The 142,875-nt window shown below is 40.8% G+C and overlaps 6 protein-coding genes across 8 annotated transcripts; 4 read left to right on the plus strand and 2 right to left on the minus strand.

Moving 5' to 3' along the window:
- Positions 1–10,554: 10,554 nt before the first annotated feature.
- Positions 10,555–31,694, minus strand: LOC132074798 (uncharacterized). Of its 2 annotated transcripts, none has more exons than XM_059474824.1 (8): positions 31,530–31,694; positions 20,787–20,908; positions 19,576–19,714; positions 18,674–18,750; positions 16,792–16,902; positions 13,398–13,504; positions 11,926–12,016; positions 10,555–10,824 (listed from the first exon to the last, which is right to left on the minus strand). In XM_059474824.1, the coding sequence occupies exons 1-8, from the start codon at positions 31,624–31,626 to the stop codon at positions 10,708–10,710; spliced, it is 861 nt and encodes a 286-aa protein (XP_059330807.1). In that variant the 5' UTR covers positions 31,627–31,694; the 3' UTR covers positions 10,555–10,707. The 2 variants fall into 2 exon arrangements, with proteins under 2 accessions (XP_059330807.1, XP_059330806.1); XM_059474823.1 differs by having other exon boundaries at positions 18,629–18,750.
- A 375-nt stretch (positions 31,695–32,069) lies between these two features.
- On the plus strand, positions 32,070–47,978 carry SRP54 (signal recognition particle 54). 2 transcript variants are annotated; one of them, XM_059475277.1, is made up of 16 exons: positions 32,070–32,291; positions 36,020–36,128; positions 37,472–37,563; positions 38,144–38,228; positions 39,146–39,250; positions 40,862–40,928; positions 41,015–41,072; positions 41,764–41,914; positions 42,806–42,954; positions 44,306–44,406; positions 44,512–44,598; positions 45,005–45,078; positions 45,284–45,392; positions 46,164–46,334; positions 46,799–46,894; positions 47,511–47,978. In XM_059475277.1, the coding sequence occupies exons 2-16, from the start codon at positions 36,051–36,053 to the stop codon at positions 47,600–47,602; spliced, it is 1,515 nt and encodes a 504-aa protein (XP_059331260.1). In that variant the 5' UTR covers positions 32,070–32,291; positions 36,020–36,050; the 3' UTR covers positions 47,603–47,978. The 2 variants fall into 2 exon arrangements, with proteins under 2 accessions (XP_059331260.1, XP_059331262.1); XM_059475279.1 differs by lacking the exon at positions 32,070–32,291 and adding an exon at positions 32,485–32,724.
- A 3,261-nt stretch (positions 47,979–51,239) lies between these two features.
- Positions 51,240–66,987, plus strand: FAM177A1 (family with sequence similarity 177 member A1). The gene is given in 6 exon segments (XM_059474901.1): positions 51,240–51,309; positions 51,312–51,502; positions 55,536–55,712; positions 62,109–62,175; positions 63,854–63,951; positions 64,758–66,987. Coding segments are annotated over 6 exon segments (816 nt in total). The 3' UTR covers positions 64,971–66,987.
- Positions 66,988–67,739: 752 nt separating this feature from the next.
- Positions 67,740–81,039, minus strand: PPP2R3C (protein phosphatase 2 regulatory subunit B''gamma). Its single transcript, XM_059474157.1, has 13 exons — positions 80,892–81,039; positions 80,117–80,244; positions 79,132–79,236; positions 78,442–78,554; positions 77,590–77,687; positions 75,154–75,224; positions 74,285–74,417; positions 73,141–73,196; positions 72,993–73,068; positions 72,243–72,379; positions 70,539–70,676; positions 68,892–68,951; positions 67,740–68,176 (listed from the first exon to the last, which is right to left on the minus strand). Exons 1-13 carry the CDS (start codon positions 80,938–80,940, stop codon positions 67,988–67,990), a joined length of 1,353 nt encoding a protein of 450 aa, XP_059330140.1. The 5' UTR covers positions 80,941–81,039; the 3' UTR covers positions 67,740–67,987.
- Positions 81,040–81,119: 80 nt separating this feature from the next.
- PRORP (protein only RNase P catalytic subunit) lies at positions 81,120–120,820 on the plus strand. Its single transcript, XM_059475360.1, has 8 exons — positions 81,120–81,187; positions 81,708–83,109; positions 84,191–84,238; positions 85,582–85,714; positions 96,438–96,545; positions 117,183–117,331; positions 117,963–118,158; positions 119,850–120,820. Exons 2-8 carry the CDS (start codon positions 82,112–82,114, stop codon positions 119,976–119,978), a joined length of 1,761 nt encoding a protein of 586 aa, XP_059331343.1. The 5' UTR covers positions 81,120–81,187; positions 81,708–82,111; the 3' UTR covers positions 119,979–120,820.
- A 3,216-nt stretch (positions 120,821–124,036) lies between these two features.
- Positions 124,037–134,898, plus strand: PSMA6 (proteasome 20S subunit alpha 6). The gene is made up of 7 exons (XM_059474250.1): positions 124,037–124,236; positions 128,070–128,164; positions 128,935–129,016; positions 129,176–129,331; positions 132,201–132,379; positions 133,032–133,126; positions 134,692–134,898. Exons 1-7 carry the CDS (start codon positions 124,161–124,163, stop codon positions 134,747–134,749), a joined length of 741 nt encoding a protein of 246 aa, XP_059330233.1. The 5' UTR covers positions 124,037–124,160; the 3' UTR covers positions 134,750–134,898.
- Positions 134,899–142,875: the final 7,977 nt, after the last annotated feature.

Here is a 142,875-nt window from a genome sequence, read left to right on the forward strand (position 1 = left end):
TGAGACATCTTAAACTCTACGTAGATCCTCTCATTCATGAGCAAAGGGTCTGCAAAACTCTAACATATCTCCCCTTCTTGAGGTATCATAGTCACAGAATATTAATCTCTTTTGCCAGGTAGCAGAGCAAGATTTGAGCATTTGTGAGGGATATTCTCATTTTCAGCTGGGTGTTTTTGCACAAGCCCACCATTGTTACTGGCTTAAGACAAAGCCCTGGGCCGTGAACAGGAAGGGATGAGGTGTGTTCCCCACCTTGCTCCACTCTGCAGGGAAGAGCAGCAAGCTGCCTGTGCTAATGCACTGAACTGCCTGGCTAGATTAGGCAGTGGTGCCTATCCAAGGTTTTGGTTCATTATGAGCAGATCCTACTAAATAGCATCAAAGTAAAGCCGCTTGATTTGAACTGGAAAGCTCCATCTTGGGACTGATGCATTTTAAAGGCCCTGACAGATGGGCTCTGCCGACCTGAACAGCAGCAATCTGTAACGCTTTAGCTCCCCCGTGTCTGCAGTGCCCTCTCCAGTGCCGTCTGTCCCAGCAGCAGGGGAAGCCAGCAGATGCTGAGAAGGGCAATTTCTCCACAGGCTGAGGCAGCAAGCCCCTGCTTTGGCCACTGCCCAGGCAAGGACCCCGGCAGGGAGGTGGGGGAGATGGCAGGCAATGTGAAACCATCACTGCTAAACCTGACAAGGTTCCACCAGGATGTCTCACACTTCCCTGATTTGCCAAAACCTGCTGCAGCTGCCTCGTGTGGCACCTTCTTCACACGCATAATAATTTGACCACAGTCGAAGTTTTTGCTTAAAGCAAAGAATAAGAGAGTGCTGGTGCAGTGCAGGAGGAGAGCAGAATGTTTTTTAAAGCCTTTTCACAGCTTTGATCTGAAACCTTTTGGTTTCCAGTTAAACCCATTTTGCTCTGCCAGCAGCAATCCTCACAGGAACACAAACAAGGGCCCTGTCTCCTCCCTCTTGCAACACTCACACCCTCTGTGTCTGGGCTTACCTGCCAAATTTCATGCAACTCTGTGTCTGGCACCTATGCAAATTAAGCAATCTGTATCTAATGTATACATTGTCATAAATATGGCTTCTGAAAAAAATGCTGGTAGGAGTGGTTAAAAGTATTAGGCTGAGCCTTGGCTTTGGAGGGAGAGCTCCTTCAAAAACCAGGGTTTGAGTGCAGTGTAGATGGGAAAGAGCCTTCTTGACAGCCAGTCTGGAAAGCCTTTCTCTGGAAAACACAGGTGACAAGTGCATCCAAGGGTTCTTATGGGTCTCTTCCAGCTCAGGATCTTCTATGGGCAATGAGCATAGCAGTGGAAGACCAGAACTTCATAGAGAGCTGTTCCCCATGGAAGGAGGAGTGTTAACTGATATCCAATGCTACACACTCCTTAGGTGCTGCCAGTCCTTTGCTGGCTCCTTGCTTCCTCTTCCCCCTAATCTACCTCTTCCTCTTGATTGGATGTTCAGTGCCCTAAAACTGTTCTGGAAATGTGGAGCACAGAGGAGAAAGGGATGGCTGTCCATCAGCTGTGCATCACCCCAGCTCCCAGGGACAGATAGGCAGACTTCTTTCCTGGAGCAATCTTCCCCTAATTCTTTCAGAACAAGCCCTTCTGCTCCTGATTTCTCCTTCTTTCCTCTTGCCTTGCCCCTTCCCCACCTCAGAGGAAGACTGGTTGGGAACCAATATCCAGGTGAACCAGTTTGGGCAGAAAGAGATCCCAGTCTATTGACCTCTGTACTCTCCAACTTCCCTCACCAAGGGGTGAGGTAATTGGATAGCTCATATGCATTTCTCAAAACATTGTAGGAAGAGTAAAGGAAACATGACTGGGAGAGGTGGGATGGTTCTGCAAGGCAGGGCAGAGAAAACAGTCCAGGTCATGCCAGAAGCAAAGTGGGAATTTATGGGGAGAAGTCCTCACTGACTTAGCAAACCCAATGGCTGCAGGAACAGACAGATGGCTGCTCAGGGCTGGGAGTGATGGAAAGGGCTCAGGTGTGGTGCAGTGCACCCTGTTTAGACAGGGTTTAGCACCAGGCTCAGGTCATTGCTGGGTCTGGAGGCTTTACCTCCTCTCTGGGGCACAGAGCAGTGTATGACTACTTTTTCCACCAGACAGCCACCAGGCTGCTCTGGTCATGCTGAGAAGTTTGCACCTTGTTTCTCCTGTGCTGTGATCACAGCAGTAAGGTGAACCCATTCCCATGCACTGGAAATACTTGTTTTGGAGCCTAGGTATCTCTGACAGTTAATTTAGGCTGTGAGCAGGGATGTCATCCACACATCCAGGATGTTTGTCTGCTCTCCTCTCTGCCAAGGTCCTTCATTACTATTAAGGCCTACATGGGGAGGGGACAGAATTAGTTTCTGACCAGCTCTGTCTTCCACTCCCTCCATGTCCTTTGCAGCCACTTGCAGGAAGGATGAAGGAATAATCCCAAGTCTGGATACTGTAGCTACAAGACAGTAAAATAAAATAAATCCTTATTTCTGAAAGGCCATTATCTCTGGGTTGAATGGTCTGCTTCAAAGTCGCAGTAAAATACATCTTTCTAGCTACTAAATACTCATCCCTATTATCTGTGAGAGCTGAACCATATGCACAGTTATGATTAAATGTGGGTGCTGCAACTAACTTCTGTTAGTTCAGAGCAGGACTATCAACTCAAAGCAGTAAGTGGTAAGAACATCCTTCTGTTATGAGAGTTTCAGGGTGGCATCAACTTTGCATGCAAAGTTTGGGTGAAACAATTGACCAGGAAAGAAAACTCCACTGAACAAAACCAAAGACAAAAACAAGAGACAAAACCAGGAAGAGAAAATTAATGCAGTGTTGGATTTTATATGATACATGTACTGTAAAAGAGGATCTGTTTGAAAGGGATTGGGAAATTTCACACAAACCATCTTGTTATCTATGTAAGTAAAACCAGACCTAATTATCAGGCTGTGGTCAGTCATGCTGTTCCTGTTAGCACAGCCCTCTCAGAAAGTGAACAAAAATCAAGTGATTTTAGGCTTCCTCTTACCTGCAGAAAAATCTGAGGATGGAAAGGAAGAAAATAGACTTAAGAGGTACATTCAGCCTTCTAGACATTAGCTGGTAGTAGAGGCCCCAGGACTGCTAACCAGCTCATGTTTGGCTATTCTGCAAGTTAATGTATCATTTAATCAGAGCAAGCAAAGTAATACAGATAATGCAGAAATTCAAAGGTACCTTAGATCCATTTTTATACTTTCTCTTTCAACTCATATCTTTGGCTGTAGCTCTGTGCATAAATTGGTTTAAAGATCCGTCTTCGGAAATCCTGATGCTCAAAGTTGAAGATCAATACTCAGATGATGAGAACTGGAGGAAATTCAGTGAAGTCTTGCACACAGAGAGTTACACCAGCAGTCAGCCAAACCACCCCTCTTTAATTTTATCTAACAATTCCCATGGACCATCTAATGGGTCATGGTGGCTCTTAAGTTGTGTCAGCTTTGTACTGCAGAGATACTTCAATTGACTCTGTTACCTGACGGGAAGGGATGAGAGGCCTGCAGCACCCCCATTTGCTGGTCCCAGTCTTCTGGCACCTAAGCTAGCAGGTCTCCTGTTTCCATGCATGCCCAAGGTTCTGGTTCCAGGGCAGCAGTGCAGCAAACCTCACTGCAGAGACACACCAGCATCTGAGTCGAGGCATGGACCAGAACACAGGCTGAAAACCTCAGGGCATGAGCTGAGGCTCCTCTCCAAAGCTGTCACTCATCAGGAAGCATTAAGCAAGAGCCAGGGGAGTCAGAGTTAGAAAACAACCCTGTAAAAGAAGCAGAACATAGCAAAGCTGGCAGCAGCCCACGGGCAGGCCAAGAGGATCACAGATCACAGCAGTGCATAGGAAGAGCTGAAAAGGGAAGAGCTGGGACCATGCAGCAGCAGCATGAAGTGGCCTGAAAGCTGGATCTGGGAGCAGAAGATGCTGTACTCAGAGTCTGCATGGAAAAAAAAGCTATAGCTGAAAGGTAATTTCCCAGCTATATTCCCCAGCTGAGCATGTGCAAGTAAAATAGCAGAGGTAGCACTGGAAACTGGTATTAACACCATCAGAGCTAAATGTCAGAAGTAGCCTAGAGAGAGAACTTCATTCTGCAAAAAGCATAGCTGTGAAATCCATCGACAAAACTGATGTCTGCTTCTATTAGTACCACACAGCAGCTTGACCTAAATAGTAATTTCTGTTTGGCATTGAAAGACAAACAGGAATAAGGTCCAAAATATGAGTCATTAAAAAGAAATAAAGGCCAACAACATGTACTGTACTCCTCAATCAGCCCCTTCCCAAAAGGAGGCCAAAAGCTGTACATATTTTGGATTCTTCCATAGCAAATCTTACTGCCACCTCAGAATTTTTGGCTGACACCTTGATGACACTGAAATAGAGAGTCAGACTATGACACAGAGATTTTAAACAGACAGTGGTGGTCCTTACTAATTTCAGTAAGTGCATTAAGAAACACAGACTCACAGTATTGCAACACCCCATGCTGTGCTCACACATGCGGCAGTTTTGACCATAAAATCCTTGAATGCTTGGCAACCCCCTCATTGCCTGGCTCTGGTTTGGATGTTTTTGCTGATGACCTTTTGGGTTATTGCCCTGGCAAAAATGGAGAGCTGACAATGACCTACCAGTCACTGGTTCAGTCTTTCTGACATACACAAGTGGGAAAGAATCAGTGGCAATGTCCAAGATGCTCCTGTGTAGGCCTCTGAGAGTGACATCCCTAGTGCATATTTGTAGCATAGTAGGTCAAGATTACTTGAGCTTACTAGCTCAAATAATTGTTTTGCCTAATTGCCACAGCTCCTAACTGAAATGTACTTACTATTCAAAATGCTTTCAAAATGACAAAGCTGATATACTTGTTTACTTACATTCTCAGCATGAACACCTTACACAGGGCTGAAAGAAAACATGTAGGCATCTGTGATCTCTAGTAGAGAATACTGCTCCTCAGTATCCAACCCTAGTTAGTCAGCAAATACTTCATGCTTAGTCTCATTTTAAGATGCTAAGCCTGATGTTTTGTTAACTTTCTGTTTAGCTTACTATCAAAATTAGTAATTTTTTCTTTGTTAGTTTCTTTGTTCAAGCAATTGGAAGCAGGCAGCTCCACCCAAATTCTTCATTACACCAGTGCCCTTAAAATGTTTATCTGTGTGTCAGCTTGGTGCTTGTGTCTTAAATTGTTTTGCCAGGATGCCATCAGTAATGTTCTGTTCCCCTCCTTTACCACTGCCCCCCCACAGTAAACTGTGTACTACTTATCTTAATGTCATTTTTAAAATACAGATTATTTAACGGCTATGTATTTTCATGCTCATTAAGTCCCTAAAAATACTGACCACAAAGAGTGCACTCAGCAATCCTACAGCAGACCACGTGTGTGCAATTACCTCATTTACACAATCACAATAACCACACAAAATTCAATGCCCCATCCGGAAGATAGGAAATATTATTTTCTTTCTTCTACCTTTGTCTGCCTACATGGCTGACTCTCAAGGATAAGCAGTGTCTCACTATGTTGGTGGATATATATACACACATACACAATATATATGCTCACACAATGCTGCAGATAATTGGGGCCTGATTTCTGTTGGAGCAGCTAGCAACTCTGGTCAGTTATTGTACTGCAAATTTTGGCATGAAATTTCTTGCCTACTTTGCCCATCCTTGCTACTTCCAGCTCAGGCTGACAGTTTTGGCTGGCTGCCTTCCCTGCTTGGGTAAACCCCTGGAAGCACAGCTGAGCAAAGATTCAGAACCTTCCCTCTCCCCCCCTGCCCCATAGGTGTTTGGTGGGGCTTGAGCCAGGTGATGGAAAGTAAGCCATCACAGCCACTTGCACAGAGAGAGGGGCAGGTCAGGAGAACCTGGAACTCTGATGCACCCTGTGATAAAGAATCAAAACTCTTTTGTTCTCCTGTCCCACCAAGTGGAAGAAGAGGAGTCTCCAGAGAAGCATGAGTGCAAAAATCCCCAAGACAGGGTGTCCAGGTAAAGTGGAACCACAACTGCCAGAGGAGCTGGGACATCACACAAGTCATGCAGCAGAAATAAAGGGGGGAAGAAAAAACTTAGTACAAAAGACTTACAACTAATAGTGAACTTCTGGGTTCGGGGTTTTAATATCTCTTTCTTGGATGGGGAATGACTCCAGCATGTTTTCACATAGAGAACTCCTACATTACAAGCTACAAGGGATACTGGAGGTGATCAGTTCTAACTAAGCCTTCCAACATACTGCTACCATGTTCCTGTTGGAAAAGACTCACCCCTAGGGTGACACAAACGTGTCAATTTTTTAAGATATACAAGCTGCACTGAGTTTCTGCAAAGGAATTTAAAAAACATGTGCATTTAAGCATGATGTTCCATCTCTCTTCCTTCCCCAAAACACTGTGCCACATTAATCTGCTCTCAAATAATGAATGTGTGGAAGTATAGACATTTCCAGGAGCATTTAACATGCATTTGTTGGAAAAGCAGCACTCCCTTCTTCTCCCACTTATTTCTACAAATACAATTCCCTCTACTGCAGAGGGCTTGTGACAGCTCAAGGACATTTGAGAGGCCATTTGTTAAAATGCTGGCAAAGAGTACTGGCATGATGCATGTCAACTCTTGCTTTACCAAGGGTGGGCAGGGGGCAGGCAGAGTCTGAGTCTGTTGTGAGGCCTCAGAGATGAGATGGAGCAGAGTCTGCTCTTTTCACTGGAGTCCCCACCAGGAATTCCTGGAGAGTGCAAAGCAACCCCTTAAAAATGTTTCTGTCATTTTTCCAGCCTGCAGCGAGTCCTAGAAGCTGTTCAGCTGAAGTTACCGGTCACATTTTCTATTATTGTCTTCCAGTAACAGAGAAAATGTGCAGGCTGCAGCCACACTCAGGCACACTCCTGCTGCACTATGGCTGGTCCTGGCACTGGCAGCAGCGAGAGAAAAGACATCTGAGAAGAGACACGAGACAGGAGAAACCTAGGAAAGAGAGGAGGATACAGATGGTGAGGAATGAAGGAGCTGGATTTGGGTTTTTTCAAGCTTGCTCCACTGTCAAGTTTTCCTAAGCATAGGCCATTAGCCCCTTCCAGTATTGCTTACTGTGAAAAAGGCACATGGAAAATGACACCCCTTTGAGAGCCAGGCTGTTCTCACTAGGCATTTGGTGATTTTTTGAAAACAGTCTCAAGTAAAGATATTTGCAACATGTCCTGTCTGCAAAGTGAATCTATCATTCTTATAGCTTGACTTTTTTTTGTGCTACTACAGTGGATCCAGAGTATTTTTTTTCTTCTTTTACTACTAGAGAGTACTTCTTTTACTACTAGTTCTTGATGGGTTCAAATTTCAGATGGCTCTTTCTGCAGAAACCAGGGTACTGCATGGGATGGGGAATAGCAGAGCTGCTTTCCATGTGTGACAGGAACTCCTGGCTATTATATATCTGCTGCAGATATTAATCTCCCTCATTTTTTTTAAATTCAGCCCTACAAAAGTGAAATTTTTGGATTTACAGTTGCTCAGTGTACTGCTGCTGCAGCAGGGGTTGGGACCTCTGTCAGGCCATACAGAGCTGTGTTTCACAGGCAGTGGCAGCACACAGCAGCTGTGCAGCCCCAGAGCTGTGCGGGGCAGCGAGGGCTGGCAGCTTGTGGCAGCCACCGTGACATCTCCAGCAGCTGTCACAGGGCTGCCCTGCACGCAGGCCCACAAATCTGGGTGCCAGATACTTCCCTCTCCCTTCCTCCCAACATCAGGGGCCAGCTAACAGCAAGGGCAGTGTAAAAACAGAGCTCTAGGAAACAATTATTTATGCATTTTCAACACTGGACTGTGGTTAAGCTGTGCTTCCTTTTCAATGCTGTCAGGTGAAGGAAAGAGCCAGAAAATATCTCAGAGAGGTACTGGTATTATCTTTGCCTTTCAGGTTTTTTAAATTAGGTCACTTTACAAAGAAGAGCTCTGCTGTTTAACATTTTTTATATGACAATCTCAAAGCAACTGATACTCAATTAATTCACAACCTTGCTCTGGTTTTGGATTAGTTGTTCTCATTTTCACTGTAGACACCAAGGAAGAGAAAAGTTCAATCACTGGTCAAATGCCAGTTCAGCAGTAGCAGAACTAAGAACAAGGACTCAACATGCTGAATATACTCTGGCAGCTTCCTCAAGCTGAAACAGCAAACCCTTAGTTGAGGCAATACACAGAAATCCTCCACCCTTGGGAGGATTTCTGCTGATGTCTGAGGTCTTCTGAGCCTGCACATGGAAGACAAATTTCCCCCCTTTCACATGAGGTTTGGCAAACTACATCACAATTTACCTTTGCTGCCCTTGTGTGTGGGAATGTGTAACAGGACTGAAAGGGGCCAGCTGGAAAAGAGACAATTACCATCTTGTTGATACACTCGTTGTTTCTAGCTCTTCAGTAGGGGAGTTAGGCAGCTCATAACATCCTGAAGAATGGCCCTGTGATCTCTGGCCCTAGGAAGTCACGTTAGGAAGAGGCTTCTAAAGGACAGAGGAGATATATCTCTTAATATGAGTTTGATAAAACCAAAGTGAATTACCACCACCTCTTCTCAGTGAACATGTCAATGTGAGGGTTTTCACCGAGGACCCATCAAGGGCAGGAGATGAAAACATGTATTTCAGCAGCTTGAACTCACCTCTTGAGTTTCTCCTGATGTCTAAAAAAGACAGGGGGAGCTTCCCTTTTGCACCCTCTGCTGCATATGAGCTCCAGATGCGTGCATTCTATTTTCAGTCAGAGGATACAGATGTCATTAAATATGCTGGTGATCTGCTCCAGTCTATTGAAATTCTTTTAATCTGAGATCAACACCCAAAAAAAGTATTTGAAGACTCAGCATGAAGAGGAGAAACAACTGCAATGAAAGTTGTAGTTCCCATATTACTAAAACAAGGTGCAGGGCACAGATCATACCCAGTACCATGAGCCCCAAGTCCTGACAATTGATTCAGGAGATCTTTCAGGACCTCTGGAAAAAGTAAAAAACATTCCAACATGGTGTTTTCTTCTCACATGGTAGTAGGGTTATGAAGTAGCTTTTCATGACCCATTCAGTTTTCCTTTTATAGCAGCCTATTTATACAGCTTCCACTGTACTGATTACTACAGTGCTCATTTCCTCATTCTGAACTGTGCATGCATTTCTTTTCTTCTTTTTTATTCTCTCCTTATCAGATCTGTTAGCCTTGCATTACCCCTCCATGCTGCTGCTTGGCCTCTCCTAGTCTTCTATTCTAGGGGCACTTGTCTCACTGACAACCAAGTAACCAATAAAATAAATGTTTTAAGAAAAGCTTTCCATCTTTTTATATTTTTAAACACATGAAGAATAGATTCAACACAGTATTTGAGCAGCAGTTCAGCATCACTCAAGTTAAAACATTCTCTGCCACTCTGAACAGGACATGAAAGTAAGACTTCTTAAAACTCACTATCCTTTCTACAGTCCCATTTATTTACTGAGTTGGTGAGTGCCTAAAGGCCACTGATCCTTTTTGCTTATAGCACATATTATCAAAGTTACAGACCTGTACATCACTTGAAGACTGAAATCCAATTTAATGTTTCCCCATTTACAATAGACTTAAGTTGTGCAGCAAACTTTTTAACAATGCTTCTAAATTCACAACATGCTTAGTCCAAAACTCCTGAAGATAGTATTTTTGCACTTGGGATTGTTAATGTTTGCTAAAACCCAAAACATTCTTCAGCTGACTAAAAGCTTTGCATCCTTAGAATGTAAAATCTAAATATAAATGTGGTGGGCGTATGTGGATCTTTTCTCTCTGAGGAGGCTCTGTTACGAATTTCCACTGTTTTACGCCACCACCAAGCCTCTGCTAAGCCATGACACCTGTTCAGAATTTTCAGTTTCTTAACCCCTTATTACACTTCCTACCATCCACAGAAGAAGTGCAGGAAAAGAGTTCCATCATCCTGGATTTGCTGCATTAATTTTCCATGGCTCCTCGGTGTCCTTCAGTGTTGTATATTAATACCCACCTTAAGGACAACTAACTAAATGGATGAACTTGCCTCCCTCATAACATATGCCAGTAGATAATCTGGTTATGAAGCAGAACCTGGAGAGAAACCTAAAAATTCCACAGGAGGAACACCAAAGATAATGCTGTTAATAAATATTGTTACTGATAAGAATAAATGCTTTATATGAAAATGAAACAGCACTACAGCTTTTATGTAACATTACGCTAAATGCATTCTTATCATTCACATCAATAAGGATTCACTGCTCCTAGGTTTGATATATTTAGCAAACATTGGCAGTGCATAATGCTACTGATGACCAAAAGTTTTTTTAGCGTTGCTATACAGATGCTCTTGTTAACATTTTTAACATTTAACATTTTAACATGCAAAAAATAGACCGTGAGGATATCTCCTAAATTAAAAGTCAAAATACCCGGTTGAGACAAAAGGCCTCAGTAAGAAAACCTGTTTGAAAAGACTCTTTTTTATTAAAAACCACATATATCACTCAAATTAACCACAATATTAATTTTGACCTGATTTATTCACACAAATCGATCCAAGTTCATTTTAGGCCCAAAATATATATCATAAGAATACTAGTAAATTTTTCCAGGTACTAGAGAATCTTGTATAAATGAATCTGTTCGAGCGCTTCTCTGTCAACATCCTTTTCCATATACACATCATAGTTCAGCTGCACCTCTTCAACCCATTGACTGAGCTGTACATCTGTCTGAAACAAGGAAAGCAGATCCTTAAATCAACACCATGCTAAGAAACAGCAGGAGTTTCAAGGTTAAGGAGTTTCAACATTAAGAAGGCAAGACATAATATGAGAGATTAGTCATTCCAAATTATATGTAATGATAAATTAATTTCTGGAAAAGCCATTTTAACTCAAATAGGACATAATAAAGATAACTTTAAAAATTATCTCAGTCAATAGTCTAGATATTTTGTTAGCATATTACAACTGCCTTTATGCATTTGTGTATCCTAATTCAAAGGGTGACATTCTGACAGATGTGCTGAGGGAGCAAATAGTATAATGGAAGAATCACAGGTATTTTCATGTTTTACACACAGGGAGCATTGTATTAAGGCTACAAAGGGCTTCTCAGCTGCTCTGTGACTACAGCCTGCTCCAAGAAAAGTTCAAATGACACCACTGCTGGTTTTGAGGCTGAGGATCTACTTCACCCATCAGCATCCAGGCAACAAGTGATTCAATTTCTCTAAAACTAACTACTGTTGTGAGAAAATCACTATATACATAACCTTGTCATGTCTGATCAGTGTTTTGTTTCCTAACTAAAGCTAGGCCACATAATTTGCCCAGGTATCACACACATGATCTAAGATGACCGATGGCAGCACAGACAGAGGGCAGAGCGTGGCCCAGCACAGAGCATTCAACATCTCTGAAAGAGGCACTGCTGTTATGTTTGCTTCCAGCTGCAATTTAAAGCCATGTAACTGATCCAGGATGCCTGATGGTAGTCACTTGGCTGGTTGGGAGACCACATCTCTCACTAATCTGTACTTCCAAAAGCTCACAGTGCCATGTTAATACACATGTTAATAAAATAATTCATGCAGCCTACTGATAGAGGCTGGGATTTTCCTTTTCACTCAAGGACAATCTAAGTACAGGGAGATGTGCTGGTGGTCAGCCTCAAAACAGAATCCTGAGTCTTCCACCTTTTAATCTCTGCACAAAATTACTTATCCTTCCTTACAACAATACTGGCAAGCAGCTAACTTCAACTCCAGAAATGCCACTTTAACAGAAAATAACAAAATGTGTCAGCTGAAATAGGCTGAGGGAACTTACCTGGAGCTTTGAAAGTGATTCCTCAAGACTTGGAACTGTCACTAATAAGGACCCTCTTTTCCTTACATTACAAGCAATAAATTCCCAAGCTCTGAAACATATTTAAAGGCAGGTGACCAGTTTTTTGGGGAAAAAACACACATATTTGATATACAATGAATCTAACACTTGCAGTTTATTGGCTGGAGGTAGTCTAAGCTTAAAGACTTGCAATACATGCTTATCAGTCATTATTAATATCTAAGCAAATGTATTTGCAGGAATAAAATCAAGCTTTGGATTAAAAACACAGGGAATATACAGTCTTACAATTTTAGATTTTGTAACTTTATAATTCTCATACATACATGCATATCATTTGGTATTGTCAAGACTTTCACTATGAACAAGGATTAAACATTGACACTTGGCCCCTTTGGTTTGAAGAAAATCCAGTCCTGAAGTGCAGTCCTTTATTAACCTTCACAACAAGCTTCTCTTTATACACAAACTTCGTGCACAGTCGTGACAAAGTACTTCTCGTAAGGCATCAGTAGTCAGAGTACTTAAATATAGCCTCCAGCATTCCCTTTTAAAATTTTTTTTTGATTTTGCAAGTAAGATCATTTCTCGCAGCACAGCAATTCAGACTAAAAAGAATTTAATTTCCAGCATTCTTCAAATGTCATTTGTCTTCATGCTACTAATGCAACACTAAACCACTATTCCCAAGCTATGACAGAATCAAATGAATTCTCAGTCCTGTGCCTAGAAATATATCTCCTGGCATTTTGAAATACCCACTGTCCTTCACCCATCCACTCTGTGCCCGTCTGGTTGGTATTATCACCTGGTATCCAGGGCAGCAGGGCAAGCCTTAGCTGAAGCTGGTACAGAATGACAGACTTGGCTGGGACCAAGTGGAGACACAGGTACTCCTTTTTTCTGACTGCCCATTCTAAACTTAGGATGATCAAGTTATTTACACTTTAAACGGATGCTGCTGGCTTAGCAAAAGCTCATCTGTGAGTGCCTTGTACCTGAAAGAGAACCTTAGCCACATGTTTGTTTGCTACCACATCCTTACAAATATCTCTTAGCAGTATCATTCAGAACCATGCTTTGTTGTCTGTATATATTAAAACTCTGACATCAGCGAGTCAGTGACTCTTACTTCTGAAGATTAAGCTTTATGCTGATACAGTAATCTCAGGTTCTTTAGCAGCAAGATACTATTTTAACATATCAGGGCAAGGATTCAAGCCAAGGTTTGGGTAAACAAAGCAGCAGTGTTCAGTGGGTTCAACAATAAACAACTGCCAGAACACCTTAGCAGTTAAGTATAACAATTAGAAGTAGACAGTATGAAACAATTTCCTTATATAAATTATGCATATGCCTTCAAAAAGCACAACCTTAAGGTTTTCCATTATTCACAAGGTAACACAGATATTTACAAAGAAATAGGTAACTTGTTTGGACACAGAGCTTACCTGGCCTGTTCCTGTCTGTCAAGAAAATATTCAAAGACATTATTCATTACAACAACATCAGCCTTCTGCAGAAGTGAGGGCTGAGCACAGATGTCTGCATGAACCACCTGAAGGAGAGAAATTTCCCAAGGCATAAATTAAGAGACAAATACAGCCTTTGAGAAGTCATGAAGCCTGTCAGCCTAATACAGCAGCTGCTACCACCCTTTTGAACCAGTCACAAAACCAGGTATTTTACTGGCTTCACAGTAGATAAAACTGACATATGCAACCATAATAACCTTTCAATTTTTTTTTAAAATCAGATTTAACTCTTCTAATTAAGATACTCAATCCATTATGCTAAGTAAAATAAAGTACATCTGAATTTTGGTTTAGAACTGTGTGCCATAAAAGAGGAGATGGCTGTCATATTCAACTTCCCTGTATTTTATCACAAATGTCCAGTGATTTCAGAAAAGTAGTTAAGCTAGTTGAAGCTATTTTGAGGATAATAAAAAGCATCTCACAGGGTCAGTGGGTTACTGAAGGATTATAGCTAGAAAAGACACTACAGACCCAGATTTGACAGCTGAATTCTCACAATGCTATTGGGACTGGGAATGTTGGAAAGGCAGGATGCTCAGTAGCACTGGAGGATCCCACTAAACAACTGCCTCTCCAGTCAGAACAAGAGGAGCTGTTTTGATTTCATCTACTTTCACCTACCAAAAAGGATATTAGCACATCATGTCATTTTTCAAAACAAGTGAGACAGGAGAATATGGATGCTCATTAACACTCTGATGTGTTTGATTTCCTCTTAAAGACGGAGAAATCTTATCAATCTGACTCAATGATCCATGTGGGTCCTTTTCAACTCAGGTCCTTTTCAACTCTATTATAATGCATCCCAAATCTGATGAGGAATGCAAACTGCAATATCTTTTGAAGGGATAAGTAGTAGTCAGCATGGATTCACTGAAGTCCTGCTTAACAAATCTGATTGACTTGTGTGATGAACCAACTACCTGCATGGATGAGGGGAGATCAGTGGATTTTGTCTATTTTGACTTCAGCAAGGCTCTCAACTCTGTTTCTCATAACATCCTCACAGGCACAGTCAGGGTGTGAGGGCTGGATGAGTGGACAGTGAGGACTGAGAATTGACTGAATGGCAGATCCCAGAGGGTCATAAACACTGGCACAGAGTCTACTTGGAAGCCTGTCACTACCGGTGTCCCCCAAGGCTCAGTACTGGATCCAGTATTGTTTCATTTATCCACACATGACTGGGATGAAGGGGAGATGCCTCCCCTGTAAGTTCACTGATGACACAGAGCTGGGAGGTGTGGCTGATGCTATGGAGGGATGGGCAGAGAGGAACCTTCTTAAATTCAGCAAAGGCAAATGCAGGGTCCTACATCTGGGGAAGAATAACCCGATGCACAGGATAGGATACTAATGGCAGTCCTACTATTTTAAACCACAATTCAGAAAGATGCTTGAACTACTGGAAAACTTTCAACATATGTCAATGTTTCCTTGGCCTGAATGACTGACTTAAGACTTGACCTAAAATTACTCTGCATTTACAGAGTAGGTGACCATACTGACCAAAGTGACCTAAGCACCTCATTCTGCCCATATCCTCATTCCTCTTGGGGACTTTGGGACCACATAAGCATGTCTGGCTGCACAGTGAGCCAGACCCAGATACTGTTCCACTCAAAACCCCAATATTGCTGGGTTTGATTTCAGCTGAACCAGCTCTCTGATCTGCTTGGCTGTGTACTGGCACAACAGAGGAGGCAGCAACTGATTTTAAAACTGCCCTGTCATCCAGTGGAATACACACCAAGCCTTTCATGACTACAGTCAATTTCTGAATTGAGGTCTCAAGTATCCTAAGATCTGCTGAACTGTTTACTTTCCTCCCAGTAGCTGAATGTTTCCTCAAATGGCAAAAGATGCTGAGCAACCCTCTATGTACTTTAACAAACCAAGTGTTGACCAAAGAAACACAAGGTTCAGTCAGAGATTTAGCCACTAAAGATACCATTTCACTTTGCTATCCTTTAGGAGCATATTCTAATAAAAATTCAGAATATCTTGAAAAAAACAATCTCTATTTAGAAGAGCCTCTAAAATGTTTTTCAAACTTGTGCCATGAATTATGACCAGCATCTGGATTCTCACAATTTTTCAACCTGATAAGTACCTCTAGAGAGAATTCATTTGGGGGTGAAATAAAAATATAAGATTGAAATGTTCAAAGCAGTGTGATAACAGGAGTCACATGACTAAATTAGCATTTAATGAGACTCAAATAGCTAAGTCCTCCGGCACTGCTTTGAAAACCTATTATCTTATCTTTATGCTCCAAAATGAATACTTCAGCAGAATTACAAGGTGTGAAGAAAATACATAAAAGCTTATAATAAAAAATATACAGGGCCGAAAAGCATGCCTATAGATCTCCAGCTCCACTAAATTAAGTTGACAGAGCTCCTAACTGTACTTTCAGTTTCATCACAGTCAAGTGTTATGAACATAAAACATACACAAAACCCAAAGGTTATGGATAAACTGTCAGCAACTGTGACTGAATTGAGCAACCCACTGCTACTGCTTACCCTGTGTTAAATATGTCTATTATTTATTTCTAGGTTAAAATTGGGTTACCTTAATACCTGAGAAATTACCACACTCAGCAGTTTGTGTGACTCCATTCAAGAGCACGTGCATACAACACAGGATTAAAGCCAGTATTCTATTCAGCATATTCTACTTACCAACTTTGGCTGGTAACAAAATCATGGGTCTGGTCCAGAAAGGAATTTTTTTTTCCTCTTTAAAATATTAGTAGCTATTCCCATAATGAAACTAGGGAAGTGAGTCCCATAATGATAGCACTTTCTTTGAAACCCATTTTGTTTGTGGAAGGTACATATACACTGGCATTCTATGAAAGGAAATATGAATAATTCTAAGTCCTTTAGGTATCCTTAGATGCAAATTTGCAAATCCTACAAACATTTTTCTGCTAACAAAAGTGAATCACAGACATTTACTTTAGTGTTTGTGACAGAAATTCTTTATACATTCAGTTTCACAGAAGTGAGTGGCAATGATGTCATTGATTTCACTGGGAGAACTGGCTAAGATTTATCTGTTTTGTGTGAGCCAACGGGTAAGTCCAGTCAGGAAAAAAGCTAAGTGATTGATATTTTGATAATTTCCCTCTTCCTCTTTACTATAAGGTTTTTATTTCCTAATGCAAAGCCTTTGTTTAGGATCAAAACCAGCTAAGGCAGAAACTTCTCAGAATGCTGATTTACCAGCCACTCACTCAAACCAGATACCTTGTACACAGTAGTTAAAAATACAAAAACTAAAACATATATTTGGTTACCTTTATTCTGTCAATGAACTCGTACTTTGTAATCATAATTTCTTGCAACTGGCAAAAGTCTGCATTCATTTCTACTCCATACAGCTGGGAAGCTGAGCTATAAAGATAACCCTACATTAGGAAAAGGAACTTTAGTAACTGTGATGCCTTTAAAACAAGTTCAAATTTTTCATTTAAAAAGAAGAGAATTAAACACAAGTTAAGATTAGAGAAACATTTTAAAATAGTGAGTTGAGAAATGTCTTTCAGTGGATGTGAAATATTTTTCAAAGCTAAGCTCCTAATTTGGCAATTCCTACTTAAGCCTCACAAATGTTAGTAAGAGATCCAAAATGACACATCAAAAAAACAAGAAAGGGAAAGCTCCAAGTTCACTTGAACTGCAAAACAGATGGAAAATAGTCTAAGAAAGAAAAAAGGTGTACAAAACAAATTACGAAAATAGTGTGAAGGGAAAAGACTCTACATGTCATTTTTGTTACTTGGGAGACTTGAAGAAGAAAATATCAAGAGAAAAGAAAAAAAACACAAGACATAACAGAGCCAAAATCAGTGAAAATGGAGGACAATATACCAATAATATAGTGGGATATTTTGATACCAAGTCTTTGTCAGCTTCTCTAAGTTAATGCATTACTGACATTTTCAGATGCTTCATACAGGTATATATGCAAAAAACAAAAAGCTAAATTATCATTTAATATTAAGCCCAAAAAATAGTTCAGTTTTGGGCTAAGATTTGGGGATTAGATTTGGGGAAGCCATTGGAAATGTTAGAGAAAAAAAGTACAAATACTTGAGCATACAGTGCCCTAACAAAGATACTGCTTTAAGCGCCACTGTCTCCATTGAGCAGAATAATTACACTTTGCCAACAATGGCAAAGACAAACAATGCTGAAGATACAGAATATCAGAGATCCACATGTATTACAACTTCATTATTAAGGTTTTCTGAAACCATTCTACTCAGAGAGTAGAAAAGCAACCTGTGAAGTCACCCTTCCTCCAAGGCAAGACCATATTACAAAGCAGAATGCTTTTTGTGAAAGAGTGCTTTAAAAGTATCTTCTACTATAATAATACAAGCATTTGAATACTTCAAAATAAAAATCAGCCTAGCCAAAGTGTTACCATTTAAGGACCCAATGCTGCAAATATTTACAAATGGGAGTAACTTTCCTCATTTGAGTGATCCCAAAATTAGACTATTCAAATGAGTAAAATCACATGCTCAAGTGTTTGCAAGACTGAGCCCTAAACACACATTGACTTTTTTAAGAAAGTAGTAATGTGTGTTTTGCATTGCTGTTGGCCATATGTTGTACCAGCCATGCCAAAAGCAATCAAAATTGCACTCAAGTTTCTTGATGAAGTATTTTATGTGCATTTTAAAATGCAGAGCAGGACAATATGTTTTTGGAGACAAATTCATATCAAAGTCTTCCTTTGTATATTTTAACAGTTTATCAGCTTCATAAAGGAATTTAACATAACTAATCTATATATAGGCATGGTCAAGACATAAGAGGACAAACTGACTTATGAAAGAGACAGCAGGAACGAGCAAAAGAGCAGCATGTGTGACAGCAATATGCTACTCTGTTGGACAACAGACTTTTCCTCTCCATAAGCAGGATCATTTCTATTCCCTCTTGTGAGGAACAGAGGAAGAACTGAAATTGCTAGTAAACAGCACCTTACACTATTCAGAGAGGCAGATCAGAGGTGCCTCTCAGAATGACCTATCCAGTATTGAGTAATGAGAGTAGGCAGTCAGAAAAGAGGGAAAATGTTTGTCACAGTAATAAAATATGAATTCCTGTGCTGGAAGTTACCGCAAATAGCACTGCACCAAGCCTGGAGCCAACGTCAACCACTACCTTTCCTGTCAGGTCAGGCAGTACATGGTGATAAAGAAACTTCAGTTCCATGAGGGAAAAGGAATGCGAAATAAACTCTGGGAAATAAGAACAGAACAAAGGTGTTGGGTGGGCAGTACTAACTACTGTGTAATTAACCATTGAAATAGTAACCTGAAGTATTATCTTCACTGAAAACTTGTGTGGTTTCTGGCCTGCACTAGTGCATTAGGGCAGGGTTTGCAGATCAGAGGTAACCAGCCAAGAAGCCTGTCCCAAGTCTGAGGATTCCTTGCCTTACATGGAGAATTTTGAAATCCTTCATGAAACTGAATTACCTTTTTCTGCACAGTATGTTAAATAATACAAAACGAAGTATCTTGGAACTATTTAACTGAAAAAGGAAACGTAGTAAACACAATTTGTGCAAAACTTTTTGTGGGCAGACATATTAACAGCTTTAATTTCAACTCCAAAGTTTTAATGAATGGAATGTTCTCCATATAAACCATTCCTTCAATGGCTGTGCTCCACTAGCAACAGCACTGATCTGTAGCCACACACAAGCTTTAAGACAGATGGTGGTTTCCACTGTTCTTCAGCATGTGAGAGGAGATGCAGGCTACTGCATGGACTCTACAGTATTGTCTTCCTCTTTCATCTTCCTCTCCAGTGGTACATAGCCTGCCTCTAACCTGCCCAGTTTTTGTGGGCAACAGTTGTCACTCACACTGCAAATTAATTCAACTTACATGTGTAGGAGGCTCCTTCCACTGGTTATGAGAAATAATTCTGGCCTGTATATTCCAGCAGCCTGGACAAAGTCCCCCATCAGCTGGATGTTGTCATGTCCAGCTGAGTCACTGCACAAACCAGTTTAGTTAAACTCAATTTGTTTCTCATGTTCCCAAAAGAACACTTACCTAAAGATGCAGTTTTGTATGAGCCACACTCTGTGCAGTAGCTCCTACTCATTTTCCCCTCCTCACACAATGAATCAACATCATCATCATCATAAAGGAATGCATCAACATGAATCATGGGCAGTGGATGCTGTTGTATCTGAAAAGAGGAACAAAACCTTAGAAAGGCATAACCAAGTCTCTTAACTTCAGTTACACTGTCACATGTTAACTGTCCCACCATCCTACCTTTCCCAAAATCCCCGAGATCCATGCTTTTCCCTATGCAACAATTACAAAAAAAAAAAAAAAAAAAAAAATTAGCTACAGAAATCCTGCATGTAAACTGGGTTATCAAATTCCACTGAGATAACCGTAAGTGGTGGTCAACAAACAAAGCAAGCTGGTTTTGATATCTGAGTAGGGAGCCCTATGTGAATTTTGTCTCTTTAGTGCTTGCTTGGCTAGAGAACATAAAGGGTAAAAGCAGCTTTTCTTCCTCTTTTAATGAGAAGAATGTAACTTAAATTTAGCAGAAAGGTCAATTCTGCTTCTCAGCCTCAACTGACTGTTTTCATCGTGCCTTATGCCTCTATCTAGAAGCACCCCTAATTAACACAGGTGTCACTTTCAATCAAAAGTATACCAGTTGAGATGCCTGCCCTCTCATCATTTCAAGGGGCATAATCTTCATCCTCCTACTTATCTTTCCTCCCTTTTCCAGGCTTGCTGCATGTGGCCAATCCACTTCTCCCACTGAAGAGCCACACATCACTTTTCTGGGAAATGCATTAACTTTCCTTGCATACTGACAGGTCAAGTAGGAAAGGTGCACTCTCCTCCCACAGGACTCACAGCCATGAGAATCTGAAAAGAGCTGGATATCATCTCAGAGCTGCCCACATTATGGCAACAGCAAACACTGGCCTTGTGTTCCTGCTGTCTTTAAGGGAGCTGTTAAGAGTCTATTATGGAGCTAGCATTGAAGAATCACTGTGACAGGCGCCATACCACACAGAATGAAAGCTATCCCAAATAACATATGATCAAAGCATTAAAAACTATGAAGCAACTTTCTTGGAGTCATGCAAACATAGAGCAACAGACCTGAGAACCAAACTGAGATTTCCTATATGTCAATCCATGCTCATTTTCTATTATAAACTACTGCTAAAATGCTATCAGAATAAATGATGTGGTTCAGTAAAATCAGACCATAACAATTAGCTTACTTTCTGCACAGCTTGATGTTCTGAAGTGAACATTGCCTCGATGGGTAAACGATTCCGCAAATCTTCAGCGATATTTCTGAGCACAACATCGTTGTTACTCACCACAAGCTCATCAAAGTCATCTATAAATCAAGACAAACAAAAACCCCTGAACAATCATATCATGTGGACTAAGTGATGACCAGTACAATACAGTTGCAAGACATAAACAACACCAGATGGATAAGGTTTTTTATTCACATGCATTTTTGTTAGCTTTTCCAGCCAATGACTGATTTGGATTGTAATAACTTTGCCACGTAAAATAAATGCACTGCTTTTCTGAGATCTCAAATTATTTTCATATTATTTTCATATTTATAAATTTATAACTCACATATGATGGTCTGGGCTGCCACCAAAGTGATATTGTTTCAGTTTAAGATATAAAAAACATCAAAGATGTTTTTGAACTATTGGAGAAATTACAAAACTCAATAGTTGCCTGAATGCAGGCTTTTTTTTAATACAAGTTTCTTTTTATATGTATGATCTTTCTAATAAACATACAAAAAAATTGGGGATAATGCACAGTTCAACAGTGCAACTCACAATACATTTTACATCACCTAAACTATGAAAATATTTCAAATTAGAAGGAAAACAGGAATAAATGTAAACCAACACAATTTTGCAAAGCCACAGAGTAATTTTTTTGTTATTTTCCCAGGATATTCCTACATTACTTTAGCTCATTTTTTTAAAAGACATCTAGAAAAAAGATTCAGAAGGAAACCATGTGAAGACACTAATCCTTTTTTCTTCCAAGGCTCAATCAATAGTAAGTGTCATTACTTCTTCAAACTGCTCTTTTAAAAATGACTGGTAATGCTGGGGACTCTACAACCACCCTTAGCCATCTATTCCAGTGCTTGACTACCCTTAATATTAGAAAGGAAAACCCTTCTTAATTACTGATTTTTATATCCTCTGCCACTACTTAGTATTTTCTGCCCCACTCACAATGGAAATAGCAAACTTTGTTGCTTTCTATTATACAGTAACTATTTACTTCCCTGAAGACTCATCACGTGTCACATCAGTCTCCTTTCCAAGAAAAACCAAGATTTGCCTACCCAGACTGTTCCTGGTTTTTTTTTTTTCTTTCCTAGTGTGTGAGGATTCTCAACACCTCCCTCTGGATCTCCTGGACTCATCCTTTCTGCCCTGCAGTATTGAGAACTCCAGCTAAAGGTTTACTTGCTCATACCAGAGTTTTCACATCTTGCAGCCAACATCCTGCTTATATCCCCCAATTTCTTGTTAAGAGTATGATGTTCCTAACTGGCATCAGTACAAGATCTGCTTTATGCCTGTACTCTGCTCTTTTCTTGTTATATTGTCCTCAAAAGAAGGATTAGATGAAATTCCTTTTTGTCTGGATATCTCACTGCTTGAAGGATGTTGAACTGGTTCTAAACAAAGGCACATCACAGCTCAAAGCTACAAACCTGTCAAAGACAACCACCACCACCAAAAAGCAGCCACTAATCGAATCCTGAAAAAATATACCAAACCCATCCACTGAGTCTTGTCTAAAAGTGAGACGAATATGTATGTCCCCTCTTCTCCACCCCTTCTGGTTTGCTTCTTGTTTTTAGACTGCTGCATCACTCACAAAAAGAAAATCTGACAGCTTTTACAGGTGTTTTAAAAAAAGGCAATGTTTGCTAGCATTGCTGTTCCAGGTGGGAACATTAGTACAGAAAAGCTTGATGGAAAACAGGTTCAAAATAAATCTACAGAACACACTACAAGTTTCTCTATGCTAATATATTTAATCTTTCCTGTGGATCACAGGAAATGCTAGAAAGACTGAGAAATTTTAAGGCTAGTATAGGAATCAGAAACCTGCAAACCTTTAAACTATGATACTTTAAACTAAATGCTTCTGAAATGGTTTTTGCTTAAGCACTGTAGTGAGAACAATATGATTAAAGAAAGCATCAATCATTGGTGCAAAAGGCTCTTCTTTAGACTGCAAATGTAAATGGTTCTTTCAACACATCCAAAAATGGACCCAAACAGACAATCCTGAATCCCCTGTAGTAAGCAGCAGAAACTTTAAATTATCTGTATTTCCCTAAGATCTATTTGGTTTATAATTTATTAAACATACAGTAGTAATGCTCCAAAGCCCTGATGGGCCATTAGCACTGGTAGTTGTTATGCTTCAGGAAGGCAATTTACTGCTCCAAAGTGCTCACAGTTCCGTTCTCCAGAACTTCAGCTCCTAGAGAGATGCACACTTTGCAGCAAGGAACACAGACACAGGCAGCAGCTGCAACAGCAGCAACACCAACACAACAGGTGCAATGCAGCAGCTCCAGCTTGGCAGCATTTTAATTTGAAACCTCTAATGAGCACCCATCCTGTTAAATACACAGCCCATCCAACAATTTGCAGATTTGTTATGAACATCCCAGAAGCACAGTGATCTTTCCAACCAGCTCAGGGAAGATTTCTATGGATGTGACACAGCACAGAAGTAAACCCAGATATTATGGGAAGGGAAGGTGGGCAAATCTAACTGTAGCTTAACTGACACCATCAGCACCCTGACATGCCCTCAGAGTGCCAAGGCACCAGTTTGCTGAGGTGGATAACCTCTGAAGGAGCAAGGGGAAAAGTCATGCTACAGACAGAACAAGAGAGTAGAAAGCTGATATTGGCAGCTGAACAGATCAGTGCCTGTGGGCAATAAGCCTCTACATCTGGCACTTGCTTTAAAACAATACTATTACTATGCAAGAGAGCTCATCCAGCTGTTATAGTGCCTGTTAAGAGTATCAAATTCATATATACCATTTAATGAAATGCAGGAAGTATTCCTAGACCACCAGGCCAGCCACATCACACTGCAAATACAGAACTTCAGCTCTCTTGCTCCCAGATCTAGTGTGTCAATAGGATCTGCTCCCTCATGCCCTGGGTGACCTTTCCTGGCCAACATTAATGATGGAGAGCTCTCCAGAGCATGCAGTGGTCCAGCTCCACAGAACAGAAACACACACCTTCAGTGGGACACAGGCAGCACATCCATCTTCCTCTAACCCAGAAAATCCTTCCCTGCCCTGAGTTCAATCTGTGCAGTACCTGGCACAATGCTGACCACCTTGCATAGGGCCCTCTGATCTCTCCTTGTGACACAAAGTATGACACACACGAGTTCTTGTATGCTCTGTACAAAACAAGTCCTAAGGACAACACATATGCATCTCAAACAAAAAACTGTTGAAACACTGACCCTGAAAAATAAATGACAAATGGAAGTGCTCCTTTCTAACTAACAGTTAATACTCTAAAGCACAATAAGCAGGAAGAAAAAAGGAGAAGGAGATCTGAACAGACTTCATCTGAGATGACAAAATGGCAGCTGGAGCAGAAGCTGTGTGTGCAACACTCCACACCTGTGTGTATAGTCTGTGACTGAACTCTGACACACAGAGTCAGGACTCCTTCCTGTCAAAGCACGAAACAGCAACAGCTACCACAATAACTCATTTACTTTTGCAGTATGTAAATATTTGTAGATTGCCATCAAGTAGGAAACATCAGTGCCAAATATGAAAATATGCATCTCTGCTGGTACAGTTTTATCAACTCCACCCTCGTGTTTAACAAATTGTTCACTCTTGAAAATCTCAGTATCGCCTTAAAAGGAATCTTCAAAGAAGAAACAAAAGAGAAAAGTATTTTATATATCATTTTAGTACCTGTTACATACATGAAATGTATACAATATGAAATGGAGAGTGTGCAAGCCAACCTGTGTTCATTGCACAGACAACTAACCAGGAAAGAAATGTACAGTTCATGAAACACTGCAAGATGAATCACAATAATTTGTTTGTGGAGGAAGTCTGAGTGTGCAGTGTTTGTATTTTACTTCAAAAACCGGTTCCACTGGATTTACTCAACATGCATTTATAAAATTTAATTAACACGTTGCAAAAAGGCTCATTATCACCCTGGTGCTAGTCAGCCTTTCTACAGAAGCTAAGAAAACATCACAAAGCCTCACACCAGATAGAGAGCACCGCTACACCAACATCTGAACACCCTGGCACTGCAAAATACAGGATTGAAGACAAGCAATGTGTGATTTCCAAATGACAACAGAAGATTACATGTCCCTGAGGGAAAGAAGAGAATTTAGCAAAGGCAACCATAGCAGCAAGCACTTTATGGTCTTCTAGATATATACTCTGACTCACAGAAGAGAAGAGCACATATTAACAGCTGTGTTACTTAAAACAAGGTTGATTTAGTAATTCAGCATTTTTAATAATACTGGAGAACCAAGTCAAGGAAGAAGCACCACATCCCTAAAATTTAGTATTGCCCTTTTTGGCTAAATAATTTGAGAAGCAATATGTGACCTCAGTATACCAAGTACCTCAGGAACTCTAAATATTATTTCTGTCCCAAAGCATACATAGTTAATGGTAGAAAGTAATTGGCTTTTTCCAACAGAAATATAACCAGAGTTCATTTTATTAGTTTAAGTCTTTTACACTGGTTAATTGAAAGAAGCTTTGAAGTTCAAATTTAAACAAGGTAAGTCTCATACTGTTTCACAATCCCTAGTTTCCCCCACCATTATTACGTTTCAATGACTAACAACTTAGAAGTATTTGGTATTCTTCTTGAGACCTCTCTCACACCAGTATCACTTGTCACAACAAAGGAAATTAATGCCAATTCCCACAGTTGATGATTCATCCAATTATAGGTAACATCCCACTTTAGTTTATCAAACAGAACAGTGGAAAAGATTTTTGGTATGGTATCATTTCAACAAATAAATGTTAATGTAAAAATGCAATGCTATTTTTATCTCTTCTGAAAGGATATTTCAGTTGAATAAATCACTTCTACAAATTTGGATATGAAGCCTTGTACTAAATTACTTTTTCACACAAACACAAAACCACAGACTATACTTGTCACATTGCAGAAACCCACATTTTCATCCTTTTTAAAGATACTCGTTCCACTTTAGTTTCATCTGCAGACTGAAAGGAAACATTTAAAGAATCAAGTGTTTTCTTATCCTGTTTCCTCTTCTTGTGAAAATTATCATCTGATAACTTTACCTAGCAGGTCAGAGAATATGACAATTCCAAGATAATAAAGTACAAGAAATGCTGGACACACTTGGTCTGCTCCTAAGAGTATGATGAAAAGTTTTTTCTCTGTATGCAGAACACTGTACTAAAGCAGCACATCCTCCAGTATCAGTTAAGTTGACTTTATCAGATACTCTTCCCTCACTGCCTGTTAACAACCTGAATTTACAGCACTGACTGCCCTCAACTTTCAAGTTACAAGACTAAATTGTACTCCAACCTCTTAAAAAGCTGGTTTGCTTCCAGTACAAGTTAATCCATTAAAAAAAATTTAGTACTTAATTATACGTTGTTTATCCTTAAATTAGAAGATTTGCAATGATTATTATTCAATTACTATTTTGAGTGATACTCTTGATATTGAATATTTTGAGTACTGCAGGAACAATCAACAATTCAGACCAGTATATCACTTTGAAATCTTAGCTTCATATTCTCTCAGGAAATGCATAGACTGGAAACGGTTTGTAGAGTGTTTTATTACACTGTTGCATGAACTGAAAAAAATTTAGAAGTTAGTATCACAACAGTAATATTTACCCATGATGGAAAAATATTTCAACCTTAGACCCCATGACAGAACACAAGAAGTGTAAAGGGTCTTACCACCTTATCTGTGCTTCACTGACACTGACTGAGGGACAGCTTTGTAATCTGCATTTAAGCGCTAAGCACAGCAAAAGCATTCAGTGGGTGCCAGTCGGTAGAGTGGTTTGGTGACTTCAATCTCAAACTCAAGATTCAGATTCCTGTATTTACTTCCCCTGATTCCTGTGGTGCTGCTCATGTAAACAGATAGCTTGGTCAATTCACTGGTTATCTCCTCCAGCATTCATTCTTACCAAATGCAACCTTTTCTGCTACTAAAAATTTTAGAAATCTGGACAGTGGAGGTTCACGTGGGAATTTGCCCCAGCTCTACATCAAATGCTGGGACCCAGCTGAGGGGGATTGTCAGGGGGGTTTCCCAAGTGGTTTGAATTAGCTCTTGGGCTTCACCCAGGTTTTCTTAGCCGGAACTTCTGGAACACGGTTATTGCAAAAGGATATTAAAGCATTAATCATGCTATTATAAAAAAGTTAAGACACGAAAGGTTCCTGTTCCTTTTTCCAGCTCTTATTATTTAATTTTCTTTAAGATCTAAGACAAACTCAAAAGAAAAGCTGGAATGCAAGTCACCGTGAAATGACGTACATCTCACTGCAGTGTGTGGGAAGAGCTGGCTGATTGTGAAACAGCCAAGCAGTGTTGCTAAGCAGCTGCCTTAAAACACCAACGTCTTCTTCCATCACACATAAAGATTTGGAATTTCTAAAATTCTCAATACAAAAAACCCCACATTCATAAGAAAAGCAAAAAAAAACCCAAATAGAAAAGAAAAAAAAAACTAATAGAATCTTTCATTCACTTACATTCCTGTAATTACCAAGTAAGGTTAGTCAAAAATCATTGGAGTGAGGATATGTTCAATGTTCTTTCAGTTCAAAATATGTAAGGCTTTACTTTAGGTAAGATAACTCACTTTACTATAAACAATTCACATCTTCCATGGAAGTTTGTCAGTAGCATTTCATGCCTTCAGTGTGTGAGTCAGAAAACACCAACTAAGTTACAGTAATAACTAAGGCTGTCTTTGCAACAACACTGATCTTAAAGGTCATCCACTTTATGCAGGACTTTACTCTAAGGGTGCATGTACACTTTAATTCAGAGATGTGTGAAGAAGGAAAAAGCCTGACTCCAGCCAACACTGGAACCATGCCCAGTTCTCCTCAGCTGGAGGTAAAAGTATAAGCTCAACACCTTGACAGAAACAGGAATGGGATACAGGAGGAGAAGGCAGGGAACTGACACTTCACAGAAAAGGAGTTTGTCTGTGGAGATACCATTTTTATTTCCATTTATCCTATCCTAGTTTTCATTCACAATATTATCTCCCCATCTCTGCCACTTTTTTTTTTTTGTTTTGCTCATCAGAGGTTTGTTTCCTTCCTACATCTGTATCACCAAAGATTAGGCTTTTATTTCTGTGTGGCACAGAGATCTGGTAACTTTTTATGTCTCCCATAAAACAGTCGTCTTTAGGCACAGATAGAACACCACATTCCCTAGCTGTATTCAGGGTCCAGCAACAGAAACCTCTACCAGCGCCTCACTATCCCCAGTCCAAGCACTATTAATTATCACAGGACTAGCTAGGTATTAAAATGGGCAGTATAATTATTCAAATGCAACAATTCTGAGAGGGAAAAAAAAGCCACACTAAAAGTTACTGCCAGTATGCAGCCACAGAAGCAGCTCAGAGAAACAATACTAAGAGAAGCATCATCAAGAGTGCTATGCTAGGGACATCACAGAAAATATTTGCATCTCTGAGGAAAATGCAAAAAAGTTAAAGGAATGTGACCTGCAGGACAAATGCTCACTTACTGTCCAATGCTGCAAGAAAATAAAACCAGTAAGGTACAGATACTGATCTTGCATTCTAGTCCTGTCATCAGGGTGAAAACTAGAAATAAAGCAGGACATAGCCATCCAGACAAAAGAGATCAGAAAAACAGGAACAGGTTAATGACCCAAAGAGGCGGTGAAACATATATTGATTGTTTAACAATGAAAAGTTTTTACACATAGGCATAAAGCTTTCTAATTTCCACTCTTTTATCATATATCTACATGTAAACATATATGTATATTAGAGAGGGAGACTGCAGCACCTTGAGAGAGCACTAGAACTGGGTAAACATTGATATTTTTCCACTGGCAACTTCTACAAGCATTAGCATGAGGCCAAATTCTACAGGCTCTAAATGTCTCCACAAATGTGGCAATCAGGGGAAATAAGATTAGCCTAAGTCACACATTCTAAATTACAATTGAAACAAATGTGGTTGCCTACAGTTCTATACTGCATCAGCAATTCACAAAATACAATCACAACATGTAAGCAAATGCCGAGGATGCAGATTACTAAAGTACAACTTGATTTCTCAGAATACTAATTAATAGCATACAGCAAGGATATTAACAATGAGCATTTTTAAAGAGAAAATTAGCATAAAATATTATCAGAGCACAAGCCTGTAAGCAAAGAATCCTAAACCAAAAAAGATTCTGAAGCTGGCCTGACAAGGAGACTACAGAAATGAAATTATATTCATTACTCCAGCTGCTTGATCCTGACTGCCCTGTCCACTGTTCCCTGATCTGCAGCATATGAGCTGAAAAGCCATTGAATGGCAACTGTAAAGCTAATTATGTTTAAAGATGATGCACATAGTGAAGCAGCAGCCATCACTATTGATGCAAACAGTATAAAAATAGAAGGACACAGATTGCTCAGACACACACACAGAGTAGTTCAAGATTTGGAACCTAATCTGCTCTTTAGGTTGCATCTTAATTATGAAGAGCAAATATGAGGCACAAATACATGAATCCGTTCACTGAAAGACCTAGGCAAAAAGCTAGATCATTAAAATTCAGAAAAAATATTTGAGAGATCATAATAAAGGCTAGTGACCATAGCATATCATCTTTCACAGAAACCATCTATAGAAAGTTCGGAAGCTGTAACATTAAAAAAAAAAAAATTAAAATGTGTTCACTGACAAAGGATTTTGGAGTCTACATAAACTATGCTCAAAACATTGGCTAAAAATTCCTATGGCAGAAGTAAAACACGATCATAGAATTGAAACAGAGAAAATAGTAAGTATTAGTTTCCTAACTGAAACAGTTCAGCAATTTCAAGTTTCACTAGTAAGCTCGCATGTGCTTTGCTGTATTTGTAAAGGGGTCAGGAAGCTGAGAAAGCTCTATATGCACACCACCACACAAACTAATACAGTGTGTAGGAGCTGCAATGATTTATGTTAAGTGAATAATCAATATGAATGATTGCATGAGAAATTCAATGAGATTTTTATATATTAGAGCATATGGGATAGAAGAAAACCACTTCTAACAAGATTATTTACAGTAACCCAAGCACTGTTTAGAAGTGTCCAGACAAGACCTCAGAACTGGAAGGATGCAGTACTGCTTATAGCAGACTGCTCTAGCATTATGTCTATATACATACAGACATATGCACGTGTAGATAGATATACACGCAGGTATGTGAACATACACACATGTAAGTAAGAATGTTTAATTGCAAGTAACACTAAGTACTGCCATCAAAATACAGCCTTCACGTTCTAGGGAGGCCCATGTCTGCTCTAGCCGTGGAGGCCGACTCCAGATGCTCTGAAACATTTGGCAATGTCTCACCTAGGAAAGAGCCCGCCTGGGTGGGAGGGCTGCGTGCCTGTCACAGGCAGCAAAGGCTGTTCCCAGCCGCTTCTCTTCCCGCAAATCCAGCAGAGGGCCTGCTCCCCCTGAGAAGGATCTGTCCTGCCACTCATCCGAGTGACTGCGGGAGCCACAAACCACAGGGCAACACGGAGTGAGCTTGCAGCTCCAAGTACCCGGACAGCTGGACAAGTCCTGGGTGTCAGAGCTGCCCTTTGTGCCACGGTCCCTGTGTGTTGGTGCTGCCTTAGGAAGTTGTTTTTGTCCTAAAGTGGACGTGCTGGAGCAAAGACCCAAACAAGAAGCATAACCTGAGCAAAGCAGGGGAAGTACTGTATCATATGATGAATTTCTGCCAACACACGATCATCAGGGGAGGTTTACCACCCAGGAGACAATCATTAATAAACAGGACACACACATACTGGATCTTAAGACTGGGCCACAAAATTGGAGGGGTCTGGGAAAATGCACATACCTCCTGAGACTAAGCAGGGTTTAGACTTTATTCAGCAGAGCACTATGTGACTATCGCTTTAACGCACTGCCTATGATGAGGTTTTCCGTGTCATCTTTTGGGTTCAGTTGCAAATTTACAGCTTCTGCACTGACCCATATTTCCTTTCTTCATCTGCCACAGAATGCTTGACTGCAGAACGCTGATGAAATTACATCCAGGCATAAACACGGGAGTAAACAGAAAGCTATGTTCAGCTTAAGGTGACATCAAGTGCGGAAAGCAGCATTTGTAAATGAGCTCAAACCGCTATATCCAAACTCCTGAAAGGCTGCCGTGTACACGTGTGAAGCTGCTGCACAAGACAAGCCTAGGACCCAAAGCCGTCTCGGCGCGGCAGCAGCAGGAGCAGGAGCAGGCTGGCTCCGCACGCCCGGTGCGCCGCGGGCTCTGAGGGGCAGCCCGTCCTGCCCCGCTGCCGGCCGCGCCCGCGCCGCCTCACCCCCGCCCCTGCCACGGCACCGTGCAACGGCATGGCACGGCACCCGGGGCACGGCAGGGCACGGCAGCCCCGGACGGGCGAGGGCGGCCGCCCCCGAGGGGAGCCGGGCAGGGCGGAGGGCACCGGCCGAGGCGTCGGGCCGGTACCCGCCGGTACCCGGAGATCCGCGTGCCCCCGGAAGGGGGCGGTACCCGGTCCGGGCACACCGCCCCTCGCCCAGGGTCCGCTCCCCCCTCCCCCGGCCCCGGCTGCCGCACGGCGGGGCGATCCAGGCCCACGGTGCGGTGCGGTCGCGGCCCCGCTGTGCGGCGCTTACGGGTGTTGCGCATCCAGTGCAGCAGGCGCGGCAGGTCAGCGGCGCGCGTGCCCCGCACGGCCGCCAGCACCGCGCGCCGCGCCGCCGCCAGCTCCATCGCGCGCCGCCGCGGGGGGGCGCCACGCGCGCCGAACCACGCACGTGCTCGCCGCGGGACGAACCGCGCCCTCCGCGCGCCCGCCCACCCGCACGCGCGCATGCGGGAGGGCGACACTGACCGGAAGAGGCACTTTGCGCGTGCTCGGCCCCGCCCTTCGTGCACCCTCCCGGCGCGTGCTCACGCTACCGCTTGGCTCCGCGCCCGACCCCGCCCCCCGCCCCCCCGCTGACAGCGCGGCCGCGGGCGAGGAGCACCGCCCTCCGAGCTCCGCCCTCCGAGCTCCGCCCTCCGAGCTCCGCCCTCCGAGCTCCGCCCTCCCTGCCCCGCCCTCCGAGCTCCGCCCTCCGTGCTCCTCCCTCCCTGCCCCGCCCACGGCCGCCCCTCCCGCCGCGCCCTAAGGCAGCGCCGCGCGATTCCCGCCTGTGCCGCGCGGGGTGCGCGAGGGACGTTTACACGGCGCCACCTTAACGACGCTGCGGTCCCGCGCGCCCCGGAAACGGAAGCCAACGGAGGCCTGTGGGGCGACGGCCAGTGCTGACGTTTCCCTGGTCGGCGGCGGCCGCCGCTCCTCGCGATCCAGCGGAGGGAGTCTCGCTGGGCAGCCTCGCCCCGGCGGGCTGGGCTGGGCACGACTCCGCCGCGGGCCCCGCGCCGCGCTCCCGGTGAGTGCTCGCGCTGCCGCCGGAGCCGCTCCGTAAGCGGGACCGCCACCCGCCGCGGTGTTTCGTGACGCGGAGAGCCCCCGGCCCGGTCCCGGCGGGGAAGGAGGAGGCACTGGTGCCTGCCGACTCCGGGGAGCGGCGGCGGCCTGTCCTGCGGCAGCCCGGGCCGAGAGATGCCCTCAGCCCACCGGGGCTCCGCGGGAGCAGTTCTGGGCCTCCCGGACCCGGCCGCTGCCGCCCACAGCCCCGGGACGGGACGCGCCCAGCCGGGGTCTGCCCGCTGTCCGGGCCAGCCCAGGGCAAAGGCAGCGGCCGGGCACGTCCACCGGGCTCTGCCTTCATCACTTTTCCCGAGAAAACGAGGGCATTGGGCCGCAAGCGAGACAGCCGCTCCCGGCTACTGCCTTGGGGGCGCCTTCCCGTCGTCAGCCGGGTAATTTTAGAAGGTGGAAACTCGTGAGTTGAGGTTGAGCGGAGCTGCCGTAGCTCAGGGCATTCCCGACTGTGAAACAGCCGCTTCTCCCTTACAGTGTTAGACTTGCAGTTGGTCTTAATCCATTTATGTGTTGTATGTCTTGATTCATGAGTACAAGTTCATTGTACAGTTTTTAAGTGTTCCTTTTGCTTCGTATCTTTTTAAACAGCTGCTATCTTTTAAAGCAGCTGTTTAAACTGCTGTTACCTGTTAAGACTATATTTTTTTCCAAAACCCTGTAGATTAGATATTGCTAGTTTAGCTAGAGTGATCTGGTTGGAGGGTTATGCTGGGTGTGTGGGCAGGGGTGGGCAGTCTTTCTCCTCAGAATTGCTTCGCTGCTGGCTTGCTATGGCCTTAGTAAGACATGCGCTATTCCTGCTGTGCCTTTGTCCCTGGAATGCCCAGGGACTTGGGGCTGCAGCAGACCATGGGCCGGGAGCTCAGTGTGGCGGTGCCAGGCTGCTGCTGGTGGAGGGGATCAGGCTGCACAGAGCTCATGGCCCTGCTCGGCCCTGCTCTGTGTGTGTCTGTGGGTGCTGCCCTGCTCGGCCCTGCTCTGTGTGTGTCTGTGGGTGCTGCCCTGCTCGGCCCTGTCTGTGGGTGCTGCCCTGCTCAGCCCTGCTCTGTGTGTGTCTGTGGGTGCTGCCCTGCTCTGTGTGTGTCTGTGGGTGCTGCCCTGCTCTGTGTGTGTCTGTGGGTGCTGCCCTGCTCAGCCTGCTCTGTGTGTGGGTGCTGCCCTGCTCGGCCCTGCTCTGTGTGTGGGTGCTGCATTCAGGGTGAGCTGCCCAGAGCTGCAGCTGCCCAGCACACACACCTTCTGCACTGCAGTACTGCTAATGCCCGTATGGCTGTCTGCCAGCCCAGGCTGGCTACCTGCTAAAACATCTTGTGTGTCTTTTTGTCTGGAGTGTGTCTCTCAACTTGGATGGACTGTCACAAGTTCTATTAATTTCTGTACTTGGCAGCCCTTAGAGATTCTGATGACTTATGTTTTTTAATGTGCTAGTAAGAGCAGTTTATATAAAAATGGTTAAACTCATCTCCTTAGCAAAGGATTTGAATTATTCCTGTTGTAAGGCTGTCGGAAGAAGCTTTTGGAATTCTGCAGGGGAAACATTCATTTATTAGAACGTAATTAACCTTCTGTATTTGGAGATCTGTAGAACTATGGAAACTAATTTTAAATATTGAGTATTAACATGACTGTATGTTGGTCATCCTATCAAATTTCTTAGCTAATATATCCAAGTTTTATAGTGAAGTTCTGTCACTGGTTGCTGTTTTAGCAGCTCAAAGCTTACTGAGGTGCAGCACTGTTTTTAAAGGTTTGGAGGCTTTGTTTTTTCTTACACATTGTGATTATCACAGGAAATTACCTGGAAAATGTTTTGAACATCTGTTTTGCTGAGACTGTTTGGTAGAAGCTATTGATGATTAAAATGCTTTTTTAGAATTATTCTGCAATAATGTGACTTCTATGCCTTGTAAGGAAACTTGGGAGTTTTACCACTTCAGATAACATGTAGAAGGCCCCTTCCAGCAATGTAAGAAGATGGACATCAATTTCTATTAGTGTGCTGTAGAGTACATTAACAGTACAGTAGAGTATTTGCAAATACTCTACTGGCAGAGCTCCTTAAGAAACACAGACTTGTTTTTTAAATTAATATTGAGATGGCATTGTAATGGATATCATTGCTTGTACATTCAATGTACATTAAATCTAAAATGTGTAAATATGTTTGTGTCATTTGCCATACCCAACTCCTGTGCTTACACTGGATTTATTTATCCTACATCTTCTGAAGCTCCTGCAGACTTTGTTCTGCATTGTGACCTTAGTGTCAGGGGAGTGTGGGTTAGACTGGCAGATATTTTTGGGGTTTTGTTGCTGGTTTATTTACCAACTTATATACCAAGTTGGTAACGATAGAAACTCTTAATTAGACAAAGCAGTCTGGAGGTTGGCTTACATGGGAGTCTTATTTTAGCTCTTATTTACAAATAATAAAACATTTTAACATTTTAAAACATTTTAAATCGTGCTTTTTGGGGTTTGTGCAGCTGATAAATCTCAATGTGTGTATACACTGAGCTGCTTTGTTAGCCACATTGATGGCCTGTATATTAAATAAAATCAGAATGTAGCTAGTGGTGCATTGTTCATTTCAATAAATGGACTGGCCTTTCTTCTCTGTTTTCTTCTCACTCGAGGCCGGGGGAAGTCCCAAAAATCTTTGAAACTCTCATCTGTTTTGATTACAGAGACTCCCATTATTGAAAATTTGGCTTTCAGTACTGAAAGGAGGAGCTCAAATGTGAGATTCCAATTTGGGCTATCAGCTAGGAAGTAGTTTCAGCTGAGTACAGGAAAGCAACACTGAAAGTGGAAGATAAACATGAAGTATTTGAAGTGCTTCATTCAGCAGTGGCTGTGGTGTTGCAAATTTTTGCTCTTCAGACAAGTTTTGGTTTGCCCTTTATCAGAATTTTAGATTGCTGATTCTACCATGTGTTGTCCTGAAAATCTTGCCACCTAAAGTAGGGGGTGGAGTGGTTTAGCATGTTGACTAGAATGTGTACCCTTCAGAAATTAACTTTTTATGGTTTTCTAAGTGTAAATTTTGGTATGGTTTAGGCTTATATGTGAGATTTGTGTTTCTAGTGAGCAAAAATAGTCTGTTTTTCCAATACAGCCATTAAAAACTACAGTATTAATTTTGCTTATTAAAATGCAAGTATGTTTCTAGGGTTACTGAAATGGGAAATTCAGCTTGATTAATGAAAGCTGGATAAAATGCAGCTGAGAAATAATGGTGAATTTTGCTAGCAAAATATTTTGTTTCTGGTCATACTGTCCTTACAAGATGCAGTGTTTCTAGGCTGTTCTGCTTGATTTTCTTCTGTAATGCAGCATATTGGTGATAAGAGAATAAAAAGCAGCTGGCATTCTTTCTGGAAGTCTGTCTGGACTGTTTTGTTTGTTTTTCCATGGTGAATTCAATGCACATTTACTCTACACAGCGAAATCCTTCCTAATTGAAGTGTGGTATCTCTGTTTTTAAGTAGGCCATGAGGATTGCCTAAAATTACCTTCAGGCCAATATTTCCTAAAAATAACTTTAAAAGGTAAAACTTATGCACTTTCTGGGATGCAAAGCAGGATTCTTACCCAAAAGTTACTTGAATAATTAATTTGTGAAAGCATAGCTTCAACTAGTTTAAAATGTTATTTAAAATTTTTTTCCAGATCCTTCTGAGTCGTACTTGAAGCCGCCAAAATGGTTCTGGCAGATCTTGGAAGAAAAATAACTTCAGCATTGCGCTCCCTGAGCAATGCCACAATCATCAATGAAGAGGTGTGTAGTGTACAGATGTCATGGCACCAGCACTGGAAAGTTCTGGGAAAAAGTTCTCACAGGCTGATGAGAAGCTTCAAGTGGCCTACCTAGACTTTCTTTATCTTCAAGTAAAATTTCTACTAAAGGTTTTAAAAACTAGATTTATATGTGGGTCATCACCTCAGACATAGTGGGTCCCATGGTCAAAGGGTCCTTGAGCCTGGTGCTGTATTTAGGGAGATTAGTGTCCTGTGGAGGCAGTGTGTGCCTAAGTTTGGACAGAAGGTAGGTGCCTGCTCTGATTTGTGTGTGTGGGCACAGGCAGACTGTGCAGATGTGTATGTATTAGGTGCTAGAAGCTGAAATGTGGAAGAACAAATGTAAGCTTTGCTGTCTGAATTGTGAGGAATGTGTTGCGTTTGCTGCCTTTATGTTCAAACCAGTGTGTGGTTCTGGAATTTTGTTTGGCTTAGAATAGCCTGTATTTTCTCTAAGTAAGAGTTTGGAAATAGAACTCATGTGTTCTGTCATAGGAGTTCAATGCAAGATGGAAAACTACCTAATGTGATGGTTTCAAAGTGTCTCTGAATACACAGATTGCTAGAAATTATTTTCAGGTGGAAAGATGTGGGGCTTAAAGTAACTAAACAATAGGCTAATTGAGAGCTGTAGTGTTAGAACTTATGCATAGAGAAAATGTTTTAATGTATCTTCTGCCAGGGAAAAAATATCCTTATTTGAATCAAATACAGCCCAATTAATTTTTTCAGCAATGGAAACTTTCATCCTGCAAGAGTTCAAGATGTGAAAATGAGGCCATTTATGCAGGTGTTACTTTCAGAAAAATCTTTATGTTCAAGACTGAAAACTCAGAATAGACAGGGTTTCCAGCTGAGGCACCTGCTTGCCTAAAAGGCATACAGTCAGAGCAGCAGTCCAGTGTCTGAAAATTCAAGTAGCAGGGTGTCTGTCTTTAGCTAAGGAATGCTGTTACAGAATGGTGTTGTGATCTGAGGTTTTGTTGGTGTACTCTCTAAGGAGTACCCAGAGGGGAGTTCAGGAAGTCTTGCTGCCATATGAGCTGTGGGCCATAATGCAGTAGGAAGTGTTTTGTGCTAGTGTTCAGTTGTTACAATTGAGAACCTTTCCCTTTCAGATTTAAATTGTTTTTATGTAGGAACAAATGCACAGACTTTTTTTGTGACAGTTGATTTCATGATAGGACTACATGCATTTAATTTGTGAAAACCATGATTATATCTTAAATAGACTTTCACATTCTTATTTTGATCTAATAGTGGCCTAGTTAATCTCTGTGTATTGTAAAACAATTTTTCTGATTTTTCTCTTATATTCCAAAGGTTTTAAATGCTATGTTAAAAGAAGTATGTACAGCGTTACTGGAAGCTGATGTTAATATCAAACTTGTGAAGCAACTTAGAGAAAATGTCAAGTAAGTGAAATAATCAAAATGCATTTAACTTTTGATATTTGTAAAAGTTGTGATTTGAGGTTACAAAAGAACAACTAATTTATAACTTAATATGTTGGGATTTTTTAGAAGCACACAGTTTACTTTGAACAGGAAAGCAGCTGTTTGAACTAAATGTTTAGCCAGTTCCATCAAAAGAGTCTTTGGTCAAATTTAGCCATTTATTGCTGTTACAGGCTTGTTTCAAAAGTCGTCTGCTGTCATCAGTTGAGTCATCTGATAAACAAGTTCTTCATTACTTCCTAGACACATAATCTTCACATGTTCTGTGCTGGCTATAAATAAATCTGTGTATGTGACTAGCACTGTTACTTTGCCTATTTTCAGATTAATTTAAGTAAATACAAGTCTGAAAGATGCATTTTAGAAACCTGTTTTTGTGCTCTGCATAAGAATGTCTCCAATGCATGTTACTTCTTAAGTACATCCTATCTGAAAACTCAGGACAAATCAGGGTGCTGTTTCAGTTCCAAAAACTCTATTACTAGGTTCAAATGATGCTTTAAGTTATGCTGGTGTTCCATGCTTTTCTCAAACTCAGGTCTGCAATTGATCTTGAAGAAATGGCATCTGGCCTTAACAAAAGAAAAATGATCCAGCATGCAGTCTTTAAAGAGCTTGTTAAGGTAGGACTTCAAAATTCTGCATTGCATCACTTTCCTTGTACAGTCTGGGCTTGGCAGTAGTGCAGTAGCAAGGCAAGCTTTTAGGTGGTTATGTGGTACCTGCAGTCAGGCTTTCTGATGTGAAAGCACAACTGCAGTACTGCAAACAGCAGTATTCTCATTGAAACTGCATTGAGAAATCCTGGGCATTTCTCAGACTAACTTCAGTTTAAGCTTTGAGTTCAATTGTTCTTATTCTTCAACTGAATTGTAAAGACGAGTAAAGTACTGCTAGCTTCTGGACTGCTTCTGGTTGTCCCAGCATACATCTTTGCTACCCTAATGTTCCAACTACTGATAAGCCTTTGGAAAAGTGATAAACAACAACCCAGCAGCTCAATGCAACGTTTCTCATTAATCTGCCTGCTTGGTCAAATCAGGACTTGAGTATGTGTATTCTGCCCTCTTTCCAATTTGCAGTGTAGTTATTTGTTCTTCTGTAGTCTGTGTCCACAGATCTGGTGGCTCTCAGGAATGTATCTACCTTCTACTCATTTCACAAGTGAGGCAGCAACCCTACAAAGCCCTCTGTGCTGTAGGATTCTCACTGGAGGAAGCCCATCCTGAGCAGTGACAAGAGGGGTGGAGGTCACCTTTCTGTGGTGCTTGTTACCCTTGTGCCATATATACAGGCCACAGCCTGACTGTGCTGGGTGTTACAAAGAAATTAATGCTGTTGTTGCAGAATTATTATGCAGAACCTTATATATTGTAGATACCTTTTAAGGACTGTTGTTGTTCACTGTAAATCATCAAAAATCTAAGCCAGATTAGGATGAGAGTGTGCAAAAACTGTTTTTCTCCTTTGAATATGAAATCAGGCACCTAGCATTACTGTGACACCAACTGTTCTGTGCTTTCTGTGCTTTGTTCTTCAGCTTGTAGATCCTGGAGTCAAGGCATGGACACCTACCAAAGGAAAACAGAATATTATAATGTTTGTTGGTTTGCAAGGAAGTGGTAAAACAACAACTTGTTCAAAGGTAAGTGCAGTGGATCTCTTTGCATGGTTTTTGATTTGTTTGTTGGTTTTGGTTTGGTTTTTTTTTCTGCTTGGGAAAGCTGGTGGTCACTGGGCTCCTTAGGTAGGTTTGGCTTGTGATCTGTGCTGGTTTTGTTAGTAGGAAAGTTCTAACTCACTACCATGTAGAGATATGTTTGCAGAGGGGTTTCTGAGATAAATGAATGTTGAAAGTAAAATTCTTTTGGGACAATTTATGGCTTGTAGGACTTCCTTCAGAGATTTTTAAACTGAACTCTTGATAAAACAGTACCCTATAAGAGAGTCTTTATTTGTCCTTGTACTTAGTTAAACCACAGTATTGTAGTTCACTTTCTAGGTTTAAGACTAAATACTAAGAATGGGTGTTCATGCCATTACTTATTTAGAAAAACAGTGGAATTTGGCCTTTGTATTAGATACAAGGTATCAGTTAAGTGTAAGTTGATGTGAAACCTCTTCCAGCCCCAGACTCGTTGAGGAAATTTGTGTTTGTAATTTTTAAGGCTAAAAAAAGAATGCTCTGAATCCACATACGTTCAAGGCCTTCCCTGTTTGTTAATGTGAGGTCAAACAGCACACCATTCCTTGTGGGATTGTCCCCCTTCCTGTGACAGGAAGTTGCAATCCCTGCTTTCCGTTTTCCAGGAACCTCCTGGACTGTTTGTGCTTCTCCAGCAGATGTCAGAGTAGTTAAAGGTCCCCTCAAGAACTAGGGCCTATGACTTTGAGACTGCTTCAAGCTGCCCATAGAAAGCCTCATCCACTTGGTCCTTCTGATCAGGTGGCCTGTAACAAACACCTACAACATCATCACCCTCACTAATCTGCCCTTTTAGCTTAAACCATAAGCTCTTGACTCACTCATTCACCCCAGGACAGAGCTTGGTACATTCCAAGTTGTGAGGAGAAATTATTCTGTGGAAAAAAGACACATCTTCATTGTTTTTTGTCATCTCCTTTTGAAGTGCACATATAGTGAAATATTCAGCATAGCCTGCTCTGATTTCAGAAGACTTTCTTAGTGCTTATGTAGGTGAACTTTATTTTGAATGTTTGTATTTGCTCAGTGTTTTGTGAATATATGTAGCAGCTGTGAAGCTGAGCGTTGTAGGAAGGTTAAGGATTCTCTCCACTGCTTTAAATCATATCCTTTCAATGGAAATATCTTTGTTCCTCTGAAAGTACAAAAACATAGAACTGTACAAGTTGTAGACATTATGGTACTGGATATTGAAGTATTGCATTGGGTAGTTTCTACATGCTAGTCCAACCTGCAGTATTAACACTAAGAAGAATTCAGGAGTTAGTAAAATGGGAACTTAAATTATTTGTAGTCATTCCTAGAGATTGCCATTTCAAGAAATTAAAATCAGAAGCAGAGTCAAGCAGGTGTTTTCATCTTGCCATTAATAATAATTTATGATATGTTTTCCTAAATAATGGCCATGCTAACCATGAACAGTCTTACTCTGTGGCCTCACTTATAGAAGGGCTGGCTTGAGTTTGTGTCCTCTCTGTGTGACTTGTGGCTGTTAGAAGTGTCATGTCAGTGGGACTTTGGTGTAACTACTTGTTTTGGGTTTCATTTCAGTTAGCATACTTCTATCAGAGGAAAGGCTGGAAGACTTGTCTAATATGTGCAGACACATACAGAGCAGGTAACACAGACTTTAATGATGTACTTCTCTATCTATAATATTTGAAGATTTCCTTAAGTAGTCCCTTGACTATACCTGTCTTACAGGTGCTTTTGACCAGTTAAAGCAGAATGCCACAAAAGCAAGAATTCCCTTTTATGGGAGGTAAGCATCTTCCAGAAGCACTTTGGAGAACAGTTCAACTCCAGTTATGTATTGTTCTGTTCTGAACATTTTGCACTAAACCCCATCTAGCATGGCCTAATTGCTTTCATTTTAATAATATATTTTGGGTAATACTTACTCTGATCAGATGAAAATTCTGTCCAGTTCAGTATATTGCCAGGAGTAGCAGGTAGGACAGTGTACAAAGAGATCAGGTGTCCAGGAATAATTCCCTATGGTGCTTAATTGATGTATAGCAGTTCACAGACTTTTACCAGACATGGCTAGATTTTTGAGAAGTATCTCACAGATCAAAGGATATAATTTTTTGGATGCTTAATTTTTATTATCAAATAGAGACAAAGGTGGACCTGAAATGTCTTCTTATAAAGCAGTAAATAACTTTCCCCTAAGATTCACTGAAGGTGAACTGTCTAGATGCTCAGCTAAATCCTATTTGAGAGAGGGTCTTGTAGAACTTACTGCAGCTGCCAGCAGGTGAGACAGACTTCAGGCTTTGTGCTTCAGTTCACTGAGCTGAAGTAAGGGTAAATGGCTTAGGAAGATGTATTTGTAACCAATTTTTGCTTTGCATAAGAGGAGTTCCCTCTTGAAATCCAGATAGACCTATACTTAACACGTTTATAGTCAAATGAGGAAATTCTGAATCTTTCTTTCTCTTTTTGATCAGTTATACAGAAATGGATCCTGTAATAATTGCCTCAGAAGGTGTTGAGAAATTTAAGAATGAAAACTTTGAAATTATCATTGTTGATACAAGTGGACGTCACAAACAAGAAGACTCTTTGTTTGAAGAAATGTTACAAGTTGCTAATGCCATAGTGAGTAGTTTTGAGAAATGCAGTAACTTGGCATTTGATGACAGTTGATTAATCTTTATCCTAATGTTCTGTGTGCATTTTGCTTTAACTCCTAGATGATATTAGAAATTACGAACAGATATGAATAAACAAAGACTAAACGCCCAGTGCTTGTTAGTTTTGTGATGGTGTTATTTCTTCTATTCTTCTGTTCAAGGATGCTTGCATATAATCAGACTGCCATTCCTGCTTTAACTTTTCCTTTTCAGGATCTTTGCATTGAAAAACTAGATGAAAGAACCAGTCTGGTCTGGTTTCCTTTAACTATGAATACTAAACTTTCTGTGATTGTCACAAATAATTGCACTGAGAAAGAGAAGATGATTGGATAACTTTCAAGAGTTTTGATATGTAAATGAAGCTGTTGTTTCTATGGGTTTAAAAAGTCTGGCTATTTGTTTGATTCTGTGGTCTTGCATAACAATGTGACACTTCCCACACAATTCCTGGTAATGCTAACTTATTTTTAGAGGAATGGATGTCTTAAATATCTGAATGTAAAACCAAATTGAAGACGTTAGCTAATAAGCGCTTGTCAATACTAATTATCTTATTGGCTCAAGATACTGGCTATAATCACTTGAATCATAACTAATAAGCACAAACCTATTAAATTGTAATGTTTTGTGTTGTAGATGAATCATATAGTCATTCAACATCAGATTTTTTTAAATGGTTCTTAGATAATACTGTTCATAAAACAGTGGTCCTGTTTTAAACCCTAGCATACAGCTCTTATATACTGTTATTGCAGTAAGTTCTGCTACTGAACCTATATAATAATAATAATAATGCATGAATATTGTTTAGTAAAGCAGGAAACGATTCTTTTGTGTATCTCATTTCTCCTAGCAACCAGATAACATCGTTTATGTGATGGATGCTTCCATTGGCCAAGCTTGTGAAGCTCAAGCTAAAGCTTTCAAAGACAAAGTAGATGTAGCTTCTGTCATTGTCACTAAGCTGGATGGACATGCCAAAGGAGGTGGAGCCCTTAGTGCGTAAGTACCAATGGGGTATAACAGTGTCCAACATCTGGCTGTGCACAGCCAGCTGCGAAATGTGTTAGTGTCTCACAGAAACCTGTCCTGGGGAGTGTCACTGGCACACTGCACAGAATCTAAGTCAGTCACAGTCACACTTAGATTCTTATCCTTCTTCTGGTGGGCAGGATCACCTGCTCATGATGCTTAACATCAGCATTCAGTGATGGGATGTATTTTCAGTACAGTAGTTTGTATTGTCACAGGTCAGACTTTCGTCTTCTGACATCTGCATCAAGCAATATTCATTGCCTATTGTGTATTAGGCATTTTTCCAGAAAGATAAATTTGGGCTCAATAGATGTGACTTAAATGAAGAGTTTTGCATCTCAAGAGATTTCTTCCAAAAGGGGAAAAGCTGTGCCTCATCATATGTGACCTTAAAGCTATAATACAGTTCAAACTCCTGGATTGGCAGTGTCCAGAAACTTGATGAAAAGTTGTCTGCTGTCATACTTACCCAAATTCCATTCTTGTTGGACTTTACATGTCCTGTATCTTGGCAGAGTTTTGACCAGAAAATGCTACATTTTATCTTCAGCCTTATGTGATTGTTTCAACTGTCTTTCAATGATACAGCTTGTCTGCAGCTGAGATGTTTTGTTAAAACAGTCAAAATAACTGCCCCTGACTTGCTAAATCCCTGCCTGTCTTTGACCTGAAGTGTTAGAGTTCCTAAACTGCCATATGTATTTTGCTTTATCTGTAGCATAATGTTGGAAGACTAAAGCTTTTGGTATTTCCATTTTGCTGTTGTTTGAGTTGTTGTATGCTTGTGTGCTTTAAGTGTGCTGTGTTTGCCCTGTACTGTCTGTGGACTGGAAACTAAATTTTATCTAAAAGATAATGCCAGAGTGGTGGAAAGGTTCTGAGTTTTCTTATGTTGGAGCTTTTTCCTGTGTTGAAAATGAGATTGTCTTTTGTATGAGGTACCTTGAAGAAACTGTAATCAATGCCTGTCATCTGACAGTATTGTCATTAGTATCAGTAATAGCCCAGTATTAGGATAAACTGGAGATGATTTATTTTTTTCTTACCTCTCAAGTTTCTTAAACTCAGCAGTGAAAATTAGCAAATTCTATTTCTGATTTTTTTCAGAGTTTGTATTTTATAAAATACTAATTAGAGAACAATCTTTTTAACTACTCTGAGCTAAACATCCAAGTGCAGGGTGTTTTTTCATTAATGGTGTGAGGAGTAGGGCAGATCCTTGAGACACAATGCATAGTGTTGATGATACCTAGCTGATTATAGTATAAAAGATGGATGGTGTTTGAGAGGCCATTTCATAAAATATATTTCATTGCAGAGTTGCTGCCACAAAGAGTCCTATTATTTTTATTGGAACTGGCGAACACATAGATGACTTTGAACCCTTTAAAACACAGCCTTTCATCAGCAAGCTGCTTGGTATGTCCAATGTACAACTGTACTTAAAAGACACTTAGAATTGGATAATGGAAAGTCAAAGTGTATTTTTTTAATGCTAATTTCAGATCTGTTTTCTTTATCCAGGTATGGGTGATATTGAAGGATTGATAGATAAAGTAAATGAGTTGAAGTTGGATGATAATGAAGCACTCATAGAAAAGCTAAAACATGGTAAGTTATTCCCAAGATCTGAATTGCAGGAGCATTACAGTGACCTGACCATGGCAGGTGCTCTGTGGCAGAGACCACTGAGTTCATTTGTGCTGTGTGTAGACACAAACAACTTGTTCATGCTCAGTGAAGAACAGTTTTTCTTTCTCCAGTAAATGTGGCAGCCAAGTAAATTGAGTTGTGTTTTTCAAACAAAAGTCTGTCAGACTACAACTGCAGAAAAATTAGCTTAATGGTTCAGCATGTGCCATCTGAAACAGTTTAGCCATATGAGGAGTGAAGAGATTTATTTATCTACTTATTTATGTAGTATAATATTTACCTTATGAATCAAGAGTAAAAAGGAGAGTAAGAGCAAAATGCTGGTATGACTTCTGCTAACTTTTCTTTTGTTGTTGTGCTTCAGGTCAATTTACATTAAGAGATATGTATGAACAATTCCAAAACATCATGAAAATGGGACCATTCAGTCAGATCTTGGTTAGTTATCCCCAAAATAATTTTATTTTAAAACTCTTAATTGAAATTTGTTATAATCTGTGTTCTGTTTTTAAAAAAGTGAAATTACTTGCCTACTGCAGTATGCAACTACTGAACTAGCAGTTGCTGTCTATATTTCTTTCTGCTTAATAAAGTTAGTTTTGCCTATTCTGACACAGCTTTTGTTTTCCTTTCTTGAAACAAGGGCATGATCCCTGGTTTTGGAACTGACTTCATGAGTAAAGGCAATGAACAGGAATCAATGGCAAGGCTAAAGAAACTCATGACTATAATGGACAGTATGAATGATCAAGGTAATACAAATTTCACCCTCTGCTTTTTTCTTGATTGTTGAACAAGCTTATTTAGAGATGTTTCTGGAAAAATTCATATTGCAGCATGTACAATGACAGAAAATGACAAGAAATATTTAACATTCTTGGGAATCGCAAGGAGTACACGTGTCTCCAAATTTCTTAATAAATCTAAATATCTAGAGATACTTTTCCTGTTGCTGCTCTATCTTGTGTAAAATAGGTGGGATTTCAAATAATTTCCATTCTATTGGAAATCAATGTACTTTTAGTCATTGTATTGTAACTGTTCATGAATTATAAATGCTGTACTTGCAAATTGATAAGGTATGTTAATCTTTAATCTGACATTGCTGTCTTTTTCCTACTCACCCTCAAATTTACTTGGTGACATAGCCTGGTCTCTGGAATTCAAAGTGTTGTTTCTATTCCACCTAGAATTCCTTTAGTAGCATGCTCTTACCCTTGTGCTAAACCCATTAATATGGCTTTAGACCAAGTATCCCAAGAGCATAATTTATTCATACAGCTTTTTTCTATCACAGTGATTAACATATGAAGATAAGAGCTTCTTAGTATTACTTCCTAGAATATTATGCCTCAGTGATTTATGTAAAATTTTGCATTGTTGCTTTTAAAACTTAAGTTTTTATTCTCTGTCTCAAAATTAAATTCTCAACAGTGAAAATAGGTTTGCTGTTTGTTACCAATTGTAACAGTTTTTAATGTCAGTGACTCAATGGATTTTTCTTTTCCACATTGTAATTGCAGAACTTGACAGTACAGATGGTGCCAAAGTTTTCAGTAAGCAGCCAGGAAGAATCCAAAGAGTAGCAAGAGGCTCTGGTGTTTCTACCAGAGATGTTCAGGAGCTATTGACCCAATACACTAAGTTTGCACAGATGGTGAAAAAGATGGGAGGCATCAAAGGGCTTTTCAAAGGTAAAAAAACCTCCAAAACAATACCAAAAAACCCACTCTAACATTTATTAACTAAGGGGGGAGGTCGCTTGATGTGTGTACACAGAAGAAATGAGAAAACACTGATTACAGAGGGGAGAAAGTGAGTTGTAGCTTGCTCATTTTCACAATGTTTGAAATTTCTTTTATTTCACTGGTAAGAGCTGCACTGTTCTTCATGACACCAGTGTGTATCTTAGCAAGGAAAGCTACTGTATTTCTGTCAATGCAGACTTGATTGCTACTACAGTACTAACACTTCAGTCTGGTTTGTGGAGTGCAGGGAGTGTTCATCCTAAATGGACTTTTAGTGGCTGATGTAGTAACTTCTAATAATGGGCTCATGGATATGAATCTAGAATTAGGAGGTAACATTTGGATTTATTTTGTTTCTAGCACCATTTGTTAATCCACTTTCTTATGATTGCTCTTTTCTTTTTATTTAGGTGGTGATATGTCCAAGAACGTAAACCCATCTCAGCTGGCCAAACTGAATCAGCAGATGGCAAAGATGATGGATCCAAGAGTTCTTCATCATATGGGTATGTGCTGACTTTTTATAGCTTCAAGAGAGGACTGTCAGTTATAGTGGAGCATTTGAGATACAGAAGTGAGGAAGGGGATGAGAGACTATCTGCAGTATATATCAGTATTAAGTATTTCTGGGGTTTTCTAAAAAGAATCAGAAAGTTGAGTCCAAATACTTTGCACTTAGCAGCGCTTAATCTAGTTTTTCATTTGGATTCAGCTCTCAAAATGAGTACTTGGAATAGTGAAGGATGTCTGTGGTAAAGCAAATCTTCCTAGACTTCCCTTCTCTTCTAAGATTTGCTCAAGTGATTAAATTTTACAAGAGCAACTTTAAATAAGGCCTCCCATAACTGAACCTTACTGACTGATAATAGTCATTCCATCAAGTTTTTTCTTCTGTCTAGTTCTTAATGCACAAATCATCTTAAAGCCTGATGTTTTGCACACCTTTCTGTGACTACTCACTCCATTCTTTATTTTCAATAGCTGTTTAAACCTGGTTTCACAGTTTGGGCTTCTGCCTTTGTATATTACTGGAAGAGTGTGTGTACAGGAAGGATGCCTCAAGCAAGAGAGCTGTGCCTCAGAGTTCATTAACACTTTCATGTTCTCACTTATTTTCTGCAGGTGGCATGGCTGGTTTGCAGTCAATGATGAGACAATTTCAACAAGGTGCTGCTGGGAATATGAAAGGCATGATGGGATTCAATAATATGTAAAGAAGCCTTAATACAAATGGACTTGGTTGACTCTTCATTGCAACTTCAGTGAATGAATTGCTTTCTTCCTTTTTACAGTGATGAGAGAGTGGTCTTTTGAAATCTTACCCAGGCTTCTCAGTTTCTACATCTAATTTCTGAAAACTATTTTTGCTTAAATTAGTTCCTCTCCACTAATAACTGATGGCACAAAGAGCAATTCAATTTAATAAAACAAAATCATGATGTAAAATTTTAATATTTAGAGACACTTTTTAATTGTTTACATCAAATGGCAGCCATTATATTTGTAAACAACCCTGATCTTTGGTTATAGTAACATAAAATGTCACGAATATACTGTAAAATAAAATTTAAGTGGTTATAAACAAGGGAATGGCCTGTCTCTTCAGTTCCTTTTAACTGTCCTTTTAGTGTGTAATGAGATTTTCTTAGTTAGTTTGTTTTTTTTTTTAAAGACTGTTTTAACTCATGTTTGGCATAAATACAATAAGAATAGCTCAGTACCTAAAAATGTGCTGTTGGTGCTCATCTGTGGAGCATTTTTAGAATGTGGATGTGCTGTGCTCAGGTTTGTACAAGACTTTGTCATATAGAATTTCATCGTTCTTCCCCTATACACAAAGAATCAAGGGACTGAAAAAATACAGGTGTGCAGATACCAAACTGTCTTGTATAATGAAAATAATCTTCATATCAGGCTGCCAGTTAAGCAGTTCCTTTTTTCTGGAGGTAATTTCTAAAGCATATTAGGTGGAATTCTGTGCTGGTACTGAACTTTAAACAGAGATAGCTGTATTTGTCAGAGCATACTGCCCCAACTCAGCTACATTCTAATCTTAATTTCCTATAGCAGTTTAATATTTCAGTTTACTCTGTTAATATAAAAAGGGTAGAATCCACAGGCACAATTCAAAAACTAGGTAGACCAAGATGAACCTTGAAATCCAGCATGGATCTTGTACCCTTATCTTAGGGTAAGAGGGTGTATTATAAATTTTGATATACTGCAGTGTTTAGTGTGTAAATGGACACCTATTGCTGCTGTTTAGATAAAAGTTAAATGCAGTAGTTAAAACAAGTGGGTCCCTCTGTCAGCCAGTTCTCTGAGATGGCAGCTAACAGGGAATGTCTCATATATGACATTAGACTCTTGCACTAATAAAACATGAGCTATGCTGTAATGTAGTTTATAATGTGAAACTATCTCCTGCTTGATTAATGGTATGTGTTCAGTACATGGAGGATGCTGAAAAATCTTCAAGTATGCCATCTACCTAAGTGCGCTGCATTAATCTGCACAAGGATCAGTTAATTTGAATCTTTTTATTTTAAATATAACAAAATAATGAGTCCTTGCATATCATCAGCTTGTTGGTGTGTGAACAACAAGCTGCTGATAGTGGTGTGCTTACTAAAACCTGATTTTTCTTTTTTATAGTATTTTCAGTTCTTGAGCAGTATAAACCAATGCAATATGCAAAACCATGCAGGAAAGAGTATGAAATCTTGGTTTGAAATGCCGTCCCTAGGGGAGAGTGGATGGTTAATGCTTTTGATGGAAATCAACCATGAATAGGGATATTGAGGATGAACAGTGAAGCACTGTGCTGCAGGACAGGCTCAGTCAGACTGTCAAGTTACCAACAATTTAACTCTATTTTCAGCTTGTGGCTTACATTTAGTCTTAACTTTTAGTTTGCCATTTCCAAAGTACTAAAACTGCAACCAGATACAAGGAGAGCTGTCACTACCTGAGTGTTGGCAGAGACAAGGGCAAGTTGAGAATGCATTTCCTTTAAAGTATGTGTTATTGGTATTTCTGAGATATATGCTGGAATTAACAAAGTGTATATTGCTCTTACATTAGGAAGCCAGGTAGAAAATACTTTGGAGCCTGCTTAGAAAAATTGCCTGAGGATCTCAAGCCTGGGAAAAAAACACATCCATGATGGAGGCACTAAGAACAAGAGTTCAACTATATAGGAGCACATCTAAATGGACTGGTGACTTACATGGCCTTTCATATCTTGATGCAAATAACACTTTCCTGGCAAACGTGTAACAACACTCCCAGCACCATTTTCTTGCATTAGGGTTTTTGTCCTCACCCTCTATGACATCTCAGAAAAGTTTTGTCTAGCATACAAGAACCTTGAAGAGCTAGGGTCAAGCGAAATTCACTAGAAGTGCTTAGAAGACTGAGGTCTGTCTTCCTGTGTAGATCTTGCTGAAAGCTGTTGCTGCTGTCAGACAAGCTTTTGTCTGAGCTGTTTGAGCTCAGGCTGCTGCTGAGCAGCCTGCTAAGAGGAAATGGTTATGATGGTCAATGGATAGCTGTGTGATGGAAGCCGGACAATTAACTATTCACACACACAAACAGCTATGGCTTTATTTGTTAACTCTTTACCTTTCCATAGGACTTTCAACATTAATGTGCTAAATTTATTAAACTTGTCCAAGTTGCAAATGCCAGTTGTTCTGGGAGGTGAAAGATTAAGTTCAATATGACTGTACAGCTGCTATAACCACAGCAGAGGTGGAGGAAAGCAGGTTGGTTGGTTGATGATTTAATGCTGCTCTTGAGGCAGAATGTATACTCTGTTGAGGGTAAGAAATATTTATGTATCCTAACATTAGTTTGTTTCTTTGGAACTTTAAGAGATGTATGTTTGTTGTAATCCCTTAAGCAGATATTCAGCCCTGTAGTGTCTAAAATAACAGTCTAACCTTTCATTCTGTAGTTACTGTTTCTGTAATCATACATTTTATGTCAGCCCTTTTCACAAGGAACATTTTCTGCCTTATGCTGGTATAAGTTTGAGGCGTCTGTGCTTTACCTGGGCTTTTGTCATGGGCTCTGGATTATGCTTTGATGATATGACTAAGCAAGTGTCTAAGAGCCCATATTGTGCTATAGAGTGTAATTTTTTGGAAACTGTTCTTAATGATGCAGGATTGAAAGACGGCTCTTGCTGTCATGTAAGTGCATGTTACAGCCATTGGTTCAACCCCCTCCCCCTCCAAATAATTTAAAACTGCTCCCTTCTCAATCCCATAAAAAGAATGTTTCAGATGCTTCCACCTCCAACTGTTTTCACTGGTAGTTCACATTTACTAATGTACATTTTGCCGGGATCAGCGCACACTGGAGACAGAAGGGCTCCCACCTCTCTCCAGGAGCAACTGAGCAAATCTCTCACCTGGCAAACACTTCTCCCACTCTCCTGGGCATGCATGTTATTTTCTCACCCAGCCGCAGCCCAAGGGCCAGGACCCCCTTGGTCTGCATTTCTTTCTTGTTCAAGGGTTCGTTCGTTCTTTACAAAGGGCTGAGTTACCTGAATCATCACCCAATGCTGCAAGGCTGAGCAAGGGTGGTCCTGGGCTACTAAGCCCCCTAACTACTGGCAAGGAACTCCATCTGCTTCTTAAAATATTATTCTATTATTTTGCAGGTTTTCACGCTGTTTTGGGGAGATGATGTGCGTGTTGCCCCAGAACGGTGCTTTTCCCTCAGCGCAGTACGTTTCCGCCTCCGTGGCGGTACGGCTGTCCCCGGCAGCCCGGCCGCCCCTGGCCTCTCCCGCGCCTCCCTCCCGGCTCAGGTTAATGCCGGGCTGCGGGGAGAAGCGAAATGACGGAAGCCGGTGGCGGCGGTGCCCCAGTCTCTGCCGGCCGGGCGCCGGCTCCTGTTCGCGGCCGGCCCCGCGGGCCGCAGGCACCGCCCCGGCGGGCGGTGTGGCGGGCGGTGCCGCCCGGCCGCGCTCGCCTCCCCGGGCCGCGGCGGGCCCGCTGCCGCCCTCCCCCGGCGCCGCGGCGGGCGGGAGCATGGAACAGGGGCTGGCCGCCATCACCCTCTACTGCGCGCCCGCCGCCGGCGCCATGGAGCCCGAGCAGGTGAGCGGGGCCGCGGGCGGCTCCCCGGCCGCTCCGGGCGGGCGGCGGGACCGGGCGCAGCCGCTTCCGGAGCGGGGCGAGGGCGCGGCGGCTCCGGCCGGGGCGGGGGTGGCGGCCGCGGCCTGGGGTGCGCGGGGCTGGGGGAGCCCCCGGTCCCCGCTGTGGCGGCGGGGTGCCGTGGCGCGCCCGCGGGAGAGGAGGTCTGTCTGTCTGTCTGTCTGTCTGTCTGTCTGTCAGCCGTCTGCCCGTCCATCCAGCGCGCTGTAATTACAGACAGCGCGGCGGGCGCGCGTGTCTCCAGTGTCTCCTGCTCGCCGGCGGACAATGGCTCTGACAAACGAGCCTGATAAATATTAGAGTGAGACAGGTTTCCACTTCCCTCCGTGCTGTCAAGTTGGCGAAGGCGTGGGAGGCGATCGGGGACAGCAGCTCTTAATTACAGCGCAGCCCGGCGAGCTCCGGTCCTGCCGCTCCTCGCTCCGGCCTCGGCGGCGCCCCGGCGCTGTGGGCGCTGCCGCTGCCCCTTCCCCGCTCGTGGTGCCTTTCCGAGCCTTGCTGGGAGGGTGTCTTTTCTCATAGCCGTCCTCTGGCTCTGTCATCTTGTCTTTTGTTTCTGAAAGACTTATGCTGTTTAATTTCAGTTAAGACACAAGGGTGGAAAGTCAAACCAGCAGTATGAAAAAACCCAAATCGCTCAAGCCTAAACAACACTCCTCCCCTCCAACCCTAGCCAGAAACAAATTATCCAAAAAAATCAGTAAGACAGCCAAGATAGCATAGTAGAAATATTTTTAATTAGCTGTTATCAGCCTTCTAGTGACTAGCAGTGTCTGGTCAGTGGATCTGTGCAAATTGAATTACTCGTCTTTCTCTGGGAATGTGGGCATCACACACTTTGGTGCTTTGGTTCATAAGCTCTTAAAAAGATTCCTGCATTTGACAGGTTAAATGTCAAATGCAGGGTTAAAAGATGCCAAAGTCTATAGCCTAGTCTCCCTATTTCATTTTACTTTTCTTCTTTGTCTCCTTCATGAAACTTTATGTTATTGCATCACCTAATACTACTTGTGTCAGCCCTCCCAGCTTGCCTGCAGGTGTCCAGGCTCACCTTATCCTTAACAGTAGTTTATTTATTTTGGCATTTTATATGCGGACTAAAATTCTGTTGTGCTGGGTATTCTATCAGCCCTGTCAAGGTTCCCTGCTCTGTCTCTGTTTCTGGACAAAGGGTGAGGTAGAGTAGGTGTAAAGAGGATAAACAAGGAACAGGAGCTTCAGATCCTGACTGCCTGGCAGGTAAGGTTTGTGTGTGTGCCATAAAGCCAAGAAAAATTCCAAGGGGACATTTAAAAGAAAGGGGAAGTTGCCTTACAGTGTTTATTGAGGGCCTTAAGAGTGTTAGCTAGAGTGCCAAAAGCACAAGGCTGACCAGCCTTCGTGTCTAACAACTGACAGAATAGAAGCCAAAGTAAATAATTCTGTGACGTGGCCACAAATGCTGAGTCTTTCAAGATCATATAATGTGTTAGAGAAGGAGGAGCCTGTGGAAAAAAAATGAGGTCAGAAACCTGACTAAAGCCACACACTAGAAGAAAGGTCTTTGTGAAAATTTCTTAAATTGGAAAAGAAGATCAAATTCATAAAGAAAGATCAAAAGTATAAATTGTCAAATAAGAAATATCGTAACCTTTGAGCTATAAAGTGAATCTAGTTGATAACTCTAGAATAAATTTGCATTACCACAGTTTTGGAAAGATAAAATTTATTGGCGCTGAACTTTCTGCTCACACCTGGGAGAGATGGTTTTTTTTGCTGTGCAGGTGAAACTTAAAAGGCCAGTGATGACTAAAACCCACACAGGTTTGTTGACTAGGTAATAACCAAAACAACAGATGACATGCATTATTTTATTTAATGATGTAGGACTTTGAGCCAGATTACTAAGGGAAGCAGATTCACTGTTCCTTGGTGAATCCTTACTGCCTTGAGTTACTGTGTTTGTCTGAAATGTTCTACCAGTACCAGCTATGTGGAGTTGCTTGCTGTAGGTAGTGTATGTGGGAGGGTGTTCAGAGAACTAAAGCTTGCTTTTAAAACCTGAAATATTAAATCACATTTTTTAAAAGTTAAAATATTTGAAGCATTTGCACTAAATGAGCCAAAATCAGATTAAGGGACTGTGTTTTTATAAATCTTAAGGAGGGGCTCACATTGCTTGCTATTATTAATCACAGTGATATTTATGATGTGTTTGCAAGAAACAGTGCTCTTCAGTACTGTGCCTAAATATAAAAACAGTGTCATTGTATGATGCCAATAAAGCAGTGTGGAATGTTCATGAAAAGCTGATTCTGTGGTGCTTTTTGCACAAAAAGATACAGAACGGAGTCCCGGGAAGTGGCACTTTTATAATGGCAGCAAGCAGTGCTCCCTGGGCTCAGGTTGCTTCGCTGTTTTCAGCATTTGTGTTTTTGTAGCTTTGCTCTGTTCCCAAGACTGATAGACAGCAGAGAGGTTGCACTGGGCCCCAGATAGTCAGTTTTGTCTTTCTGTGTGAAAATGTGATTCTGCCTGAAAATACTGTTTCAGCCGAATTAGCCCATTGAAAACTTGCTGCTGGGTTCTGCTGTGCTCCTCCAGGAAAATGCCTGGAACGTGCGAGCCGGCCAGAGAGGTGCTGGGGAGCTGAGATGACTTGCAGATTTGCGGAGCGGTGGTGCAGGGAATCAGCCACTCTGGTGGATGGGCGCTCCCTCTGTGCAGGGAGCTGTGGAGCTCAGCCCGTGATCTCTGCCCGCCTCCCTCCTCGCTGTGGGCACGGGAACAATCCTGGCTGGAACGAGGGAAGCAGTTCTGCTCCCCAGGACCCTCTGCTGCCTCTCTCCCCCGTCCCCACTGTCTTTCCTGCTAACCAAGCTGCTTGCCTTGCAAAGCTGTGTTGTGTAATCTAGCATGAGGATGAGGATGGTGATGCTGCACTTGCAGTGATAAAGGGATGTCTTACAGCTGTTAAAATGTGTATTTTTATTTATAATTTTGAACTGCGCTCTGTGGAGATCATTAGGTTTGTGTAGGGAAGAAGCTGGAAACTGGAATGCATTTTATGCAACCTGGATTCTGCACACACTGTGCCTGTCATTCCTTGTGATACGGTTTCAAATTACATGAGCTCATGCATTTTTAAAAACTTTCATGGTACATTAAAAACATGTGGTTGGCATTTCCTAACCTCTCTGCCTTCTCTATATGACAGAAATGTTTCCAGCACAGTTTTGTGCATTTGATGCAGCAGCATCTAAAAGCTCTACCAAGATGAAGGCTCTGTTTTGAGAGCTGCAATACAAAACCTTGCTAAAATTCTCTGCCTGCAGGAGTGTCTAGCCTAAGGATTTATTGACAGGCTTCTGAACTAGAAGTATATATTCTTAATTCTTGTGACCCAAAGGCTGCATTGTAGCATTCAGCAGTTGGAGGACACAGCCAGACTTCTCACTTGGTATGTTCTTAGCCACAAAACCAAGTGTTGTCCTTTTACCCTGGTCCCTTGCACTACTCATGGTTGCTGATGAAGGCCCACAGGGGCAGATTCCTCTGTGCATCTTTTTAAGGCTTGAGCCTGGCTGCTTGGTTATTCAGTTCTCTTTTGTGCTAGAGGTGTCTGTCTGAACTTGCAAGGAGGCAGCTACAGCCTATGAACTACTTGATTAATTTCATTAGATATTCATTCCAAACCCAACAATAAATATTAAATATTTATTCTATAAATATTGATATTTCTGTGCTTATCCAATTATTTAATGAAACATGACCCCCCAGAAGAAACCTGTTTGTTACTTTTAGAGAAGGGATTGGTTTTTACATATCTGCAAACAAGAATGTTTCAGTCTTTTATCTACAGGCAAGCTCTAATAAGTGTCCACTGTAAATGCTAATTAATCTAAGATATTTTAAATATCTCATGAAGTTTGTTAAGGGGGAACTTTCCAGTTCCAGAAACATGCACTTGAGATAATGATGTTTTTTTCCTTTATAGCAACTTTCAAAGGGAGAAAGTGGCTTTGAGAATGTGGAGCTGGGTGTCATAGGAAAGAAAAAGAAAATTCCAAGGAGGGTTATTCATTTTGCAAGTGGAGAAACAATGGAAGAATATAGCACAGATGAAGAGGAAGATGAACAAGAGAAAAAAGACCTGTTGCCACCTGTGGATCCTGTAGGTATTTTACTTGATAAATAACTACTTCTGGTTTACTGGGCAGCTATAAACATTTTATACTTAATTTTTTGTGTCACAAATCTGATACAGTCTTTAGTATTATAAATTCTAATAATTTGATTGGCTTAACAGACTCAGAAATCTGTGAAAAGTATTACTGGGAAGTTTTGTCCTGAAGTTCACTTCCACTAAAGTAGCCTTATTAATTAGAAATGGGTTTAATTTCTTCACAGTTATAGTTTGTCCTCTCCTGCATTTCCCTTCTAATAATGCTTGCTGTGTTGATACAAGTAGATACCTTGATTTATACTGTTGCTTAAAAAAAAAATTTGCAAAGGAGACATTTTTTCCTTATGTTTGTTGACACTGATGACTTAAACCTGTAATTTTGGGTCACCATAACAACAATTTTATATAATTAAAAGAGTAAAGGAGGGAAAGAAACAGATGACTCGCAGAAATAAAGGAAGACTTGTGTAATTCATGATACATAAAGACCAGATTTTGAAGGACCTGCCTAGTCCATGTAAGTAATGTTCATTTGTGTTGATGGATGTTGCTCAGCCTGTGAATGGAGGCAGGCACGGCTGTGGAGATGCTTGTTCCCACACTTCAGAGAAGAGGCCTTGCACGCATGGACAACAGTGCCCTGCTTTCTACCTGACACTCCTGCACCCTTGTTTGGGAATCCATAATTAAGAAATGTTGTGATTGAAGCTTTCTATTTACTCTAGAGTAGTGGACCCTGTATTTTTTAGTATGTGTATCCATCCTGGGAGAGCTTGGCTTTCTTGAAGGGACTGAAGATTTTGACTTTCTGCTTGTGCTCTTCTGAAGAACTGGTGGACCATAAGAGGTTTGCTTTGACTGCCAAGCAGTACCTCTCTTCCCCTCTGTAAAACTAGTTTATCCTGAAGAAGAAAAAAGGTGGGTTGAGGACTAAGCTCCAGTGAGATTGTGGGAATTCAGGTGGGACTGGGGGTTCCACCAATAGGTGAAGCTATTGCAATGCATTTTACATGGATGGATGGCATTGCCCTCTTTCTTGGTAGGCAGTTATTGTATACAACAAAAAAATAACATTAGCTTGATAGCAGGTGCGATATTATCAGCATTAAATACACACAAAGTATATAGTTGGAAAAGAACTGCACTGTAATCACAAACAATGAGTGAGATGTTAAGCTGCCTTGCTGGGTACTAGGGTGGGTTTTTCCTCCTTAAGGATCTTCTCAAATCAAGGCAGGAACTGTGAACTTACTGACTGTTATGGTAACGTTCAGGTGTCTTCAGAGTGAGGTCTGTTCCCCACTAGGCAGTCATGTCAGATATCTGTGGATGTCTGAGAGATTTTTGTTCCCGATTACAATGATCAGGGAACAAGATGTGTGTATTTTTTGTGCCATTTCCTGACAGTAGCAGAGTTCCATGGTGATGCAGTGGCAGAAGGCTCACAAGCCTTGGTGTAGGTGTTGTGGGGACAGAGACATGCATGCTGCTGTGCACGTGCACACTTAACTAAAGAGCCCTCAAGTGTGCACAGCAGCCAGGAATGCTGCATGATTGTTCCCCTCCTTTCCCAACACAGATTTCTTTTCTGAGTACCAAAACCCATATTGTATGGTGGAGTTAAGATTGCGTTATTCTCCTTTTATAGTTTATTAAGTCCTTAATTTTGAATACATTTTTTTAATAAAAGCACCCCCCAAACCAGGGTAGTTTATTGTGGAGCACTCTATGCCTTATTATGTATTGCTTTTTACCTCGGACAGAATGAACTTGATTAGAGCAGGGGTTGCCATTAAGTGAGGCTTACTTTATCTCCTGCATGCTTTGTGTATCCCAGCTGAGCCAGACAATTGAAGAAATGTTAGTCCAAGCTGAGCTTTGGTGTTTTAGCCAACAGCTGCTTTAAAATGGGTTTTTTTTTGTTTTTTTTGGTAGGATTTCTATAAAAGCAATTAAATAGTCAGTTTGCTGAGACCAGCATGTCTAAAACTTGTTATCTCAGTTGGGATACAAAAAAGTATGTTTCAGGTAATAGCTGTTTCTGGACCAGTTTATTTTCAGAAAAAGCACATTCAGTATTTTGAATAGAAACTTTCCTTCATGAAATATCAAAGCTCTGCTGGTATTAGCCTCCTGGCAGTTTTTGAATGAGTTTAAGGGAAACAAATATTTTGCTGTGTTGTAAAGAAATATCTTCAGTAAGTACCTTGGTTTAATTGTGTTTTACAGCTAAGCAGACAATGCCAATGTGTTTCTTACTAAGCAAAGTAATATGTATATATCCTGGTAATACCATAACCAGAGCACTTGGTGTGGTGGATTCCTGTTACTCCCAACAAAACAATTCTCAAAAAGAGCTGAGTTTTAAATTTTCTTTGAAAGAACTTCTAGAGCTTCAGTAGGTCAGCACTCAGTTCATTAACATTGTTGGACTGGGGTGCCCATTCTATTGTGCTTTGTGTTTTTTAATCCAGAACACTGGATATTATTTTTTAGATAATAGCATTCAGTAATATCTGAATGTTCTCACACTGAAATTCAAATGCTTTAATAGTATAGATGTGTTTTTGATTCTTTTGTCCTAAAATGTAGACGTTTGCACTCTATATATATTTTTTCTTTTGGTTTTGTCCACCAAAACTTTATTTTGTATTAATTAAGAAGATGATCCTTCTATTTATTGGTGTAAACTCTTTGCTGCGTTCACCTGTTAGATGAGTGGGCAGAAGGTGGAGTGTGAGTCTGCACAGAGGAACTGTGAGCAGCATGACTTTGGTGTGACAACTTTGGAATCCATCCCAAGAAGACATCTGCAACAAAGCTCCAGGAGGGATTTGATTTTATTAACCTTCAGTGCTCAGAAAGATTGAAACACATCCTTGCAGGAAGGTTATCTTGATATCCTGTAGTTAAACGGGCCTTAACTTCAAATAGCAAAAATTTCTCTCTTGAGGACCATCGAACTCTGGTTTTCTTTTAAGAATTTGAGGATGAAGGAGAAAAAGTCACTGACCAAGTAACTCATAATATGGTAGAAGCTCTTGATGGAGTATGGTATGTGTGTTCCTGGTCTTGTTTTCACTGGCTTGTCTTAGATGCCAAGTTTTTCATGTCTTACAAAAAGAACCTATTATAGCATTGAAAAGTCATTGATTAAACTAATTAACAAATTAATTTAAACTTTATCTTGGCACTGTAAAAAATGAAAAAGTATGTATTTGGTGGTGTATATTAACTATTAAATACAGGATTTAGTTTTTCCTAAATCAGGATATTATTATTTTTCTCATTTTGCCATTTTCTCTGACGAAGAGAAACCCTACATACCTTTGAAAGTTTAAGTGTTATTAGGGATGAAATCTGCCAAACATAAATACATATGTGGATTGTTTAGGAACATGGTGCATTCAGAAATTCAAGAGAACATGTGTGCTCCCTTCAGCAGTCCCACACTAGGAAACAAAATCCTGCTCTGTTATTGAACCAGAGGCCCCTTGGTTCTATTAGTGATTTTATCCATTATGTGCCTTCCTATTTAAATTAAAATGATACATTAAGATTTTTTGTAATTTAAAAATCAGTTGTCAAAACCATTATGGTTTCCATTTTGACAACAAAATAAAGTCAGGATAGTTGAGTAATATAATTAAACATTGTAGAAACATCTGCTAAAGAGTGTGATTGCAGGAGCAATACTATCAACCGTGTATGTATTTCATACTGTCCCTTGTTTCCTGTCAAGAAATACAATATTACTGCATCCTTGAGTTGATAAAAGACTGAAGATGAAGGCTTCTCTGGCTGGCCAGAGGAAGCTGACATGCAGTGTCTGGGTATGTGGTTCTGCAGGTCTGCAGGACCTGACTTGGGTATGGTTTTCTACTTTCCAGCTCAGTGTATTAAAGCTACTTCACTGACAAGGATTAATTTGATTAATTTGTACTGAGCCATTGCTTAAGAGCCCTGTTCATGTCACTTGAATGGCTCCAGTTTCCCCAGTACCAGTTCTTGCCTGACATCAGCCGTTTGTACTTCCCTCTCTGAGGTGCTCTGGGAAGGCACCAAATTTACCCTGGAGAGATAAAGGGGGAATGTGTGGAAAAAGGTGATGCCTTGGATGTGCTCCCTTGTTCCTGGTGGTTTACTCTCCAAACCATCTCCTTTCTCCTGTTCATTTCCTGTGAAGTAGCCTCTCTCATGGTTTTATATTGCCTTTTGAGATGCTGGAAAGAAAGTTACTTTTTGGACTGAGGAGTCTGGCAAAGCCTTGCTTGTCAGGGATGAGGAAATGTCTGGTTGGGCTTTGTCAGAAAGCAGAGGCTCCCACAAAGCTGAACTTAGAAGTGCTTCCAGTGTACCAAACTGACTTTTAGCTGTGGTGGGGGAAGAGTAGCAGTAGAACCTCTGTGTCTGCTGAGCCTCAGCTGTTACCCACGTTTGTGTTACCACCAACTTGTTAGAATGTTCTGGGTCTGACTTACTTCTGTCACGTTGAAGCTCAGCTTGTCCTTTCTCTCTGAAATATTATGGGGGCTCTTGTAAGTTCTTTCTTACAGCACACAGCAGGCCCTTGTTTGTCCTGTGCCCTGCATGAATGCTTTCTAACCCTGTCACCTCAGCATGAAGGATTGTGCAGAGCCCTGTCAGTGCCATTATTTGCACCTGTGGCAACAAGCTTTTCCAGCACTTTTTTTGACTTCTTCAACTGAACAAACTCCTCGTTAGCCTTTCTGCCAACTGAGCACATAATCAATGAGCTGGAGGTGCTTTTGTGTAAGTTGGATGGCAGCCGGTTTTGCTTACACTTTTACCTTGGCAGGACATTTTCCATATCCACTGCCAAAAATATATAGCATCTGGCCTTTTGTCAGCCTGCCCAACTTGAGTTTGTGGCTTGACAGACAATTTCTTGCTGTACTGATTTGTAGAGATGATGCTTGGAAAGCACCAAGGCCTAGTGCTTGAGTACATATATACTGAGGCTATACCAGGTAGTTTCTGTAGCTGTATTATTTAAAATAATATTGGTTGTTCCTGTACACATATCTGTTAAATAAGATCATAGAAACAGGTTACTACCAAACAGTTCTTAGTAGTAAGTTATAAATACTTACATAACTGAGTAGAGCTCATGTGTTTTACTTAATAAAAGCTAACACTTTAAATTGCTACTTTCCAGAAGAAAGGTACTTCTACAGAGATATTTTCTGAGGGGAAATATGGATCAAAGAGCTCACCTGAACACAACAGCCTGTTAACTATGAACATATTTTAGTTCACTGTGAAAGTTGAATTTGCCTTTTCACAAATGGGAAAGCCTACAATTTTTTCCCCATTTGCTTGTAATCTGCTTTTCCCCTTTTCCTTTTTATTACATGGTTTGGTTTGGTTTTTTTTTTAACAGATACAGTCTGTTCCCTCGATGAAAAGCATAGCCTGTGCACACCCATTATTTTATAATTAATTTAATTATAAATCTTTAATTTACTGTGTATGTATCTATGTATCAGTTCGTGTGGAGGCTGCAGTATTTTTGCTGTAGCAGTCGTGCAAAGAGCAGTTCCTTTTCTTTGTCTTCCTGGCCAGCCCTTCCTGTGCAGCCTGTATCCCTCCACAGCAGCACTCGGTGCATTCACTGCATCCCTGGGATCCTGATGAGATCCTACCCCTGCAGCTGCACACAGATCTCCAGTTCCTCATGTTTGTGTCCCATGTTGTGTGCCCTGGTGTGCAGGCTCCTCACAGAAACTTCCTCACTCACATGCAAATGTTTGAGGTGGCCCCAGCTGAGCCCTGTTTATTCCCATTGTGTTCCTCGTGGTTCACTTTGCTTGGCTTTGCTTTGCTTGGCTCCATCGCTCCCCCAGAGCTGCTGTAACTCCCCCTCCCTCAGGGCTCCTGGCTTTGTTTTCCAGGTGTGATTTCAAGGGATAATTCCTGTTTGGTTGTAAATGTTTTAAAGCAGCCTCTTCCTCAGATGTTCGAAGGATTGGTTTGATTTTAAACAGTCTTTTGCAGTTCACTCATTATTGTAATGAGGGACTACTTTGTTACCTCACTTTTCCTCTTGGCCTGATGGAATGCAGAACGTTGTGGAAAGCTTTTTCTAGCTGAGAATTTAGTTGGCTGCTTGTCATTTCCCAAGTCTGGAAGTAGGAAACAAAAAGCAAGAAATTTTCCCAGAGGTAAACCATGGTTATATCTTATGGTGATACTTTGCTTCACTTGCCTGGTCTATACTTATTTTAAAGCAAAAACATGGTAGTAGCTGGAAAACAGAAAACATTGCAGGTCTTTCTTCTCCAGCCATTTTCAGTTCTGCATGTGTTGTTTTGTGCCATGGCCACACAGCTGTACATACTCACACTGCTCTTGTTCCTGCAGACAACACTCACATGGGGGCCCTACTTGTGGTTTCACATGCTGCGAGTTGCCACATCCACCTTATCAGGTATTGCTTTATTTAATTCTTGGGTAAACCAGAAGGGGAATACTGAAAGTCACAAAGTCATGTTGACAGACTGTAAATCACCTTTGGTTTCTACTTGTTACTTTTTCAGAAGTACGAATTGAACTGTATTTAATCTGTGGAGATGTACTCTCCTGCCTTAGGCATTTATAATTTTTTTTTTTTTTACTTTTAATAAACAATTCTTGCATGGAAAAATGATCAGAAAGTACTCTTTTGATGAACACTTTTCCCCCTTTTTCTTCATATGGAGATAGATTGATGCTGGCAAGGGAATATATCCATTTTCTATTAGATTTTGTATGGAACCATTTTGTGTGATGTTACCTGTAAAGAATGCTGGCTGGTGTAACTAAACTGACAGTTTTTTTGAAGACAATGAGAATGTATCCCAAGAACACATCTGGTTGCATGCCATACTGTGAACTTCTGAGGTTACAAAATAAACAGGACTGTTGTCAAGGGTACTGCACAGACATTTATTTGACTCATGGACCTCTTAAAATTTTGCCAAGTTTTAGAAATGCTTGTCATAGTCTGTGTTCTTTCCAAGGTAAAGTATCTTTATTGGGTTTTTTCCACAAATATTATGGAGTTTCTGTCATTGTACATATAATTTTGAATCTTTTTATATTTTTTGGCAGTCTTTGTATTAGTTAACCTATCCTTATTTTTAGAAATGCCTTTTCTCTAATGTACAGTGTAATTATATTCCTTGATGCATCTGTTCTTCATATGCAAGGGTAGATACTGCTTTTCCTTTTTTAGAAGTCCTTTATGAATTTGAAGATCAGTCCTTTCTTCTTTGCATTTCAGTTTTGGCTCCTACCTCTGTAATTTGAACTGGTCTTTTGCAGAGCACTCAGGATGCCATAATATCTATAGAGTTCATTTTTCTGAATGTTCATTGAAGCAGTCAGTGACTGACTTCTGGGTTTTCCCTAAGATGACTAAGTCATTTGCATCCTTGCAATTAGAAGTGCAGAATATTTGACTTCTTGCTTGCCTTTACTCCACCAGTGTTATCTGCAGCCATCACCATGGTAAAGAAACTGACTGACACAAGCTTACCTCTGCTCCCTACTTCTGACTGCGCCCTATGTGTTTTAGCAAAGTAGCACTGAATGTAGCCTACAGCTTGAAAATTGAGACAGCTGAAACAAATGTTTTATTAATCTGTTAGTATGGAACACAGAACATTGTTAAAACTGACTTGAGGTATGCTTGTGTCAGTAAATCCTGTTTGCTAGTACCACCAGATTGAACTGCCAGTACAGTTGGTACCCATGTACTTTTGTCTAACTTTATTTTCAGTTGAAGTTCAGCTCAAGGCTTACCCTTTAACTGATTCCTAGCAAAACAAACTTAGATCCAAAGCTGAAGCTAGAAGAATTCAAACCCTATCACCATATATATTTTCACTGAATTTCATGTTCTTCTCCTTTTGTTCATTCTTTATCCTAAAGAGCAATTATTAGTATATTCAGCTAATAATTACCTATAAGGAGATTAACCTCACAGGTTTTTGTGGTATTTTGTGAGTGAAGTAGGACTAGAGAAAACCATTCAGGAAAGATGGTGATAATTTTTATACTAAAATGTCGTACAAGAATTCTCTTCTAGATACTAAATCCTATGTAAACCTCCCTTTATTTTCTAGTGTGTGATTTCCTGGGGGAAAAGATTGCATCTGTTCTGGGAATAAGCACACCAAAATACCAATATGCCATTGATGAATATTACAGAATGAAGAGAGAGGTATGTGTGGGAGCTAGGGTTCTTGCCCTCCTTCTCTCCCAACTTGTCTTTCCTGGTACTCTAAAAAATAAAATTTGTATTCTAGCATTAAAATGAAGCTTTAGACCCTCAATTTCAGCTTGCCTCCAGTTTTCATTTGATGCATGGGTAATGCTTTCTTATCCATCAGCCTTTTCTCTCCAGCTCATCAGTCTTAGAAACGGGTGGGTGCTGACCTCTGCTCTGTTTCTCTTGTACCATGCATTCTTTAAGTCAACACTGTGAGAAAGTTGGATGGACAGCTGCTGAACACTGAAAAAGGGGTATTGCTGCTAGCAATACACTTTCCAACTCTAAAACTTGTTCAACACAGTCTCAAGGGTAAATTGAACACGAGGTTACTGTTTGTTCTAAAGCATAAAGGGGCAATACTGATAAATAGCCAGTGCTTTGGGCAAAATAACCTAACCCTTAATAATCTTCCTTTAGAAGAGACTGAAAACATATTTAAAGCTTTATTACTTTTTTTTTAATTGAGAGCTGAAAAAACTTTAGAGGAGGTAGACCTATCACTATTGCTGTTAACTAAAACTGCTTATTTAGATATGTGTCTTTTTTCTGTGTTTAACACAGTTTAATCCTTCACTTTTGGGGATTTTTTTTTTCCATAATGGGAGTGGAATTCTGGAATGTATCTTATCTTATGATCAACTAGTGACTGTTTTCTAGTGGAACAAATGTCCTTACCTTGTAACTATTATGTTCTTATGGAAAGACTTAATCTAAGTGGTAAATAGTAGCATATGAATCTGGTTATCTCTTTCTAGGCAGAAGAGGAGGAACAGGAAAACAAGATGTCAGAAGAAGCAGAAAGGCAGCATCAGGAACAGCAGAACAAGCCACAAGCTGAAGCTCCTGTCCAGACAGACCAGCCTGGAGCAACAGCATGCTCTTCATTTGTGAATGTAAACTTTGAAAATGAGGGAGATTGCCCACCCACTGCGGAAAATAACCAGGATGTAGTTCCTGTCCCTCCTTAAGTGTAAAGCTCTGTATAATGTAGGAAATAAGAACTGTCAGGTGTCACAATCTGCCTATAAACAGGAAAAATAGGATCATGCTTGTTCAGTGAAATACAACTCCTACCATTCTTATTGATCAGGAGAGAGCTAGGCAATGTCTGTTCAGTCAGTCTGCCTAATAAAGGCTGAGGCATTCTGCCAAATTGGCACTTCAGTTAAAATGAAAATTGCACTACAAACATTTGGTCTAAAATTGAATGTGTGAGCTAATTTCTGTGTAAAGTAAGTAGAAATGTCTTTTCTTTGAATTGCTGTGTCTCTAACACCTGTGAATTGCAGAGGCAGTGCTGTTTCCTACTTCTAAAAACCTGATTTGCACATTGTTTGCAACTTGGCTCTCTATGAATAGATTAATAGGAATTAATATCCTGTAACTCAAAGGTAATTATAACAGTCTTATTCCCCCTATTTATTGTCACTGTTGTATGCATGTATTTTTTCTGTTGTTAACACAAAAGAATAATGTTAGATTTAATGTTAATTAAAGGGTCCACTGACTTTTTGTTAATTAAGTAAAAAAAATCCCAACTTCCAGGAGGCTATAAGCATCCTTAAGAACTTACTAACAAGTACCAGCACTCTTGAGGGCCAATAGTGCTCAGCTGCTCCATGCAGTGCTGTTGTAGCAAAGTTCAGAACTAACATCAGTCTAGGATGTTCTCAAGCCCAAGAATTAAGAGACCCATGTGCTTGAATGCATGCTCTCAGTGGTCTGGAAAAGAAACTAGAGTCTTGCTAAATGATATCAAGTGCAAATGATATCAAGTACACTCTATGTAGTACCAGTCTAGAACTATGAACTTTTTTGGACATTGATTACACAAGTCTGTGTACTTGAGTAACCTAAAGAAATTGTGTGTTGAATGTTAAATTGCCAGTAAGGGATGTGCCACTGCAGATAATTTTCATCCTATTAGCACAGAACACATGCATAACTAGAAACAACAAAACCAAACTTAGGACTCTTTCCTTCTCTTAAATAAATATGTGTTGTGATACTGCACTTACAAAACCAGAAATTTTTATTTTTGTCTAAATGAAGTGCAGCTCCACATCTAATACCAATTAAGCTGTTTTACTGCAGTGACTGTACCTGTAGCTTGTAAAAGGTGAATAGTTTACTTTGCAACAATCAGGTGTCATTGCCTCAGTCATCTTCTGTGGACAACTGTTGTAGGTAAAGGAGCAGAGAACCTGCACTATTTACCATGTAGAACATTACTTCTGTCTTTGAGATTTATAAAAAAAAGTTTAAAATAGTCCTTAATGAAATTGGGTTGTTGGGTATCATGACATGTCCCTGGCCTTGCTCCCAGTGCCAACTGAGGAGCCTGATGTAACACCACAGGCCAGGTACCTTGGCTCTTTAGTTTCTGGAATTAATCATGTATTTCAGATGACCCTCTGCCTGAACTAATGTCCTGTGCAGCACAAATGCTTCCTCTCATCTGTCTGTAGCTCTCCAGTACTACAGAAAATCAAAGGAGGAAGATTCAATCATCAGCTCTAGTCCATCTGCTTTGATACTCCATTCTTTGCCTTTTCTGAATTGTAAGACAGAGGATGCTGACCACAGTGTAAAATCACTCCTTTGCCCTGGATGTCTGCAAAGGAGAGCTTGATTCAACACCAAGGGAATACACAGAAAATCAGCTTGTTAGGAGTTCATATAGCATCAAAGAAAGAAAACATCAGATAGCTTGAGTAATACTTTGACAGCTGAAGGATACTTTGCTTTTCTTCCAATAAATTAATGTCAGTTTGGTTTTTTTTTTACTTCCTTTCCCTACTATTTGTTGCATAACAAATGCTCTCACTGCCTTCTTTGTATGAAATACTGTATTACTCACTGTGCCTTAACTTAATCTTTCCTTTTTTGCAAACTGTATGAAAGTGGTTACTTTCATATTGGTTTAATTTTTCTGTAAATGCATTAATTGGTTATTTTATATTTAATATAATTTTTGAACTGGAAGTTGGCTATGGATTTTCCTTTAAAACTCTGTGGTCTTTGAAACTTTATGCCTGTGCACAGGTGTGTGTGCCTGGTTCGTGTTTTCATCTTTACTAAGTCACACATCCTGGTGGAATACTCAGGCACCAGATTTCAAAATATCATTTTACTCCCACCCCTTCCTTAGACTCTCATGTGTTCAGCACTACCTCAAACTAATAAATAATGCAGGATTGTAAACACTTCTGGTCTGGAGCTACTGTAATTCTGTCTGAAAGCTGAAACATTTCTGTGGCTTACTTAAGGATTAAGAGAGTTTCACAGCTGTAACTGCTACTGCTGTAGCTCAGTTGCACAATTAAGACAGATTACATAAAATACTTGCACAGGAGGTTAACTTGGTGAAAGCCTGTGTACAGGTGTAGTTTAGTTTTAACTAGATCTAAAGCTAGTGCAGTTTTATTTCTGTCAATGAACCTCTTAAAATTAGGTAACTATCCAGTTCAATAATTTACTTATTCTCCCTGGTACACACTTAAAGCTGGTCATGCATAGAAGGAAGAGGCCTCAATTCTTTACTTCTTACTGAAAACTTTTGCCTTCACAACAGTGCTGTCATTAGAGGAAGCCATGCAGGATGGAGAGGGAGGTTTGGGATGGGTGACTGGATACAGACCAGTGCTGAAGATACCAAGAACCACATTCTTACTTTCAGGTTAAATTCACACAGAGAATAAGGTATTTAAATAAGAACAGGGCTTGGTACACGTGAAAAAAGTCCAAAAATATTTATTTTAAAAAAGGTTCTTTTTGCCTCTTAAACAGCACTTGCTTTTTTGGTTTCAGAAATTAGATTTGTGATTTGTTTATGTACCACATTTTATATCATATGTGGAGCAGTGGAGGAAGGGATAGAAGTAAAATGGAGGAGGAATTAATTCAGATAATGAACATTTCCAGCTTCCAGCAGTTGGCCCATCAGAGGGAGATCTCTGTGGATGCAGTCTGCTCCCACTGGCAGTCACGTTTCGTCACCATCAGCAGTGCTGTCACTGTCACTGGCCACAAGGACCTCTCTGTTCTCGTAGGTCCAGAACCCATTGAGATCAATCAGAATGCTGGTAACAGTGTCTCCTTGACTGCTATTGATCAAGTCTTGAAGGGAGATTTTGTAAGGGTCCTTAGGCTTCACCATATCAAAGATTTCATCCTATGAAAGACAAGTCAAAATTGGGAGAGCAGCCCCACACATTAATGAGCAGAATAATGGCTATTTCATACCATATACAGAAGGATCTTTGGGTAACTAGTGCCACCCACACCAATTCACTAAAAGCAGCTGTTAAGCCCCAAAGCATTTAAGACACAAAGCACACTGACTGACTGGCTACAGTTCAGAGCAGTGTCCTCAGCTCCCACATCTCAAGTAAGAATTTGCTTTTCAGGGGAGGCTTCAGCCTCAAAGTGACAAGTGAACTGAGATTCATTTTGCATGAGCTAAGTTTTGTACAAGCTCTTGTACTTTTTTTTTAAGTACTGAAACTAAATATGCAGTAGGCACTGATCAGTTTTATAGGCTGTTTGTTTTAGTCACCAGTCTGCCCCCTGTCCCCCAAGGAATGATCCCCAGAACTGTAAAATGGACTTAGCAAGTGCCTTTCTTACACATGTTGTGTAAGAAACAACAACATGTATTTAACAGGTAATTTGTGTATTACTAAGGAAACTACTAGAACACATCAGTTACTTTACAGAGCAACTGCTGACTAGAAAGGCATTTTCAAACCTAGGAGTAGGACAAGTCAGCTCATTTCTAGTACTCTGCAAGTAAACATACAGCAACCTAGAAATTATGATGTAACACAATTAAATTATTAAATGCTTATTCACAGATTTTACACAGTAGTCCATTTGGTAAAGCTAACCTTGACATCCTGAAAAGAAACTGGTTCTTGTCCATGAATTTTCATTTGTTCCTGAATAGCCTAGAAAAAAAGAGAAGGTAGGAATGGCTAGTGCAGTATTATACTGACACTGTACAAAAGTTATTAAATGATTCTGCATTTTAAGCTGTATTGCCCTCTAACAAAGCATTCATGGTACAGCTTGCAATAATTTTTCTTCCATATGTGAGGCAAAGGTGAGTTAAGGCACTATCAATGATACACATCTCTAAGTTCACAGTTCTTAATGAATATGATATGAATCTCACTTTTATTATGACCAGTGTTTGAGCAATTTGCATATTATCCCTCAACACTCAAAACTTAAGACATTAATACACTTGAACCATAAGGTTCCATTTCTGACACAGTATGAATTACAGGCTAGGGAAAGAGAGAAGGAAAATGAAAATGAGCAGAAAGACTAATTAATTATTTTAATGTGGTACTATTTAAACACCTGCATCACCAAACTGTTTCACTAGCACAAGCTGCTCAGCCTCTGTAGGTGCAGACATATTGACACTTAATGCTGGCAGAAAAGCAATAAATCATTCACAGAGCCAAGAGGAACTGTTCAGATTTCAAGGAAAATTTCAAATGTGCCATGTCCCAAAGGAGACTTGTTACAACACAGAAGTAAGGTGTGTATAGGATCCTGCCTTGAGCTGAATGCTTTACTGACTCTATGAAATCTGTACCTTGTTCTTCATCCTTCAAGCAGACAGCTAAGCACAAGGACATTATTATTTTATAATACAAAGATCCAATACAAGATTCAAAATTTGGAGTGCTTGTCCCTGTGTCTGAATAGATACTACTGAGGAAATCCTGCACATGAATAAAGCATCAACCTCATAACTCAGCTGCAACCATTCACAGCAAAAATACTGTTTTACTGCAGAGCACTTCCCAAGATATCTCAGTTATCAATGAGAAAAACAAGATGGAACAACAAAACACCTGCCCCCTTTCCCAACCAAAATCACCACTAGTCAGAAGAAAAAAAAATCCAAAACAACAAAAACCATCACACACAAACCACAGTTTGGAGAAAGATTGACAATCTTAAGTTAAAATTAACAGCAACTAAAAAAAATTAAGCTTAGTTTAAATCTATTTTAGAAGCAATAGGTACAAATGCAGACTATGAAAAATGCAATAAGCTTTTTGCAAGCAAAGCACTGAATGAAAAAATCCCACAGCTGTATAGGCCCATCAATAAATTTCATTATCTTCATCTCTTTTAGTGAATTTCAGTATTACAGTTGAAATTAAAACCATGGGCAATAATCAATTAGAACTATCATAAAAGATTTTAACAGGTAATCATCACATAATCTTAGGACAATTTTCAATTTAAAAAAAACCCACACCAAATCAATAGAAAATAGTTTTCCTACTCAAAATCAAACCAGTTAATTTCAACTGCAGATAAACTACTGAAAATACCTTCTGAAATCTTTCCAATTTTAGTCTTAAAAAAAAAATTAAATCTTCTTAGAAATCATTACTAGCCTGCCTGTGGCTATTGGTAATTTAAAGTGATTTCCTGCAGATCTGCATGCAGAAGCACATAGGCTGTAACACTATAAACACAGAAAATGGCCTACTTATAAAGAGACTTACCCTAAAGAAATAATTAAGGGAAAAGACATTCAGGTGTCCTTTGTTCTCTATATCAAGCAGTTTGAAAATATATTGCAGAGCTGCAGGCTCCTTTCTGTTTTCTAATGCAAGCACAAAGTCCAGGTAGGTTTTATAGTCCTAGAAGTAGATACAATCATGTTTATTACAGTCTTCTTTCTAAATTGATTTTGCAAGCAGGAACTCTATAATTGGCAGCTATTTCATTCTAGGGGATCAGTTTATTTTCTGAAAAAGACAACATGAAATAGAAAATGACTGCTACCACTAATGTGCACAGAAAAGTTAGTTTTTAATGTCTGCTGATAACAGGAAATCCTGCCATTTTAGAGGCAGAATAGCATTCCAAGTATAAATCCAAATGAAACATGGCATATATATGCTTTTAAACAATGTTTACTATATATTTAAACTGCTGAATATACCCAACTAATGAAGAAAAAACATATAAAATGTTTTCATTACCATAAATTAAATGTCTGGTGGCAGTAAGCCTGCTGGTACCAAATAATGAAATATATGGCCAATTACATAATCCTTAAACCAGAGTCAGTGGTCTGGCAAATTACATGCCAGAAACATTATTTAATGTTCCAAATAAGTATCACACTTTCTTTTTTCATTAGTATGTATTCTTGGTTTCCCAATCAAGACACAGCTGTGACAAGGACAGAACTCCTCCAGCCCTGTGTGTATAATTACCCTGTTTACCTGTAACTCCAGGGAGTTGTGCTGTCATTCAGAGTCAGCCTGGAAAAATGGGTTAACAGGAGCCTCACCGAGTTCAACAGAGGGAATGCAAACTCCAGCATCTGGGGAGGAATAACTCCCTGTACCTGCAGAGCTGGGGGCTCACTGTCAGGAACCAGCTTTGCAACAGCCCCCTGCAGCAAAGGCTGCTGCCAGCACCCTCAGCTGCATTAGGAAATGCTTTGGTGGCAAGCTGAGGAAGGGAATCCTTCTCTACTCAGCACTGCTGGTGCTACATCCAGGCACTGGGCCCTGCCCTGGCCTCCCCCATACAAGGAAGATGAACCTACTGCTGCCAGTCCACAACAGGACAACCAAGAGGATCCCTCATGACCTTAGTGATTATGTGATTCTAACAAAAAAACTGCTCAGGTGGCAAAAGGGCTGTATGGTGAATTTGTAACTTATCACTTGACATTCCAGTCATCTGAACGCAGACGAGAATTGTGGCTGAACATTAAGTAAAGCTTCAAACAATATAGATATAAGGTGTTACTTTAAATTAGTTAGACTTCTCATTTTTCATAGCTATGGAAAGCTTAAGATGAAAAACATAGTTGTCTTCATGAAAAAGCTGACAGCTTAGCTAACTTGCACTAATCTCAAGCATGCCACTTGTCTTTGCTTCTCTTTAAAGCACTACACTTAACTAAAAAGTATTGCTGGATCTATACATTTTTTCAACAGGCACTTTTGTAACTGAATCTACAAGTGGCTTTATCCTAGGCTGTCTGGATTCTCTATCACCTCTGCTTTTTCAAACAAGCAAGTTTTTTAGGCCACACCACAATCACTTTGGTGTTAAGAAAATTAACTTGCTAATACATTGCATGATCATTTGAGTGCACAATGATAAACAAGTTCCTTCACCTCAAGCTACTCAACTCAATAAGCCAAAGATGTTATGCTGTGGACAAAGGGCAAACATGTAATTACCATTTCACCATCATAAGTTAAGCATTCCTGAAAGACACGATCCAAGAATATGTTGGTCAGAGTGCCTGTTCCATAGCGGGACAGCTCTTCTTTGCTGAGCATGCCATTGTGATCTTTGTCAAGGTTTAAGTACTGGCCTAGCAAAGAGATAAAAAAGGCAAACCATAATATACCTCTATCAGAAAAGAATTCTTTCAACAGAGAAAAATAAACAATTAAATGCTAAATTTTCTAATTTCCATAATAAAATTAATGCAGTTAAGTGAGAATTTACTAGATTCACAATAATATTCATTAAGCATCAGAAATAAGTACAGAACATGGAGGGAGAGAAGTGGGATTCCCATAATGAGGAATTAGCAGTTCTGATGTAAGTTAATAGCTGTGGACACTGAGAGAGGAGCAGAAGGCTAAGAGCATATTACTTTATAGAAATATGCTGTAAGCATTAATAAAGAGCTAAAGAGGATGCAAAGGCATGAACAGAGCCAGAAGAGAAGGTTACAGAGGAATCTTGTACCTTGTGCAACAAAGTGACAGATTTTAACACCACAACAAAGAGCAACAGCAGAGAACCAAAATTATAAAGAAAGTCAGGAAGATAAACTGAAAGGGTGAATAGAGGATTTGAAAAGACAAGTTAGCAGGAGGATTTAACATGACAAAAGCAGAGGAAAAATAGCAGTAATAATGTGACTAAGTCATACAAGAAAGAGGAGAAGAAAAGTGTTGGCATATAAAGGAACCTACCATAAACTCTTAATGCAGAAGGAGCAGAAAACCAATTTGTTTCCTGACTTTCTTTAGAAAGTTCTTCATCCCTTAACTAAGTGAAACATAAAGTTAGAATTCAGAAAGAGTAAAATAAAATACAACAGTATATGTTAGAGACCTTTACCTCCAGTAAATCATCCAGGAAGCTGCAAGCTAAGATATCCTGTATCTTTATTTTCCCTGCAGCAAGAAAAAGAAAATACATTTTAACAGTTGCTCAGCCACCATATCCATTTGACTACTCTCATTTAGGTTCTACTTAAGAAAGAATTATTTGAAGCCAAAAAAGATGCCTTTTTAAGGAACAAAAGCTAAACAAAACCCATGTCTAACATCAAGGATAAGGCTCTAATTTCAGAGATAAAATACCTTTTAAAATGTTTGGACAAAACTATTGATATTGGCAGGAGCTATCCTGAAGCCTTCAATGCCAGAAAACTAGATTAAAATAAATGAGAGTATTCAATACCAACTACTCAAAATGTAAAATAAAAATGCAAGGAAAGCATGCTTAAAACATTTGATGAAACAGTAATCTCCTAAGTGACATGGTATTCTTACACCTTCAAAACTCCAGCTGTGACACAAAGCTAGGGCAGCAGAATGCACTTGTGCTGGTGCAGCTCTGACTGGTGCACAGACACTGTGCTAACAGCTGTGCACAATAATGGCACTTTAAACTTCCCACCCACCTCTCCAAACGTGTGCAATTACCTCTGCCAAAAGCTGCTGCCCACACAATTCTGACCTTTACAAGGGGCACAGCTGGACCTTGAAAACAGATGCAGTTTGGGACTTAAATCGAGGGCCTAGGAGGGAGCTACACTTGTAACAAGCACTATCAGACCTAGCTGCAGACCTCTTCTAGTGGGTCCACATGGGGCACACAGATTTAATCACAGGCAAAGCATATCCCTCTAACCATCCTGAGCATTTCCCCAGCTCTGTGGATGTTCTGACAAGCAGCTGTGTTGGTTGCTGCGTTTTCTATTCACCCTAAACCCTTAAAAAATTAGCTACTGCTAATGGCTCATTGTGGTGAAACAGAATCTGATTTGTCAGTGTTTGAGAGATAATTCTATAGCACCTCAGCTGATAGGTATCACACAGAAATTCAGTAGCTGTAAAAGTAGATTATTAGACTACAATAAAGAGTCATGATCTTCAGTGGAGAATATCCTTCAATGCTGGACAAAAGCCTACCAGGACAACCACACACTGCTTTGAAAACACAAGTAGCTTCAGTGGAAGCATTTTAAGAGACCTACCTGTTCTGAGAGGATCCAGAAAGAAGAAGAACTTTCTAACTGCTGTGCAGACATAAAAGGAGTAAAAAGATTTTTCTAAGCCATCCAGTTGTGGCAAAGTAGGGATGAGTTCCAAAATATAGTTTTCTAAATCCTGCAGAATTAAGACAAGAAAACAAGCATAGAACATTACAATTGTTCCATGTTTGCTATATTCCTCCCTGGCTTTCAAGTGTATTTTGTTAAAAATACAGTCCTGCAACAATGCAGAAAAGAGCATGAAAGCAGGTAAAAAAGCTTCTGTCTGTGTGCAAGAAATCCCAGATCATATACATGCACATGTTATTCTAGGGCTGAAACAACCTATTAATGAATCAGAATTTAACAAAGTACATAATATTTACAGATAAATAAAAATGCATTCCACTGTGCCTTTTTCAAATATCAGGGGCATAACTCCTGACTGGATGATCCCATTGCTTAATATTCTTCAATAAATCTTTTTTCTTTAAGTTGAGTGGTAACTAGGACATTTTTATTTACTTTATAATATTTACCTCATTTTAGAACAGGAGAATAATTCACTGAAGAATCATTTGTGATTTTTATCATATCCTACTATATCTAGTAATCTAGTACTAATGACAAAATCTTTGTAGATACAATCCTTTTTTCAGAAAACTACCCAAAAATTTAAAAGGCTAGCACCACTCTCACCACCACATCTCTTGAATACATGAATTGCAATTTATTCAAACAAATGTGCCCACCCCAAATCTATGTTATGATATAAGCTTTTACAAGACAAGTCTAGAAAAAAATTGGTATCTTTCTGATGCTCTGTCATTTGATTTAAAGAGAGACATTAAGTTAATAAAGAATTTACTTACTGATTCTCTGAGGTAGCCTTGTCCTGCCACATCATATAAACTGAGACCTATTCTTGTCTGATGAAGCCATACTGTGGAAACAGAAAACAGAATTACAGTGCAAGAAGCCTATGGGGCTTTTGAATTCATACCAAAATTTGATGTTATTCTAGAGGCCACAAGGCAGATGGATTTTAAGTGCCTCTTCCCATTTTTCTCAGCTTTAAGCAAAGCCATGTCATGTACTGCTTAGAAACACTGTTTCAGTCTCCAAATTTTTAGGAGTCATTTGCAGTATACTATAAATATACACTTCATAAATATATACTATTTATAATATAAATATACACCATTGCCACGACTGCCTTATAATAACTAGATGTGAAAAAAGGCTGAGCAGACACCACATTTTATCTGGTGTAACATAGAATAGCTAGGATTAGAAGCAACTTTAAAGATCACCTAGTTCCAACCTCCCCCTGCCACAAGCAGAGATGCCACCCACTAGAGCAGATTGCTCAAAGCCCCATCCAACCTGGCCTTGAACACTTCCAGGGATGGAGCATCCACAACTTCTCTGGACAATCTGTTCCAGTGCCTCACCACCCTCTGAGTAAAGTATTTCTTCCTAACATCTACTCTAAATGTCTCTTTTAATATAAAACTGTATTGTCCTACCGACTGCAAAACTCTATTGTCTTACCTATTGCAAAATTGTATTCTCCTTGTCCTTCCACTGCCTGGCTAAGAGGTCTCTCTCCATTTTATACACTCCCTTTAAGTACTGAAAGGCCACAATGAGGGCTCCCCCAAAGCCTTCTCTTCTCCAGGCTGGACAACCCCAACTCCCTCAATCTGTGGCCACAGGAGAGGCTCACATCCTTCCTGTGCTGACTCCAGATGGGGTCTCAAGAGTCTCAGAGCAGAGAGGGAGAGCCATCTCCCCTGACCTGCTGGCCATGCTGCTTTTGATGCAGCCCAGGCTTTCCAGGCTGCAAGCACACACAGTTGGTGACATGGAATCATATGGATTCGTTCTCTCTCACTGGCTGAGAAATGTGTAGCAGTGCATTTTCACTGCACTAAACACCTGCACTATGTCATATACAGATAGACTGCTACAACCCCTTCTATAACACCAGACACTGCAGCTACAGCCAAAGGTCAGGCCCTCACTTCTGAGTTACAAGACAAGAATTAGAATCACACAATATCTTTGTAATGAGAAGGCACATTAATTGGAAAATCTACAGGACAGTGTGCTTGAAGCCATTGTCAAAGCACTGTAACAGTGACGGAGTATAAATTAGATAAATAATAACTATTATTCACATACTCAGCATTAAATTTATCTCCCATTTTTTGACGAAACAGCTCAAGAGTTCCTCTTATGCAATATAAGCTGTCCTTCACAACATTCACTCCTCAAGGTAAGTGTTTCTTGTGGTGTGCTGAGAGTCAGATAGCAGGCATTATATAGTGAGGCTGTTTTGTTGTTGGCTTACGTTTAAAGGTAAATGTATCACACATAAAGTGATTTGGTGGTGGCTTTTTTTCATTACTATTTTGTTTGTTTGCTTAGAAGAAAGGCATCATCCTAAATACACAGGACTCAAAACTTCTGGGTGAAAAAAGCCCTGAAAAATCTCTGTCCATCTGGGTGGGCCTTTTTGAAATGCATACAATCCTAACAGGCTTTGCCACAAGTCTCCTATCCTGCAGCTTTTGGGTTTGTTGCTGGAAATGGGTCTATTACTCATTCCTTGCATATTGTGCACACCTGCACTTCATGCTTCCTGCTCAACACATTTCTCATCCCCTGCACCACAAGACTTTAAGTTAGGAAGGCTGAGCTGCTCAGAGAAAGGTGCTGTTCTCTTAGATCTCCTTTAGCAGAGCTAAGAACAGATAATGAGGCAATCTTCCTTTCTGCTAGCCAGCCTAGTGTTTTCAAACAACATCTAATACATATTTAAAAAAAAAAGGGCATTTTTCAGCCCAAGTGACTATTTATAATAAAAAATAGCTACAAGCATGGTAAGTGACAAGCACAGAAACATACTGACATATCTGACACACAGTTAAAAAATATAGACACCAATATAGAAGGACAAACAGCAAACAAAGCTATCTGCCCCATCACAGTGGTTGAGATCACACCTGCCATGGAACTGTATTGCTTTGCACTTCACAGTATTGCCTGAATAAAGGAAATCAGAATGACATGTATATGTTACAAACAGATCAAGCATATCTGTGACTGGGGAGAGGTGGATTTCAGAGGTATGATGGACTCCCACCTTCTAGTAACAAGGAAAACATCCCAAGCCTCAAAATACACAGCATTTGTAGTTAAGGACAGATCTCACTGCTGTTGAAGGGAACACCAAGTAACAAATATAGTTGAAAAAGCCTTAAAATGAAACAACTTCTAACACAGAAGAAGCTCTCACTGACCTTTTCGCATGACATAATTGAAGAACTGCATGATAGAGATTCTCCCATAAGGATCATTATGGAGCAATTTAGCAAAGATCTTTGCTGTAAAGAATTGCCTGCAAAACAAACACACACCTGATTACACTGCACTGACAGATCCAGTTACAGTATTTGACATTTACAGGTCCTGTAAAATAATGTTTTAACACATAATGGGTTAATATGCTACATTATACTCATCGGGTGGAATCCTACCAAGTAACAACAGCAAACTCCATAAAAAGCAGCTACCCCTTCTGCTCATGAGACTCTTCAGTGATGCAGAACTTTTGAGAGCTTCTATTCAATTTCTCTTTAGTACAATGTGTTTGGTAGCTTCCAATCTTCTACAACAATATGCACATAAAAGAAACTCCCAGTACTGATAAATAACTGGCTTCTGCCCAAATTTCAATCACAAAGCTAGGTGCACAACAGCCATGTCCAAAAGGAGCAGAAAGAGCTACTATTCACTGCATGCTGAGCACATCTGGTAGGAAATTCTGCATCAGAAGATATTAGGGAAGGTTGGGCAATACCACTGGAGACATGATTTCCAGTTCATTTACATAATGTGCTGTTTGCTGACCACTAAAAATGTTCATGCTGATAAAAACTTTTCTTCAAAAGGATGCACTACTTTTAGGCACCTCTATTACAAGTCACCTCAGAGAGGCAGAGTACACCTTTGCAAGGATGCAAAGTAACCAGTTCATCAGTAACTACATGGATATGATTTTTTTCTCACCTTAAAACTGTTCCCATCTATTTTAACAAATGAAAGCTACAGTAGCACTTTGGTTTAGTACATACAAGAGAAGAAAGCCTTACTTGCATTTTGGTCCAGCTTTTTCACCAACTTTCAAGAAGTTCTCATAATTAATCATTGCTTCTTCCCCAATCATTGGTGATGTCTGATGTTTGTCCAGTAGAAACCATAGATTCTTAAAAGGTATTTATATTTGGTTAAGAAGATATCTGTAGAGATGTCAACGTGCTTAAGATATAGTATTTAAGAAACTCAGCAAAAATGTGGGCTTGATGCAAGGGTTTCTCAGTTAATCAGGACACATGGTCAGTTCAGCCAGAAAAGTCAGCGTGTGCTACTTCCACTCCCTTAAATGCTACTAAACACATGCACACTCTCCACATGCACACTCTCCCTCCCTCACTAGCATTTCTAGGGTCACACCCCTTTTGTCTTTGCAGCGCAATAAAATCATCCATCTTAGGAGTCTCTCTCAGTGATACATAAACAGAACTTATTTTATCATCTGGGCCCACCAAGAAATCACTGCAACGTGCTGGAGAACTGGAAACCATCCATTTAGTCCTCACATACATCATAACAAGGAAGCTTCACACTGGCATTACCAGCCCAAGGCTAGGCAGCACTTCAGCTTCCCCAAGTACTGTGTGCCCAAATACAGAGCACCTTACCACAAGATTCTGTGGGCAGACAGGAGATAATCTAAATCCATTCAGAAGCCATTACAAGACATACAGAAATGACTTTCCTACCTGCAGCTCTTCATTATCCAACAGTTCTCTACTTTTTCTTTGCAGAAAGACAGCTCGAGATTCTTCTCTTAATTTCTGAAGCAAGACTTCATCTTCAGCTGGCAGCTGCAAACATTGTGGCATTTTAATTTTCAGGACAGGAGCATTCAAAAACTACATATCCAGCAAGTATTCTTAGGTAGTCTTGAGTCACACACTCTGATTGAAGTTGCTCACTTAACAGAAAATAGCCAGTCTACCAAACTTTCCAAAGAGTGAAAGTCTACTAGACTTGTTTGGCCAACAAATAAGATGAAAGAACACCTAGTGTGAAAGTTCTGCCAATATTTACATGCCAAACTGTACAGCACCACTGGAACTTGGAGAGTTGCACATGTATCCATCAACTGAAACAGTAAAAAGGTACTTGAGAACTGCACTGGAGAAATGTGAGACCCTAAGAAATATGTGACCATGAGAGGTTTGGCAGCAGCTGAGCAGTCACGTTGATGAGTACCAGCAATACCAAGATGTCAGCAAGTGCTCCCATCCCAATCTGATTCATGCTCACAACTAGGCTGCTGGACCAAGCATTTCTGATGGATGATGCAAGCAACAGATCCATTTCTAGTCTGCAAGACCAATGCCCCACCATTTTCATGAGGCAGCATCCCACCGTGTCTAAGCAGGAAACAGAAGATGCACACATGTAACACCAGTACATCAAAATTTATTTAGAAGTTTAAGTGCCTCTGAAAGACAACTTCCTATCTTTACCAAGTAGACTGATTAGCAAAACCTTTCACTAACCTGATAAGATTCTCAGTACTTATTTAAAACTGCTGAAATTCACAATTGTATGAAACAAAAAATTAGACTAAGCAATTCACATCACTCAGACTTCAATCTACTTTAGCTTCTGAAGCTGCAGGGTCCCTGTGAGTGAGCATAACTTTTTGTTGTAACACAGCCTCTTGTTAAAAGTTTATTCAGACACTTCACTTACCCTGTAGTAAAATCGTGGTATGTTTGCATATGACATGTTGTCACTTTTTTTCCCTCCTTTCCATTCCATGTAATACTTTGTGAACAATTCCATTTCTTCATCCTTTAGCTCTTGTTCACTCTTTTTGGCTGATTAACATAGAAAAGAATGTTCACGCTGTACTCCAGAGAGAGTTCTAACATTAAAAGGGGCTCGAATAACAGAGTTAATACTGGGGGCTTCTCTGGTTGTGCTGTTTGGTAACACAAATATGAGGTGGAAATGACGGAGCACAGACCAATCACATAAATTACATAAGGATATGTCCCATAAGTATGTTGAGTATGGTCCCAGCACCGCTTTCAATGACTGCACACACCGATTCGCTGCCAGGTGTGCAGCAGCTCACGGAGCAGCTCGGCGAGGCTGCCCGGCAGAGCAGCAGCGCTGTCTCAGACACAGCCGCCAGCTGCGGCCCCCCTCAGACCGGCTCGGGGCCGCCGCTGCGCACCTGCGCCGGCCGCGCTGCCCCGCGAGCCAAGCGCTCCCAGCCGCGGCTGCGCCGGGGCCGTGAGCCCAGCCCGCACCGCTCCCTGACCCTGAACCGGGGCAGTTTGGTTCTCCGCAGGGCAACTGCGGGACCCGCCCGGCCCCTGCGGGACCCCGGACACGGCGAAGCACGGCAGCACCGGAGAGGCCGACGCTCGCCCCGCCGGCCGTGTCCCGCCCGGTCCTGCCGGTGACTGCGGGAAGCCCGGGGCGCTTCCCCGCCCGCTCCCGATCCCGGGGCACTCACGCGCGCGGCGCGCGGCCAGGCGGGCCCGCAGCCTCCGCTCCCACTCCATCGGCACGAACCCGCCTCCCCGCGCATGCGCGCTGCCCTGCACTAATCGCCCCTGCTCTTCGAAGCTTTTTTGCCCACACCCGACATGGCGGAGCGGCTCCGTCCCTCCTACCGGGGCGCGCGGATCACGTGTCACCCCTTCCCGCTGAGACGCGATTGGCTCCACGCGCTTCCGGGCCAATGGGAAGCTGGCCCGCCCTGCCGTGGGGCACGCGCCTGCCGCGCATGGCCGCCGCGCGCAGCGTCAGGTGGGACCCTCGCGGGGCATGAGGGAGAGAGGGGCGAGTGGGAAAGGCTGTCCCGAAAGCCGGGGGGTCTGCCCTACGGCCGGACCTGGCCCGCGGGGCACCGAGTGAGGGACGGGGGATCCTGTGGGGCACCGAGTGAGGGACGGAGAACCTGCGGAGTTTCCCCGCAAGGCGGATCAGCCTGCGGACCTCCCGGTATTTACCTGTATAATCTAGCGTGTCCCTGGGATTTCAGTGTAGTTACTGCCCGCGGTGTTGCTCTGCCTCTTTGGCAGTTGCGCTACCAAGGATTTGGGATTGGGAAAACAAGTTAAATGGAAGTTTGTCACCAGGTGGAAAATGTGAGGGAAGCAATATAGGAACCCCCTCCTGGGGCTGCCTGAAGGATCAGGGTTGGGATTTCTCACCTGAAATCATCACCTGAGCTATCCCGAGTTTCATGTTTGCTAGCGTCCAGATGGAAGTATCACAGAAAACCACGGAGCAGGTCATGATGTCGTGATGTTATTTTTATTTTTAGGAAATCTCCTGACTTAACTTGGACAAAGGCAGGAAGAAAAACCCCGTGCTTTTTGTGTAGCTGCGTCAACGTTGCCTTTCTGCGTACAACATTGACGGTACACATCCCTGCTGTAACCAACAAACAGGAATATGTGAAACATCTTCTCTAGAAAGAAAGATGCCCTCATTTTGGATGATTGCCCTCACAGTCTAAGAGACTGACTTTCATGAGAAAAGATTTCACCATTGTTTGTGTCCATAAGAGACAAAAAGGACTCACAGAACAAACATTTGGAAACAGAAGCGTATACAGCTTGACAGCCCTTGGGCTTTTATTGATAACCATCCCCATGCAAACTGTATTTTTAATTTTATAACTTCATCAGATACAGTGAGCTAATAGTGAGACAGTTTGATCTTGTGATGGCACTCTTTTCTCAAACGAGTCAGGGTTTTCAGGCTTTGCTGTGGAAATGTCACATGTTCTGGCCCATCTCAAGATGCCGACAACTGTTTGCTGCCTCTTTCAGCATCCCTAATAGGGAAAAAATTAACTCTTTCAGTTCTGTGACATCTTCCAGCACTGCTTTACCAGTGGACCCCAAAGAAACTGATGCCTTACCTGCCAAGAAAAGGTCTGAAATTGATTGCAAAGAAGAAAAAGGATGGGATGAGGAAACTAAAGAAATACCTGAAGAGAAATTCCGCTTTCCTTCCTCTGTTGGAGCTGCAAAGAAATGGTCAATGAGTCCTGTTATGTCAAGGCATCGGTTTAGCAATGTACAACCTCCAGAAAAACCTTTGCAGGCTGAGGAGTGGAGCAAACTAAGGGAAGATTTCCAATCCCCTGAAATATTTGAAGAGGTGATGCTGAACAGTATGATCAGGTGCAACAGCCCCATTGATGTGGCCAAGTCCTTGCTGACGCACCTGGCAAAGCGCAACGGTGACATTGCCTACAACATGCTGGTCAAGTACCTGACGCTCTGCGTGCAGCAGGGACAGGTGTCAGAAATCTGTGATGTGTACGACATCATGAAAGCCAGGTTCAAGATGTTAGAAAGTGGGGCTTACAGCCTTCTAATCAGGGGCTTGAGCAATTCAGATCAGTGGAGAATGGCCTTGACTGTTTTGGAAGAAGTAAAAAAGATTATGATTCCCTCACGGACGTGCTATGAAGCTTGTATCAAAGCAGCCAGCCGTCACCAAGAGATGAAACTGGCCTTTGAACTGTACAGTGAGATGTTGGCTAAAGATGTGGTCCCAACCTTGCACGTCCTGCAGTCGTTTTTTGACTTCAGCAGGGGTACGAAAGGTGCTGAGCTACAAAAAGAGCTCTTTGGTGTCCTCTTATATTTGAGAGAGAACCAAATATACCCTCACAGAACATTTATGCAGAGTATAAAGCTATGGTTTGAAAGGTAAATAAAGTTTCAATTGCAAGATGCTGTTCATGAGGAGGAGGGATCCAGATTATCCCACAGATCAGCTCTGAGACCCCTCAACATCTCATTTTGATTTTTGCTTCTTCACAAGTGGCATGTTGTCATGAAAAGATGCATTTTATTTTTGCTCACAAATTACTTTGAAAGCTTAAAATTTTTACTGATTCCACCTTTTCTTTTACCTCTTAAATATAATTCCTTGGTACAAAAATTAGGAAATTATGTTGGGTCATAGCAATTCAAAATAGCTGACCTAATCTCTTTCTGGGGTGCTAGATAAGGAATATTGACCGATGTATGAGGGCTTTTCCTGTAATTTATTGGAGTGTACACATAGTAAGCTAATTGAAAATTAGATAGTTTCTTTCTTTAAAGGAAAGAGGCAGCAAATTCCACTAGATAAAATGAAGATTAAATGCATTGACTTTGTTCATCTCCTAGTATTCTATACAATCTCCATAGGAGGCTCTATGTTTTAGCACAGCATTTAGCTGGTCACACGGTTTGTTGTCGTGAGTTGTGATTGTCAGACTGCAGATTACAGCTAGTTACAGTGCACATGCACAGGGGGGTTCAACTGAGCCTGTTCTATATTTGTCATGAGGTTGGATGTGAGCCCATCTTGATTTTTTGGCTTTGATTCATGTGAGCTCCAGAGCCATTTTACAAGTTAGTCTTCCTGGATGGAAGATGTGGCAGTGGGAATGCACTACCACTATTGGAATGGCTTATGAATGTGTAGGGCAGTCACTTAGAAGTTGTCAGTGCACACTGATTGTTTGTGTGGTTCTTAAAATTTGAGGACAGCATAAACTGCTGAGGTTGACAGTGTTAGGTTTTTGCATGTTGTTAAATGCTGGTTCTTAATAAAATATTTCCAGGTGTTACTAAATTAATACGTATTTTTATATAATTTCTTGGTGAGGTAGATGATTGTTTGGTTTTTTTTTAATTTCTAAATTTGACCAAAATATAACTATTCTTACATGTAATTTGGATATTGTTAAATAAGAGCCTAGCTAATTTTTTTATTTATCTTTCCCTTTGTACATATTAGTTTACCAGGAGGGAACTGGAGAGGACGCCTGACCAAAATTAAAGACAGGTAAATGCAACATTCTGTTTATAAGTGAGGTATTGTATTGATTAGTCTGTATTGATCTCTTCCTTCAAAAATATAAAAAATGGCTTTCCTTATATACAAAAGTATTTCAGTCCTTGAGAATATGAACCTTTGTTGTGACATATGATTTCACAAACTCCAGTTTCCAACTCGTACAATAATCAAGACCCAGCCTGTACATTTGAAAAAGAATTATGCTTAGCAGAGCCAAGACAGAAAAACACAGTAACAAATAAGAGGTGCCATTTTACTGTATGGCTTATTTGTATCCTGTTTATTTAAAGACTTTCATTTTTGTTGACTTTATGATACTGTTGTTTAACAAGGTCTATAGTAGAGCAGTGTGTAAAATCTTGTCTTTTTGAAAACTGGTACTATTTGCACAGTGCAGTTAATTTGTACAGATAAAAGATTTCTTCCTATCTCATTTTCAGTGTAGACAAAATGGTTCTTAGATTTTCACAGGTATATTTGGGTGTGTGTTTCTATCACAGTGCAGTTTTCTTAACTTCTGTAAATTGTTATTTTAAATGTTATTCTATTTGAAACCTTGTTTTATGCTTTTGTAGCAATTTGGCAATTACAAATGTATTAATTATGAGAATGCCTCCAATGGATTATGGGAGTTTTAGGTGGTTTATAAAAATACTCTATGTTGCATACTGTGAAGTAAAAGCACATGTAGAGCCCACAGTTTTTGAAGCCCTTGAAAGAACAGGATAGCTCACTCTTTTAAGAGTTGTTTGCTATAAAATAAATTATTATTATGTAAGAATGTGTGTGGTACTGTACTCTGTTATAATAATTAATCATATATTAGACAGCCTTTTCCAGCCTTAAAGAGTTTTAAAATTCTAAAGTCAATTGTCTTGACTGAGAGGTAAGTCTGTTTTCTGTTTTACTGTCTGTAATCAGTTGAAGACTTTGAGAGCTAAACTAACTTAAATCACCTCACATTTTATCATGGGTTAAGAACCTGTGAACAAAATGGTTCCATAGTAGTTATTTTTCTACAACTGTAAGAACACTTTATTTTGAACTAAACCAGTTTGAGGTAGCCTACTTGAATAAGTATTTGAATAAAATTAAAATGATTTCAAGAAAATAAAAAGAATATTTGTGTGAATAGTGAATTTAACAGGTTTTAGTGAATTTGAACAGGTATCACAGAAAGAATACAACTGATTTTGTAATGATTGTACTGTGTTGGGCTTCATTTAAAGAATTGTGCTCATATACAGACACTTGATACGTTAGTAATATTTAAGGAATTTCTTATTTAATAGCATTTTTCCTTCTATTTTCTTGTTTCACTATTATTGCAGTGGACAATGCCCAGTTTGCAACCATCAGCTGGAGGACAGTAACCTCACTGAAGAGGAATACAGTCATCTCAGTGAGAGAATAATGAAGGACGTGATACATGGAGCTGACACTTTTAGAAAGACAAGTCCACAGGTAGGTCTTGTACACTCTCAGGTTCATTGGCTAGAAGGATAATATGGATAATATGCAAGTACTGTTCAGGCACTTTGAGAACACCAGAAATTTTTTCCTTTGCTTTAAACATTGTAGGTCATGAGATAGGCCATGAAGTGTCATGAAGTATCCTGTGTGTTTATATATCCTGTGTGTATCCTGTGAAGTATTCAGTTGTGTTTATAATTTACATCTAAATCTCAACATCTTTCATATTTTATTTGTTCTTACATTTTCAGCCAGTTGTTAATGGATGCTGAGATAATTAAAATATGGGGGGCTTTTACATTAAAAATTAAAATCTTTTGATCTTCCGAAGGCTAAATTTTAAATATGGAATAAAACCCAGTGAATAGAACAAAATAAGACATCTTGAGCTTGCAAAAAAGTAAAAGAACTGTTTATAGTTCCATTCTGTCAACTTTTACAACCCACCAACCTATCAACTACTCCTTAATTTTAAAGATATACTTTCATATTTATAATTACAGTGTACAGTATCAGGCTTTTCAAAAGTCGTGGTAAACATACGAGAGAGTGCAATTTCAGACACTACAGTATATTGCAGTTCTATCAGTTCAGCGAAGCTTTTGACACTGCCTCCCCAAGCATTCTCCTGGGGAAGCTGGTGGCCCATGGCTTGGGCAGGTGTGCTCTCCCCTGGCTGAAAACCTGTGTGGGTGCTCAGGCCCAGGAGTGGCTGTGCAAGGAGCTGCACCCAGCTGGCAGCCGGGCACCAGGGCGTTCCCCAGGGCTCACTGTGGGACCAGTCCTGTTTGACACCTTTGCTCATGATCTGGGCAAGGGGATCAAATGCACCCTCAGCAAGGTCACAGACAACACCAAGTTGTGTGGGAGTGTTTATGAGCTGGAAAGCAGAAAGGTTCAGCTGATGGATCTGGATAGACTGGATCGTGGGTCAAGGCCAACTCAGCAAGGCAAAATGTCAGGTCCTGGACTTCTGTCACAATAACCCCAGGCAGTGCTACAGGCTGGGGACAAAGTGGCTGGAAAACTGCCCAGTGGAAAAGGACCTGGGGGTGCTGCTTGACAGCAGCTGGACATGATCCAATGTGTGCCCTGGTGGCCAAGGAGGCCAATGGCATCCTGGCCTGTATCAGAAATAGTGTGGCCAGCAGGAGCAGGGCAGTGATTGTCCCCCTGTATTGAGCACTGGTGAGGCCACACCCCTAATCCTGCATGCAATTCTGGGTCCCTCACCATGACAAGGACATTGAGGTGCTGGAGCATGTCCAGAGAAGGACAGTGGAACTGGTCAAGGGTCTGGAGAGTAAGTCATAGCTGAGGGAGCTGGGGTTGTTCAGCCTGGAGAAAATGAGGCTCAGGGGAGAACTTACTGCTCTCTACAAGTGCCTGAAAGGAGCCTGCTGCCAGGGGGGCTGGTCTCTTCTCCTGGGCAACCAGCAAAAGGGCAAGAGGACATAGCATCAAGCTGTGCCAGCAAAGGTTGAAGTTGGACATGAGGAAGAATTTCTTGACTGAAAGGGTGGTAAAACATGTAATGGGCTGCCCAGGGAGGTGGCAGAGTCACTGTCCCCGGAGTGCTGGCCTAGTTGACAAGGTGGTGATCAGTCACAGGTTGGACTCGATGATTGTGGAGGTTTTTCCCAACTCTAATGATTCCATGGCTCTATTTCTGACGTGTTTTGAGTGGAGATAACAGATTTGGTGGTAGAGATATGGACCAAAGCTGAGCCCCACTAGATGGAGCCCACACCACATCTCGGGGCAGCTTTGCTTTGTCTTTGAGTATTGTTTGCTGCAGCTGGCACCTCAGTTCTTCACCAGCTTTGAAAGTATGGAAGAGGACTCAAGGTTTATTCTTCAGGCTTTCTGCAGGCACAGACAGTGAGCATGTTCATCAGTTACAGAAACTTGAAAGTCTTGGGGTATTTGTAGTATATGCAGCCTATTGTGCAGACATCTGATTTCCACACAGATCTTATTATCAATTTAGGGCTTTTAATCTGATCTAGCTGCTAATTGTATAGGAGAATAAAATTCTCCTTAAAAATGTAGCAGTCATTTTCAGTATGTAATAGGTACTGGTGTTCTGTAATATAAAATAAACAAAAGGCTGTGTTTTATTGAACCCTGTATGGCTTGAAAATTTCAAATGTGTCAAGTAGACAGGGCTAGATTGGCAGTACCAGTTGAAGATGGAGAGATTTAGGGAGTTCTGGGTAACAGGACCTTCACACACAATCTGAAGAGTAGTAGAAATTATGTTCCCCCTGTGGGAGAGCCTGATTGAATAAATGCATACAATCTAATGAAACAAAAACTCAATACTCTACATTAAATTTTGATGTCAGTAGATTCTGTTAGACTGTGTGATAGCTGAAATTCCATAATTTATCACTGTGGGGCCAGCTACTTGTTAGTTTCAAGTTGATCTCGTTCCAGTTCTGTATCAACAGGTAGTCCCTGAGTGGAGATGAGCTTGGTGTTTACTGTTGTTTGTACAGCTTAAAGTCTGCTTCCTCAGTGAAATTGGGACATGGATGTGGGGGCAGTGGCAAAACAGTGTCATGATCTATCATGGTGTTTCCAGAAATAAAATTGGGACTTTTTAGTTGCCTTTGTGCTATGAAAGCAGACATGTGGTGATGAAAATATGCTGCCCATTTTAGGTATGTCAGACTGTGGGACTTCTTCTGCAGCCAGGGGCTTCCAGAGGGGAACTGGGTGATGAGGCTTAAATAAGGATGTGAGTACATACATCTGAGAAGGTGGGGGGATTTTCCAGTCAGTCACTTTTTTTGTAGTGGCTGTAATTCAAATAGGAAACTTTAGCTTTGTCTTCCTTCTTTTCTCCTAACTAGTTTTCTTTAGTGGATCTATATTTCCTGCAATGAAGTGATTAATCAGGGAAACAGTTTGAGTTGCTTTGAGCTTTAAATATTTTTTTCCAACAGTGTTTCAAATTGAATATATAAATGCTTTTGGAATCTGTTTGTTTTCTTCAGTAAGGGATAGTTATTTGTCTTACTTTTGCAACAGCATCATTGCTTTATTTTATTTCTGTCACTTAAGAATAAATATGATCAGAGTAGAAAATGAGGAGCAAAGATTCGTTTGTTGAGGATCCCCCAAAAGTAATTTGTGGTGCAGAGATTAAAAACAAGTAAGTCTTTTTTGTAATTAGTTTTAGGAAAAAAAGCAAACATAGATTTGTACATCAGAATGGTAGTGAACACTATTTACAAATATGTTGAAAAGATGGCTTGCATGAGCTATAAAACTGATTATCTGTGATAAGGAAATGTTACACATTAAAAACAATTCAGATCCTTATGGATAGCTTCTGGAAGGTCTATTAGGCTATCATATGATGGTCTAATGCAGTGAGCTGTAACCTTGCAGGCTGCCATAGAAAGGAGACAGCTACAATAAGATTGTCACCTGTACCAAATTTCTGTGTGGTATTTTCTGTCAGATGCTTGTTTACCCTGGCTGCATTTAATTGGGAGCTGTGCCATTGAGCCTGAGAGGATATAATTGGTGTGCTGAGAGGCAGAATCAACTTTTGCTGTGATGACTTTCATGTTGCAGCTGCTCCTGGGTGTTTGTGCAAATGCTGTAATTTCATTCCCTTTGTGGCTCCCACTTACCTCTGATAAGCCTGAAAGGGCTGTTGTGCAGTGGGAAGGAAGCTCATGGGAGGTGTGTATGTGCTGTCAAGAAGGCAGGAAGAGATGGGTTTGTGCTCATGTGAATTCCCACACTAGGTCTGGGCTAAGCAGGGATTTTTCATATTCTTCTAGCACATAGGGGACAACAAAGAGGAAGTAGCCCATTCATCTCAGTGTTCTTTTGCAGCTGAATGAGGCAGTGCTATTTGGAAGGAACCTTGAACATTGGGCTCTAACTCTTACCTTTTAGATTGATACTTTTTTTTTCTGTAGAGCTCTGGTTCTCCTTCCAACTCCATGATTTGCCCCAAAGGCCTGAGTGACCCAAAGGGGGCTTTGGGTGTGTGTCAGTCCTGTTCTGTCAGCCCGGGATAAGTGTGCCATCTCCCTCCTCTACCTCTGTTCCCATGGGTGTTGGCTGAGTCCTGCCAGCAGTGCCCGCTGTGGGCACAGGCTGTGAGCGGGCAGCACTGCACATGCACATCACAGTGAGTGCCTGCAAGCACCTTCCTGTTCCTCACAGTCACAGTGAGTGCCTGCAAGCACCTTCCTGTTCCTCACAGTCACAGTGAGTGCCTGCAAGCACCTTCCTGTTCCTCACAGTGCCTCCCAAGGCTGCAGCCACAGCAGTTCATGACTTGGGGGTTATTTGTAAACTCAGAGGCCAAACAAATTGTGTGCAATCCAGAGTACACAGAGATACCAGACACAATACTGAGAAAGGCTGTCCTGTTTAGAAGGGTTTCCAGGGGATTTCCAAGCTTTGAAACTGCAGGGGAAATATTCAAACCCATCGGGCATAGCAACAAATAGATTTAAGAGTGCTCCACCAAGGTGCCTTTAAAAAAAGAACTGGCTGGATTTCAGTTGGACAGCCGAATTTTATTTCACACTTAATATTCATTCCTGTGTTTTTCTTCTGATATCAGGAAACATTGCTGAAAACAAAGCAATCCCCATAACATTGTATTTTATGAAACTTAAAAATGTTTTCACTTCTCTAAAATACACCCTGTTTGATAATAGGGGTAGTTACATTATAATTAAGTGCAGTATAATATTCTGTTAATCAGAATTTGCTGTTTCCTTGCACTTGAGGCTGTTGTCATTAAACAAGAGAGGAAGCACTGCTTTTTCTGCTGTACAAAGCTTAAAGCATTGTAACTTCTTCTGGAAAAAATACATGTTGAACATTGTAGTTTTACTTTTTTTAATTTAACTAGTGTCTCTCCATCATTCCTGAAGTGAACAAAAACTTTATTGTTCAGGGGAAGTGACAAACAGCCTTTTCTGCAGTGATTTGAATACATTTTAGTGTGGATTTTAATTCTTATTTTTGAACTCTGTACATTGGCAGGAACATAATAGCCTTCTTGTAAGTCCTCTGTGAATTTACTCCTTTGTATGTTAGATTACTTTGGGTTTTGGCATTTAGGTAGTAGACCTTTTTGGTTTGAGAATTTAGCTAATGGCATGATTTATATTTCTAGTTGCCAACATATTTCTTATTTAGACTTGAGAAGAAAAATATTCAAGAGTTTCAATTTTTCTGTGATTTTAAACTTTTCATACACTTAAAACTGTTATAGACATTAAAATTATTTCAAAATACTCCTGTGGATTAGTCTTATTGCTCTTACTGCTTGCTTAGCTATATTTTCTTTGTTTTGAAATATTTATTTCTGTTATCATGTTTAACATAGTGTCTGTAAATACTAATAATGAATTCTTTCCCTCATTTTTGTTGTGGTACTGAACTTGTAATCTATATGTACACTAGTATGGGAGGAAAAACTTATATTTCTGTTCTATAAATCTATAAATGTATTTACAGAAGCTGAAATAGTATTGTCTTACCAAATAGTACTATTTTCATATTTATGACAGCTGCTTTTTCAAATACTTCTCGCTATGCAAACCAGACTTTTGAAGTCTGGAGGTACACTTATTTAAAAGAACTTTAAATGAATTAATTAAAGTAGCAAAACTAGTAATTTTTTTTCTTGCTTGCTTTTTCAAACAATAATTCCTAATGTTCTGGTTTTTTACAACCAACCTCTCTTGCTTTGCTGTAATATTCTGGGCTGAGAGTTACATTTCATAAAATGTTGTTTCATCATTTAGCCAGTTAGCATGGTCAGAGCTACATGTGGTAAGAGGTGATCCCAGTAGTCTCCCCTGCTACCAATCTCATTCCATTTCTGGCTGCATTTTCTTGTTGGGACAGTCCTCTGTGTTGTAACCTCATCTGAGGGACTGATGGAGACTAAGAACTCTTGTATGGGCTGAGTTCATCCACTTGGGTCTTTCTCCATGTGCTAGGATGTGTGCATAGGTGGGTGAGGGAACAAAGGCAGGAATGAATGGCTGAGGAAAGGGAGAAGGTGGGAACACCCCTTTCTGGGCAGCACCAGTACATACCAGTATAAGCTGGTGGTGAAATAGTGCATGAGCCACCCAGCTGGTGTGGAATGCAGAAAAATGCAACTCTTCATGCTTTTGCCAAGATATGAATGGACTTGAGCCACCCACACCCTAGTGATTAAATAATAAATTATTTTAAAACTCTTAAATTCTTTACATCAGTATGAATTCCATCATGGATTTGGTTATAGCTGGCTTTTTCTTTTAGTTGATTTAGTCAAGTGTGTATCCATTTGTGAAGAAAAGATTTTTTAATAAAAGGTGCAGTGAATAATTTTTAAAGGTTACATAGTTGGCATTCCCCTGTTTTCCCAGTAAGGCAATGAATGAAATCAGGTGGGTTTTTTAAAATTCCCTTTTCTTTTGTTCATGTTGTGAAACAGGATATCACTGGAGCCACTGTGCTGTGTGTGGGGGGAAGCCCTGCAGTGAGGTAACAGCCCTGCTGTATTGCAGTGCTCCTCTGCAGAACCTGAGCCTTATGAAGCAATACAAAATATGGTTTTAGTTTAGTTCCTTCTGTTTGAGTCATGTTTTCAAGTCCATAAGGAAAATGGACTTTTCCTTAAAAACTTTGAGAGGTGAACCCAGTCAAACCAAGTTAGAAATCAGAGTAAGGTTTGCTGTGTTTATTTTGGTGCTCTTACCTGGAGGGGCCGGGGAAGGAGGGAGAGAGAGAAATGTGTTTTGTTACTTGTTGGCTTATTGAAGGAATTCATCAGAAGTGCCCCTGTCCTGTTGAGCAGGATGTTTCCAGTAAATGCTCCTGTGGCATACACCACCTGTGGGGTGTGTGTAGATCACACGTTGCAGTCTCCATTTGGAAGGGTTAGCTTTTGTGAATAGCTTGCTTATTTTTGCCTAAACCAACCTGACTCCTGGGGATGGTCCTGTGCAGGGCTAAGAGTTGGACTCAATGATCCCTGTGGGTCCCTTCCAACCCAGCATATCCTAGGATTCTGTAACCTGCATGTCATCATTGTACTGCATTGACAGCCATTGTGTCTGAGTTCACTTGATTAGTTGTACCCTAACTGCAGCTGTGCTCTACTTCATTTACTGCTCAGAAAGAAAGCCTTTAATTTCTTCCAGCAGTTAGCTAATGGGGGGGGATATCTTTAGGGAACTGTGGATGAATCATCTGTTTACTCCTGTGGCTGAAGTAAGAGCTGCATAAAATCCAGACAAATCCCAATCCTTAAAAGATCAGCATTCTTTGAATTGTCTACTTTCTCTCTTTGTAGTGGGTTGGTCTGGGTTGGACACCAGGTGCCCACCAAGCTGCTCTATCACTCCTCTCAACAGGACAAGGTTAGGGGTATAAAATGAGATAGAAAAACACTTGTGAATCAGGATAGAGACAGTTTATTAAAGCAAGAGCAAAGGCTGCATGCAGAAGTTAAAAAAAAAGAAAAAAAAAGTGTTCTCTACTTCCCATTGCCAGGTGATGTCCAGCCACTCCCTGGGAAGTAAAGCATCAGTAGGCATAGCAGTTGCTCCAGAAAACAATGGTCATAATAATAAACACCCTGTCCTTGCCCCCTTCTTTCTCCTGGGTGTTGTTCTGAGGAGGTGTCTCATGGATGGGATATCCCTTTGGTCAGGTTGAGTCAGCTGTCCTGGGGATGTTCCCTGCCAAGATTTTGCCCACCACCAGCCTACTGATGAGGGGGAATGTTGGAGACACAGCCTTAGTGCTGTGGGGAGCATTAACTCCAGCTCAGCCAGACCCAGTACACTCACACCATGTAAGTCTTTGGGTATTTATATTTTGTCTGAATGAGGTAGCCTGCTGCTTCTTTCCAGGCTTTGCCCTTTTCCTTCCCTGTGTCCAGAGAGGATGAGAAATATGGCAGCTCAAAAACTGTCTCTCAGGGGAGGAGACCTTCTCTGTCATTCTTGATGTATTTTTTTTCTGGAAAAAGAAAGAACACACTCTCATGCATAGCTGGGGAAATATGGGTGGTGAGGAGAAAATAAACTGACCCTTGGGAGTTTTAGTCTGTCTGAGGCTTTTTATTGGAGTCTTGTGTAGTTGGTGACATGAATTAAAGTTGGCCATTTGTCTTCTGCACTTTGCTATTAACTCCTTATTTCCCTGCCTGATTAAGTCTCCTTGCCACCAGCAAACCTTCCCTGCCTGTTTTGCACTGTTTGTGCCTAAAGAAGCAAAGCATTGAGCTGATCTGGGAGGCTGCCAGGGCATGCTGGCTGGCAGGCATCTGTTCAGAATGTTGAGAGACATGGACAGGAGGAGATGGTGCAGAAGCATGCAGTGGCCAAAGGAATGACCCTGAAAAAGCTGCAGCATCCCCCAGCTCCAGGAGTAAACCCCAGAGAGCCCAGAGATGCTTTCTGGGGAGTGCTGAGCCTATCCTGGTGCCTCTCAGCAGGACCCTTCTGGCAGCCCTGCACCATCTGCTCTTCTGGAAGATGAGAGGGATCCAAGCCAAGAGTGGGCAGAGGAGAGTGCAGACCTACTGAACCCCTCTGCTGCTTCCCCAGCTCATGCTGTAGTATTCCCTGAACAAAACAGTCTACTCTGCCCACCAGGGCAAACCACCTTTTCAGGAACTGCTCTATAACCATTGTCACTTGAAGTAAAATACCACTTGAAAAACTCTCTGCAAAGTGCTTGGTTTGTATTGAACTGAGTCCATAAAGACAGGATTACTTGTACAGTTTGCTTCTTAAAAATGCCTTGACTGTAACTATTTACTTGAAATAATATTGCCAGTTGTTAGCACTGAGAAAATAACGCTGTGTTGGAATGTTTACCACATGTTTCACCTGCTTCCACTTTTTGTTTTTTCTGTTTTAACTCATCTTTGTCTCGGAGCTTTTCTACCTTAATTTCCTTTGGGCTACATGTCTTTTGCTTCTTTTCATCTTCCACATTTCAGACAGCACTAAAGTATTGCAGTGATGGCTCACCAGATTTTGAACCATGGAGGTCCATGGGTGGTGTAAGCCCAGAAGTCAGGAATCTGTGTTGTTTGGTTTTGCACTATTTTGTACTTGCTATCCCTGCCACTGCCTTTCCTAGTGACTTCCTTCTATGTCTTGATGTCCCTGTCAGATGGCAATGAGAATTTTTATTCATCTATGGAAAATACTTTGAGATTAGGGCAGAGGAGTGGGGAAAATACTTCACAAGTGCCAACAACTTATTTTTGTTTTAGATGATAATTTCCTTGTCCAGTGTTTTATACTTTCTCAGTAGTAACATTTATTTAAGCCATGGAGAAATGAAAGATCACATAACAGGTGATTGATTCTCAAGGTGCTAGACTGAGTTGTCTAGTTTGTCCTGTGTTGTCCATGTTCTTACCGCTGTGCTTTTGACTGGTACACCTCTGTTCACCTGGAAATTATTCCTGAAATTTTAACAGCTGAGTGAGCCGTCTTACCTTGCTGGGTTTTTACTCTTAGTACCAGTAGCCCTTTTCCTAGTATAATTTGTCATAAGCATTCCAACTAAATTTGAAGTGATCATTTGTTACTGCCTGACAGCGTTGTATTTTCTGGAAAAAATGAATTCTTTCTTTCATTTCTTTCTCCAAGGAAGAATTGTATATGCTCTGTATGTTTTTGGGTGCTGAGGCAGTGGCTTTTATTTAGATGTATGTTGCCATGTTGCTACGTGGAAGAAGGCAAGATTAGAAGAGTACTTCTTGAATCCTTTGCAGAAGGCATGAAATATTAATTGTTTTGAGTTCCTGTGAAAGTTAATTTATAGCCTGGATTGTGAAGACTCTGTCAGTGATAAATAAATCTTACTTGTTACTAGAAAGGTAATTTATGCAACTAGGTCACTGCCCATCAGGATAATGCAGAGTTCTTGGTCTTATGAAAAACAGTCAGAAGCAAACAGTACAAATCCTATGCAAGTGTCTGCAAAAAAACTACTAAATCTTTCCCCAAAAATCAAGGAGAAATTCCTGAGGATTTTATTATAGCTCTGTAGTCTGTTCTTCTCTTATGGACTCTCAAACCTAAAGCAGTTGTGATTTCCTTATGAGGAAAAAACTGGATGTTTTGTTCAATCAGTGCCTTACATTTCTGACCTAGTAAGAAAGTTTATGGTTTTAGCCTTAAAGCCACGTGTTTCTCACAGATAGAGTCCTGTCTTTCTAAATGGATGTTTATTTAAATATTGACTGGCATTCAGAGATTTCATCATTCTTTCAGAGAACCTAAGTATGATCATTATTTTACATTTGGACATGCTGAGAGCTAGTAGTGGTGAAGCTGTCTACTGGACTGTAAAAGTTGCTTTGTTCAGCAGCTGCTGTGGGACAATGACTATAGCATGTAACTTTATGGAAGTGCACAGCTCAGATTGTAATTTTGAAAATTTGGATAACTGCAAACTTTTGGATTTTGGTTGTAATGTAATTTTTGGTTGTAATGGTTTTATTGGACGTATCCAATGTAAGACTTATGGCTTAAAAGATGGGGTGGGTTTTTTTGGTGTGGTTGTTAATGATGTGAAGTGTAGCCAACAAAGGAAAAGTGAGACATTTGGGCTTTGTTTCCTTTTTAAATAAAAATTGAATAGAATTTCTTTCTATTAAACTCAGCATATTATTCCCTTGTGTTTATTTATTTATTTATTTCAGGAATTGGAGGCCTTTCAAACATTTGTTGAAAATCGACTTCCGTTTGATATTGTTATTGATGGACTCAATGTTTCCCACATAAAATCCAGAAAGATGCAGTGTGAAAATGTAAGTGCTGGTTAAATATTCATTAAGTGTTTTGTGTATACTGGTTGTAAAACAGTGAGTGCCTCATTATTAGTTATCCTCTAGAGAAAATGAGCAAATACTTTGTTGCACATTCACAATGAAGTTCAAAGAGTTATCTGAGTTTCACAAATTAAAAATTACTAGTGGGAAGATGGTTCTTCTAGATATTTGCCTGTATTAGCTGTAAAATGTCATACATTTCCTCATATATTCAGTGTTTATAGTTACAGCTAAGGTGTCAATAATAACATAATTACAGAAACTCTATGTGGTTGTGTAAGTTTTCATAGTAATAAGGATTTGGGGGAATTGGGTAAATCTGCTGTGTAGAAAATTTAGTCTAATATAGTTATGCTGGTAAAAGTTGTCATTAAAATAACCCCTTGCTTAGTTCAAACCACATCCCATACACATTTAAATATTATTTCATTTCCTATTGCTTTGAGACTTGAGTCCTGTTTAACAAGGGTGGCTCAAACTGGTTTCAGTTCTTTCCATTTGATTTGTAGAAGAAAAATCCTGCTCCTTTGTCGGTGAGAAACCTATGTTTGAGACTTCTTGATACTCCCTTGTAGCACTTCACTAAGAATTGGCTTAAAATTATTGGGTTTTTTTGTCAATCAAATTAGGAGAAGCAAAGTAGCTGCTCACACATATTTCAAAGCCAGAATTTAAATTTTCACACTCTCAAAATTAAAATTAATTTATAGATGAGCTTGTTAATAAAAGAAGAAATTCACTTTCATTCATTACAAGAAATAGATTTCTGTTCTAAGAATTACTTTAAAGCTGTTGTTAGGAAGTAATGTATACTGATCTATGTAGATAAAAGTGAGCTGAGGAGGTTAGATAAAACTTGCTGAAAAGTGTGTCAGTGGCAGTGTAGTTGCATGAGATACTGTCTCACAAAGAGAGCACTTTACTTACTACAAAAACAGCAAAAAAAGTTCACAATTTGTTTGGGTGGGATCAGGGAGGAAGTTTTGATTATCTGAGATGAATTCCAGGCAGAACATAGTGGCACAATGTTTTAACATGTAGAAAGACAGATCTGTGCTGCCAAAGATGAGGAGGGGAAAAGAATGTCCTTGCTCAGTGCATGCCTTTCCCACTGTGGGAGCTTGAAACAGGATTCTGAATGGTTTGTAGAAAACTGGAGGCAATTGAGCAAAGAGCTAGCCTGATTTTGGCAGAGAATTACTCCTGCTTTCTGATCAGAAATCTTGCTAGGAGGTATTAGCATTCTGAACAGCATAAATTGCCTTTCAGTTTCTCCTTAGCTTGGGCTGCAGTGGAAGCACTTTGGGATCCATGATGCCAAAGAGCTCCAGGAGGGCTGTGTGGAGGCATCAACTTTCATTTATGTTGTTCCATATAGGTACAGGTCAAATTTCTCTTGAATCCCAGCTGTTTACTGATTAGGAGGATTTTGGGAAGACCTGCCTTTCCTTCCTACACAAAGAACAGTAACTTGGGCTCACCCCAGCTTATCTAGAAGAGGATTCTCTTAGCTATGAGTTAAGTTGCTGTGAATGATTATTACAATTTGTTATGCACAAAAAATATTAATCATTAGGGTTTCTGCCAGTCTTTTTCTGCTCCTGTTTTCTGGATCCTGTTTTTTGGGAGTATGGAGTCATTACATGAGAGATTGGAGAAGCCCATTATTTCTGCCATAGACCTGTAGATACTCACGGGCTGAATAATTCCTGTTTTGTATGGGAAGTTTATATTTGCACTCTAAACAACAAAATAGCTGCTTCACTACCCGAAAGAAATAATCTTCTAGACACATGGACTACTAAAGACTTTTCCCTGCATTGATCCTCTCAACTAACTGGGATCTTTTTAATATTTTAATGCTAGATGTCATTATACACAATTACAGTGTTAACTATTGAGTTTATAGTTTTTTCCAAGTGGAAACATAGTTTAAATGCGAGATCATTCTGGATGCTGGCAGATCCTGTTTTATTTCTTCATGACTCTGAACTTCTGTGTTGTAACATGTCAAAAAAAGGACTGGTTTTGTTCTTATTTTGGATCCTTCTAACAAGAAGCATGCATTCTTGTTTTCTGACTTTTTTTTCAAGACTGCTAAAAACAGAAAGAAACCCACAAAGCAGAGCAGAGCAATCCTTTCTTCTGTCTCCAAACTCTTTTCAGATGAGGAAGGGGAAGGCCACAGTAATCTGTTGATGTGTTGCTTTCCTGGTTATGGTGTTGCTGCCAAGCAGTCTCCCATCTGTGAATGCTGACCTCCCTGAATGCTGCAGTCTGTCCTTTGAGGCTGGCTCTGCCACAAAACATCCTTTTCTGGAGGCTCCTGTCCTCACGCCGTGACAGCCAAATGGAAAATGTGGAGTGGCACACATGGGGCATTTACAGCCTGCCTTGTGAGGCTCCTCAGTCTGCACAGGGAAGCACAGTGCTGAACTGAGAAGATGGAGAAGAGAAATAATGTGAGAGAAGTGGGGGGCAGAGCACAAAGGATGGAAAAAGCCAAGAGTGAAGGCTACTGAGGTCAAGCTGGCTGGCTGGGGTAGCATGAGAGTCCCATTTTGAAGAGAGGTGTGCTGTGATTTCTGCTTGACTAGAGAGGTGGTAAATGAGCAGTGTTTCTGAGGACTTAGGTTAAAGCTGTCCAGCCTGCCAGAAGCTGAATTATTTAACTTGTCAAAAAACTAAATTATTTTGAGTCTCCAAGTGTGGATCAGTCTGTATCCTTTTCAGGGATTGATTACTGCATCTATTAGACCCAGTCAAGATATTGTTTTATAAACTTTTCTGTTAGAGGATGTAGTTAGTATGCAGTGTGGTTGAAAGAGAAAATGAGATTGTTGCTGTGTTTCTAACACACTCTTAAGTGTTACTATTTGCAAATTATTAGTTTCTTTGAAACCTGTCCCTTATGGGATTTAGAGAGAATGGCAAAATAAAGGGTGTTGTTAAACACAAAAGAAGGCCTAAGATTTATGTGACAAAAACAGTAATTTAAATGCATTCTGGTCTAGATTTAAATTTAACAAAAAGTACTGTTGAACTTCATGACTTAGCTTCCAGAACTGCAGCTGTTCTGCTGAAGACCAAGACTCTAGCTCTTAGTCACATGATTAGAATGAGAATACATTGATGAAATTTTCCTCTCTGTTTCAAACAGCCTAACATTGGTAATTCCATGTCTTAGGCATCCTGGGGAGTGGCAAGGCACAGGTATCTTGAGGGATAAGAGGAGACAGAAAAAAAGCAAAAGTTGAAGGTAAAATTTTTACTCATTTAATTCCCAAAGTGTTCTGACATTCTAGAAAGCTAGATATGTGACTTCCCAGGCAACTTTAGCCCTCATAGCCAGCACTTAGCAAATCATTATGAATATTATTGACTTGACAGATGTACTGGAACATCCTGTGGCAGTTTCTATGATTTATGACACTCTTGTTTTGTAAATATAATCCCCAATTGCCCTTTTGTCCAGGTGGGTTTTATTCTTGGTCTGTTTCCTGGTAGAAATTATGATGTGGTTGCATAAATTACTCAATTCCTGAAAAAAAAAAATAAGGAGGCAGCATGAAGATAGGAAGAAAGATTTTTTTTTTTTTTGAGATCTAGGGAATGGTGAGGCATTTGATTTGAAGGCACTGCACACATAGTGACTGTAAAACTGCAACACCAGACAGCACCTCCTTTCAATCCATTGCTTCCTTACTGTAGCATTTTAAATTAGACATTAAAGTTGACTCCTTATTAAAAGATATTGTAGAATGGAAAGTATTTTTGCCATATTGTCAATAGAAAAAAAATCCAAATCTCCCTAAAGTCTAAAATGGTTCAGCCTTGTCATCTGCTGCTGCTGTACCTGATGGGTTTTGCCTGACTGAGTCAGTCACTGTACTGCAAGCATGTGGCTTGTAAACAGAGCTGTCCTGGCAGTTTAAGTAAGCAAAGTTGGTTCAGGCTGTGTCATGACGTGTTATCCTTTCCTCCAGATGTATCTAATTACATAAATCCTTACCCAACACAATCACATTTGGTACTCTCTGTAGTGCTCTCACCTTTCACCTTGTAAAGGTCAAGAGAGGGAATTTCCACACACTAACTGTCCGTTTCTCCTACTGAACAAACTGTTACATAGTTCTTAAGTGGATGTTTTCCTGTTTATGACAATTTTCTGCAGAAGTATTCCTTTGAAATGAAAGGGAGTCCCAGTACAAGCAGGATAGCTAGGCTGTAGAGACTGCTCTTGGATTGCAGAAGGGGAGTGAAGACATTTTGCTCTGCTTCAGCTACCCCTGAGCTGTGGAGGAGCAGGGTGGGAGGTGAAAGAGGGGTGAGGGAGCATGGTCTGCAGGAACAGACTGAAGAGTATTTTGCTATTCTTAATTTACAATGAGTTTGGTATATTTTAAATTAAGTATGCAGCCAGGCCCTTGTTTTTAGCTGTGCCCATCTGGTGTTAGAAGTAACTGAATATTTATTTCAAATGTGTGTTGGATCATAGCTAACTCACTATTCCCTTCTGCAAACAGTTTGGCAGTTGGGGTCAGCTCTGCCCTAACTTTACCCTCTCTAATCTCTGTATTAAACCCAGACATCTAAACAATTGGTGAAATAGTTCCAGACTGAGTTACTCAAGGCTGACAATGCACAAAGGAATAGCTTTTGCTCTTGCCAGATAATTTAAAGTGGTTTCTTCTAAACTTAATCAGCACATCTATAAATGGACTACATGAGTTTTTGTAATTCCCATATAAATTGCAATAGGCCTGTAGAATAGCTGAGGAAGGCAGATCCTTGCTGTTGCTTCCCATCCCAGTCTGCTGGCAGCAGCCAGCACTCCACATCTCTGGCCTGAAGCAGGAGCCAGCTCCTGCCAGGAAAGGCACCAGAGCTGCCCCTTGCACCCCTCACAGGCTGGCACAGAAAGCCAGGCTGTGGCTGCTGGAATTGGGAGTGCTCTGTGGCAGGGGCAGGGAACACCTCATGTTTTGCTCCTCTTTCTTGTCTCCTCCTGGGAAAGAGCAGCAGGCTTGTTGAGTGGAGATTGCCCTCTGAACTGGGGAAGGGACTAAGAGAATTTTGCAGTAATAATACATGTGTCTAAACATTACTGCATTTTCTTTTTCTGTATGTTAAAGATCTAAAATTATATTTAACAGAAGGATTCAAGGTTTAAAACATTATACTTTTAGTTATTCTAGTAGTTCTGTAGTAGTTATTGCTGGACTCCTGGCTACATTAGCAGTAGAGAAAAAAGTGGGTGGAGAGAGGTTGCAGTCCTGACAGGAAAGCTGGTAGTGGAAAAAAACGTTCCATCAAAATAAGGAAGAAAAATAGGACATAGGATAGTAGTCTACAGGAAAATGGTGAATGGTCCTGTTAAATTCTTGAAAAAACCCAGCTTTGGCCACAGAATTAAAGAACCTTGATGAATTACACTTTGTGAATTCAGCTCAGAGCCATTGCTCTGGTATGTACTGTATTCAATTTGCAAGGCTCATTTTCCAAATATAAGGACAATTATTACTACAAGAAAACCTCAACTCTTCAAATAAAAGCAAGAATTTTAAAAAGAAGAAAAAAAATAAAACCAGGGCATCTATGACCCACAATTCTCTTAGAATTCTCTTAGCTTAATAACCCAAATCAATTTTGAAACATAATTTTTCTTCTTTGAAATCTCTGCATAATGCCTATAAATCCTCTATGATGAAACAAGGAGAGCAAAAAACATACTGGAGCTTGTAGTTATTGAGAAGAATAATGAAAACAACTTTCTCTCTTGAGTTCCAGTTACTAAACTATTTTTGAGGCCATGAGACACACAAAAAAATCAGCTCCTTTGCATACAACTATAGTTGACAAATACACATACTGGTATGCTCAGGTTTTCATGAGGTAATTTTTATGAGTCTTCAAGTCAGACTTAACCGTGCAACATGCCTAAAAAATCATCTGTACAGTTATTGAGACAGTGATGCTTTGTACAAAACATTAGCTCCACTCCATGAGCTGTCCTACAAAACAAGCAGTTATTAATAAATTTGACCCCAAAAACTCATCCATGGGAAAGAATTCTTTTCTTCTCCGACTCCTTTGGCAGCATCTGTGATTTGTTCAAGTACTTTACTGTCTGTAAATGAAGCAAGAATGAAGTAGATCCATGAGTCATTCTCTGTTCAGAATCAATACATCCAACAGAGGTCTTATTTGTCACACTGCGACAGTTCATCAATTCTGCCTCTGACCACCTCTTGTCTTACCACTCAACAAAGCAGTCAGACGTGTTTGTTCACTTGCTCTCAGCCTTTTCCATCTCTTTTTTTCCCCCCTGTCTTCTACTGGTGGTTCAAGTTTGCATTTCCATGATAACAAAACATTTGGCCTGTTGTTCATGGCTGGAGAGATTTTTATCTTTGCAACATGTGTTTCATTCTTTAGACCTGTACTTTCATTTCCTGTAAGTACTGCACAAACCATAAAGATGTTTTGGTGTTTTCATTGAAAATCACCTTCACTGTTTGTGTAACATGATCTTAAGAAGAGAAAGAAGATCAAGCACTAAGGGGTATTCTTGAAACTTCTCCTGTTTTTAGTGGTGGAGATTCATGAGTGAAATATTCAGCATTGCATCCATATCTCATCAGTTACTTTCTGGGGGTTCCTTGGATATCCCAGCAGAAGAAATCAGTTCTCCTCTGAAGGCACATCTCAGAGATCAATACTAATCTGCTGAAATCTGTCCCTTCTATGTTGGGGCCATCCTAAAATAGCATAGCTCGAGCTCAAGAATTGGGGTCACCAGATGCAGAAGAACAAGGCTGTTCCAGGAGAGCTGAAGGAGATAGACTCAGTTGCCAGTGGAACCTAAAGGGAAGGCCTGGCCTGCAAGTTCTCCTCCCCCTGCAGCTCTTCTGAAACCTGGCAGCTCCTGGTTGTGGCTAGAAGAGAAATAGGAGGGCATTTAATATATTCAGTTTTGTATGCCTGTACACTGTAAGTGCAGATGTATTGGACATCAGGGTGTCAGAGGTTCCAGAAGTATCCTACAGTGGGTTGGCATGGATGCTGCCACCCAGGAATGCCTGTGTTGCCCACACACCTTGAGCCACCAACTCTGGCTCTTCCCATAGCAGTGTGCTCCACTGTCCCTCACTGCTTCTGCAGCACTGCCACAGGAGAGCAGGAGGTAGGTGGGACATCTTAAGAAGGGAAACACAAGGTCAGACTTGTGAATACAGGGAAAACTTTCTCAAAACTTTTATATTTCCAATGTTGTGAAATGGGGGAGGGGAAGCTGACAGGATTCCCTGAGTAAATGCCTCATCGATCAGCTGTAAACAATTATTTTTCTTTTCAGAGGTTTCTGCTCTAGTTTTCCATTTCCTGGTGAGAATAGAGCAGCAGAAATTGATCAGGTTAAAGAAATCTGACTATCAGACAATTTGACAGGTTTTGCCTGTTACTTTCTCTCAGAGTCAGATTCTTCTTGGTGTTGCCTCCTGTTACTATTTGCAGCCTTTGTTTCTGTCTATAAGATTAATAAAAACCCATGTGGTTAAATTAATTATCTCTATTGGTTTCCATCTGGTGTTATGACTTTTACCTTTGTATTTGGCGATAATAGCAAATCAAAAGTTAATGGTAGTACAGGAGCACCCAAGCACCAATCATACCTTTTTTTACCAAGTGAATTTGCATCACATCTTTCATAATAAGATTCTTCTAATCACTAGGAATATAAGCTTGAAATTCAGCAGGGCAGAGTGAACCTGCCTTGATGATTCGTTTCCCAGTGAACTTAGTAACTGTGGCAAGCAGGTTGGTTGTTGCATGTTGTAGAGAAGTCTAAAATCTAGGTGATAAAGTCAAATGAACATGTCTTCTGAACTGGATGAGTTTCTATCTTGCTGTTTTCACTTTGTCCCTTAGAAACCTCAAGATGGGGCTTTTCTCTGGGCAGCTCAACTGCTTCACATAATCATGAATTGTTAGTGTGGCAGTAAGAGGTGTGCTGGGCCTCCAAATTGGAAACCTGATCTTTGGGGAACTGAACTGCTTCTTTAGAAGTGATTTTCATACGAAAAATCTCCATAGTAGTGAGAGGCTATGGGAAGCAGGCCAGAAAATGTGAAGGCTGGGTTACTATAGTCCAGTCCTCTGTGAGAACAAATATTTGATTTGAATGTGAGAAGTGCTGGTTTCACTGTCATCTTAAAAGCAGCATAGGTAATCCTCAGGACAATGATTGTGTTCATTCATGTACACCTGGATTTATTTATATACTTGAAAAGCTACCAATTTTGGTTCACACTTGGCTTTCACATTTAATGAGCTATTTCTAGTAAAAGTAGGAAAGAAAACATATTTGAAAGTTGTGTTATCTGAAGGTGAAAAGGTACAATGTAACAATGGCCTAAAGTCCATTTGGATTTATTTATGAAGCTGTGAAAGCCTAGTTTTTTGAACAGTATGTTATTCCTAAGGATCTCCACATATTGACATGATGTTTAATGATCCAACATTCCATTAAGCTACATTTGTTGTTTTTTCTCTAGTTGCATTCTATTTGTAAAGCAGGATTGGAAGAGACATTTATGTATAAGTAAATGTACTTAAATTGAGATTATTAAATTATTATAACCTGCAATGAAGTTTAAAACTGAGGTTAAAGTAATTTTATTTCTTTTAATCTAGACTCATAGAAAATCAAGTACAATTGTAAACAGCTTTTAATCTAAATCTCTTCCTAAACTGATTGTTTTGTGTTGTCTGGAACATGGAAATAGGAACTCCTATTTGAATCTAGGAGACTGATTTCACCAGAATTAAAATTCCATTCTGGGGATGACAGTTGTGCTGGCAGTATTCTTGCTTGAAACCAATTCGCAAGAATTCCTGTTTCAAACAATTTCTGAAAAATGGTAAGAGCTCTTCTTACCCAAAATACCATTGCCCATTAGAGGTGACATTCTGTATCAAACACTTCTTAATGCAAACCTCCCCTTTTGCTGGTATTGATTTTGTACATCAGATACAGACATAAAAGGGAAGAGGCTATCCCTATTCTACTTTTTGCTTATTTTGTTTCAGGGTGCATTTGTGCAGTTCTTCCAAATAAGGGAGGGGAAACGAGGCAAGGCAAAAAACCTAAGGGTCAAAATAAAATAGTCCCCATGCTAATTCAGACTTATGCCTTTATCTGTGGTGTTAATCTAAATTAGATCAAATGAGATTAAACTCATATGTTCACTTGTGTTAATATAAGGAGGAGATCTCATTCAGATATCTGTCACTTCTCTGAGGACTGCTACCAGAGCTGTGCCATTAAGCTGGTATTGTACATGCTGAGACTTGAAACAATTTTGTTGCTTGGTATCATGTGAGGAACAGGAGTGATGCAGTAAGAGCACCAGTACCAGGGACATAATAAGATGACTATGGCTACCTTTGCTGCTGCTGTTCTTCAAAAAGTAACTCTTGTACAATAGAAATCTTCACTCCCATCCTTCAAGAAAAATGCCTAGCTCAAGATCTTAAAAATTAGTACTTACAAACCATTAGATGAAGAAACACCCCTATAAGGCATAATTTGTGTTGGTGTTCTCATTTTTCTGTAGATCTCCATAAAGGAAACATTCAAATCTTCTATTCTGTAGAAGATAATAGTAATAATACCGTTATTATTTCCTAAATATGATGCCCCAAAATTACATTTTAAAATCACTTGGAATATTTTATCTCTGGCATTGTAATGATTTGCCCCATATCATTGTTAGGAAGCCTTTTTCTTAATGAGAAATTCTGTTTCAAGTATTTTATATATTTACTACATGCATCTACTGATTTTTCCTTTCCACCCAGAGATACTACCTTGTGATGCTGTTTCTTCTTGATTTGTTATTCACTGGTCAGTTCTTTTATGATCTAAATAGTTCTTTTCACAGTTCTAGCTGGATATATGCATTGAATTTTAGTGAGTCAAAAGCTAAAGAGGTTGTCAAAATTATGTAATCATTAGGTACTCTATTTTCAACCAGTTTAATGAAAGATTAATTCCTTCTTCTAATTTTTCTAAATAGTTTCTACCATTTCCAGCTGCTGTATTGTCCTCTCATTGCACAATGCTTCCTGTAGTGACTGTTAAAACTGAACCTGTGCTTCTTTCACATGGTTAATAGCAACTTATCTCTTAGATAAATCAGAGAATATTAGTGATACTTGTGCCTGTCCTTATTGTCCAGCATTTATCCACTTACCTGCTCGCTTCTATGCTTGACAAAAAGGAAGCAGTGAGTTTGCAGTAATATTTCTTCTGCCTCTAATATTTTGAATTTTTGACTCTTGAGCTTTTAAGGAGTCCAGTTGACATGGCTGAGCAAGCTGTGTACAGTGTGTGCCATAAGCTCTCTAACAGCAGCTAAAAGCCTGTTCAGTTCCACTGCTTCTGAAGTAGTTGTTATTCATGACTTTTTCCTGACTTATGTGGGATACCAGTGTGGTAATATTAATCTTGTTGGTGCCTTCTCTCCTTTTTTATTTCCTAATTGTGTGATACTTTGGTAAACCAGATAGTGCTTCCACTATACATTAAAAAAAAAAGAAGTATGATGCCGGTGTTTGTTAAAGCTGTGGTTCTCTGGAGTTTGAGCTTCTACACTCAGTGCAAACTTAACAAAAGGACACTGGAATACCTATTTCTTGACTACTGCCTGTACTACTGCTTGATTGATTGACTGATTGTTTGATAGGAGTTTTCTTCCACCACAGCCCTAAGTTGTCACACATTTGGATAAATAAAGTGGAGTAGTAGTAAGAGGGTTGCAAGTAATCATAGAGCAGAACCAGACAGTCCTAGTGGTGGTGATTTGGTGGTGATTTACCATGCTCCCTGTGAGGAGCAGTTACCCTGGGCTCGGCCATCATTAATGTCACTACTCTGCTTTCATCATCAGAAGTCACATACTCCATGTCCCTGTAAAACACTGCACTGAGCTGTGTAAACCTGTTTGTGGGGAATGACCATACATCTCAATAGGGAGAGGAAGTGTCCTAAAGAATTGGAGGGTTTTGACATTTTCACTTCTAGTTTATATGTATGTATCTGCATATTGTGCCTTTAGAAGTGAAATCTCTTAACTTTCCATTGAATGGGCATTCCCAAATGGGCTTTCAGAAATTTGAATGCTATAGGTTAGGGATTTCTTTTTTGTCATCCCACCCACTCTCATTTCCACAAGCCTATTTAGTCTACCAGCCTAATTAACATAACCTTAACATAACCAGTAATAAAACACAATTTTAACCATTTGCCATCTGATAAATTTGGTAAACAAAACACTTCTGAAATTATAGTTCTGTTTTGAACTTGAGCACTGATGTTCAGTCCTCGATGCTCCAAAGTTGTTAGCTGGGTATCTGCATCTTTTCCATGGAAATGGACAAAAGAGGGCAAGATGCAACATAATTCCTCAAAAGTGCTGCCTGATATAGTCACATAGATGAAAACTGAAATTCTGGAAACTGTAATTCTGTGTCCCCAAGCTAAAAGTTGCTTTGAAAAATAGATCCTTTTATGAAATAGGGCTGGGGCTTGGGAGTGGTTCCTACTTGGCTTCTGTTGCCCAAGCCTTTCATATTTTCATATTTGCAAGCTTGTTTCTCTTGACAAGGGGAAAAAAATGGATAAGTACACAAAGTTTTTCATATAATTCGTTGTTCCCAGGAGGCCAAGCCTTTAGACAAATGTCAAATATCATCTATAATTAATTTGTGGGAGCTGACAATATCATCTGTTTGTCAAATTGCTGTATCTTTAAAGTTAACAAAAAATGCTTCAGATAAAACAGTGACCTGCCCAGTGTCTAGCTATTGAGTATTGCAGACTGCTGCCAATATACTTACATGAAAAGCATCGAAGTACAAAAATTAGATCTTCTGGATTTTAGCTATCATGGTGGGCTTTCACAGACTTCACTGCCTAGGATGTCCAGGCATGGACACTGCTGGCAGTGTTACTAGTAGTAAAATGGCATGAGTCTGCAATGATCAAAACTCATGGTTGTGTAAGATAAATAATGCGGACCCACATTTTACATCAGCTGCATTACACTGCTTCAGATTTTTGTTGGTTTTGTAGGAACAGTGAGTTTCTTGCCAGGGTAAGCCTCGATCCAGCTGAGACAGTTGAACTTCTGCCTCATGATACTGGCAGTGCAAGGTGTGCTGATGGATGTGAACGTCTCCTGGGGTTTTTCCAGTCTGGTAAATACCAGTTATGCTCTCAGCAATATTAGACAGATTCCCTCCTGGGTTCCTCCTTGCTGAAAGCCTTGCTTTCATGGTTGGCCAAGGACAGATAGGTCTGACTCTGACCATGCAGCTGCTCCTCCATCTCAGACCTTTGTGCTTTAGTTTGCTTCTGCTGATTTTTGTAGTGTTGAAGAATAACATTTATATGTTCTCTTTCATATTAAAGAACATTTTCCTCTTTCTGACCTTCACAGAGAAATCACCACTCATTTCAGTAGTGTTTGTTAATGTATTTATGTGCTAAGAGCTGCAAAGGTTCTTATTGAAAGAATTGTTCTCGAAGGTGTATAAAAGTTTTGAAGGTAACCTCTGTATAACAATCTGTAGCAGGCAACTGGAAAACAGTACTGAGAAACAGCAGAAAGACAGTGTGAAAATTGTGTTGTAAATATTTGCTGCATGTTGTACTCTGATGCTTTTTTTCAACTGCAAGTTGCCAGTTTACTGATGTTTCCTTGGTTATCATGTCATTCTACCTGGATGTCTGTTGTCCTGTGAGCTTAGAAATAGTCCTTATGTTACAGTGTTTCTGGAGCTGTCAAGTTTATTAAAATGTGGGATGTCTCTGCTGAAGGACAGGTTTAATATACCATAACAGCATCATGCCTGTGCCTGCTGTAACAGCGATGTCCCCAGCTGCTGCAGGACTTTCCTCAAAGGACAAAAGTATTGTCTGGGTCTTTAGGACTTGGGGAAAACACTTAGCATCAGACAAGGTCAGTCACTCTGTACAGATATGTGCTTAGGACAGTGGTGAGAGCTGCAGTGTTAGTACCTTTTAAACTGTCAGTTTCAGTCTGACAAAGCCATTTCAGTCCTGCCCCGAGTTATTTCCTATCTATGGAAAGGATCAGTCAAGCTTGTGCTTTCATTTTCACCACCCAGAGATCCTGGTCACATTTTGGATTTTCAACACTTAAATATAGCTTCTGACCCACGCTGAAAATGTTAAGACTGGCCACAGCTCCATTGGGCTCACAAACGTTCCTTTGAAACAGCTACATTGTTTCTTGTTCATTTCCTATGGCTACATTTTAACATTGTTTCTATGGTAGGAGAAACTCCCTTATTTCCTTAAAGTCTTTGTGTACAGTGTTCTGATAATTGTAGAAAAGCAAGAGTATCAATGTCATTGCAAACACTGGATTTCCAGTGAAAGAAGGCAGACCCCTGAAGCTGTGACTTCAGCTGGGAAAATTATTCCATTTACAGTCAGTGGCTCTGACAGGTAAAGTTCCACATCTGAATCTTACGCAAGAATAAGTAAAACCTCATACATTTTCATTTTTATTTTACTTTCTTCCTCAAGAATATAGAGATAATGTATGTGTAATATTGGTGCAATGAAGCAATGTGTAGTGATCAGTAAGAAAATACTGTTAAAGAAACAGCAGTGCAACAGAAAGAATTCAAGGATGGGAACAAAGGATAATATTGGTATGTGGAAATGCAAAGGGAACACTTTCAGGTTTTACATGTTTCTTTTCCTACTTTTGTATAATCACTGGTAGGCAGTATCACCTAACTCCTCTCCTTGGTGTGAGGGGTTGAGACCTTTTAATATTTTGTAAATCTTCAGGTTTTGGTACAAAATAGTAGTCTCTCAGGAGATATCTGGATTAAATCAAACCCACATAAGCTGCCCCTTATGCATTGTCAAGATCTTGGTATTTATTCTTTTTTACAAGAAAGAAGATGAGGAAAAGGAGAGGTAAAAGTATACAGTGTTAATCAGCTATGGAGAAAAAATATCTCAAAGATCAGAAAAGGACAAATACCTTTGTCCTTTTACATGACTCTAGAAAGGAAGACATTCAGAAAATTCAAATTCAAAAATGCTTTAGTACCAGCCTACAACTGCAACAGAAAATGTTAAATTTTAATTAAAATAGAAAAAAGTTAGTTGTTAGCAGTGGGCTACAGTTAATGGTGAATTGGACATATTCCACTCACTACCCCAGAAAAATGCTGCTTTATTTCAGATTTCAGATTCACCCTTCTCTTCCATTATTATTCCTACTTCATAATTGCTGACACAGCATCAAAGGGTCTGCTTGTACATTTAAATCAACATTACCTTTTTTAGTAAGTGATTGGGAAAGAAAAAGGTATTGTAGTTGCTTAACAAAACTTTTGGATTTAGAAACTTGGCTGGCACTGAAGTAACTTACAGTATTCAGCTTCCAAAAATGCTGTTAGACAATTGAAGAATATTTATTTGTCTGTGTATTTCTTGAATTGTAAGAGTCAGAAAAATTTGCCTGTTCTTCTCTTTTGCAATTTGTACTATGAAATTCAGCAATTCCTCAAATGTCCATATCTTCTTTAGTCATAATTTCTAGAGCTCTTTGCATTGTTCATTTAATAGCATGCTAACTGTTGTCACTACCCATTTTTCTTTTTTTTATTTGTGGATGAACTTCATTTGTTTGTACATCATGATGATAAAAATATTACCATTCAAAAGCAGAGACATTCAAAAAGTGTGAGCAAGAATATTCACACTAAAAGGTTTCTCAGGTGTAAGGTCTGACATAGTGGCTGAGATCTTTTAAGATGACAGTCCTTTCTAAAATGCCAGATTCCAAAAATCCAATGGCTCTTCCACGTGATGATCCCCTGCCTACCTCCCCATCCATCATATCATACACACTTTAATTCCATGTTTAATTTGTGTGTATATGTCTTCACTCTCAGCATGCATCCCACTGTGATTCTGTTAATTCTCATAGGAAATACTGCTTCACTGTCCATCAGATTACTTCTTGTGCTTTTTGGGAATAAGACAGAGCAGGATATGACTGTAATTAAATAGAAAATACCTATTTCAAAGCCTTCTTTTCTTATATGGCTCTGCTGGGAAGGAGAGGCACCTATCCCACCCTCTCTGCTCAGGAGAAATTCATAAAACTCCTACCAAATCTGAGATTGATTTACACAGTTTTGGTTTGTATTGTGATGTTCTCTGAGTAGAATAAAAGACAGGGGTGGCTCTTCAAGATTGTTTGAAATCGGAAACTTTACCTACAGTTTATAATATAGCAGAATGCAGTGTCAGGGACTATTTACAAACATGTTACTTCTACATTCAGAATTGTTTCAGGGATTGTCTTGAGCAGATTGCATCTTCAATTGAATTCAAATGGAGTTGTAATTAAAGATATCCCCATTACTGGCATAACAGCCAGGGTATCATGAATACAGAAAAATGTAAATTGTGCTATTACTTCTGTATCTGACCTGAATATATTTACAGTTACTCTGCTTCATTTTCCCCACTACTCAGGATTCAAGATGGTTCATTAGCTTGGTCACAGTCCATGGAGTATTGCTCTAGTCAGTCTGACGTGAAAGTAATGTGTTTACATTCAGGCAGTGTTACAACTGAGCCAAGTCCTCCAGGCAACACTGGAGTGGGAACACTGGATTGTGCAGGAGCACCAGGTGTCTAGGTACACCCTTGGTACCAGTCAGTTTGCACCTGGCTGCAAAAGCATCTTCAGTCTCTGAATACAGACTACTCTGCAAGTAGCACAGCTCTAGTTGGGAATTGCCCCATCAGAGCAAACTGAGGCTACTGTACCATCCTCAATCTATATTAAATCAACTTGGGAATCTGCTTCTGTGTTTTAGTTTTCCTGCTCAATCAATAACCTGCCTTGGATTAATAGTGCTGACTGTTAAGAGTAACAGCTAACATCTAAAAGTGAACTGCAAATTTTAATGAATTGTGATAGGGAGTTAAGACATATCTCTAGTGAATGTGTCAAGAGAGGATAAGTCAGTTCCAGGTGCAGAGTCAACGCAGACAGGTTAAAGCACGTTAAACATTGTGTGATAGCCATCACTGATGTATGAAGAGCTGTCACTGGGAGAGTTTTGCATGATGATGTGTTACATCAATTTCAATAGTCTTTCTGTGACACAGGATACAAATATTCCCTACAATATTGTTTCTGCAGTGTTGCAGAGATCCTTGGTGTTGTAAGGGATAATTCCCAGGAGTTACCTGCTGACTGTCTAAAGAGCAGAAAGTAAATCAGGCTGATTAATCTCTGTGACTGTTACTTATTCATCCATCACTGCTTTCCCTTTGAGGTAGCTATGCCCATGCTAGTAAGGGACAGATAACCTCCAGAGAAATCAAGAAACATGTATACTGCCCCTGTATTTAAGAGGACTTGAGACTAATTTACACTGTGTCATCCATAATGATGTAGAGAATATAAGAAGCATTTGTGTTTGGTGCTGTGGTAATGATCTTGAATGTGGTTTGGTGAAATTACCAGGCTCAGTGAGAAAGTCCAGCCTTTCTTGCAAGCAGCACACATGCCTTCCTTGAGTAGCTGGCTGGGGCAAAAATCTCTGGCTTCTCATCGTGTCTCTCTCCTGTATGTGGGACTGAAGTAAACAGGTTTTTATTGAGTTTATTTTCTTGATCTACAGTATGGAAAAAGTGACCAAAAATGGTGAAACTCTTAAGTCAAATAAATGTAGTCATGACAGGAATTCATTTATAGAGTTGGAAGGGACCTACAAGGATCATCAAAGTCCCAACTCCTGGCCCTGTGCAGGACGCCCCAAGAATTGCACCTTGTCCCTGACAGTGTTGCCCAAATGCTTTTTGAACTCTGTCAGGCTTGGTGCTATGACCACTTCTCTGGGGAACCTGTTCTAGTGCTCAACCACCCTCTGGGTGAAGAAGCTTTTCCCAATGTCCAGTCTAAACTTCCCTTACCCAGTTTCAGGCCATTCCTTGGGTCCTGTCACTGGTCACCAAAGAGATCAGTGCCTGCCCCTCCAATTCCCCCTCTCCCATGGAAGCTGTAACTGCAGTGAGGGCTCCTCTCAGTCTCCTCCAGGCTGAACAGACCAAGTGACCTCTGTGCTGCTCATATGGCTTCACGTCCAGCCCACCATCTTCATTGCTCTCTTTTGGATGCTCTCTAACAGCTTAATATTTTTTTAATATTGTGGCAGCCAAAACTGTACCCAGGACTCAAGGTGAGGCCATACTAGTGAAAAGTAATGTGGGACAATCACCTTTTTTGACTGGTTCCAATTGCTGGCTAAACTTTGGAGACAGTGATCGTGCCCAGCCCTACCTGACAGTACAGCAATGGCAGCTCTGAACCTGTGGTCTGTGTTGGGCTTTCTTCTGCATTTTTATAGCTTTGGTTGGGTGGGAGACAGCACTAACAATAGGTGAAAAGAGCAGTAATAGAGCAGTTTGTTGCTCTTATTAGCAGATGACCTGTAGGTGAGTTTTGCTTTTAAATGGCAGTTAGTGAACCCAAATGTTTAAGCAATGTCAAACATGATTTATTCATAAAAAATGTGATTTAAATATTTTTGGTGGTTACTTACTTCTTCATGCTCTGTGCGTATATGGGTGAGTCACCTTTTGCTGAATCACTGAGTGGTGTGCCTCCCAGCAGCAGTGTGCAGGGATTTCCCGTTTCACAAGTGGGAATCTACCAGTAGTACCTCATGAGAAAGCTACCTCAAGGTAAGCTTTGAAACTGGGGACACATGGCACAGCGTGATCTGGTGATCAGAAAGGGACTGGCAGTGAAGTCTTAGGAAATCTGTATCCTGCTCTGCTCATAGTTCCTGGTATGAGTTAGAGTAATTAACCTGTCTTCCTTGTGCTCCATTGTACACTCATGCAACTTAGATACTAGATTAATAAAATACCCTTGACTTTTTAAATGAGAGATCACTACTGCTGTTTTTGTATTAACACCATGATGTTCAGTTACTTTCCTGTGTGACTGAAACAAGTGTTAGTGTGTCTCACATCTTCCTTTCTTGAGAAGCAGCCAGGTGTGGGCGTAGGCACACTTAGGAAACCCCCCATGTAAGTTCTGTGACTCCTTGTAGATCGCCCCCATTAAGTGCCCAAGCCTAAAGTGACAGAAAAGGCTCTTTAGTGAAGTTGTGAAGGTAAGGGGGGTGTGCAGAACAAAATTATCTTTATCTTATGGAAACAAAAGTAATTTCTATCTTTTGTATTTTAGTTGTGTAAGTAAGGTGTGTTAAGTAGAGGAGGGACAGTGCGTTGTTATGTAAGCAGCAGTTTCAAAATTTTAAAATGCTGACTCCCTTTAATTTCACTACATTTTAAGCCTTTGAATTTTTCCATTGCTGTAGCTAATTTATACCAACCTCTCAATTTTCTCCCAGAAGCACTTCACACTAGAAAACCTCATATGCTAAAAATATGTAGGACACGAAAGTCCACATGACTAACAGGTACAAAGTACCACTAGTTACAACTTCCAGAAAGAAAGACCTACAGGAGCTGAATCCAAGAATACTTGGGAATAGCTACTGTTGGCCAGTCTGTATGTGGAGCTGCTGGTTTTTATCTTCTTTTTTTTCACATGATTTTTTTGCTAACCTTTCCTTAATGTAGCAAAATGTTAGGCAAAAAGAAAAAATATTTTCATTTGTAATTTCTAAGGGTTTGCTAAAGTTACTCATTGTTATTATTTCTTCACGGTTGACTTCTGTACATGAAAATGTGCAGAAATGTGGATGCAGTAGTTACATTCCTAACTTTAATTATCTTTAATGAACTCAGATTAACCAGCTTAATTCTCCTTTGGTATTTGAATCCAGCTATTTGCAGGACTGGTTTGGTGCATGAGAAGTTATTGCATTTGGCCTTTTCTTGCTCACATTATGTTTTGTTTGTTTTAACCAGGGAAAAGTAGATTGTACCAATATCCAGTGTGATCTCCTGGAAGCAGGAAGTCAGTTCCAATAGGTATTGTTAGGTGTTTGTGCTTTTCATTAGCACCAAGGTCCTGTGTCTGTATGAAAACAGAGCCTTTAGTCTCTCAGAATCAATACTGGCAAGAGCAACTTACAGCTTAACACTTAAAATTAATGTAGAAAATCTTCTGGCTTCCTCTCCCAGATCTCAGATCCAGATTCATGGCATGTTTCATTTGAGCCATCTGCAGGTCCCTTCCTGTGAAGGGCAGTCCCACATTTCCTGTCTCACCACCTCCAGCAATGTATTCCCATCAGTCATTGAACCCTTGACTCAAGCCTGTCTGCTGGGTTGTGCTCAGCCCTACAAAAGTCTTTTGTTGGATCAGTGAGCTCGTGTGTAGTTGTGATATAGATCTGACACAACAGAAGTAGTGAGATTGTGCAGCTTGAGAGAGGACTGAATAGGGCTGGTACTTGCAGGTAGATGAAACTAAATATATTGTAAAATGGCACACAAAAGTTACATGAATAATTATTTCTAGCCCCTGAATCAAAAGCAAATTATACCAAAAAATGTGAAGGATCACAAATAGGAGGAAAGGAGGGTAAAGAGTTAGAGAAAGAGAAGGGCAATTGAAGGTATTAAAGGGAGAAGAAGTAACAAGGAAGTAGCTAGAAAAGCAGGAATGATTAAAGAATGATCAGGAGATTGTATGTTGGCAAATAGTGGTAACAAATGCAGGTAAAAATTAGAAAATACCTTTCCCTGGTCATTGAGCATACTGTTGTTGTCTTTCAAATACAATAGATGCATGAATCCCAAGAAACAATTCTTCTGTCTTTCTGGGTCGAACTGACATGCCACGGTTTTGTGAGCAGCCCACAGCAATAACGTGGATGCTGGAAGGCAGAACCTTTGCCCTCCCTGAGCTCAGTCTGGGTGAAGCAGGGAGGGAAAGTCCCAGGCACAAGTGCCTGTCCTGAGAAGCACTTCATGCAGAACAGGCACAGCCCTGAGAGACGCTGGAAGTCCCTCTGGGTTTACCACTGCTGTGTTGGTTCACAGGCGGGCGGCTGATCTGGATGTGGTTTCCATAACACCTTAGTCCCGAGGTCACGGATTTCCATGTCCTGCCTCCCCCCCGCAGGGCCGAGGAGGTTCTCCAGCTCCAGCAGGTGGGGCTGGAGAGGCGGTGTGCTCAGGGTTCCCGGTGCTCCGTGGTCACCGTGGGGATCACGTAAATCAGCCTGATTCATTCCCTCGCCTGACTTGGAAATTCTGACATCTCCATACAACTCTGCCCGAGGTTGTTCGTGTCATTTGAACTGCAAGAGCTGGGGTATGAAAGCACTGTATTTGCTGTGTGGTTGAGAGCAGCTTCCTTCAATGAATTGATTTGTTGTGCCTTTTTTCCTTTGTGATTAGGGAATTTAATTACTTATCTGCTTAATTCACGTTGCAGTTAAGAACTGTGTGAAACGAGAGTAGTCTAGAAGTCCCTCTAGGTGAGACACGTGAAAGTATTCCATGTCACTCAGATTTTACAGCTAAGAAAATCTTTGGGTTTGCTTTGTTTTCTGCAGCTGTTTGATGCTATCAACTGCCTGGCAAAGGAAAATGCCCGGTTGCTTGTGCTGGGCCGCAAACATATGCTGACAAACTCTTCAAATTGGAAAAGAGAAATTATGAAGGAGATGCAGAGTAAGGCAGACTTCTTCTTTGCTGAAAATATGTAAGTTGAAGAAAACAGTTCAATATAATAGAGACCAATGCCTGATTTATGTACATTTTTCTCTAGCTTTTAGTACCATTACTAGTATCTTCATCTGTGTCTGTGAAAGAAACATATCCCTTGCTACACTTGCTTCAAAAGTACATAAAAAGTTGCATTGGGAAGACTTTCATCACTTAGAATCATATTGACAGCTGTATTGTTTATTAGGATTTATGACTGATAAAACCACTGCCAAGAGCACAGTGCCCTGAACTACAGAATTTCTGGTAGCATCAGTGTGCAGTTGTGGTCTGCTGCTGTGCGGGGGTACACTGTTGAGTTTTAGCAGTTTTGTTCTATACAGCACAGTATTGTTAAACTTTGTGGCAGGAGATTATATTGTTCTATTATCAGATTGTGAGAAGAGGAAAAAAGTCCTCTAAGTAGCACGTGATTAATTTTTATTGCACTCAAGCTTTTGGTGCCCTGTGGTAAACCATTTTTTATTTTACAGGGAACTAGAATAGTGGTGGGAATTTTCAGTGTTACTGATGAATAAATCTTGATCAGCATTTGAATCACTTGATCAGCATTTGAATCACTCACTGCCTTGTGAATGACGTCTGTCCTTTCCATTTGTTTTGTGAAGCTCTGAAGATGACCCCTTCTTGCTGTATGCCACTCTCCGCTCGGGCAAGCACTGCCGGTTTGTCAGCAGAGACTTCCTGCGGGACCACAAGGCCTGTCTGTCCGACAGCGTGACACGCCACCTGTTCCGCAAGTGGCAGCGCGGCCACCAGATTGTGTTCTTCCCTGCTGCAGCAGGAAGGAGCATCAATTTCTTGGTAAGTTTTCCCACTGCAGTCAGAAAACACACAGAGCATATTCATTGAAGTTACATTATTTCAAACCCTAGAAGGCAAAATGTCATGTTGAAGCCTAAGAAATGGATTTGTAGCAGTATGCTCAAAACTCCCATGTTAACTGAAAACCCACTGGATTCACAAAGCATGCCACAAACCAGAAAACTGTAAGAGAGCCAAGAAATGCTACCTGAATGTTTAAAATGGAAATAAAAGTTTATGTATACAAATATTTCCAGTGCTGGAAACTCTGTAACCATTACTGGTCTCAGTAAAACCTAAGTGCCAATGTTTTAATTTATTTTAAATTTTGAAATCCCTTACTCTCCTCTGCAGCACTATTATAAAATATCGTACTTCCAATTATAGAGTTTCTTTCATCTTTATTTTAAAGAAGCTGGAAAATACAGGCATTTCAGTATTCACTGTAATAGTAACCTAACGTAGGTGTAAAGTTTCATGAGGGAAAGCCCATAACAGTCAAGTTTATAGTTAGTATTCAGCTACAGAGACTGCAGTAATGTCATTTTATGGCAGAATACTACTTTTGTCTAGCAGATATGTATCCTTGTGAACAGTACAGTAACAGGAATGCAGCTGTTAAGATTTTTCTAGGGAAAAATCCATCATGTGACATTCTACATGCAGTTCTTTTGTTATCTGCTGTCTGTATTGTTACTGCCTGCTTAAAGGAATACTGCATCTATGCCGATTAATTTTCTTCCTTTGCTGGTTGGAATTGTAAAATAACATTCATGATTACAAACAGAGATAGCAGTTTGTAAGAATGACAGCCTTTCATTCTTTGTTGCCATACATACATTACTTCTTATGGAGCCAAATAATGAATGGTGGGTCACCTGAGCTAAGCTAACACAGCTTTAGCTGTTTCTTTCTCTTGTACAAAGGGACTATTAATTTTCACATCTTAATTCCTATACAAGAGATTTGGGTGATTGATATTCCCAGCCATAGCTGTCTTCTAAGTTTTTCTGGAAGCTACCACAGTAAAGCAGACTTCCAAGACTATACATATAGAGTGATAGTATGTCCTAGGAACCATAATTACCAACCAGTAATGTTTCTTTTGTATTTGTCTTATATATGTTGAATTAGTTTACCTGCAATGTAATAGACCTGAAAGATTGTTTATTCTTTTTGTTCAACCAGATGCTTCTGAAAGTGTTAATGATAAACCCTTTTCTTACTTCTCCTTGGGACAGAGCAAGTCAGCTCTGTAAATAGACACACTGGGAGAACAAATGCAAGATGTCATTAATGTCATTAAATCCTACACTCCAGCCTATAAACTCCACATCCTGAGTAATTCCCATATGATTTCATTTAACTGAACAGAACAACAATCATTTTGTCATTTCTAGTAATTGAGTGCATTATCCTGAAATCATTATTATCTAGTGCAGATTGAAGACAGAATTTATAATGACACCTAGACCACAAAATACTAGAAGATAGTTTAGGTTTTTCCTCCAGTACTAAAATTTAGAATTTGTTTTGTATAAGAAAATAAAAATAGAGTTGTTAAGAGATAAAACTGTGGAGACTTCTAAAGTAAGCATTGGAAGTTGTAACTAACTACCTGTAACTGATATTTCAGTAATACTTTGTACAAAGTCTAAAATAAATGTTTTCCCTGTGTTTTTTCCCAACAGCCAGCTTTGCGTTACGACTGTGTGGTACAGACCACAGGTGATACATGGCATATTCCCTATAAAGATGTTTTTGAGGAAAAATATTCATATCAAATACCAAGAAAATGGCTCTGCATTCACCAGAAATGATGAAGAATGTAATTGGATAAGCTGGAGCGCCCTCTTTTTTTTTTTTTTTTTTTTTTTTTTTAATTAAATCTCTGTTGCTGGCTAGGAGAATTCAGCAGGACAGTTATGGGGTGAGGTGTGTTACTAAAGAAAATTGAGTGACTGCTTTTGACAAAATCGTTCCTGCATACATCTCTTAATACCAACAGTGGTGGTCCAGTGGGGGTGAATTATGTCCATTATTTCTATTTTTACAAGCAATTTTTGATTTGAATTAAAACTTGCTTTTTCCTGTTGGAATTGGAGTTTGGGCATTTTTATCTTTTATTTTTTCTCAAGCTTTTCATCTACATTGGAATAAACGCTGTACATTGAAGAAATTAAGCAAGACTTGCAAAGTACCTTCAGAGTTTGTGGTGCTGAGCTTGCACGAGTGTTGCACAATGTCTGCCTCTAGTCAGTGGAGCTAAGGGGGATAAATGGTGCATTTACCATTCACCAGACACACACAGACCTAAGACTTCCTCACTCTAATTAGAGTTTGTTTGATAACATAGAATGCAAGAGATTGGTTAGAGAAACATATAGCAATCATTTGGAAGAATAAGGAAAGAGCCAGTGGAATGTGGGGATTTTTTTAGTGGCTCTTCCACACTCCTAAATTTGCCGTTTCTGACAGGATTTGGTATTACTGCAATAGTTTGCTGGTGGAAATGCGTGGGTTTTTTTAAATGAAAATGGATAGCTAGAAATTCTTAAAGACAATAATAGGACAAAATTGATTCTTGTACATTTCTATAAAATCTGTCCCAAATTATAAAGCAAAAAATTAGTATTAATTACAGTAAAAGTATTCTAAGTTATTTGTGTGTATGTGGTAAATGTGTTTGTTTATTGCACTTACAACTTTAATGCAAATCTTTCTCCTCCCAAAAGGTAGAAATGCCACATAAATCTCAGATGAAATATCCTGAGCTTGTCACATCTGTGTCATACAAAAATCCTCTGAGATGAAATGTTAAGATATTTTGTATAGAACTCGCAGTTCTGAGTTCTTGCAGGCCCCGTGACAGGCTCCCTCAGGACTCATGCATTCAAGCATGTTCCCTGCTATTTTTTTTCCAGGACAGTCCTGACACATGTTCTACCTCTCGTATGAGTTTGTAAACCAGCAGGTGTGATTTGCATACAGTCATGTCCTTCAGAAGTGTCCCTCACCCTGTGCAGAAAGTGTAGAGGAGCTGGGTGCCTCTTAAGGTAACATAAAAGCTTGGCTTTAAATTCATCATATTGTTGGTAGTGTTCATCACAGACCCTTTTCCTGACAGAACATGACAGCTCCTATGGAGTCCAGCAGGAAAAGCAGAGGGATTGGATCTACTTCTCTCATTCCTTAATACTTCTAATTTGTCAGAAGATTGCTTTTATAATTCTTCAAGTTAGAGAACTGCCACATCATCTTGAAAGTGGAAATAGTGGTTTTAAGTTGGGTGTCTGCTCCTGTGCAGGAGGGCTTAGTTAGCAGCTGCTGCTCTGTTTGGGGCTCCCACACCCCTGTATGAAGTTGTGCATGGCCTGAGCTGGTGTCACTCTGTGCTGTTACAGCCCTCCTTTGGTCCTAGCTCTGATGGTCCTGCAGCCCAAAGCAATGCAGAGATGTGTCTTAAAACTGTTTTGGCTAGGTCAGAACTGGCATTGTTGCACTCAACTAGCACCATGGCACAAGTACTGGTACCTGTGTGGGGTGGGGTTCAAGTGTCAGCCTGCAGAAGGTGGGTCCCTGCAGCAGCTCTGCCTTAGGTCAGCCCTAGCTGAGCAGAAACTGCACCTTCAGGGTGGGTACCCATTTCATTGTCACTGAATTCTGTATTTTACCTCACCCTGGTCATTAACAGGCATGCATAATATCCACATATAACTGCATATATAATAAATGTAATAAACGCATCCTCTACTTCCTTTTTAATCAGTACATGTCCCTAATCAATCACTTGGGTTTCACCTCAAAAACTGTTCTTAGAGAAATACTGTAATGCCTTCTAAATAATAACACTTCCTAAATACACATTACTAGTATATTTAGGGGATGATGGAACAGAATATGGAATTTACAATTGGAAGGTATACAACATTGATGTCAGATTTGTGACTTCTTTTTTTCTGTGTTTTCTGTTAAACACATCTACACTTCTCTGTAGATCCTTACAGGGAATAAATGGCCTCTGTGGAACCAAAGGGGAAACATTAGTGATGACCCTACAGACTTCTTCAGGTGCATACTACATGGAGACAGACACACTGGCAAGATGGAGTTGAGAAAGAACTGATTCAGCCTGTACTCCAGCTATTTTCACCTCCAAGATCTCCCACTTACTGCTTACTATGTTAAAAACATGACAGTGAGAACAGCTTTCCTCAGGATCCTGCAACACAGAATTTGACTCCATACCCAAACTCATCAGAAGTGATTTAACATTAAACCAAAAGCATGATTGCTGTTCTGAAACAATGCTGTACTCTGGAAGCTGTATCCTGAAAGTAGCATAACTTCCACTCCATCATGTCTGTGGTATTGAGTAACTACACTCTTTCCTTTATCTAATTCAAATACTGAATCTTTGATTCCAAACATAAGGATTTTCTTGGTTTGGCAGTCAGGCTGAACGCTTGATATTTACTTAGATTTTCTCATGCCCTTTTTCTCAGGAGAAAAAAATCATTCCAGAGAATCAAAGAGCTCTGTAGATGGAAAAACTGTAAAGGCATGGATCATCATCTTGGAGAAACTGGTCTTACAGAGATCATAAGAATCACAAATGATGTTCTGGAAGGAATGCCTAGGGATCTGTCATTGGCTGTGTCAGTACAAAAGCATCAAGTGGCACATAGAAGGTTCAGATAAAAGCTGAGGTTTCAGGTAAAACCACACAACATGCTGTTCTGCTGACCAGCTCTTTGCCATGGCATGTTGTGGATTCAAGAAATACAGGTGGGTTCAAGGGGAGACCAGAAAGTTCATGGAAGAGAAGCAGCAAGGGTTACTAAATAACCAGACACTATTCCTGCCTTGGGAAGTCTCTCCAGATGGCTAGGGGCTGGGAGAGAATTCAGTGAGTGTATCATGAAAGGCTCTCTCTAGTCTTAAATCCTCGGATATCCCCCTTTTGGCCACATTTGGAGACAGACACTGGATAGGACTGGCTCCGTTCTGAGCCAGCAGACACAGTTATATGTGTTCGTGTTCTGTGTGTCCCTAACAAAAGGGACAAACTGAGTCTTGTAATGCATAGCAGGACATTATTCTGCCATAGTATTAATGAGCAAGGAGAAGTATTTTGAAAAATTTGAGGATACAGACTTTTAATGCATGGCATACAAAAAATCGACCTTTATTCTGCTATTTCAACAAAGAATAAGCTCTCCTAATAATAACTTCAAAGTAGAGGTGTGGATACCAGAATGTGGCGTTTCCAACTCTTTTAATGACCAGCTTTTAAAAAATGCCTTCCCACAAAGAGCAGAGGAATTCCAAGATGTTAAAAGGCAAAAAACTAATAATCACGAGTTTCAGTTTGGGGAATTTCCCTTTGGACTGGACACCGATGAAAAGTCTTTTAAACATCGCATTATAACGCATTATAATTGTTGCAGCGGCGGCAACAATTACCTACGAATACCTTAAACATGGTTTTTTGAGGTACTTGCTTTAAAATTATTCTCATTCAAGAGCACAGGCGGAAATACTTCGTTCGGAATTTTAGAAGGGGTTTTGTTTTCGCGGCTGGCCGGTGATACTTTGATCCAGCGTTGATGAATGCCGCGATGATACTTTTATTCCGTTTCCTGCGCATTCCCTCAGGCACGTCCGGCGGGCTTCCAGGGTTCCACGAGCCGAGCCGTGCCGAGCCGTGCCGAGCCGTGCCGAGCCGTGCCTCACCTCACTGTCACTGTCAGCGTCACTGTCACAGCCCCAGCCGCCGCCGCGGCACAGCCCCGCCTTCCGCTCGCGCCCTCCGTGACGCGTCTCGGCGCGGCGGCCGCGGGGCTCGCGCATGCGCAGCGCCCGTGCCGGACCGTGACGGTGCGGGAGCGGCGCGCGCCTGCGCGGGGTGTCCGCGTGCCCCGGAAGCGCTCCGGCGGAGGCTGCGGCTGCGGCGGGGCCCTGCACGCGGACAGCTCCCCCCGGCCCGCGCCGCTCCCGCCATGTCCCGCGGCTCCAGCGCCGGCTTCGACCGGCACATCACCATCTTCTCGCCCGAGGGCCGCCTCTACCAAGTCGGTGCGTGTCCGGCCGCGGCGCCGCCGCCGAACTGCCCCGTCACGGGCCCGGCCTGCCCGCGCTCCCCGCCGAGCGGGGCCGCGGCCGGCGGCCTGTGCGGAGGGGCGGACGCGGCGCCTGTCGCGGCTCGGGAGCGCCGGCTCCCGCCTGGCCTGGTGCCGCCGTGGGTGGGGGAAGCCTGGTGGGAGCGTGGAGCGGCGGCGGTCCCGGTCGTGCCGGCGTGGGGACCCGGGAGGGGATCCTCGCTTGAGATAAGGAAACCCAGAGCCAGGGTGGCTCTCTCGAGTGTCCCCTGCCGCCGGGAGGGCCTGCTCGGAGCCCCCGGTGTTCCATCTCCCATGCTTGGACACCAAGGCTGCCGCTCTCCAGAGGCTGTTCGGTCTCCCTTAAATGTTTCTTTGAGTGAATCTTGCCAAGCCTCGGAGCGCTGCGTTTTGGGGTCTGAGAGCTATGGTAGCTGTTGGAAATGGGATTTGAACAGCTCAACCCTGCATGCCGGAGTGACAGTGTCAGTTCTTGGGTGTAACTCGTGCACTTTCTTGTTACACCTGAATGCCGCTTGTTCTGTGGCCTGTGAGATAGCAGCAAGCATCCTTTGTTTTCAGGTTTCTCGGAATAACCTGAAGCCAAGCTTCAGTTTTTTCTGTAAGCCACTGGTTCTGTTATTCCTATTTTTGCACTGCACCAGATTTGTACAGAAGCACATCCTGGTGCCCTTGTGCGGGATACAGCCAGCTCACAGTGCGCCAGGACAGTAGCTGGGCAGTGCCCCTGGAGGAGCCTCTCAACAGGGACGCATGAACTGTTCTGCAGCATCATCCTGATGCTGCCTTCCCCAGCTGCAGCGCCTTCACTGCACATCCACTGCTTGTTATGTCCATAAATCCCTCTGTTCTCCAGAAAGGAGCTTGCTGGGGTCAGATTGCATTAATTGCCTGTGGCAGCCATGTAGTTTTTTTGTGACTGCCCTTGAGTTTTTCTCAGGAAGAAGCCTGTATGGATTAGGCCTCATGGACAGGTGGCCCAGTCTTGAGCAGTCCCTTCTGCAAGGAAGAATGAGGAAGGTGCCTGTACTAGATACCTACATGGGGGTGCTGTTGTATATCTGGAGCATGTGTAATGTTTATTTGTCCCTTATATGTAGGGGTGGTAGGGACAGTGCTTCCTCCCACGGGGTTTTTCAGTGGTGCTGTGGCAGAGGAATCCTGGGCTCCCACCTTCAGCTGCCCTTAAAACAGGCTGGTTAGTCCTCACCACTTCCCACTGTGTCACAGTGCTGCTTGTCGGGAATGGTTTCTGCATTCTGTAGCAGAGAGGAAACTGAGCCTTGGTTTTCTGCCTCTGGGGTGTACTTAGCCAGTAGGCTGATGTATGAGAAATGTGTGGTACCTCCATGCCTTTTAACAGTGTCTTAGAAACAAGTATCTGCATGTGTATTTGAGAGCTTCTGCACACAGCCTGAAGCTGTCTTAAAGCTATTTTAAGTACCTATGTGCTATAGGAAGAAAAATATGTATATGTTAACTTCAAGCAAGCATGAGCTCACTTTACTCAGAGCCAGGCTGGTAACTCGGGCATGGTGCCCCATGGGTGTCCCTGTTTGCCAGCATCTAGCCACAGCATGGGCAGAAATCTCATGCTTGCTTGCAATCAAATGTCCACATCTAGGTGATTTTGTTTTGTCTTTGTCTCTTTGCTGGATTAAGGTTAGCTAGGAGCTGTCAAGGATTAGCATGGACATGTATTGCTCTAAGATTGCCTTAAAACTTGAGTTTTTTCTAGAATTTGGCAGTATGGGAATAGAGATTTCCAGTGTAGTGATATTGGTCTGAAATGCTTTTACTTTGTTTTAGGTCTGTCTTCTGCTTCCAAAGCTCAGAAAACTTTGATCTCATATTAGAAAACTTAACAGTTATTTCACATTACGTGGTTAAAATCCCTCAAAACATCAGTGTTCTCTTGCTCCCTGTTAGTTTCAGTCTTCAAAGGTGGTGTTTCTTCTCGGTGGAGTTTTGAGAGGTGAAGAAAATTACTACAGTAAAATTTCTGGCTGTTGCCATGTATTCAGGGAACAGAAATGGACTGCTCTTTTCAGAGAGAATGTCTGCAGTGCTGCTGAAATACTTACATTGCAGTAAACAGACTTAAAACAGCACTAGCAACTCGGATTTGTTACATTGTAAGAGCCGCTTCACCTTTTGGCTCGTTTCCTTGAAAACTGAGCAATCAGGGGCTGCAGTTTCACAGGCCTGGTTGTTGGGAGTTGTGAGCAAAACCCAGTTTGTGATAGGCATGGATCCCTACTGCCACCTCAGTGTCACAGAAGCACAGAGTGGCTGAGATTGGGTGGGCCCTCTGGAGATTGTCTGGCCCCAAGCCCCTGCCCAGGGAGGCCCACCCAGAGCTGGGTGCCCAGGAGTGTTTCAGGTGGGCGTTACAGGCAACCTGTTCCAGAGCTCAGTCACCATCACAGTAAAACATGTTTTAGGTGTTTGGGTGGACCCTCCTGTTTCAGTTTGTTCCAGTCACCTCTGATTTGGTCCTGTCACTGGCATCAGTGCGAAAAGGCTGCCTCTGTCCATCTGCTTTCCACCCTGCCTTCAGGGGGTTGTGCAGACAGACAAGTGGTGCAGAGCCTGTGCTCCAGCTTTGGGCATTGCCCTTTTGCAGGCAGTGCTGGCTCCTGCCTTCTGGGGCTTGTGCTCTGCTGCAGGCTGGCACTCATCATCCCAGGGGGGCACAGCTGTGCAGAGGGAAAGGGGGAACATCCCTCATGGCACCTTTGGGTAACCAGTAAATAGGTAAATAGTAAATGCTCTGATGTCTGAGAGTAGTAAATACAGTGCCATAAATACACCACAGTGAGCCCTTCCTCAACAATGACTCTGCAGATTGAGCATTAATGTGCAAGGTTTGAGGGTTTTTTTCATCTTCAGATTATTACTCCTCTCTTCTGTTGTGCAATCTCTTCTATAGATCTGAAGCTTTTAAAATAGCCAAGTTTCTTGCTCCCGTTATTTTAGGATAGTTTTAGCAATTTACTATGCTGTTTGTAGACATGTTCTGAATTCTGGGTTCATGTGCATGGCTAACACAAAAACTCACCTACATTTAGCTGCTGTGTGAAACTTGCCACTCAGCCAGATATTAGGAGTTTCTGAATGTTTATCAAATATTGCCAGTTCTTAAAGTTCTTGTGCCTAAGGCTTTTGAAACCATCAATCAGGAGAAATTTATTCCATGGATAATTTCATGACTGTTACCTTAGTGTAATCCATTTTTAATCCATTGTACTTACATGAACAACACTTTAACTTGCATCTGTGTAGCTTTCACTATAAAAAGTGAAGAAAAGCATTGCAGTGTTTGAATGTCAAGTCAGAAAATATGATCGTTAAAACCTGTCTCCTGTGTCATCTTACCACTTTTCATCTATATCAGTAAAAAATTAGAAAAGAAGCTTTACATCCTTTAAAATACTAAAATTCATGTCAAGAATTCTTCTCTAAGAATTTATGGTTACTGTAGATTAAAGTTGGACAATTTTCGTCTAGTTCAGAACAACCTTTTTGTTCTAAAACTTATTCTGTTGCTGTTAAGCTTGAACTGAACAAAAAGTCAAGTTAGAAGAAGCATTTGAAGGAAGCAGTGACGGTGATTTTGTGAAGAGAGTCAATGCACATTGTACTAAAGAGTTTAAGGACACAAAGTGTTGCACAAGTATTAAAGTATTAAAAGGCCAGAAATTAGTGGGATCCTGTGTTGGGGGGTATTGTTACTTGTACTAGTGTCTCTGACACAAGTTTTTTATTAACATTTGTATCTTTTTCTAGAATATGCATTTAAGGCCATAAACCAAGGTGGACTTACATCTGTAGCTGTTCGTGGGAAAGACTCTGCAGTAATTGTAACACAGAAGAAAGTACCTGTAAGTAGTCTGGTTTTGAGGGGAGGGCTGGAAGGAGAGGAGTAAAAAAGATGGAGTGAGACTCAGCAATATTGATATTATTCTTATTAGCACTAACATAAATTGCTATTTGAACTGAATATATAATTATCATTCTGCTTATTACAAGTTCTTGTTCCATGTAGTGCTCCACTGTACATTTTCTCACTAAGTACTGCTGTATTGGTTTTCTCTGTAGTTGTTGAAGGGATAAATCTAAAATATAAATTGACCCTGCTGTATTGAGCATGCATTCATTGCTCTGGCTTGTAAAGGCTGAGTTGTCCATAAGCAGCTCCCTGATTCCTTGAATTTCTGCTGAGAAAACCAATAGCACACAGAGCATGCTTTTCATAGGTTTTTGAGAGTGTTTCAGCTCAGTGGTGATGTACTGTTGAAAAAGGGGGGAAATTCTTTTATGTTTGAAGGGCAGCATGCAATAAGAGAGCAAGCTTTTGTGTGTAGGTTCTCAGAGTTTCTTCAGAGGGAAAAGGACTGTGATGTTGATCATGTTCTTGTTGTTCTCCTTCTGCAGATCTGTGGTTTTATTCTTCCCTGTTCTCCAGTTTCTTCATTTGCATTCCTACAGCAGTAAAAACTGGGAAGCCTGAAAGACAATTCGTGGCTGTTATGGGTCCTTTTGGGCTCTTCTGTAAAAAAAAAGAGGATTCAGAGTTTGGGGTTTTTTTGTTTATTTTCTTTTTACTTCGAGGACAGTGTTTGCTATTGCATTATTTCTGTTTCCTCTTTAGGACAAGTTACTGGATTCCAACACAGTGACTCATTTATTCAAGATTACTGAAAATATCGGTTGTGTGATGACAGGAATGACAGGTATTTCATTCACCAATCTGGTTTTGGAGAACTTGCCTAGTTCTCATGGATATATTTAAAGACAATGTAAAGTTGGACCTGGAATTTATATCCTTAAGCAGTGCTAGAAATAAAGATGGCACATATTCAGTGGAATTAATATTAGTTCTCTTTGTCTAGCTGACAGCAGATCCCAGGTGCAGAGAGCCCGCTATGAGGCTGCTAACTGGAAGTACAAGTATGGATATGACATCCCTGTGGATATGCTGTGTAAAAGGATTGCAGATATTTCTCAGGTCTATACACAGAATGCTGAAATGAGGCCCCTTGGTTGCTGTAAGTACAGTTTATGAGAATGATCTTTGCTGTTTCTTCTCTAAGTTTGCAAATTGGTATGGAAGAAATTCTCACCCATTTTCAGAATGGGTAACTGAGGGTGTAAGGGGGATGAGCAGCTGAATGAGAGAGCAGTGTTGTAGGTCTCGAACTGGAGCCCTGATTTTACCACTGACTCAGCATTTGAAATAATGTAGCCTCTCTAGTACTATTTCACCTTAGATTTTGGGGGTCCTGATGTGTTTGCACTGTGCAGTGGTATCTGTGAGCATGAGGTGCTCTTTGTAACTGTGTCTGTTTGTGGTGGCTTGACCCTGGATGGATGCCAAGTGTCTGCAAAAGTCTCTCCATCGCTCCTTTCCTCAGCTAGACATAGAAGAGAAAAAATACCATGGAAAGCCTTTGGGTCAAGGTAAGGGCAGGGAGGCATCACTCACCAATTACCACCATGGCAAAACAGATCCACCTTGGGGAGATTACCTGAATTATTAACAAGCAAAACCAAATCTTCAAAACACTTGCCCCCTACCTCCTTCACAGATTTAACTTTAGTCCTGGTTCTCTACCTCTCCCACAGTGGCACAGGGAGATAGGAAGGGGGTCTGTGGTCAGTACATGGTACGTTGTTTTTCTGGTGCTACATCTTCCTCAGAGGGAGGACTCCTCACACTCCTCCCGTGCTCCAGTGTGTCTCCCACAGGAGACAGTGCTCCAGGAACTTCTCCAAAGTGAGTCCTTCTCACAGGCTGCAGTTCTTCACAAACTGCTCCAGCAAGGAGCCCACGTTATGTGGGGTGCAGTCCTGCAGGAACTGGCTGCTCCGGTGTGGGCTCCTTTCTCCACAGCACCGCTGGTCCTGCCAGAAGCCTATCCCAGGACAGGCTCCACCATGGGTGTCCATGGGCTGCAGGGCCACAGCTGCCTCACACCACAGGCCGCAGGGGAGTCTCAGTTCTGGCAGCTCCTTCCCTCCATCATTTGCCTCAGTGCCTGCAAAGTTGTTCCTCTCACATATTCTCACTCCTCTCTTCTCTGTCTGCAATTTCCTTTTTTTTTTTTTTCTTTCTTGAATATGTTATCCCAGAGGCACTACCACCACTGTGGATGGACTTGGCCTCAGCCAGCAGCAGGCTGGTCTTGGAGCCAGCTGGCTTGGGCTGCTTTGGACACAGGGGAAGCTTCTGGCAGCTTCTCACAGCAGCCAGCCCTGCAGCCCTCTCACTACCAAAAACCTTGCCATGCAAACCCAGTGCACTGTGTCTGGGTAAACAGCACTGTAAAAGAGAGATGGAGAGTGCAGTTATCTTTGTGCAGGTTTTGTGGCATTTTTTAATCTAAGTAGTATGTATAGGACAGATTTACAAAATTTTTTCTCCTAACTTAGCTATTGTGTATATAATGTAGAGGAAAAAGTGTCTAAAATATTTCCCTTGCAAATATTTCTACGTCTTGTTTTATAACAGCAAATGCAGCTTAAAAAGAAGTTGTGTGTTGAGTCATTTTTTGTAGATGTTCCTGGTCATCTCTGTGTTCTGGGCTTGGTTCTGACTTGTGTTTTCTTTTGTGTTTGGCCATAAGCAAATTATAAACAAACTGTTAGGCTGTTCAGGAACTGAGGTAAAACACTTAACAGGTTTCCTCAGTTACTTTTTCATTAAACATTCTGTCTGAGTTTCTTTTTCATTGGTTGGGTTTTGTTGTTTTTTTATTTTTAAGGAGAATAGTTTCAGAATTGATGAATCACTTCTTGTAATCATACTAGCCACTAAGACTTCTCACTAAAGAAGCAACATTCAGAGTTGCACCACAGTTTCACCAGAGTTGCACCATGATGGGGCAATTCTCCTATGCTTGTGTGCTTGTAATTTTCAGGAAAGATTGTTTCTTTCTTCTGTTGGCATTTCCCATGCCTTGATACTGCTGGAAATTCCTTTTTTAAAAATACATTAATAAAAATGCATTTTTCTTTACTTCACTTAGTCTTTTTGAAAATATGAGGGGACTTTTTTTTCTGTTTTAGTAATAGCTGCTCAGAAGTTTATCATCTCTAACTACTAGTTAAAAGTTACACAATTGTGAAGTGAAAATAATTGAAAACCATGACCTTGTTCTGTTTTGGGTTTTTATTGCAAGTATTGGTTTTGACTTCTTTTTAATATGCATATTGAGACAATGCAGCTGTAAATCAAGAAGTAAGGGCGAACACATGAATTGCAGTGATGTGGTCAGTTTGTGTTACTTGAAAACTGTCCAGCTTCACAATACTTAGTCAGATGATATTCAAGGACTCAGTTATGTCCTGATATTAACACTTTTCATTATAGATTATTTTTTTTAATTTAAAGATGAAAAGGTATGTAATGCACTGTTTTTCAGGGTTACAAACAAGAAATCTAAATTTCTTTTTAATATTTCCATTCATTTCAGTATGTTTGTAAAGTTGCTTTCTAGTAAAAGCACATGGTAATTGAAATATTGTTTACACATTTGTGTCATATAACACAGGATGTGAGCTGTGGTTTGGGAAACTTTCTATCAGGATAAAACTTTTGTATTTCCTGACTTTGTGGTTCTCTACACACTGAGCATGGCAAAAATGTTTGTATGTTCAATGAGAATGCCTTCTTTGGGAATGACAGAAATATAGTTTCTGCTGAACTGGGCTGTACACCTGGTAAGGAGATGCTGGCAAGAAATGGCAAATTAGAGATAAAAAGGAAATCACAGCTCCAGGTATGGGACTGATTCCCAAAGATGTACTGCTGTGCATGCATGTTTTGTCACAGAGAGGACTATCCATTCTGTTCTTCAGTTGAATTAAATTGCTAAAATGGGGAAAATAAATCAATTAACAAATTTTCTCTTCCAGGTATGATTTTGATTGGTATTGATGAGGAGCATGGCCCTCAGGTATACAAGTGTGACCCAGCAGGTTACTATTGTGGATTCAAGGCCACAGCTGCAGGAGTTAAACAGACAGAGTCAACCAGTTTCCTTGAAAAGAAAGTAAAGAAGAAATTTGATTGGACATATGAACAAACAGTAGAGGTAGGTCAGCAGAAGGAAATTAAAATTTGTTTAAAGTATTTTTAATGAATATGGCTGCATGTAGGCTTGCAATGCAGAGAAATGTTGTTAGGCATTTCCTCTTTCCCTACAGTTCTGTATTGCTGCCAGAGCAAACACAGCTAGCTATTCCAACCAGAAAATCATTTGAAGCTGTTCTGCAAGTATTTGAATGGTCATCTAATCTGTTGTTTTGCTTTATGTTAGCTGAAGCAGATTCTGTAATTGTAGCACTCCCACTGTAGCTGGTGTTTGGTAACTACAGTGCTTGATTTTAGGGATACCAGTATGATTAACTTTTAGTGACATTTAAAATAATCTTCATATTAGAAGGTATTTCAGACAGTATCTTTGCATGATAAAAGGCTTTGGTTTTGTTGTGTCTTTTTCTGCTATGAAAATATGTCCCTTTGCTTTTTGTAGTTTGGGCTTTTAGGGAGAGGACTGGAGAGGGGCTGTATTCTGTAGCAAGGGGAAACTATTTGGAATTTCTAAGCTGAGATTTTGAAGTGAGAGGAAGTAACTTTAAACCAGAAGGAAGGATAATTGTTAATGCTGTGTCTATTAAGAGAAAAAAAAAAAGAGAAGAATTTGTGCTTTCTTTCTAATGACAGGGGTTTTTTTCATCTTTCAGACAGCAATAACATGCCTGTCTACTGTACTATCCATTGATTTCAAACCTTCAGAAATAGAAGTTGGTGTAGTCACAGTGGAAAATCCTAAGTTCAGGTAAGCAATCAGTGTTGACAAAACTTGGTGTGTTTCTCTGATTATGTGCAATTAGTTTTACCTTCTTGTGTAATTGTAAATTAAGAAAAAGAGATAAATTTAAGAAATTGAAGTTTTGAAGGGCTTTTTACTTGTAACTCTTCAAAATGTGTAGGGGTAGAAAACATTGTGTACAAAGAATAATGCAGTTTTAGAATGTGTGACACAGTTAAGGGATTTAGCAGAGAAAAGCGATCTCTTTCCTGTCTTAAAAGGGTATGGCTTTCTGTGATGATTGAAATGTAGTTACATCTGGTCTAGACATGTTTTCATGCTTAGATGCATAAAAATTTTTCATAGTAATGGTATCTGGAGTCCACTTCCAAATCATAGCCATACTAACTAATGCAGTAAAGTCTGGTTTATATTATGGAATATTTACAAGACCCTTAAATTCTTCATTCTTTTTCTAAAATGAGTCTTTAAATTATTTGTGCTTATCTTTTATTTATTAGCATTTCTTAACATCTAAAATATGTAGTTAATAGATTATGGACTTGTACAGTTTGAAAAACTGTATTTAAATTGGGTAAGATTAAAAGATCACGGATTTAAAAAATCACAAATGATTTGGAAATGGCTGAGCTATCTACTTTGTGAGTACTCTGCAGTCCCATCTAGCATGAATCAAGGCACCTGCAATTTCTTCCCTCCTCCATTGCCTGCAGCACACTGTGTGCACCAGGATCACCTGGCCAGTGTATCGAGGCAGTGCCTGGGAGTCTTTCCTGAAGGGCAGGAATGTTTCACCTGGGATACAGTGTACTTGGCAGCCTGCTCACAGCACACTGTATAGCTGCAGGAGTGTGCATGAAATGTGGGAGAAAAACTTGGGGGAGTTTTTATAATGCAAAAAGAACTCTCCAGGTATGGCTTACCTAAAATTTAGGTAAGTCTGGCTTGCTGCAGAGGGATTCAGTTATTTCTGCTTTAGTCTTTAATTGAGGGGGTTTTTGAGTTTTTTATTTAAAAAGAAGAGAGGAACAAAGTAAAATTGGGAGCAAAGTCTGCTGTTACTTTAGTCTAACTACTTGGGAAGTGGGGACTGAAGAGAGTCTTCAAACCTTTGGGTCCTACAGATTCAGTCCTTTAAGTGCTTCCTTCCTAATGTTTTTAAGGTGGACATGGTTTTAAGGTGGGTGGTTTTGTATCTGGTGGTGTGCTGAGGACAACAGAGCAGCACAGTGTTTGTGAGAAAACACACAGGAGCTGCATGAGCCCTTTTCTCCTGCCACTCAAGGGATCAAGCTGCCTTCTCACTAGGTCTCAACTTACAAATGCATTACTCATGAAGAATTACCTGTTATTTTTCTATCATTTGTTATTTCCTTGCTCTCTAGTGCCTTTGATTTTTCCTTTATTTTTCAAGAGAATTGGGATGTCAGCCTGTGGCACTGGCAGCAAGGCTTTAAAGGGCAGAAAGATGCATTGCTGTAAAACTTATTTGTATGGATATTAGGTTGTAATATTGGAGCTTAAGGGGAAGAATCATTTAAGCTATTTAAGATTTCTTTTTGTTCTTTCAGGATCCTTACAGAAGCAGAGATTGATGTGCACCTTGTAGCTCTGGCAGAGAGAGACTAATTAGCATTCCCATTTCCATTGTCTGTGCTTCTGGCCAGGATGTTTGGTGAAAAGAAAACACTTAATAATGGTTTTAGATTATGGGTGGGAAACAGTGTTCACGGTATGATGTATTTTACTCTGTACAAATAAAACAGAGGTTTTTGAAATTCTTGGTGTCTCCTTTCAATGTTATTTTTTAAACTTCCAATTCTATGAAATTGTCATCAAAATGCTTGATGACTTCTAGTGTTTCTGTGGTAATTGCCTGCCTTTTAATTGTATTTTAAGAGAAATTTTATGCTCTGAGCTGTATTTTCCATCTGAGCTATTTGGCTCTTTGCGTAAAGTTAATATCAGTTTTTGTGGTGTGTGTGTCTTGAGGTAATTCCTATATTCATGTTCATTCTCTCCATGGCCTGATGTTGAAAGCCTTACAACATTACTGGTTTAATTGTGGGGAAGTTAGGAAGACCTTATTTGCTCAGGTTTATATGAGGATATAGGGCAAAAGCAGAAGGAAGAAGCTTGAGCTGTGAGTCTGAGTCCAGTCCTTTGGACTGATTTATTTGTGATGCATGTAGTGGATTTGAAAGATGTCTTCTGTAATTAAACAGCTCTGAAGCTGACATTTATTTAGGGAAAATACTCTGTGTGTAGTGTACTTTGGGATTTTGGCTTAGTCACGTACCAGGTTTTGAGGCTCTGAGCAGTGTTGGGGCTAGGCAGGGCCAATAGACCAAGTCCTTGAACAGGAAGGTATCTGGGGAGCAATTCCTTCAGAGGTTTTGGGTTTGGAGTTGAGACTGCAAAAACTTGAAGGTAAAAAAAAAAACCTTTTTGTTTTACTTCAGTTGAAGAGGTTTCAGCCTCAGCAGTGAACAGGGAGATGATGAAGTTGTGAGAGAGGAGGCACTGAGGAGAAAGGGGAGATTACCAGGCAGTTTTAGTTGTTGCACACAAGTCTTCTTGAAAGAATGCTATGTTAATGCAGCATAACTCCTTACCTTCATTCTCTGCTGTGCACTTCTCATGCTGGCTTTAATTATTCCAAAATTCTCTTTGATTTTTTTCAAGGCATTTGGGAAAGGCCTCATAAGTTGTCAGAAACTGAGATTGGTTCATTTTTTTCTTCATGCTTTACAATTAAAGCCCCTTGAATATGTATTTTTCAAGTTCATTGTAGTAAAGAAGCTGCAGTTCAGTGTTTGGTGGCTTCAGTAAAGGATAATGCTAACCCTATGTGATAACTGAGTTTAGGAGAATCAGATGTGTAGTGAATTGTGGAGCTCACAAAGCTTCTCAAGTTCTGTTCGTGCCTCCACATTTCAGCTTCCCTCATGTCAGATAGTGCAGTGTAGATAAGATAAGCACCTCTGCTTTTAGTTTTGGGTTGGTTATCTGAGAATTCTATGTGGGTTTGTGCAGCAATCAGCACATTTGTGCAGCTAATGGCACATTTAGGAAGGTCTGTGTTATTTCAGCTGCCAGTGATAGCTCAGTTTCTGAAAACCCCTAGGGCCTTTCTTCCTAATACTTCAGTTGTATAACAACCTGGAATTTGAGTAGGCTTGGGTCATTATTTAGTCTGCCACAAAATATCATCCATTGATGGTTTGTTCTTGATCAGCTTTAATAATGTATGGAAAACATCACTAATGACTTCTTGAACAAAAATTAAAGGGAAGATGGCAATCAGGGACCCATATGACTAGAGCACATTTCCATAGTATTCGGTACCAAAATTCCCAGCAAGTCCTTTAATTCTAAATTTTGGAGCTTGTATGGGATTGTATAACTCAGGTGGTGGTTCTGAGAGCAGTGGGTGTTTGTTCATACCTTGCCTGTTTTGCAATGCAGAGCATCCCATCTTGTATTCAGAGATGATGAAATAAGCTGTCTACAATATATTAACTGTGAACATTGCCTATTTTTTTATAAAGGCAATGGTGAATGTTGCCTTTTTTATGGCATTTTTGCTACTATTTTCCCTTGTAGAGAAAATTCGTGGTTCTTTTTTCATATTAATAATGGGGATTTTTCTTTTATAGTCAAAGCTTTTTGCTTCTGAAGATAAGGCAGCAATGCAGGTGGGTTACCTGACTGAATGGGAAAGCCCCATGTATTACACATAACACATAATTACATTCTTCACACCCTGGAGCAAGTATCACCTGCAGCCAGGCTGTACAGCTGTGGCTGGTGCTGAGCTGTAGCTAGCATCACCTGCTGTTCCAAACTTGGCACTTCAAAATAAGCTGGAATACGTGTGGTACAACCCTGGTGCTTCCTTTGTGTAGAGCTTATAAAGAGTGAGACCAGACTTGAGATTGCTCCATGTGCTTGTGGTTTGTTGTGCCGGTGCTGAAGACTGGCAGATGCAGTTACAGTGTGAATGCACAAGTAGTTAAACAGGAATAGGATTGAGTTTTATTTGCATACCAGACCCACACTGGTGCTGCCTGTACTGGCTCTGCACTGCCTTGTAACTGTCCACATGACATTACCAGTGCTCTTTATCTCTGGTGTAGTGTAAGGATGCAAGTGCCAAGTACATGCAGTCAGCTTAGGTAAATCAGTGTTTATTAACTCTGAAAATCATCTGGATTTCTGATGAGTAACCTCCCTCCATGCAAATGGAGCCCCCAAGACAGTAATGGTATGTGTTATAAACAGAAGTAGCTCAGTGGGGAGCCAGTTGCTCACCCATCCCATGATGTGTTTATCCAGCTGTGTGCTGGACATTTTGTCCAGAAGGGTCCTGTGAGAGACAGTATGGAAAGCTTTACTGAAATCCAGAAGGATTAGATCAGCTGGCTTCCCCTGATCGGCTGGGTGGGTTAGCTTGTCATGAAAGGAAATCAGGTTTGATAAGCAGGACTTTCCCTTCACAGAGCTGTGCTGGCTGGGATTGATGACCACATTCTTTAGGTGCTCAAAGGCATTTTCCCATTTTACTAATTAGCTTCCTGAGCAGCCTGAAGTCTGCTCTCCTCATGCCTAGAGCTGAAGTTTTGCTGGCACTTTTCCTCCTGTCAGCACAGATTTTAGACTCGATCGCCTCGTGGTCACTGTGGCCAATCTCCACTCACGAGAGCCTCTCTTTACACACAACAATCCTGGCAAGGCAGGCAGTAGTGAGCTTCTGTAGGATTTCAGGTGCATCTTAAGAGCAACACGCGCTACTGTGTAATGCACAATGTTTGGCTGTCCCTTTTCACTGTAAAGCTGATGACAGTCTGAGGGCAAGGGTAGATGGGGAGTTCAGATAGGGCCAGTACATACAGACAGATCACAGCAATTTTAATACATGGAATTATATGCAGCATTCTTTTTTACCTTCTCTGTCCTGTTTTGCATTAAATCAATGTCCAGGTTTACCAAATAAGAAGTATTTTAGTTCAGCACACATTGTTGGAAGTAAGATCAAAGAACTATAGCTGTCATTTTCTAGCATCTGAAGAAAAAGAAGTACATAACTTTCCCTTTTTTCTCCCTGGAACAGAAGCAAAGCCTGCTGTTTTGAGTTCTGTAAAACAGTAGCCTTACTGGGTCATGAGATCAAGTTTTGTGAAGCACGTCCATAGCAGTATTCATGTTTTCTTCTAGGAAAAAAAAAGCTACCAGGATAGTAATGGTAGGGACATTGCTTTTTATTTTATAATCAGTGAATTTTTGCTTTTTCAGATGGAAAATTTTTTAACTGTCACAGCTTGTTCCAGCCAGTTCTTGCTGGTAACACTTTGTTCTGTTCTGTTCTGTTCTGTTGTTTTGCTGTAACCCAAACTACTTGGAAACAATGCAAGACATCCTGTAGTTCAGGATCTGTTGGAACAGTAAAGCTCTCATGCCCAAACTAAAACAAGGATCATCACATGCTTATGCAAAGCCGTTTAAAATAGTCTGGACTTTGTTTATTGTGGTTCTCATATTTTAGAAAACCCCATGAAACATTTTAACCAGTCCTTTGTAGTATAACTATATAGATAAACTTGCATTTTTAAGTGACTGACAAACCCCTCAGTTATTTGCAGTATTTGCTCCTCTTCACTAAGATGTTCTTAGCACACTCATCTTTTCTGTAGTAATGGTCTTACCCACGTCATCATCTTCCATGAAAATTCTGTGCTGCAGTGTTAAATGTGGTAACTCTTAGGTACTTCAATATAAACCTGCTGAATAAATAGAGCCAGCATATCACTAAATCAAAATCCAGCTAACTGCTTGGCAGAACTGAGTCATCTTCCAAGTAGTTTGTGCTTCCACTTTTTGGGGATAGTGTTTTTCTCCTGGTTCTTTTTAGAACCTGCCAGCTGTGGCTGAGCTTCCTGGCACTGCAGATGCATTTCATGGCTGTCTCCTACCTGTCATTGGGGCTTACTGATACGTTCATTGGACCACAAGCCTCTGGAATGAAGTTTTCTCTCTGAGCCTCTAGCAGCATAGTATGCAGTGCAGATTAGCATACACAAGCCAAGACTTCCATTTTTTGACAGGAAATTGTGTTTGTTTCCTCCTCCAGAAAACTGACTCTTGTGACACCCAGTGGCATGAAGAGTTGTGAACATAAGGTATTTAATCCTTTCTGAGATTCCTTAGGCTAGAAAGCAACCCTCTCTCAAGTTAGAGAGTCAAATTTACCAGCTGATGGAGAAAAATAGCATGAATGTGCACAGACCAGGATTGCATGAGCAGGAGTAGGAATACCACTCATTGCCATCTGATGTTGCTGTGATGTTTGCAGGTGTGCTCAGTCTCCCTGGGCTTTTTCCTGGCTCCTCCTTCAGCAAGCAGCGGTGCTTATTTGTATTTGTAAAGAGCCATTCTCTTTATTTAATTGATGGAAAACATTGGGTTCTTTTTGTTCAGTTCTCTGTTGCATAAGTGACCTGAGTCATCTTACCCTGGGTCCAAACCGGCTGTAGTGCAGGTGTAAAAGAGGGGGGGAGAGGGAAATGGGATTGCACTGCCTCTGCTTTAATCCACTGTGAAACCACAGCCTGCATCACCAAAGAGCAGGAGTTTCCATAGCTCATTATCCCCTTGGCTAGTCTTTGACTTAAACCTGTATGATGACACCTGGCTCACCAGAGCTGTGTTTGCCTTTGTCAGCAGCTGACTGGAGCCTTTGCTTGGGCAGCATCAGGACTGCTCCCATCTCCTCTGAGGAAGGTTTCTTTGGGGACAGTGCTCTTATAGCAGCTCGTCCTCAGTTCCTCTGTCCCTGTCACCACTGCATAGCCCAGCAATTTCCAGGGCTACACAGGGAACCTGATACAGAAACAAGCTTATGTTTAAAAAAAAGCCAAACCAACAAAACCCAGCCAGAACAGCAGCTCGGTGTGGACGCTGGTTTAACCTATTGCTGGTGCTGCAATAGTAGTGCCAGCACAGGGGGCAGTGCAGCACAGGATCCATGAGGAAGGGCTGGTTAAACTGGTGGCACACCTGACAGGAGTGACAGTCAAAATCCTCCCTTGTAAATATTTTCCTCAGGGAAAGACGGGATAATTAGTTGTCATAATCCATGGAAACCTCCTTCATGGGATCTAACTGCAGGCTGGTGTGCTGGGCTAGGCAGTGCACTCTGGGCAGTGCACTGTTAGGTGCATTTAGGAAGCCAGAACCTTCAACAAGGTATCAAGAGAACCTGCAGCAAGTTGGCGGCCAGAGGGGACAGCAGCTGCCTTGCATTGGGTTTTAGCACAAGTGGGATGGGCAGCCTTTCTTTCTTTTCCTTTTCTGTCTCTTAAACCACTTGTAGCCTTGCATACCTTTAGGGCACTGTGAAGAAATTTATTTGCATTGAATGTTAGCCTAGTTTCAGTTAACAGTATTTGGAAATGCCTGCTGACAGAAAAAAAAAAAAAAAAACACAAAAAACGTTTCTCATCTAAGGATGTGGTGAACCTTGAAAATCGGCTACCAGGTTAGCTTAGTTACTCACTGCCCCTGAAGGTAGCAGGAAGCAGGCTGAGGATTGCTGGAGCCAAGCTGTTAGCAGAAAGGATGGGAGAGAAAGGAGGATTTTTAGTGGTGACCAGGAAGGCTGCCTGACTTGCCACAAGGTCGTGGCAAGCTGCCCAAAACCTCAATCTCCAGTGGATTTTTTCAGCCTGTAGCTCCCGATTTCTTCACCTGGTGGGTGTCTGCACACATGAAATGTTTGTTGAATACTTGTTAGGAGATTAGATGATGTTGTTCCCCATTCCTATCTCCAGGAGAAGTTTCCATTACTAACCTGTCTCACCTAGTAACAAAGCAAGTAAATAAAGTACTAAATAGTGTAGAATTGGCTTTGGAAGTGCAGAAATAGTTATATCCCATGGGTGACAAGAGTACTTACAAGGAAGTAATTTTGTATACCTTTTTTCCTACTTTGAGTACTTTGCACTGACACCTACATCTTTCTCACTCCAACGCAGGAAGCAGACATGGGCTCTTGTGTAGGTAGCTCATCAGGGACATCTGTATAAAGTGCATTCATAGTCCATAGGTTCAGTCAGAGGTTACAGTACAGAGATGGGCTGCAAATTAAGTCTGGAGGGAGAAGAAAAAAACCAGACCCACATAGTGTGAATGTCCTGGTATGCAGGTGAGGAAAAGAGAACAGAGTTGGCAAAAAAAGGAAGATAACAAAATAAATTAATGATAAGTAACAGTACAAGTGGTCTGTATCACAGGAATGAAGTAGCAAAGGTCAGTCTCAAGAGGGGAATTTAGTTACTAATAGAGAAAAAGAGAATAGATTGGATTTTCCTGCTCACTGATGCTGGACATATTGATAAATAAAATCATGTGCAATGAGTTCAGCAGGAGAAACTGCTTCTGTTGATGAAGTGCATATTTGCAAAATGATGTTACAGTCTTTATTTCAAATACAGATAATAACAAGTGTGTGATGCTTTTCCACTTTGGTGGCAAATCAAAACACACCAAGCAGTACCTGAGCACTTGTGCTTTGTGACAAGAATGGACTCGTGTGGATAGATCCATGCTGTAACCCTGCTCTGCTGGAACTGGAGCTTTTGCAAGCGCTGAAAGATTGAGATGAGCTGCGAGGGCAGAGTGGGCAAAGGGCCTTGTTGGAGCCTCTAGGCTCAGGTGCAGGACCATTAGGCTCTTGGTGTTGCCAGGAAAATTAATGCACAAACATCAGAGGTTTAGGTCCAAAAAGGAGACAGAGGAGTTTTTTTACTCTATTCGAATAAAGGGAGAGGCCATGGGGCATTCCCCTGGGGTCTCTCAAATTTTTGGAGGATGCAGCCTCCTTTTTATCCTAATTTCCCAGCCACATTTCCCTTCTCTCTTTCCCCATTGGCTGAGGCACTTGAGAGGTACAGACTTCCCTGATACCGACGATTTCCCGCTAATGTATAACCCTCCTTTTAAATTTTTAATTCTTATGGAATTTAAGGGTCTTCCCCATTGTTTCTTTCATCTTTCAATATCCAATTTCATTTATCAGCAAACCTACAGTTTGTTTGTAAATGCAAATATCTTTTTCCATCCATCCATCAGTGGAATCCTTCCTATTGTTTCTTTTATCTCTCAGTGCTAGTTTTATCTACCGGCAGACTCACAGCTCGTTTGTAAAGACAAACCCGTCATTCCTCTCAGTGTGAGCAGGCGAGGGCACAGCCGCAGGGTCAGAAACAGCCTTCAGTCAGTGCTGGGTGCCACTCTGGGCTGGCACTGGCAGCCCTGGGACTGCAAGCTGACCCCGTGCAGGGAGCCCATCTGGGCTCAAAGGCTCATCCCTCTGCTGCAAAGGGACCCTGCAAAAGGATCAGCTTCTGTCTGGCCCGGCTCGCTGGCTCATCGCACACTTGCATGGGCTGCAGTGCTTATGGAGAGGGATAAGATCTTGAGGAAGCAGGGAGGGGTGGCACGCAGCGAGCACAGGCTGCTGTTTCACCATCCTGTCAGAGTGCAGAGAGCACACCCTGCCTTTGGTTGTGCCGCACGCTGTGGGTTGCTACGGATGTGTTATGCTGGTATTTGAAACATTTTCAGATGGATCGTCTCCTAGGAGAATAAACAGCTGCCTTTTGCCAACACCACGCACGTGGCGGGCTCAGGGCACTCTCCAGCACTGAAGTGCAATCCTCCAGATGGTCCTTTAGCCCCATTCACAGCCACACAAA

Source organism: Ammospiza nelsoni, chromosome 6 (assembly GCF_027579445.1).
Source record: "Ammospiza nelsoni isolate bAmmNel1 chromosome 6, bAmmNel1.pri, whole genome shotgun sequence".
In the NCBI taxonomy this organism is placed as follows: domain Eukaryota; kingdom Metazoa; phylum Chordata; class Aves; order Passeriformes; family Passerellidae; genus Ammospiza; species Ammospiza nelsoni.

Excerpts from the sequence above, each read along its gene's own strand:
- LOC132074798 (XM_059474823.1), bottom strand. The coding sequence starts at position 31,626 with ATGGAGCTGGCGGCGGCGCGGCGCGCGGTGCTGGCGGCCGTGCGGGGC. Across the intron at positions 13,505-16,791 it reads AGTTCATTGACAGAATAAAG|GTGGTTCATGCAGACATCTG; the intron begins GTAACCAAATAT and ends TCTCTCCTTCAG. Across the intron at positions 10,825-11,925 it reads AATCACTTTCAAAGCTCCAG|ACAGATGTACAGCTCAGTCA; the intron begins GTAAGTTCCCTC and ends TCCTTGTTTCAG.
- SRP54 (XM_059475277.1), top strand. The coding sequence starts at position 36,051 with ATGGTTCTGGCAGATCTTGGAAGAAAAATAACTTCAGCATTGCGCTCC. Across the intron at positions 38,229-39,145 it reads TCTTTAAAGAGCTTGTTAAG|CTTGTAGATCCTGGAGTCAA; the intron begins GTAGGACTTCAA and ends TTTGTTCTTCAG. Across the intron at positions 40,929-41,014 it reads TGCAGACACATACAGAGCAG|GTGCTTTTGACCAGTTAAAG; the intron begins GTAACACAGACT and ends CCTGTCTTACAG.
- PPP2R3C (XM_059474157.1), bottom strand. The coding sequence starts at position 80,940 with ATGGAGTGGGAGCGGAGGCTGCGGGCCCGCCTGGCCGCGCGCCGCGCG. Across the intron at positions 73,197-74,284 it reads TCTGGATCCTCTCAGAACAG|GGAAAATAAAGATACAGGAT; the intron begins GTAGGTCTCTTA and ends TTCTTGCTGCAG. Across the intron at positions 73,069-73,140 it reads TCCTGGATGATTTACTGGAG|TTAAGGGATGAAGAACTTTC; the intron begins GTAAAGGTCTCT and ends TGTTTCACTTAG.
- PRORP (XM_059475360.1), top strand. The coding sequence starts at position 82,112 with ATGGCACTCTTTTCTCAAACGAGTCAGGGTTTTCAGGCTTTGCTGTGG. Across the intron at positions 96,546-117,182 it reads GAAAGATGCAGTGTGAAAAT|CTGTTTGATGCTATCAACTG; the intron begins GTAAGTGCTGGT and ends TGTTTTCTGCAG. Across the intron at positions 118,159-119,849 it reads GAAGGAGCATCAATTTCTTG|CCAGCTTTGCGTTACGACTG; the intron begins GTAAGTTTTCCC and ends TTTTCCCAACAG.
- PSMA6 (XM_059474250.1), top strand. The coding sequence starts at position 124,161 with ATGTCCCGCGGCTCCAGCGCCGGCTTCGACCGGCACATCACCATCTTC. Across the intron at positions 124,237-128,069 it reads GGGCCGCCTCTACCAAGTCG|AATATGCATTTAAGGCCATA; the intron begins GTGCGTGTCCGG and ends ATCTTTTTCTAG. Across the intron at positions 133,127-134,691 it reads GTGGAAAATCCTAAGTTCAG|GATCCTTACAGAAGCAGAGA; the intron begins GTAAGCAATCAG and ends TTGTTCTTTCAG.